This window comes from Triturus cristatus, chromosome 3_1 (genome assembly GCF_964204655.1).
Source record: "Triturus cristatus chromosome 3_1, aTriCri1.1, whole genome shotgun sequence".
NCBI classification, from domain to species: Eukaryota; Metazoa; Chordata; class Amphibia; order Caudata; family Salamandridae; genus Triturus; species Triturus cristatus.
This window is the reverse complement of record NC_140583.1, coordinates 83,117,928-83,262,106: the sequence shown is the minus strand read 5'-3', so window position 1 is coordinate 83,262,106 and position 144,179 is coordinate 83,117,928.

The following is a 144,179-nucleotide window of genomic DNA, read 5'->3' as shown; positions in this document are numbered from 1 at the left end:
GATAGAGGGGAGGCGTAAGAAGTGTATTGCATGTGCACAATTACTGCAGCTATCGCGAAGAGCGTGCCTGTGTGATATATTGTTCCATATGCTCCGGAACTTGGGAGGAAGCTACGCATACTATCTGAATAAGCATTGGCATAGTCAATAGGTCTCGCCTTTGGGACCTTATACGTTTTTAGCCACGCAACAGTTGATGTTGTTGCACCAAGGATATTGTGCTGCGTAACTAAATACTTATAAGGTCCCAAAAGCGAGACCTATTGGCTATGCCAATGCTTGTTTATGTGTTTCATCTCATGTTTGGAGCAGATCTTAGATATCTGCATTGTTTACCAAAGTGTGGGTCGTTACCCACTGGTGGGTCGTGAGTTGATGTTTAATGGGTCACTAAAGTCAAATCAATAAATAACGATGCATTTAAACTCTGCATTTATTTTGTCTCATTTACTGGTTCAAAATCAGAGGTCATAGGCCAACTTCTCTTCTCACAAATTGCTGCTTATTAGTTTACGTGGGGGGTGCTGTTTACAAACTCGTCTCACTTTGCAGTCAAAAAAAGAAACTGCAAATTGAATTATGTTACAATCTTGCAGAGGTACAGGGAGTGTGGTTGGGAAAGCTGTAGGACACACCAAAATGTAAATATCTATAGATTAATACTTGTAATGAATGGTACACATTCCGAAAAGCAAATGTGAAGCACATTTTTTGTAATTCTCAAGTGTGATGGAAACACAGATTTTTATAGTATTAAAATAAATAAAGACACCTTACTTGTTGATGCACAAATGATAAATATTCACTCGATGTCAGCACATTATGGCTCGTGTACAACATAGTTTTATTAGTAAAACTGTATGTCTGTGTAAATGTAGGGGCCATTTCAAGGGAGAATAAGGTGTCAGTAAATGACAGTCTGCTACTATAAAGTTTTAGTAATGTTAAAAAATCACCTGCCCGTGTCCCTTAAAGCTACCTGGGTCGCAAAAGTTTGTTGTTTTAAAAAGTGGTTATGGTTCCAAAAAAGTTTGATAACTACTGATTTAGGCTGTTCACAAATAACGTCAGTACTGCTGGAGATGTTTGAAGTTTGTATAAATAATTAAAGTGGTAATGTCAATTTCCACATTTATAATTATTTTATTTCTTTATTCGAAACAGGAAAAGCACTTTCTTAGCTCTCCAATGAAAACTAGTGGGGAGAATTACAATAAACTGACGCATCTGTATAGATGTGCCATTTTTGCTGTGCCTGCATGAAAAAGCCTTGCGCCACCATAGATGCACCATATTTACAATACGGTACACTAAGGCGCAAGGACTGACAGATGCGACAGAAATTCTGACGCATCTGTTGGCAGAAAATTCACGCATTGCTGTAGTCGTGTCGCAAGCACGATGCAACTCCAGCAATGGGTGTAGAGGCCTATTTGCAATACACTACGTCAATCGTAACGATTCATGCTTCATGCAGGCGTAAGGTTTTGATGCAGTGCTGTCCTAAAAGTCACGCAATGAAATCTTGTAGATTTCACTGCGTCACTTTTATGAGGCTTTCCTGCATGGGAACTCCCACCCAGTATACATTATATCTGACGCAGGTATAATGTCACGCAGGGCTTTACAACTTGACACATCTCACTAGATGCATCACGTTGTAAATTTGCTGCATTTTTTACGCAGCCGTTATGTCACAAAAGTGATGCAACGGCAAGCAAAAGTGTCGCCAGGGGTTTGTAAATCTGCACCTGAGAATGTCTTATTCCATTTGCCTTCCATTTGAGGAGCATACCACGTCTTTACGTATTTTCAGGGTGTGAATTAGCTGCAAAGTATTTGTCACTACCACACACTTTCAAATTTGAGTTTGTGTAATGTATTTTTATTGTTAATGGTCTCTTATAGCACTTTTAGCACTACATCCAGATAAGGGTCTCTTGTAGCGCTTTTAGCACTCCATCAAATTTCAGCTTTCAAGAACTCGTCAGTCAAAGCTGTCATGGTTTTCCAGTTCCTATTCCATCATTTCTAAGAGAACTTTTTAAGATGTGCGTTAGCAGTATACTAGACTCTAGATTAAAGGTATCAGTTGTGTACCCCAGAAGAGAGGTGAGACAGCAAGAAACGTGGGAAGCCATCACACACTCGGGGAAACGGGGAAGCCATCACAGACTCGTGGAAGCCATCACAGACTCGGGGAAGCCATCACAGACTTGTGGAAGCCACCGGAGAGTTTGACTCTGAGTTTGTTCCGAAAAACTTGCAAAGAATAATTGGTGAATGCTGTGAATACAGACACCTATTCACAGAATGAGAGGCGGATTGCCCAGACGAGCTGTGTCGGACAGAGTGGCCACCCTGTGGCGCTGTTACTGGTTTCAGAACCGAGGACTCCCCTCGGGACAGCGGGGGTGGAGTCCCGAATCTAGCGGTGGCTCGTCCGAGGGCTGAAGCTTGCTTGCAGGTACGGTGCGGAGATCTTAGGAGGAGAGGGGCCTTGTAGACCCAGGCAAGCTTGCTCAGAATGTTGGCACACGCAGCGGCGCTGCGATCCCTGAAATGCCGATGGCCCTGGGATGATGTGCGAGAAGCTGTGACTCGGCCGCAGATGGACTGTGCAGACTGAGAGCTCTTTGAGGGGGTTCCAGCCCCCATATCTAGGTGTAACTAAGGTGATGAATGAACGCGACGCACTGTGTGGGACACTGGATGGACATTGTTCCCGTCGGGCATTTCACGGTCGAAACTGGGTCCCCTGGACACGCCACATTCCCCATGTATTGGCTGTGATAGCGGAGGGCGTAACGAAAACGAAACCAAAACCCCAGAAGCTCGTCAGAGGAGGTAAACATTGCCGCCATTTTCGCCAGGAAATCTGAAAAAACAGGGGTCACTGAGAGAGAGGAGGGTTGGGCACACCGACGGTCCTAGCGTGAGGAAGCGGTAAAGAAATAAAGGGGTGGGCTGAGAAGCAAGTAAATAAGGAGCCCCACTCACAGCCCAGCCAAGTGTCTGTGAATTTAAACGGAAGTGCATGTTGAGGGGCAAAACAAGGCATCTGCTGCAGACACACTAAGGGGGACAAAGACACGGGAGCTGCGCGAAGAGGGGGAAGAGGCGACAAGTGCGGGGGCCCGGCATGCTACATTTTGACACTCATTGAGACGCCACAGCGAGCATTGGTACCTGGGGTATAGGGGACAACAGGACTGGGGCTCCCCAGCGGCACCTGAATGAGTGAGAAAGCCCCCAAGTGGCCTGTCTGACTTCAACATGGCGGCAGCGGGGACATATACAAGCATCAATATCTCCGTGAATGCCAGAGACGGCGTGCAAGGTAATTAATGTGCAGTAGGGAAGGAGCAACCACAAGACTGGGGCCCAGAAGGGACAATAAGGGCAGATAAATCCACTCCCAACGAGTGAACTGACAAAAGTTGTCCTCCTCTAGACTCTTAGGGAAATTGGGGGCAGTTCTGTCTGAGTTAGGAGTGAGATGCACTCCTTGCCCCATTTCTTCACAGCTGTGCAGCACTTAGTGCCAGCTGCAACATTTAGATTTGTGCAAGTACGCACCCTGGACTTTCGGTACATTGACAGCAGCCCCGACATTCTGGACACAGGGCATTTGAGCCCCTTTGAGATGACCAGTTGGCCAGGGGGACTGGGAGGTTTGTAGGGCGCCAGGCTCTAATGTGTTTATGTGGTGCTAGGAAATGTATTTCATGTAGTATGATTTACGGACCCTGTTCTGGCTACCTCTAAATGTGTTTTTTATGATTACGAGGTTGTCTTGCATACTATGGTTTATGCTAGTGAGATTATGTTCCACCCTGTGCTTTATGCCCCTAATGTTGGAGATACTTAGGAGGTTAGGGTCTAATATTAGACTGTTGAGATTATGGGCGTATAATGCGTTTGGCGCCTAATGTGATGCAGTGCATAATGTGGTTTATGTTACAGGCTGATGCTAAGTACAGTGATTTTCCTCTTACACCGCTCTATCTTCAGTCCTATCTTGTTGAATCAGTCCTGTTCTGAAGTAACAACCTGTTCCTAATCGCCTTACTACCCTGACTGCACATTAGTTAGATCTCTTCACCCGACGTCTGGAATATGTGTCCCCTTCTTGTCCTTATACTTCTCCGCACCACTGCTTTCCTAGTAACACCCTTCTCATATCCCCACCACCCTCCTCTTCCTCAGTTTCCCAATATGGCCACCACTCGAGTTAAGTCTGGAATTAATTGCTACAAAATCATTTACCCTTCTAACCTGACTAAAGCTTCAGCAAAATGTTTCGTGCATAACACCATTGAATGTTTCCCTGATTCCCTTTTTGTTGATCAATTTTACAATGGTCGTTATGGGAGGCTCAAAAACGATTTTATTTTTTTCACTCACGACATCCCCTCTTGGTCCACCAGCTTTTACAATTGCCTTAACGTCACCCCCTCCTCCTCTATCCCTGATGGGAAACAGCTAAAAATTTCCCCCTCTGCGTGTTTGAACGGCTTCCTCACTATTTCACTCTATAACAATTGTACTGTCATGATCCAAGCCAAAGACACCTGTCTCTCTCTCTTTGACCATCTCTTCCCTTCCCTACTCCCCTCCACTGCAACCCTTGACTCTTCATCTAGCTCCACCAATTACTCCCTGTCTCCTCCCCTGACCCCCGTACTTTCCATTAGGCTGCACCCTTGGAAGGCACAGGTCGACCCTCTTCCCTCCCCCTCCCCTGTGCCCTTCCCTCCCATTCTTCCCCCTCACAGTATGCCCCCCACTCATCACTTCAGCCTTACCTCTAGCTAACACGCTCCTCGTCCAATCTGCACCGTCCAGGTACTCCAATGTCATCTGCTCCCCCTATCCCTACCTGCCACCCCCCTTTTTAGTTCACCTCTCCTCCAACCTTCTCCCCTAGTTAACTTTCCTTACGTTCCCTTTATTCCCTCCTCCTCTCCGCTTTTCTACCCACTCCTCCCCTCGCTATGTACCCCGATTTCTCCACAAACCTATTGCATCTCTCTCCTTCCCCCCACTCCTCCAGCAATACTGTGCTAACCCCTTTCCACCCTTGGTAACCCTTTCCCTCCCTCGGGCCTAGCAGAACCACTTCCTTTCTTCAACTTCCCTATCTCCCAACCCCCCTCACTCTGCCAGATGCCCGCTCCCTCACAGCCACCTCACCTAACTGACAGGACCTCTCCAATCCCCTCCCCACTTTTCCTCCCAAACCTCCTTCATCCCTATGACTCCACACATTCCTCCACTCTCCTTCCGCCCCACCGCCTCTCTCCTCTCCTATCTCCCCCTAATTATGTCCCTAATTCCTATCCTTCTTGCAACGCCAACAAAGACAACTCTCCCTCCACCTCTGGTGCACCAATGCCTGCTCTCAACTACCACCTTTCCCCACCTCGGAACCCTGTACCCCAACTCCCCTCCCGTTCCCCCACCTCTCCCTGTCTTCCACCGCCAAGTGCACCCCCTCCTGTTTCCATCGAGCCACCCAACATGCCGTACTCTGCCCTACTCTCTCTGGAAAATAAGCTAGGCTCTCTTATCACCTCCATCTCCCAACTTGAAGCTACCATTTCAGTTTTAAGCTCCAAGATTTCCACTTTTCCATACACCTCAATTACTTTGGAAAGCACTCACCTTCCCACGAGATGCACCTCGCCCCCACACTCTATAATAGCCAAGCATAACCTGTCATCTGCAAACATCGCAAACTCACACAAGCCCTCGAACGCCACCCTTCTTCCACTTTCATCTCCAAGTAATCCTACTATCTACACTATTCCGACCATCTCCTCTGTCAGAACCACTCATCCACCTAAACCCTCCCGAGCACCCTCGTATAAGTACAAAATCCCCATCATCCCTCATAGCCCAAGTCCCCTCGTCACCAAAACAGTCTCGACAGAGCTGCGCTCGTATGCTCCGCAACTGCAGATCTGCAATAAAACACAAACTTGAAATCTCCGATACCATCATCCTGCACAATATTGACATGCTCTTCCTCACACAGACCTGGTTCAACGATACCTCTCACTCTATGTTTGATCTCCTATTACCCACAGGCTATTCTATATTTAGAAATGACAGAATTGACAAAGTTGGGGGAGGTGTTGCAGTCATCTTTAGAAACTCCCTTCAACTTAAGGCTTTTCCTAACAGCTCCTTCCGCACTTTTGAAAGCCTATCTCTTGAGCTTCAATTGCACCACCGCTCACCTCTCAGATTCCACGCCATTTACCACCCGCCTGGTAGCAGCCCTACGTTTATGGAGGAACTCACTGTCTTCTTCAGCGACCAATACTCGCAAAGGGACAATCAGATCTTCGTGGGTGACTTCAGTGTCCACTGGGGCTCGCCTCAAGACACCTCTGCGAATTTGCTGGCCACCTTCCTCTCTGCAAACGATCTTATCCAACACTGCACAGAAATAACACACTCTAAGGGCTCAATCCTGGACCTTGTTATTTCTAAAGCAGGCTTGCTGACTATCGCTACGCCTATTCATGTAGACTGGTCTGACCACCTCCTCATCCCATTCTCTCTTCACCTATCACACTCTATAACTCTCGGCTAACCTAAGAGGGCTACTTCCTGGTTCCGTGACACTAAAAATATTGACATCGGTACCCTCTGTGATTCTGCTTTGCTATCACTTCCAAGGCTAGACCCGAACCTAGATGTTAACGAACTCACCTCCCAATGCCTCACAGTCCTTGCAGTCGAAATCAATAATGTCGCTCCTCTCCAAAGCAAAAAGAAAAGGCCTACTCCCTCAGCACCTCGGTACAACAAATCGCTCTATAAAGAAAGGAAGTACCTAAGAGTCCTTGAGAAACAATGGAGACAAGCGCCCTCCACCGATAATTTGGCCGCACTTCTTTCAGCAAGATCCAAGTACCACAAGCACATCTTCCTGGGAAAAGCGTCGCACTTCAGATCCCTCCTCGACTCAGCCAAAAATAGACCCAAAAAACTATTCGATCTCATCAAGAACCCAAACTGCTCTCCCCCAACCTCCAAGTTGGAGGATTCTACTAAGAAAGCAGCGGAATTCGCTATATTCTTTGACGAAAAAGTGACATCACTTGTAGATCAGGTCATTCATCCTACCCCTCCAGAGGAGCGTGAATCCTTAACCATTTGGCAGAACTTTCTCTGAAGATGCCCTCCTCAAATGCATCCTCGAAACAAAGCCCTCCAACCATTCTCTTGACCCCATCCCTAGTGCCATTGCCATTGACTTCTATACCCATTCTCTTTCCTATTGGACCACTCTGGTCAACCTCTTCCTCTGTCAAGGCTCCCTTCCTGTTTTCTTCAAAACTGGGCAGGTCACCCCTCTGCTTAAAAAACCCACCGCTGATGCTGTGGTAAATAATTTAATTACCGGAACTTAATTTGATGCGGAAAATCTATAATAATAGCTCAGTAAAATAAGAGGCAGAATCCGTGGTATTAGAGGTTCGGAACGGGCTTTATTCCAAAATCAATTCGAATTGAGGACTCCATATTCCATCACCACGAAGGTTCAGGAAGTGAAGGACCCCACTTTATTGACAAGTCATCATTTTTATACAATAGGCATTACAGTGAAACAGATGCCGGAGGCGTAACAGTTGATAACAAAGATAAGAACATACATGCGTAACTAAAGTGAGTGTAACTAAAGAACGTCATCAGGTATGATGTCATAAATGGGTGGTTCCATGAAAGAATTTCGCAATGTCAGCAGAAATACTTGGCAGAGATGCGCGCGCAGCAGCATGACGCGTGATTGACGTGCAACTAGGGGATGAAGGGGACTTGACATTTAGCTCTACATGTGGAGACAGAAGTCTGGGGTTATGTCAACCTAATCCCAAATCATATCTAATATCCTATGTTTAAAGAACTGTGTTATCCAGAAAGAAAGGTCTCTTAGGATAGAATCTTATTCTATACTGACTATACTGTCCGTTAGTGCGTGTACAAGCGTCTAAGTGTCTACACTAGAAGCGAGGGCAGAAATCTTCCATAGTAATAGGGCTATAAATTACTTGCATGAAGACAGAGAAGCCGGGCCCTTTGCTCGGTAGCTGGGAGAATGTTTACTTAAACTACTAGACAGGAATGTATTGGATAGGGAGCGGAGCAAAGCAGATAATCTTGAAGGTGAAATACAGTTTTTGGCAGGCAACAGGCTGGAGTCAGGCACCGTTAGCCGCGCAGGGAGTAGGACAAAGTTCATGGGTACAGATGCGAGCTCAGACTGGAGCTTTCAGAGGCAGAAGGCAGAAAAGACTTGATGGCAGAATCAGGGCCTACTCGCCTGAACTGTAAAATGGGATAAGTGAACCATATAAAGCCGGTGGCCTTTCATACTTAGGAATAGAATATCCGGCCCATTCATGGCGGATCTGAAAGAGGACATGTTGACGGTGGACGCACATGTGTTTGCGTCTTCATAACTGGAACTGGAGGGAACATACATGTACTTATGGTTTATACATGAAACCGTTGGGGTCCAAGATAGGGGACATAACTGACCATAAAAATCCATATTTCCACATTCCCTCCTTGTCCCCTACTTGCCCTTAAGAAATATCAATCTTCATCAATCCGTTGATCTGTTCATATAGCATCATTTGTTCTTCTTTCTTCTTCCGGAATCTTGAATGAAAACTTGGATGTGGGATACACGAGGTGGCACACAGACCACAAATCGCTGGTCCACATTGTAGGCATAAGCAGCAACTGAATAGTATGAGAAAGCCAATACCTAGGAAGGATAGGACCCTCCATCCAAAGGTAGATAATACACTCCAAAACCAACTGGACCAAGTCCAGGTGCCTGGATTCTGGTGTATCTGGCTTACAATCTTATGAAGGCGAGTTATGGCTTTATATACAGATGGCGAATTTTCTGGTATGAAAATGCAACAGCTTGATCCGATGACCCTACAAGCTCCGCCCCTATCGGCCAGGATGACGTCAAGGACAAGACGATTTTGAAGCACAACAATCCGCATAGCAGACTGCTCTTCTGTTAAATTGCCTAAGGCGGAAATAGTTTCGTTCACTACTGCTTCAAGGGTTCTGGTTAATCTACGTATCAGCTTACTATTGGTAACTGTACCTATATAGGGAAAGAGACCTTTATTGAAATCTGTGTATTTTTCCCATGCTGTCTCAGTGTAATCGACTATTGGGAGATCTCTCCGTTCTCTATTGTGTACTAAATGAGTATTTCTATGATAATCAGGAGGAGCTAGGAAAACAGGTGGCAAAAGGAATCCAATGTAGCAGGTACCATCCCAATCTAGAGGCAAACGTATATATGCAGTCTGACCACATACAAAGTAGGAATGGCGAGAAGCTTTAAATGTAGACTTGCCTTGATCACTGAATTCTATTACAGTGGTGCATTTACTGTGGCCCATGTGTATAGAGCCATTCTTTCTTATACATAATTCACCTTTAACTGGAAATACTGACATAGCGGGCAAAATTGGTGCAGCTTCGGATTCGACATTCAGGATCATGAGATTAAGTGTGAAATTACCTAATCCATATACTTCATTTTCTAGATCAGTTCCTGTTCTTTTGGGAAGTCCCTTCTTGTCAGGGTAGCAGACTTTAAGTAAAACTAAGTGCAGGTTTCCCCATACCCAGTTGTCTTGATAAACTGCGGAATTCGAATCTTGGGAATTAATTAGACTAAACCATGCTCCACAGGAGCCATTGTGTGTGAACGGATATGGAAAAAGAGGCAGAATTCCTTTATAGTTCTGATAGGGAGGGAGTCGGCCACATATCCAACAATTTGTAGCATTGCTAACCTGATGGGAATGATGTAACATACTAATAAAAGTGTTATTGCGCAGCGCAAATCTATATGACAACTCATGCGGGGGAAGTTCACTAAAAGAATGTTCAGCAGTAATATTATGAACATGTTTAGAAATAGGATAATATATGTGCAACAATATACTTGCAGCTATTATTAAAAGACATAAGAAAAACAAAATTAATAACGTCGCTGTGCAATGACTACGCAGTGATTTATAGTACGCATGTTGTTTCATTCGCTTCCTTCGGTGTCTCGCTCTATTCAGGTCTAGGGGATTCATGTCAGGGACAAATTCGACCGATTCACCTTGGAGAGGACTTAAACAATCAAATTGTCTGACTTGGTAGACCTTAATTTTAGTCTGTATTGTTCTTTGTCATTCAGTTCAACCAAAGGAAGCTTTGAGTCAATCGGTGAAGACACGCAAGGTGTGTCATTTACATCGGACGGTAGTCCATGAAATTTCTTGATATGACTTGAATGTATCCAGCCTTTTCGACCTTCGATCTTCACGGCTGTCCTCGTTGTTAACAGTACGAGTTGAGGCGATCTCCACCTAGGATCCAGCTGAGACTTTCGGTCAAAGTTCCTCACTAACACCAAATCCCCTGGAATTACGTCATGGGGTTTCACCTCGGTGGTGTCGGGAAAGGCTGCAGCTACCTGTGAACGACAAGATTGTAGTGCAGACATCAAGGAAGCCAAGTAATCTGTCAGCATGTTACAGTCAACATCAGTTATTTTTCGTGGTATAGGCGTCCCCCACATATTTGGTGGTCTACCAAAGACCACCTCATAAGGGGATAGCCCTGTTCGAGAGTGCGCTACCATTCTCATGTAAAAGAGTGCAACTGGTAAGGCTACTACCCAGTCGACACCTTTCTCTCTACATATTTTGGACAATCTAATTTTCAGAGTTTGATTATGTCGTTCCACGAGACCTGCTGCCTCGGGGTGTCGGACACAGTGAAATCTCCACTGATAGCCTAACAAAAGTGAAACGTGTTTCATTAGTTCGGAGGAGAACGGCTGGCCGTTATCTGAGTAGACAACACGTGGTAAACCGTATCGTGGGAAGAATTCTCGAACCAATTGTTTGGCAGTAGTCGAGGCAGTGTAATCTGAAACCGGGTATGCCTCTGTCCAACGGGAAAGAGCACAGACAACTACGAGAACATATTTGAATCCTCGACATCGTTCCATCTGGATATAATCCATCTGGAGGACTTCAAAAGAGTGATCAGGAGGCTGAAATCCACCCTGTTCTACGGGAATGCTTTTACCTGGGTTAAACTGACAACAGATCATACAGGTACGGACTTTTTGTTTAGCTGCTGCTCGTAAATGTTTGTTGAACCAAATGTGTTGAATGCTGTCTAGCATAGCTTTTTCTCCTAGGTGCGCTGGACTATGTACAGTGTTAATGATAACTTGGACCATTGAACCAGGAAGGAACCACACAGATTTTTCCTTCGTCATCCATCCTTGATCCGTTTGGGTCCCTCCTAATTCAGTCCATTTCTTTATTTCATCTGGTGTAGCATGTGTCTGTATGTCAATTACGTCAAGAGCGGGATCCTTAACCGTCATGCAATGTGTTGGTGTCGGAACTATTGTCTTTGTTATGTCAGACGTGTGGGTTTGAGCAGTCTGTTTAGCTGTTCTGTCAGCTAAATCATTGCCTTGGGAAATGATATCAGTAACTTTCGTATGAGCTTTACATTTCATAATTGATATTGCAGTGGGTAGATGTATTGCATCTAATAAGGCATGAATAAGGGGTCCGTGCTGAATGTGGGTACCGTGAGAAGTTAAATAACCTCTCTCTCGCCACAGCACGCCGAAGTCATGTACAACTCCGAATGCATAACGCGAATCAGTATATATGTTGACTTTTTTATTCGTAGCTTGAATACAGGCTTGTGTCAGAGCGACGAGCTCTGCTACTTGAGCGGACAAGGTGTTTATGCGATTTGTTTCAATAACTTCAGTATCTGTTGTGACTGCATACGCGGCCACTAACTCTCCTGTACTTGTTCTCATACATGACCCATCTACATACAACGTCAGGTCTGGATCTGACAATGGGACGTCTGTCAAGTCTTGTCTAGGTTTCGTCGTGATAGTGATAACTTCAATACAATCATGTGCAAGTGGGTCTGTTCCGTTTACTGGTAACAGTGTGGCAGGATTCAATGTACTACAACGTCTGATTTCTATATGTGGCTGAAACAATGTTAATTCGTAACCAGTGAGTCGTGCTATAGTCAAGTGTTGTGTCTGTGTGCGGTTCAAGAGAACCTCTACTGCATGTGGTACTTGTACTGTCAATTGGTGTCCTAACACTATGGCATCGCTTTGTCTGATTGCTAAAGCTGTTGCTGCCACTGATTTCAGGCACGCAGGCAGAGCCTGAGCTACGGGATCTAATGTACTAGAAAAATAAGCACACGGTTTGTGTGATCCTGCTTGTTCCTGAGTGAGTACTGCCAAAGCAGTACCTTCGCGTTCTGTAACAAAGAGTGTAAAATGTTTATAGTAACATGGTGTTGCTAAAACGGGTGCTTGACATAAAGCTTTCTTTAGGCTTTCAAAAGCTTGTGTATGTTCCTGTGTCCAAGGGAGGACAGTCGATGTGGCTGCCTCCTGTGTTGTCAACTGAATGAGTGGTTTTGCTAGAAATGCGTACTGAGGGATCCACTGCCTACAATATGAAGTGAGGCCTATAAAAGCCCGCACCTCCTTTTGTGTCTTGGGTATTGGCATGTTAGCAATTAACTGGATGCGATCTGGTGTAAGCTGCCTTCCCTCCTTGGACAGCGAGTGACCAAGGTAAACAACTCGCTGGACACAGAATTGCAGCTTAGAAGGGGACACCTTGTGCCCCTTCTCGGCCAAAAATTGTAAAACCGTCAGTGAGGCTTTTTCACATTCAGGTTCGTTTCTAGCGGTGATCAGCAGATCATCGACATATTGAAGCAGGGCAGTGTTGACTGGCATGTGTATACTGTCAAGTTCTCGTTTCAGTGCTTGGCTATAGATGCTGGGGCTTTCTGTGAATCCTTGGGGTGCGCGTGTGAATTTAAAGCTTCGTCCATTTAAACTAAATCCGAACAAGTATTGGCTTTCCGGATCTATTGGGACGCTGAAAAAGGCATTCTTGAGATCAATTACAGTAAAGAATGTTGCTTCGGAATCAATAGCTGTCAGTAATGAAGAAATGTCTGGAACTACGGGGTATTGTGGTACAATACATTTATTTAATTCGCGCAGATCAATAACCAATCGATATACTGGCGGGGCCTTTGGATCAGTTCGTTTAAGAATAGGAATTATCGGTGAATTACATACATTGGAGTCTGTTTCCACAACCACTCCTTGGGTAATAAGTTCGTCAATGATTTGCAGTAAAGCCACTACAGCATCTGGTGGTAACTTGTATTGTCGCATTCGTGGTAGTACCACTCCTGCCTTTAGTGTGACTCGATATGGTGTAATGTTCATGCAACCAACATCTGTAGGGCCTTGTGCCCATAAATGTGTGGGTAAAGTCTGCAGTCGGTGATCCATGTCTCGGGACACATAGTGCCCTTTGAAATCACGTAAAAACAATCTTACTCCTTCCGGAGAACAACATATTATAGCTCCTAGAGCTTTCAAAGTTTTTATACCTAACAAGTTTTCTGGGCATGATTTAGTAAGCAATAAATCTGTACTTCGTGTCAGAGGACCAATCGTAAGGGGAAGAGGCTGTGATACTTCGTTAACGATGGGTTTTCCTGAAAAGCCAAGGGAAATATTCTGTGAGCCTGAGAGGGGTGCCCCTGGAACTTCACTACGTTTTATTGATGTTCGGCTTGCCCCTGTATCAAGTAAAAATGTTCTATCTTGGCCTAATAGTTCACTGTGTACATAAGGTCCTTCTTGATCTACAGGGACCTCAATAAGGGGTAAGCCAACTTCCCTCTCTAGGCTGTTTCATGAGTATCATTGATAATCAGGGTAGTCATACTGTGCGGTCTGGTACATCTGTCGTGTCGTTGTTGGTGTGGCAGCAATAGGCTGCGGTGGTGGAGCTGGCAGAGACTGTTGCGGAGCTGGCATGGACTGTGCATGCTGCGGAGCTCCTTGTTGGGTCTGATCCTGTCTAAGTGGCCGTGGTCTTTCTTTTGTATTACCTATGGCGATATTATGTTTTAAAACTGGACAATCGTGTACATAATGACCTGGCTGTTTACAATAGTTGCATGTCCCTTTTACAGGACCTGTTGAAACACTGGACTGTGTCATACCCTTTTTATGACCGTCAGCTGGAACTGTCTGGGAAACCAGCATTTTCATTTTCGTGTCTTTCATGCGTCTTTGTTCATGTTCTTGTTCCTCTCTAATTCTATTGTGATGGTACTGTAGCATTTGTAACATTTGTGACGGGGTGTTACCTTGCCAGGTACTCTCGAATTTCAATACTCTATTCTTAACTTGGGGCAAAGAATTTTCAACTAACTTTGTCACAAACAGATGTGGATACGACTCGCTACTTGCTTTTATTCCACTATTTATACCAAAACATTTTTCGAATCGGGCATAGAAATCACTAGTGTCCTCATCTTGCTTTTGTTTACAGGCTGAGATTGCACCCCAGTCTTCCTTTTTCGTAGTTAATAAACGTGGCAGTACCTGTACTAGTAAACCTGGTAGTGTTTTGGTCTTCTCCCCAAGCCCTGCACCTGGACCTCGAGCTTTTTCTTCGTTTTCTAATGCTGTCCAATCTATCTTTTGGTCTCCCACCTCCCAATCCTTTTCCTTGAGTTTTTCATAAATGCCCGCAGGCATTAGTACCTTCAATATTGTCATAATGTCGGGGTAGGTATACTCTCCCATGAGCAACATGTCTTTAATTTCTCGGTGGAAACCCGCTGGGTCTTTGTCATGACTGGGTACCACCTTCTTCATTTCCAATAGTTCTATTTTAGATATGGGTGTGTATACAAACACACGTTTAAACTGATTGTCCTCACCTTTTATCGGGTGGACTTCGCGTAAGGGATTCTGTCTATCCATATAATACGTCGTTCTTTCCTTGATGGGCAGTGAAACATGTTCGGGACATACAAAAAGAATGTACTGCTTTCTGGATTCTAGTATTTCTCTAATTAGCTCAGTACCTGAACCTCTCCATTTATTCGTGAGTAATTTAGTCAATATATCAGGTAAGGGACCAGGGTCGGAGTGTTGGCTTTTATATAATATAAGGAGTTGTTGAATCATATAGATACCAGCTAAACGCTGTTCATCTGGGGCGAGGTTCGAAAACGTGTGTGCTAATGTATCATCACTATATTTTCCGGGACTATCAACCCAATGAACGGCTGACCTGGCTAATTCCTGCTCGTCCATAGAATCGAGTATATGATAACCCCTTCGTTCTCGGAGTAGGTTGTCAGCTGCTTGGAACGAATGTTCGGGGGACCTTATATTTATTATAGGAGTTTGGAAATTTCTGCTATTATCTGGACGTACCGGACGTATCGGATCAGTGAAGCATCTAGTATTATTGCAAGATCTTCCTCTACCTACATAGGCCATGGTTTCTAACTGTCCTGTGGGCAGTTCTAATTCTTCCTCGTCTTCGGTTTGTTCAGGTTCGTCTACTGCTAATCTTTCTTCGTGTATTCGTTCTATTTCTTTGCGGATCTTTCGGCACATAGCTACTATACGTGATCGTTTATCATGTCTCCCCTCTGATATATTCTGACTCCATGTGGTAATAATTTGCATTTCTTTCGGATTTACCCCTGGTTGGTCTTGATTTCTGATCACACAATTTATGAGGAAACGTAACAGTTCCCCCTGTATTTCCACTTTTTGGTACTCCATGGCTCTGTTAATACTCTCAGAATCTCGCCCTGACTGAACAAAGTGATATATATTTTCTAAGTGCGTAGTCATTCCTGGTAGCTTCCCTAAATATATTGCAGCTCGTCGGATACGTAATGATGCTAGCATCATTTCGTCCCCTTTTCCGGGCACAGGGTCATATCTACAATCTATTAGAAGTTCCTTGAGCGCGTTGGGAGTTACTAGTTTGGGCGTACGTTGGTGGGCTAATTCTTGAAAGGAAAGTTTATTTACTCTGGGTGGCGTGGAAAAAATGTTTGATGTACCTCCGGTAGCCCCACCTGGGGTGCTGGATGTGAAAGGATTCGTCGAACGTGATATAGCAACTATAGGTGTGGATACAGATGTCGAAGCAGATGTGCTTGCCTGAACTTGTGTCGGAGTTTGCTGTTGCGGAGGTACAGACGGAAGAGGGTCTTGGCGTTGAACCCCCTCTGCAGGCGGTCTATGTGGCGCAGCATTTGCATACTCAGGAGCTGCGTCGTCTAAATAAGAGGAAAGAAAAACATCTTCTGCGGTTCTAGGATGCCCTTTGGGATGTACTTTTATCGGAAACAATGGGGGTGGTAAGTCTTTTGGTATCTCCGGAGTAGCCTTAGGTAATCCTTCGGCCAGGAGAGGATACATACCATTTATAAGGGCATTTCGTTGTCTGTCTACTTGTTCTGATTTTACTCGAGTACCTTCTTCAATTAATATATTTTCTCGAACTTTATTTAAATTCTCCTTACTCTTCTCTTCCTGTCTATGTGCTTTTTCTGTACGTCTATACGATTCTTTACGCCATAATTCAATGGCGTCTTTCTGTGATTGTCTAGCTTTCTTTTTCCATAATTCTTCCTCTACTTTCACGATGCAATCTGCATCCCAGGTCCCAGCTGCGGGCCACCTCTGACTTTCTGGTAATTCCTTGGTGTAGTCTACCCATAAATCAAGAAATAATATGGCGTCCAGGCCATGTTTATGATACATGAAGTACCCTGGAGTGTCCCTAGGAGGAATGGGAACAGCTTCTTCGAGTACCCCTTTCCTAGTTTTGATCTGTCTTAATTTCGAAAAGAGCGGCATTTTGAGAACTGATCTGATCTGATACCTAATTTTGAACACGTTTAATACAACGAAACACAATAATGAACAGTCATTCACACCACAATATGCAGAACGTATTTAAAACATTTAACATTTAACCTTTAATGAACAACAATGATGGCCGTTCACTAAGCATAATACTCGATACTAACTAGATAATTCTGACTTCATATACTAGACATACTTGATATACTGCTAAACAGTACAGATACACTGCTGAAACAGTGCAGACCGGATTTGTGTACCCAAACCCGTCTTGACCGGGACAACCTATGTGCACGTCAGAACGCCTCCCCGACAATGGTACTCACCGGGTAGCTCGGAACGGAAGGCCTCGGAACTGAACTGAACTGGACTCGATACTTCGGAACTTCGGAACTGGTGGGCCTCTGTATACCTCGGATCTTGCTCTCTCAGCTAGGCTCTGGTCGGGATACTTCGCACTTCTCACCGCCTCGTCTGGGTGTTGATCGCAGCCTCAGTTACCCCCGCTCGGCAGGAGGGAGATACAGGAAATCCTGTGGGTACGCGTTGTTGTCCGTCCAGCTGTGACAGGAGACCGGGCCTGCAACGCACCTCCGGCGCGTGAGATGAGAAAGTGTCCCTGTTCGGGCGCCATATATGTGGTAAATAATTTAATTACCGGAACTTAATTTGATGCGGAAAATCTATAATAATAGCTCAGTAAAATAAGAGGCAGAATCCGTGGTATTAGAGGTTCGGAACGGGCTTTATTCCAAAATCAATTCGAATTGAGGACTCCATATTCCATCACCACGAAGGTTCAGGAAGTGAAGGACCCCACTTTATTGACAAGTCATCATTTTTATACAATAGGCATTACAGTGAAACAGATGCCGGAGGCGTAACAGTTGATAACAAAGATAAGAACATACATGCGTAACTAAAGTGGGTGTAACTAAAGAACGTCATCAGGTATGATGTCATAAATGGGTGGTTCCATGAAAGAATTTCGCAATGTCAGCAGAAATACTTGGCAGAGATGCGCGCGCAGCAGCATGACGCGTGATTGACGTGCAACTAGGGGATGAAGGGGACTTGACATTTAGCTCTACATGTGGAGACAGAAGTCTGGGGTTATGTCAACCTAATCCCAAATCATATCTAATATCCTATGTTTAAAGAACTGTGTTATCCAGAAAGAAAGGTCTCTTAGGATAGAATCTTATTCTATACTGACTATACTGTCCGTTAGTGCGTGTACAAGCGTCTAAGTGTCTACACTAGAAGCGAGGGCAGAAATCTTCCATAGTAATAGGGCTATAAATTACTTGCATGAAGACAGAGAAGCCGGGCCCTTTGCTCGGTAGCTGGGAGAATGTTTACTTAAACTACTAGACAGGAATGTATTGGATAGGGAGCGGAGCAAAGCAGATAATCTTGAAGGTGAAATACAGTTTTTGGCAGGCAACAGGCTGGAGTCAGGCACCGTTAGCCGCGCAGGGAGTAGGACAAAGTTCATGGGTACAGATGCGAGCTCAGACTGGAGCTTTCAGAGGCAGAAGGCAGAAAAGACTTGATGGCAGAATCAGGGCCTACTCGCCTGAACTGTAAAATGGGATAAGTGAACCATATAAAGCCGGTGGCCTTTCATACTTAGGAATAGAATATCCGGCCCATTCATGGCGGATCTGAAAGAGGACATGTTGACGGTGGACGCACATGTGTTTGCGTCTTCATAACTGGAACTGGAGGGAACATACATGTACTTATGGTTTATACATGAAACCGTTGGGGTCCAAGATAGGGGACATAACTCACCATAAAAATCCATATTTCCACAATGCGAACGACCTCAACAACTACCGCCCAATCACTCAATCAATCAATCAATCACATAATTTGTAAAGCGCACTACATACCCGGTAGGGTTTCAAGGCACTGGGTGGGGGGACGGGGTGGGAGGTGCTGTTATTGGTCGAAGAGCCAGGTCTTGAGTTGTCTCCTGAAAGACATCAGGTCTTCAGTTTGTCGCAGGTCGAGGGTGTTCCAGGTCTAGGCGGCGTGATGGGGGAAGGACCTGCCTCCGGAAGTGGTTCTCCGGATGCGTGGGACTGTGGCCAGGGCGTGGTCAGCGGAGCAAAGGTTCCTGTTGGGTACATAGAAGGAGAGTCGACTGTTGAGATAGGCAGGGCCGGTTTTGTGGAGTGCTTTGTGTGCGTGGACCAGGAGTTTGAAGGAGATTCTTTTGTCGACGGGGAGCCAGTGCAGGTTCCTCAGGTGGGGGGTGATGTGGTCGTGCCGCGGGACGTCGAGGATCAGGCGTGCGGAGGCATTCTGGATTCTCTGTAGTCTGCTGATGAGCTTGGACGGGGCTCCGACATAGAGGGCGTTTCTGTAGTCGAGTCTGCTGCTGACTAGGGCCTGGGTGACTGTTTTCCTCGTGTTGGTCGGAATCCATCTGTAGATCTTGCGGAGCATGCGGAGGGTGTTGAAACAGGTGGAGGAAACTGCGTTGACTTGTTTGGTCATGGAGAGTTTCGAGTCGAGGATGACTCCCAGGTTGCGTGCGTGGTCGGTGGGGGCCGGGGGGGACCCCAGTGAAGTGGGCCACCAAGAGTCGTCCCATGCGGAGGGTTTGGATCCGAGGATGAGGATTTCCGTCTTGTCTGTGTTCAGTTTGAGGTGGCTGTCCTCCATCCAGTCGGCGACGGCCTTCATTCCCTGGTGGAGGTTGGATTTGGCAGTGAGGGGGTCCTTTGTGAGGGAGAGGATCAGCTGAGTGTCGTCAGCATAGGAGATTATGTTGAGGTCATGCTGTCGGGCGATGTGTGCTAGTGGTGCCATGTAGACGTTGAACAGTGTCAGGCTGAGGGAGGATCCTTGAGGGACGCCACAGATGATCTCGGAGGCCTCGGATCGGAACGGGGTGAGGGGGACTCTCTGCGTTCTGCCGGAGAGGAAGGAGGTGGTCCAGTCCAGGGCCTTGTTACAGATCCCTGCATCGTGGAGGCGCGTGCATAGTGTGAGGTGGCAGATGGTGTCGAAGGCGGCGGAGAGGTCCAGGAGGATGAGGGCCACCGTCTCGCCGTTGTCCAGCAGGATCTTGATGTCGTCTGTGGCGGCGATGAGGGCGGTCTCGGTGCTGTGGTTGCTGCGGAATCCTGATTGGGACTGGTCTAGGATGCTGTTGTCTTCGAGGTGCTGGGTGTTTACTATCTTCTCGATGACCTTAGCTGGGAACGGAAGCAAGGAGATGGGCCTGAAGTTCTTGACCTGTTCTTCACTAACCTACCTTTTCTTGCGAAAATCACAGAAAGATGTGTAGCAAAACAACTCTCTCGTCATATCAAGGACAAAGATCTTCTTGACAATTTCCAGTCTGGCTTCATTCAAAACTGTAGCACTGAAACAGCCCTGCTGCAAGTGATTGATGACGCGCTACGGATACTTGATTTGGAGGAGTCTTGTCTTCTAATTCTCCTTGACCTTTCTGCAGCCTTTGACACTGTCAATCACAACACTCTCCTTAACACTCTTCAACAGAGAATGGGCATGGAGGGCACTGTGCTTAAATGGTTTGCCTCCTTCCTCTCTGATAGATCCCAAATGATCAAAATAGCGAACAGTCTTTCATCTCCTTTGGCGGTTGGTCAAGGTGTTCCTCAAGGCTCTATACTTGCACTCACATTGTTCAATCTCTATTTAGAACCATTGGGAAATCTCCTTAGTAAATCCGGGATCCACTATCATCTCTATGCGGACGACACTCAAATCGACCTTAAGGTGGCCTCCACTCACGATTTCTCCATCCTAAGCTCTACTCTCGACTCCATTCAAAACTGGATGTTAACTCATCAACTGATTCTGAATCCCTCCATAACTGAATTCCTCCTCCTCTCCTCACTTTCTCCTCCCCCGGTTCAATCATGGATGGATCAGATTAATCTACTTAACAATAAACCCATCATTGTCGACAGCGCAAAATCCCTTGGTGTCATACTCGACAAAAACCTCAATCTACTCTCCCACATCGATTCCATTGCAAAGTCTGCTCGATACCACCTGCGCCTTCTTTGGGGGATTTGTCGCTTCTTCCCGGAGCAAGACCTTAAAACCCTGGTCCAATCGCTGGTTCTCTCCAGATTGGACTACTGCAATTCTCTTCTTACTGGCCTCCCCAAATCCCACCTGTCCCCCCTTAAGTCTGTTCTCCATTCAGCAGCTCGTTTCATTTATGGAGCCAAAAGAAGCGACCACATCACACCCATTTTATCCACCCTCCATTGGCTTCCCATCGAGGCAAGATCTATCTACAAGACTGCTTGTATCACCCACAAAGCCTTGCTCTCCTCCTCCCCTCGCTACCTGGCGAATAAACTGAAACTCTCTGGAGGCTCTAGACCATCACGTAATGCAGAAAATGTATTGCTTGAACCTCCCACTTTCAAGACGGAAAGATCGATGGCCCAATCCTTTTCAGGCAACACGGTGAGAATCTGGAACTCACTTCCGCCTCAGCTCCGGACCACCACCTCTTCCCAGGCCTTCAAAACTGACCTCAAAGCTCTCCTCCTTCAAAGACACTTCCAAATTTAATTCACACCCTCTATTATCTGAAGGAAGTCCTTCCATTATAGGAAATTCTGTTCTCCATGCCTATAGAAGTGCCTTCCCAGTGTGTTCTTGTGTTTTGAGTGTCTGCCATTTAGTGCAGTATTATACCTCTACTTGTACTTTGTACTCTTTTGTAACATGCACACATGTTACCTTTCCTTTTGTAACGTATCGTTTGCTACCTCTTGTATTTTTGTTTGCTTTTGATACTTGCACAATTCCCACCAATGCCTCATGTAACGTAACGTTTGTTTTAGTGTTTTGAGTGTCTGCCATTTATTGCAGTATTTTACCTCTACTTGTACTTTGTATGCTTTTGTAACATGCACACATGTCACTTTTTCCTTTTGTAACATATCGTTTGCTACCTCTTGTATTTTGTTTGCTCTTGATACTTGTACAACTGTCACTATTGCCTCATGTAGCGTAACATTTGCTTTTGTAACATGCACACTTGTCATTTTCTCCTCATGTATCATTACTGTTCCTATTGTGAAGCGCTCTGACACCTAAATAGAAAATAAAAAAATCAGTTGTGTACCCCAGAAGAGAGGTGGTCTATTGTTTAATGCTGCATGAGGGATGTTTCTTTGAATCACTTCTACAAGTAGTTCCTATAGCATTACTCACAAAAAAACTAGTGCAGTTCTATTCGTAGGACTGGTTCAAGGTAACAGGAAACACACATTATAGGATATGTAGACCCTCACCGACGGGAGTGGCATTCTGCTTCATAGGGTCAGCTCCTCATTGGGTTGGGGCTGCAATACCGAATTGGCCCTTCAAGGGGGCTCTTTATTGGAGATCTTTTCTCTGATAAAAGGTCAGGAGGGTACCTTACCACTGGCAGTCAGCCATCTTACTGCAGGGGTGGGCTTGTAGTAGTAGATTGGACCAAGTATGTGAATATAAGGAATTAAAGTCACAGGTACTAGTTTTATTCTCAGTGGCTGCTCTTGTAAAGGGTTAAAAACAGAGATAACTAAGTTCTTTTAAGGGTCAACATGTTTCTTACCATATATGGCCACTCCTGGGTCTGTGACAATTCATCAGGACATATATATCATAGAACCAAATCTACCTGGGTGAGTACCACAAAATTACATGACTGGAGCCCACCCAAAGTTGAAGTAATTAGGTAATTTGCCTAAATCTACTCCCCAAGTTGGCAGGATGGTTCTTCGGAAATAAATGTGACCTGTAAAAAATGTAAGAAAAGAGACAAACATCCAATCACACACATACATATTAAGTGTCATTGTGTAAACTGCAAACCACAGCGCACATCAAAAAGTGAGGATAATGTGAGATGGTAACAGCCTGTGTCTTGTCACAAGAACTTATGACAACCTCGGGATGCTCAACCATATCCTGAACTGATCAGGCCACTTGAAAGTCGTGAAGTGAGACTTCCAGACAATAATCTGTTGCAAATTCAACAATATTAGAAGTTTTGTCATAGGCGCTGCAGGCCTAGTCCCTCATCACTTTATCATCGTCTCTTACTAGTTGTTGTTGGAAGTCTGTGCAATAGTTGTTTACCACAAGAAGCCGCTCCTAGTGTGATAACCCAAAACGAGTTACAGGAACGTCGTAAGTGTGGGCATCTCACAAAAAGTTGCGGACTGGTCTCACACACCACCTGGTGTCATGCTTCATCATTGACCAGTCCTCGCCCTCTAAAACCTTCGTTTGATAGAGGGCGGGCATACACTTGGCGACAAGGATGCACTTTCTAAATGGTTAAGTGGGGGCCCGTGAGATTGTGAGTGAGGTTAAAAATCATTATAGTGGTCAAAAGTGAATTTAATGTGAATGACAACTATATGATATTAAAAATATGTGTGACGGTGTATAGGGTTTTAATGTCCCCTAACCGTCCTATGTGTGGTCAACATGTTTCTGCCATAATGGCCCTGTCGGGTCCGCGGCATTCATCAGGACCAAAGTATAGGTGAGGGCTCCGTTCTTACCATGTGTCGGTAAGATACTACCACTGCGTGAGTGTGGCATAGGCCACACTTCACTTCCTATGGTGCTTCCAAAGGTGAAGCCCTAATCGGTCGGACAACTTGTCCCAAGGGGGGAAGGAGGGACTGTGGAGATCCACTGTTAATTTACTTTGTAACAAGTAGCAGAATATGCCTGTGTCCTGCGCGTCCGCTCGAGCCTCCCGATTGGTAATCTGCTACTTGTTACAAAGTAAATGAATGCCGCGGACTTAACCATTTAGAAAGTGCATCCTTGTCGCCAAGTGTATGCCCGCCCTCTATCAAACGAAGGTTTTAGAGGGCGAGGACTGGTCAATGATGAAGCATGACACCAGGTGGTGTGTGAGACCAGTCCGCAACTTTTTGTGAGATGCCCACACTTACGACGTTCCTGTAACTCGTTTTGGGTTATCACACTAGGAGCGGCTTCTTGTGGTAAACAGTTATAGTGGAGGCTGCCAGCTCCTAGAACCCCTGTGCCTCTAGTTCCCTCCTCCACAGATCCAGTGGAGACTTTTTGTGTGCTACAAGTCTGTGCAATACACACACAAAAAACTCCACACACTTGATCCCAGAGGGTCTGAACAAGTGTCCGGCTCATGAATTTGTTTAGTGATCCAGAACGTGCCTCATGGCTTGTGTGTGGACACATAACCCTACGTTCTAATAAAAGACGAAAACAGGATGTGTGTATACAATCAGGGGCAGGTTGCGTGTGTCTCCTTGAGCACCACCATACTAAACAGAAGGGTCTTTTGAGTGATCAAACTTGCTATAGAACAGGGAATAAATTGATGTAGTCCTATCTATGTGACTAACTAAAACTTCCCACTTAAAAATACAAACAATGGCCATTCAAAAAACAGGGGTGAAAGAGTGGCTTGTACCATGGGTGCCCAAAGCGGAGAAAGGCCAATAACAAGTTGCTCCTATGAATATCATAAAACATATAAACAATAAGACTAATAAAGATAATGAGGACTGTTGGGTATTGCCACTGATGTGTAGTACAGAAAATGCTGGAAATAGCATATTTAGCCTCTGTGTGTACTACATAAGAAAATAGACCAATCTGCAGAAAGTGCAGAAAGGACAATAGTGATATCCTCTTCTTGAATATTACTATTAGACCTGACGTCACGATTCACTCCCTGTGCTCTTGTTCCCACCACTAGGGGACGAATTGTAGGGCTTTCCAGTATCCTAATATGCTTCCACACGCTCCCCTGTATGCATATCCTGACTTCCAGACATTTGGACATCATTTATGAATTGACATCCATTCCTAATCCATGCCGGGTTTTGTGGAAGCCAGTCTGCTCATTCTGGAATCTCCATTACCTATAATCCCCCGCTCACTGCTTTGTCTCCACCCCTGCAGGTCAAGGATGGGTGGAGGAATTTAGCACACCTGTGGCTGGCTGCTGCTAGCCTGCTCGCACCTGATGTGCATGAGTACTGTGAGCTCTTTTAAGCCCCTGTTCCCTTCTGCCCAGGGTTGGTCATTGTAGCTGTATTCTGGTGAGACTGATACTTGTTTCCTGAGCTGTTTGATATTCCTTGATTCCTAAGCTATAGTTAATCCTTGTTCATTAATTCCTGAGCTATAGCTATATCTTGTGCTTGAGTTAGCTCTGCCTGCAGTGCTACCTTGTTTCCTGAGCTGTAGCTATTTCCTGTTTCCTTGAACCAGCAGTGCCTGCAGTGCTACCTTGACTCCTGAAGGTTTAGTAATTCCCTGTTCCTGAACCAGCACTGCCTGCAGTGCTACCTTGACTCCTGCTTACTGCCAAGTGTGCCCTGTGAGTTCCTTTCTTTCCTGTTAAGCACTCCTCCTTGCTAGTTCCTTGTCTATTGTGCTTGTGTTTAGTTCATTGCTGTTACTGCCTTGCGTGTTCCTGTTTGATCGCCAGGATCCGTGGGTACAGATACCTACATAGGTGGTGTTTCTTGTTCACTGTGAATATTGTCTTTGAGTTACATTTATAACATCACCATAGGTATAAGCTCCACAGACCCTGCCTTTGCATGCAAATTCTATATGTGGGTATTTGCAGTCCGTATTTGTAACAGCAATTGTGGGTGAGAAACGTACTGAGCTTCAGTTTTACCGTGTGGAGCTCCTGAGTGCTTTACCCCACAGTCTCCTTTACTGGTAATGTTGTTTCATATATATATGTCTTGCACATTCATCCTGGGTGTAGTTTTTCTGAATGCTAAATCACCTAATGAGTGCCTGTCCTTTCTGAGGCTTAGTCATCTTGTTACTTCATGCAGGCTTACCCTTTGGATCCCTTTTCTCCTCTGACTTCCTGTATGATCCTGGGCAGTGCTGTACTCCTCTTTCTGCATACTTTTACTACCCATTTCCCAATCCTTGTCCAATAGCTACAATTTTTTTAAACCCACCCTATCAGTTTTTGCCAAGATGTTTAGCAATAGATCCAGAAAGTCTGCGTATGTTGGTAGAAATCCATTGTCAAGGCAGCGCAGTTCTGTATACCCTAATAGAAAGTCCTAAAACTCTAGTGATCGATTCCTGGAACACAACAGACTTTTACGTGCTGAATATTATTCCCTGTGGTTGGCTGATCCTTCTATGTTAGATTTTCATTCCATATGTAACCTTGTGTAGGATTTGGGCCTGAAAGGGGTTCTTTGATGGTTGCACAGTGGTTTAAGGAAGGCAAAAGAAACTAGTTGCTTGGGTGACAAGGCAATTCAAGCCTAAGGATCTCTTTGTTTATTAACAACAACTGAAGACAAGGCAATCAAACACAAAAAAATAGTCTTTTTTTGTAAGTCTAGAAATAAAATAAAAAAAGGGTTAAATGTCTCTAATGTCTCTAGTTCCTGGAAGCAGTCTTGGCTTTTGATTCTTCTTCGTCCTCTGGGTTCTCTTTGGTTAGGGTTAAGCTCCGTTGTTCCAAGAAGGAGAGGAAAGGAACAAGCAAACAAAACTAACAACAAAGAAAAAGAAAGAAAGAAAATAAGTTTGGTTCTGGCACTTGTTTCCCTTAGTCAGTGCTACCGTCACCAGTCTGCGGGGTGTCACCACAGTGAGGGGAGAAGGATGTGAGGGCACGATCAATGCTCGGTGCTCCCTTCACTCCCTCCTTTTTACTGATTTATTGCTCTCTTTCTGTACACCTCCCCGCCCAGTCCTCAATTTGTACCCAGTGCACTTGCCTGGGACTGCGGTCCTCCTGGACCGCAGCTGCGGGTATCGGGGCATCCTCTCCTTCTATCGGGAGTCCGGATACTTCAGCGTTTTTCTGCTTGAGATGCGAGCCTCCATCAAGGTCTTCCTCCGTCACGCCAGTGTCCTCCTCCTCTGTCCCGCGTCTAGGCTCTCCTTGTTCCGCGTTCTTGTCCTGCTCTCCTTGCTCCGCAGTCAGTCCTGGATCTCTACGCTGCCTTCCTTCCTTCCTTCCTTCCTCTCCTCGAGCCCCGGCTCCTCACTGCCTTCAACTATGGTGCCACTCCTCCAATAGAACGCTAACTGCCGTGTCGCGGGCGGAAATGTCTGGATCCACGTTGGAGTTCCCAGCTAGCGGGGACTCCATACTACACCTTGATTCTCACCTGATGTCAGTCAGTGATATACAGGATGAAAACACATTTCTGCAAACCGTGTTAGCAGCAGAAAGACAAAATAGTAATTCAAAGAGTGATACTGTTAAGGGAAATTTTTCTGAAGTTTGTAACTCAGAGATCCTCTGTCAAGACAATTTTTTCTTTGAAGACAATTTTCAGACACAGTATATATCAACACTAAGGGTGGGCGTAGTTCGCGAAGTAGCACTTCGCGAAGCTACGCAAAGTGAAGTTCGCACTACGCGAGCTACGCGTAGCACTTCGCGAACTGCGAAGTAACATGTTCGCACTGTGCAAGATGTTGTTTTCAATGATTGCACAGTGCGGACAAGCAACCGGCACTGTGCAATCATTGAAAATGGCATCTTGCACAGTGCGAGCTGTAGTTTTCTGCTGCTCGAGTAGATTTTTACTCGAGCTGCAGCTTTCTCAACGCGAACTGGTAGTTTCTCATCGCGAGCGGTCGCGAGCATACGCGACCCCTCGCAATGAGAAACCTGACCTTCTCGCGTTGGGAATCTCGCCGGGAGGTTTATTTTCCATGCTCGCGATCGCGAACAAGGAAAAAGTCTCGCCAGGATGTCATTTTGCTTGCTCGCGGTCGCCAACTTGACGTTGAGGACCGCGAGCAAGCAAAAAATGACCGCAGCACTACGCAACACTACGCTACGCGTGTTCACACTGTGCTACGTGCAGTTCGCGTAGCGCGAAGTAGCGCGAACTTCGCAAACTACGCGAGCGTAGCGTAGTGCTTCGCCCAGGCCTAATCAACACCTTACCAAGCTGATTGTTCAGTGACACCAGTTAAAGCCTATTCAACCACACAACCAGAGAGAGAGCATATGCATTTCATAACCTCTGATCTCCATTCAAATAATTTTACCCAGTCTTGTAGTCCAGCAAAGATCACAGTCCCAGATACTAAAGGAACCTTGTTAAATTCCACATTCAAGGTAAACAATAATCAGTTTAAAAAAAGAGAGAAAAGATCTACTAGAACACAGGTGGCTAATAGCCAGATTGAACAAAATCCTAGGGGTAGCTCTGTTGCTCGTTGTGAAATTGCCAAGTCTACCACAGTCCTTGTAGAGAAAGATCTGCAGTCTTCACAGGATGTAATTACATCAAAGATTCTTGAATTACAACGAGAGAATAAAATGTGTCAGACTCTGTTAAAAAATTATAACCCAGTGTTCAAGTGGGAACCTAAAACCCCTGTACAAGACAACTTTTCCACCTCTATGTTAGCCTCCTTAGAAATGGAGAATGAGGCCTTGCGCTCTTTTGCTTTCCCCTCAGGGCTGGTCCAGAGATTGTGTGAATAATACTGTGGCTGATCACTCAGATTCCAGTCAGAAAAGCCATAGTACCTTGTCTCACAATGCAGGTAACCAAAGTATGTGTTTTAAGTCTGAATTTTCTAACTCCTCTTGTGTTTTGTCTTCTAGTGCTAAATTACATCTAGGCGCTAAATCTGAGATGTGTCCCTTCACTTTTTAGGAACCCCAAATGCTAGCTTTGTTTTATTTTCCTGGTAGTGAAGTCAGTTCAATCTCGGAGATAACCCATAGAGAGGCCATTGACATACTGACAAAACCTGAACCAGTAACCCACATAATCCCTGATGTGACAATATCCTATGACTCAGACCATGCTCTTGATTTAACTGTTGTGACTTAAGTCAACCTGTTCGCTGAGAAGAAACAAAATCCTGACCCCTTGTATGCTGTTTTGCCTTCAAGCACACCACATATTGAAAAGTCAGGAAATTATACTCTCTGCTCTGATGCACCTGTACCACCTTGTAATGCAGAAGAAAATGAAAAAATATCCAAAGACCAGGTCATCACTGGCCTCTGTCCCCTGACTAAGAATTGTGAACTGCCAAATGGTAAAAGAAGTCTGGTCATCAGAGTCTCTAAGAAAAGCACTTTCCTTAGCCATCCCGAAGAAAGCACTTCAGTGTGTATTAATGAGCCAAGGAACTGTGCAGATTTCACTACTGACTACAGGGAATCTACTGTTCAAGGGCTACTGCCATTCCCAGAATTTAAAGTTTGTCATCTTGTACCTCTTTGCCATCAGCTTATCTTCTTGCAGAGTCTCCGGAGTCCTCAGCCGGCCTGCTGCTTTCAGTCTCCAGAGTCCGGCCTGCCATCTGAGCCCTGCCATCTGAGGCCTGCCACCTGAGCCTGCAGCCGGCCTGCCACCTGAGCCCGAACCTGCAGCTGGCCTGCCACCTGAGCCCAAGCCTGCAGCCTGCCTGCCATCTGAACCCGAGCCTGCAGCCTGCCTGCCATTAGTACCGGAGCCTCCAGACTGCCTGCATTCAGAGTCCAAGCCCTCCGCTCACCTGCCAACTAAGTCAGAGTCTCCAACCTGTCTGACTTCAGAGCCACAACTTCCAGGCTGCCTGACTTCCGAACCGGAGCTTCCAGGCTGCCTGCCTTCCGAACCAGAGCTTCCAGGCTGCCTGCCTTCCAAACCGGAGCTTCCAGACTCCCTGCCTTCAGCCCCGGAGCTTCCAGGCTCCCTGCCTTCAGCCCCGGAGCTTCCAGGCTCCCTGCCTTCAGCCCCGGAGCTTCCAGGCTCCCTGCCTTCAGCCCCGGAGCTTCCAGGCTCCCTGCCTTCAGCCCCGGAGCTTCCAGGCTCCCTGCCTTCAGCGCCGGAACTTCCAGGCTCCCTGCCTTCAGCGCTGGAGCTTCCACACAGTAAGAATGAAGCTTGGTAAGTTTCTCACCCACAATTGCTGTTACAGATACTGACTGCAAATACCCACATATAGGATATGGTGAGCAGTCTATATATCGACTTTTTAATATCGAGGGACATAAATATCGAGTCAAAAATATCGAATGTCCAAAATATCGAAATAGCTAATATCGATGTGAAAAATATTGTTATTTTTTTTTTACTTATATGTCGATGTAAGTAATATCGTTCGTAATAATATCGACATGTGAAAATATCGTTATTGTGTGTTTAGTAAATATTTTGAAGTTGTTTGTATAAATATTTAAAATGTATATAATATGAGAAATATTTATATTGTTTTAGGGGCGGGATGTTGGGTTATAGGGGATAAGGGTGGGGAGTGTTTTAAAAAAGTTAATATTTTTTTTTAATATATTGTAAAATTTAATTATTAAATTTAATTTAAAATGTGAAATGTATATTTAATTTTAGGAGCGGGATGTTGGTTTATAGGGGATAAGGGTGGGAAGTGTATTAAAAATGTTTATATATTGTTTGAATTTGTTGAAAAATTAGTTAAAAATTGTAAATTAAATTTAGAATTTAAAAAAAAAATTTAGGAGCGGGATGTTGGTTTATAGGGGATAAGGGTGGGAAGTGTATTAAAAATGTTTATATATTGTTAGAATTATTTTAAAAATTATTAAGAAATTGTAAATTAAATTTAGAATTTGAAAAAAAAAATTAGGAGCGGGATGTTGGTTTATAGGGGATAAGGGTGGGAAGTGTTTTAAAATATTTTATATATTTGTAAATTTAAAAAAAAAAAATTCTAGAAATTCTAAATTATATTTTGAAATTTTAAAAAAAATTTAGGAGCGGGATGTTGGTTTATCGGGGATAAGGGTGGGAAGTGTATTAAAAATGTTTATATATTGTTAGAATTATTTTGAAATTTATTTAGAAATTGTAAATTAAATTTAGAATTTTAGAAATAATTTTAGGAGCGGGATGTTGGTTTATAGGGGATAAGGGTGGGAAGTGTTTTACAAATGTTTATATATTATTTAATTTAAAAAAAAAACATTAATTTAGAAATTGTAAATTAAATTTTGAATTTTAAATAAAATTTTAGGAGCGGGATGTTGGTTTATAGGGGATAAGGGTGGGATTTTTAAATTTTTTTTTTATATATTTGTTAAATATTTTTTTAAAAAATTTATAAATATGAAATAAATTTTCGATTTTTACAAATATATTTCGCTGCGGGATGTTGGTTGATAGGGGATAAGGGTGGGAAGTGTTGTAAAAATGTTTATATATCTGTTAATTTTTAAAAAAATTAATTTAGCAATTATAAATTTTTTTTAGAATGTTACAAATAATTGTAGGAGCGGAATGTTGGGTTATAGGGGATAAGGGTGGGAAGTTAATTTAACATGTTCATATATTGTTAATTTATAAAATATTAATATTTAGAAATTTTAAATTTATTTTTGAATTTAACTAATCCCATAATTAAATATAGATTTCAGTCAGAGTATTAAATTAATTAAGTTCACTGTCCAGCACTTATTTTAATTTAATATAGAATGGAGTGGGAATAGTAAATTAATTTAGTTCAGTGTCCAGCACATACTGTAATTAAATATAGGTTGGAGTGAGAATAGGAAATTCATTAAGTTAAGTGTCCAGCACTTATTTGAATTTAATATAGACTGGAGTGGGAATAGTAAATTAATTTAGTTCAGTGTCCAGCACCTACCCTAATTTAATATAGGTTGGAGTGAGAATAGTAAATTAATTAAGTTCAGTGTGCAGCACTTATCTTAATTAAATATAGATTGGAGTGGGAATAGTAAATGTATTCAGTTCATTGTCCAGCACCTACTGTAATTTAATATAGTTTTTATTGAGAATAGTAAATTAATAAGTTCAGTGTCCAGCACTTATCTTAATTAAATGTAGATTGGAGTGGGAATATTATATTAATTTAGTTCAGTGTCCAGCACATACTCTAATTAAATATAGGTTGGAGTGAGAATAGTAAATTAATTAAGTTCACTGTCCAGCACTTATTTTAATTTAATATAGACTGGAGTGGGAATAGTAAATTAATTTAGTTCAGTGTCCAGCACCTACCCTAATTTAATATAGGTTGGAGTGAGAATAGTAAATTAATTTAGTTCAGTGTCCAGCACTTATCTTAATTAAATATAGAGTGGAGTGGGAATAGTAAATTAATTAAGTTCATTGTCCAGCACCTACTGTAATTTAATATAGTTGGGAGTGAGAATAGTAAATTAATTAAGTTCAGTGTCCAGCACTTATCTTACTAAAATATAGATTGGAGTGGGAATAGTAAATTAATTCAGTTCAGTGTCCAGCACATACTCTAATTAAATATAGGTTGGAGTGAGAATAGTAAATTAATTAAGTTCAGTGTCCAGCACTTATTTTAATTTAATATAGACTGGAGTGGGAATAGTAAATTAATTTAGTTCAGTGTCCAGCACCTACCCTAATTTAATATAGGTTGGAGTGAGAATAGTTAATTAATTAAGTTCACTGTCCAGCACTTATTTTAATTTAATATAGACTGGAGTGGGAATAGTAAATTAATTTAGTTCAGTGTCCAGCACCTACCCTAATTTAATATAGGTTGGAGTGAGAATAGTAAATTAATTAAGTTCAGTGTCCAGCACTTATCTTAATTAAATATAGAGTGGAGTGGGAATAGTAAATTAATTAAGTTCATTGTCCAGCACCTACTGTAATTTAATATAGTTGGGAGTGAGAATAGTAAATTAATTAAGTTCTGTGTCCAGCACTTATCTTACTAAAATATTGATTGGAGTGGGAATAGTAAATTAATTCAGTTCAGTGTCCAGCACATACTCTAATTAAATATAGGTTGGAGTGAGAATAGTAAATTAATTAAGTTCAGTGTCCAGCACTTATTTTAATTTAATATAGACTGGAGTGGGAATAGTAAATTAATTTAGTTCAGTGTCCAGCACCTACCCTAATTTAATATAGGTTGGAGTGAGAATAGTAAATTAATTAAGTTCACTGTCCAGCACTTATTTTAATTTAATATAGACTGGAGTGGGAATAGTAAATTAATTTAGTTCAGTGTCCAGCACCTATCCTAATTTAATATAGGTTGGAGTGAGAATAGTAAATTAATTAAGTTCAGTGTCCAGCACTTATCTTAATTAAATATAGAGTGGAGTGGGAATAGTAAATTAATTAAGTTCATTGTCCAGCACCTACTGTAATTTAATATAGTTGGGAGTGAGAATAGTAAATTAATTAAGTTCAGTGTCCAGCACTTATCTTACTAAAATATTGATTGGAGTGGGAATAGTAAATTAATTCAGTTCAGTGTCCAGCACATACTCTAATTAAATATAGGTTGGAGTGAGAATAGAAAATTAATTAAGTTCAGTGTCCAGCACTTATTTTAATTTAATATAGACTGGAGTGGGAATAGTAAATTAATTTAGTTCAGTGTCCAGCACCTACCCTAATTTAATATAGGTTGGAGTGAGAATAGTAAATTAATTAAGTTCAGTGTCCAGCACTTATCTTAATTAAATATAGAGTGGAGTGGGAATAGTAAATTAATTACGTTCATTGTCCAGCACCTACTGTAATTTAATATAGTTGGGAGTGAGAATAGTAAATTAATTAAGTTCAGTGTCCAGCACTTATTTTACTAAAATATAGATTGGAGTGGGAATAGTAAATGATTTCAGTTCAGTGTCCAGCACATACTCTAATTAAATATAGGTTGGAGTGAGAATAGTAAATTAATTAAGTTCAGTGTCCAGCACTTATTTTAATTTAATATAGACTGGAGTGGGAATAGTAAATTAATTTAGTTCAGTGTCCAGCACATACTGCCAACTCAGTCAATTGTGGTGTACCAGAAACTCACCTCAGAACCCAGAACCCAGTCTCTGGCTAGTATTAGTGTCCCATTCGTTATCCGAGATTAGGCTCAGAAATCACAATGAAAAGACAACACAGAACTAGCGACTCAGTATCCTCTCAGGAATGGTGGGAATCCGAAATACCTGTCCGTATATTATTCTCACATCAGTCCACAAGAAGAATCAACAGAGACACGGGGAAAATAAAAAGAGTTTATTTTTATAGACCACGTGTCCTAAAATGCAGTAGGTTGGCTAATACAAGCAGACAAATGATTAAAATCAAAACCATCAGCTTCGTTACAATACCATAGAATATAAAAGGGGTGATCATATTATAATGACAGTGGATAATATCACCTTCCCTTTACTAAGAAGCTAATATTATTATTATGCTAATAGAAGGTCTCTTAGGCTTCAATAGGGGACCCCATACCTCAAAGATCAGCTTAGTGAAATCACATCACAGGAGCATCAGGAGTCTTCTCGCAGGAAGGCTCGTCTTCGGTCTGAATATTAAACATGATGTCTGCATTATTAAAAGCACCAACTTTCAGGTATTCGCAGCTGCCTGTGTGTTATGGCTAAATAGTGGGTCGATCAACCTGGAGTGGAAAACATGCTTTGTCTAACGACCCAGACTGTTTTGTCACGCCATGTACAGACCAAGGTCCATGCGCAGAGCTCGGGATGGTAATAACAGATTGCTTCCGTGTGAGGCAAAGCTCGAGTCAGCAGTTTGTTTAAGCAATAACATGTAAACGCAGTGTCGTGCGCAAAAGCGGCAAGATGGATTTCTAACATCTAACGCGGTTATGCTAACTTCACAATGTATGTACGTATTAAGGGAGTCCTCACTACATGCCCCCTTGATGGAAGCACTATACAGTAGGCAAGAAAAAAGAGAATGCAAAGTTCAGTTTTGACAGAGCAGAACAAGGTGTATTCAATTAATAAACAATTTATAGTTCAGGCAAAAGTAGAAAACATGAAAATCGAAAAGGGGAGAAAAAAACCACAAACATGTGATGGGAAAAATTAAAAATTGTTTATGTGGACAGCAGTCCAAAGGCACGGGAGAAAAAACATAGAGGACCACAGTTTACTCAATCCATGAACGTATATGCAGCATACGTGGCCACTGCTTCCAACAAGAAATCGTTTGCAGAGCCATGAAAAGTTTCAGCCATCCAATTAATCAAAGAAAAGGAACATACATGTTCTTCAATGAGCGGAGCCTCTAGCACAATCAGAGGGCAACCCAATTGTTCCTCCAGATAGCTCATATTCAAGAAATTATAGGCTGCTCTTGCGATGTCCCAATTACCCAGGATACCATGCGCCGCACCACAGGCCATAATCCGAACACCAGAACAGGCAAACTCGTGAGACACTAAGGGCCTCATCAGTCGATCATAATCCGGCACCGGAGACACCATGTTGGTTAAGCACAAATCCAAAGGCCATTCAAAGGGACAATCTAGGCAGTGAAAGACTGGCTGTACGCAGGTGAAGTAGGAATACCGGAAGGATAATCCATACGCCAGGCTCAAAGTCGCCAATGGTAGCGTACCATAATATTCAAGCATCCTGTCACGGAGAAGATGCAGACGGGACAGGTTGTCGTGTGGCACAGAAAGAGCAGCCATTTCGCAGTATGAAAAGTAAAAGCAGCACTCCTGCCACAAGCGCCAGAATCAGCGGGACACCTCCAAAGATGCTCGAGAAAATAGAGTGAAAAAATGCCGCAATCACACCACAAATAGTTTGGAAAGAGGTCACGAGGCCCGAGCCCACAAGCTTAAAAAAATGAGCTAGGCCAGTCGTGGACGAGGAATTGAAAATTGTTTGGATCAAAGCACCAAAATGTAGGGGGAGGTCAGTATTCAAAAGCGCCTGTACCTCAGTACGCGTATTTGCAACATGAAGGACAAATGTTTCACCGGAGGAAGTCAATGGCACCTCCTTTTTGGACAATAGCGCCTTTATTCTGCTCATTTTGTTGAACTCTGCTTTCAAGGTTGGAATCTAAGGCCAGATGGAAACATCCAGCAGCCCATGCGGGGGTGGAAATAGAACATTATTGCAGCACACAAGTCTCTGCGATACAGTCACTATGTAAGGGATTCCCACTAACATCCCGCAGCAAGCTTCATTGTTCAGAATTAAATAACTACCGTTTGCAAGCAGCGTGAAAGATGGCGTAATCACTGGCACTGGGATACCTTTCATGACGCAGGCCAAATTTGGAGTTTGTACATTGTATGCACTGTGTAATTGAATGTGTCTATATACTACAGAATGATCAGGTGTCGTTGTACATTCTTCACCTGTCAGAGAAACCTCAGTACCGTCCCTTGTACATCTATACATAAAAGGGAGGGACCAAACATCATGTATGAAAGCGGTGCCCAGCTGTTCATATCTACCCAGAGCATAGTTTTTTATACAGGACGTAAACTTGAAAAGCGCGAATGGGAGAGTGATCAACCAATGTAATAACCACACGCCTGTATCCAATTCCGCTACAGAGAAAGGTAAAGGTTCAAATTTTTCAATATGTAACAATGAATATGTAGCATCTTTCATGGACATTAATTGCTGTTTTTCAGTAAGGTTAAAGGGAAGCAATAAAGATGTTGTATTAAAATAGTCCCAGGGGACCTTCCCTTCCTTTAACGTTTGTAATGTCCATGTTATTGGTTGTTTTCTGTATGTTGCCTTTCTATTGGATGGTTTGATTTTTTTTTTGTTAATTGGTTTCCTTTTATAGAAAATGCTAAGTAAGAGTATATTTAGTTTTAAAGGAGGAGAGTTTTAAATCATTATATATAAAAAGATTGTTTATAATGTGTAGTGAATGTTTTTTAAATGTGTTCGAAATGCCAATGTGATAATTATTTCAGTGTTTTTTTATTATGTTGTTAAATATTGAGATCGCTATAAATGTTATGTTTATGTTTAAGTAGAATCTCATTTGAAAAATGTATGTTTTGGGAAAATATTGTCTTTATGTTGTTTAAAATATTGGTTTTATTAGTGTTAGAATAGTCGATATTTTTTATAAAAACGATATTCTTGATGTCTATATTTTGGTTATCGATATTTGTGACATGTGTCATATTTATTTACTCATGTCGATATTTAGTATTGCGATATTAATGTGTGCGATATTTGTGTGATCGATATAATTGTATTACGATATTGTAGTGTCGATATTAGTGTAGTTTTTTACATAAGTATACAATGTCGATATTTTTGATGTCGATATATTTGATGCGATATTTGTGTAGTTCGATAATGTGTCTGTCGATAATATGTCAGAGATCCATAGGATATGCATGGAAAGGCAGGGTCTGTGGAGCTTATACCTATGGTAATTGTATAAATGTAACTCAAAGACAATACTCACAGTGAACAAGAAACACCACCTAGGTAGTCAGCTATGCCCATGGATCCTGGGGATCAAACAGGAACACGCAAAGCTGTAACAGCAAGAGGGTAGAACTAAAAACAAGCACAATAGACAAGGAACTAGCATGGAGGAGTGCTCAACAGGAAAGGAAGGAAATCACAGGGCACACTTGGCATAAAGCAGGTAACAAGCGTACAAGGTAACAGAAGCAGGACAGCAGAATCAAGAGACCGCACACTAGGAAATGGAACCAAGGAAATGGGAAGAAAGGCTGGGACTGGTAACGGATATACAGAAGGTGCTACAAGGGTATACTAAAGTATTGACGGATCAGGAGTCAAGAAAACAAACTAGTACTGAAGGCTGTGCTGGAGCAAGACAAACATTTAGCAAAAGCTCAAATGCCAAGGTGGCAATGCAGGAAGTGCTGGTTCAGGAACAGGGAATTACTAAAGCTTCAGGAGTCAAGGGAGCACTGCAGGCAGTGATAGTTCAGGAACAAGGGAAACTGCTGTAGCTCAGGAACAAGGAATACTAAGGCTCAGGAGCAAGAACTAGAACTGAGCTAAAGCTTCAGGAGTCAAGGTAGTACTGCAGGAAGTGATGGTTCAGGAACAGAGAATTACTAAAGCTTCATGAGTCAAGGTAGCACTGCAGGCAGTACTGGTTCAAGGAAACGGAAAATAGCTACCGCTCAGGAAACAAGGTAGCACTGCAGGCAGAGCTAACTCAAACACAAGGAATAGCTATACCTCAGGAATTAAGGAACAATGATTAGCTATAGCTCAGGACTCAAGGAATATCAAACAGCTCAGGAAACAAGGATAGTTCTCACCGGAATACAGCTACAATGACCAACCCGGGGTAGAAGGGAGCTGGGACTTAAAAGAGCTCACAGTACTCATGCACATCAGGGGTGAGCAGGCTAGCACCAGCCAGCCACAGGTGTGCTGAATTCCTCCACCCATCCTTGACCTGCAGGGGTGGAGACAAAGCAGTGAGCAGGGGATTATAGGTAATGGACTTTCCAGCATGAGCAGACTGGCTTCCACAAAACCCGGAATGGATTGGGAATGGATGTCAATTCGTAAATGATGTCCAAATGCCTGGAAGTCGGGATATTGCAGTCAGTATCTGTAACAGCAATTGTGGGTGAGAAACTTACTGAGCTTCAGTCTTACTGTGTGGAGCTCCGGAGTGCTTGACCCCACACTCCTCTTTACTGTTAATGTTGTTTCATATATATGTCTTGCACATTCATCCTGGGTGTAGTTTTTATGAATGCTAAATCACCTCATGAGTGCCTGTCCTTTCTGAGTCTTAGCCATCTTGTTGCTTCGTGCACGCTTACCCTTTGGATCCCTTTTCTCTTCTGACTTCCTGTATGATCCTGGGCAGCACTGTACTCTTTCTGCGTGCTTTTACTATCCATTTCCCAGTCCTTGCCCAAGTCCCTGACTGTGTCCCAGACAGGCCCGGACAGTCACTGACAGCTGACATTATTGGCGTGCCTACCAGACCCTGGCTTTGCTGAATTAATATTTGCTGCCTTTAGGACTCTGCACACTTTAGAACCGCTAACCAGTATGTGCTTGTACTCTAATACTTAACCATTGACAAAACTGGCTTACACCCAAATTTCATTTACTTGTAAGTCCCTAGTAAAATGTTACTACACATGCTAAGGGCCTGTAACTTAAAAGCTACTGGCTGGCCTACAGTACTGATTTGCCTATAGGAGGAGAACTCCCAGAAGGTTTGCATAGTTCTCCTTACTTTCAGCTGTCGGGGCTCGTCTTAGACCTGTTAGCCTTAGGGTTGTCTTCACCCAAACCTTTTGCCTTACTCCTCCATTTTTATTGCTGATCTCGTTTTTGCTGGCCTTTGGACTCTGCACACTTTTCCACTGCCAACAAGTGCTAAAGTGCTTGTGCTCTCCTCTCCTTTAAACATGGTGAAATTGGCATACACACAATCAGCACATTAAATGTACTTGTGAGTACCTAGTAGAGTGGCATTACATGTACCCAGGGCCTGTCAAATAAATACTTTTAGTGGGCCTACAGCTCGTATTGTACCACCCATTTAAGTAAGGCTCATGCCTGTCATTGCAGTCTGTGTTTGCAGTCTCAAACTGCCATTTTGACCTGGCAAAAGAAACTTTTTGCCAGGCTTGAACCTTCCTTTTTAATACATGGGTCACCCCTAGAGTAGGTCATAAACAGCGCAGATGGCAGAGTGCAGTGTGTTTAAAACCTGAACATGCACTTTTATTTTTACATGTCCAGGTAGTGAAATAACTTCTGAATTGATTTTTTTGCTACTATACGGCCTACTTTTCTCATAAGAGAACATTGGGTTACCTTATTGCATTTCATAACTGATAATTTTCATTTGGGAGCAAGTAGACTTGTCACGTTTGGTTTCTAAAGAGTTGTAATTAAAAGACCTTTTTAATAGTAATGCTGGGTTCTTACAATTCTGAAAATGCATCTTTTAGAAATTGTTTGTCAGGTGAAGGTGCCTGCAAGGGATTTTTTTTATATACACAGTTCTATTTTATTTCTAATAGATAAATTAAGAGAACCCAAAGCAGTGGCCTCAGTCAACTAAATTGTTTAAACTCAATTTTGGAAACGATTTGCAAAGGGTTAAATCAAAACAAAACTAACAAGCACAAAAACAAAATTTAACAAAGTCATAATAGACTACGGCAAAAGGTTGTGTTCTTTTTCTATACAAATTTATATAAATAAATAGCATAAGATGAGAGTACAAAAGACGGGGGTGCGCTAGAGGGTGCCAAGCAAGATGGGAGCACTTGTGTGAGGCTCTTGCAGCTCGGGCACAATACATCAAAATCCTCCTCATCTGGTGCTCTATATCGCTGGAAATGACATTGCCTACATAGCGGAACCTGCCCGCCACCTGTTGCTGCCACACTAGCTACGAATGCTGGCTGAATTACCTAATTTTTCATCTGACTGCTTTCCAGGCCGGCTGGGCTAAGATGGTGAACGCCACAGCTGTACACCGCCGTCAGTACTGAAGACCCAATGGAGACCCTATTACTCCACCACTGCACCCGTGCGGCTGCCAACAAAAACGTCGCGAGGGCCCCCCCGGGAACCTGCAGAACCTACACCCTGCTGTGGCCAGCGGCGGCTACCCGACCCAACCCTGCACCATCGGGTAAGTGTCCTCACCCTGGGAGCCGCTTTGCCCGCCTGGAGGCTGTTCCTGTCCCGCCTCGCCTGCTCTGAAGGCTGGTGTCCGGACCCTAGGGCCTACAACCACTGCACCTCTGACCCGCATTAACGGCCTGGCGGCCTGCCTGCGATGAACCTGCTCCGCCGGTGACTGCTTTCCTGCCTCAACACAGTCCAGACCTCACCTGATTCCTGTGGCCGCCCACAGCTGCCTGCACTCCTGCTGACCACCTCCGCTGCTGCGGACTCAACGCAGGGAGGGCCCCCTCTGGAAGGCCAACCCGGAGGCCCCAGGGGCTGTGCGGCCTTCCACAGCCTCCCTTGGTTCTGGGGGCCCACTACACCGCTGCGGCCTGCTGCCACCAGACACCCCAATGTTGTGTCACGGGGTGAGTGCGCTTCACCCTAAGGGCTGCCTCGCTCACTCAACGACAGCCCTGGTCCCGCCTCACCTGCTCAGCCTGCCGGTGGATCGTCGTCCGAGGCCTACTGCCACAGCGTCTCCAGCCTACTTCTATACTTGGGTGGCCTGCTTGCGGTGGGCCCGTGCAACTGCTGGCTGCTCCTTCGCCCTATCACCATCCATACCTCCTCTGGGAATGGCTGAAGAGGGGGGCTGCTGCGGTTGGCGCACCCCGAACTCCCTGTGTTCTTGGCGCTAGTCCGCACCTACAGCAGCACACAGTCACTAACCTACGTATCAATATTGACTATAACCTGCGACTTCCCCCAATGCGAATGGCGGCCACTGCACTATCCATCCACTGGTAAGAGCGCTCCTGACTGTATCACGCTGAGAGCGGCATGCCCCTTCTGCACTCACAGCCTCTATCCACCCCACTAAAGACCCTGCGCGGCCCGCAACGCCCATTGCCCCCTGCAGCTGCTACCTTGGGACGTTCCTTGTGTGCTCTTGCGCTGCCAATGTCGCCTCTGAGGACCCCTATTACCGTGCCACCTGTTCCTGCCCCCGTCACTCTGCGACCTTCAACCAGCCAACTTACCTGACCGGGGAGTGCGCCATCTCCAGGGGTCTCACCCCGCTCTGCCTAGTGCTGGCCGCCTTGCAGCTGTGGCCGACCCCCCAGCCAAGGCTCTGAGTCTACCCAGGCGTCTCTTGCAATATTCCCGACCTACAGAGGGGCCGGCACAGCTGATGTTTCTTCCCTGGTGGCTGCCACAGCCTTCCCTCCCGACACGCCCGCATGGCCCACACCCGCTCGCCAAGCTGAGTCTACCGTAATTGAGCAGCCCCAGCTACCTGAGGTACTTGCGCAAAAGCTGCTCCCAGCCACGACTTCCAGCCCCTCCTGCTCACACCGGATAATGGAGTGGTTGCCAATTATTGTGAAAAGTGCTCCCCCGCTTTGCGCTGGGCCTCGTCCTGCAGACACCCAGTGAAGCCTGCCGCTCCAGACACCACTCCTCTTAGGCCACGGGGCCTATTGAACCCCGCCAGCCATACGCACAGCAGCTGCCTTATCTTTCATATTGTCTGCTTCGCCGTAGGTCTTCTCCTGACTTGTGCCCCCCACCATGGGGAAACCCGACGGGCGGCAGCCAAAGATCAACTTTGAGGCCCGCAAATCTGCTAGAACACAGGTGGAAACCGAAGACGAACAGAATGGGGTCCCAGCCTCTGTACCCACCACCTCCACAGAGGACTTGAAAAAACTCCTTCTAGTGATGCAGTCAAGCCTGACCTCCATCGAATCAAAAATGGACTCAATGAACGCTCGCCTGGACAGTCTTTCTCGCAAAGTTGAGCGGCATGACGAGCGTATCAAAGAAACGGAACGGCGCATCTCCGATCTAGAAGAGACCTCAACCGCAACCACAGGCAAAACGCATGATATGGACAAGATCTTAAAAGTAATTGCCGCTAAAAATGAAGATCTCAAATCTCGCTCATGACGTAACAACCTGCGAATGCTTGGTTACCAGAATCAACAGCTACGGGCAAAATGGAGGATTACGTGGAATGCATGCTGATCACGCTCTTTGGCAGGGAGGCCTTTTCGGCGGTCGTAATTGTCGCAATACACCTTACCAGCCTCCAAGAAACAAGAATTGGGATAGATACTGTAATAACCAGTTAATCACTTTCTCCGACTCCTCCAATACATCCATCGAAGACTCAGACAGTGGCGAAGGCACAAGCTCAGGCACACACAATCGCCCTCACCCACCACCACTCCTATCTACCGTTTTTTAGGAGTGAACCGCGGACATCGGAAACAGAACTACCAGTACCAGTACCAGTATGCGGGCGAGAGACAGACTTGCCACAAATTTTATCAATGGGGGCTCAAGCAATGATAACTGAAACACTCGCCCCTTGGGTCACACCCATGCCCTCCAATGTCATGGGAGAGATCAGCCTTCAAACTACCTTCTCCATGCCAACCACGACAGTCTTTATTGGGCCACCACAACCATGTATGAATACTGAGATAGGACATAATGCACCTCCTTCACCCCCTCAGACTCTATCTCTCTCCAACACAAACATACCTATCTTCAATCTTTCAACTCATCGTTTATCCTGTGATGAGATCTCCCTACTCAGTAAAGGACTTTCCTTCGTCCCCACTGAACGTAGTAATTTTTTCAAGTTACAGGAAGACTTACTCCTGTTTTTCAGACGCATCCGTCTGAAACTAATTTTTTCAGACAAACCCGAGACTAACTTATCCATTGAATAGCAATTCAAACCTGCCTCAACCTTTTTACCACCCACCTCGATGATGCCACCCGAAATTTTAGCCTTTGAAAAACTTGTCTTACCCGAAGTCAAAGAACTCCAACATCAGTCTGAATTTGTCCCCTACAATCTGCCACTGACTGAAAAGACTGCCATGGACAGCTTAAGCGAGAACAAGAATATCGTCATCAAACCCGCTGACAGAGGCGGGGGATAGTTGTGATGGATCAAGACAAATATGATAATGAAATTCTTCATCAGCTTAGTAATACTTCACACTACCGAAAACTGGCCTCAGATCCCCTCCCTACCATCCGGGATAAAATATCCACAGTGACCACCCAGGCACTACATACCGGCATCATCTGTAAAAAAAGAACATGCCTTTCTCAGTAACCCACACCCCAGAACACCCATGATCTATACTTTGCCCAAAGTGCATAAAAATCCATCCGCACCACCAGGACGCCCTATAGTATTGGGCTGTGGCTCCATCCTGGAACCAGTGGGCAAGTATATTGATGCCATCCTTAAGGTGTTTGTTCCACTCACCGACACCTTTGTTAAAGATAGCACTCACTTGATCAATATCATTGAGGATTTGCCATTCAACCCCGATACTGACCTGATGGCTGGCCTCGACAAAGAATCGTTATATACTAACATTCCCCAGACAGAGGGTCTGACAGTAATGAAATATTTGTTAGATACTCATACTAGACCCATGCGCATTCCCACAGAATTCGTAACCCAACACCTCCACATTGCCTTAACCAACAGCTACTTCCTGTATAAGAAGGCATACTACCGCCAGATAAAAGGAGTCTCGATGGGCGCTTGTTTCGCCCCCAATTTTGCGGACCTATACGTCCATCATTTGGAAACAACGCTTTTCCTGTACACCCAAAAGCCCTTTTTGAACAATATCCCATTATGGCGTCGCTACATAGACGATATCCTTCTGTGGCAAGGACAACAACAAGATCTATCCTCCTTGGTCACATGGCTTAATAACAACCAATCCCAACTCACCTTAACTTCTGACACCAGAAAAAATGACCTACCCTTTCTAGACAAGCTTACCTTACACAAAGAAGATGGAATCATTGGCACTACATTGTACCGCAAACCCACAGAGCGGAACACTTTGCTACTTTACTCTAGTTATCATCCCAGTGGTCTACGCGATGGCCTACCATACGGGCAATTCCTCCGTATCCAGTGGAATTGCAAGTGGAAAAAAGATTATTTCAGGGAGGCAGCCATCCTCTCTGAGAAATTGACAAACAGAGGCTATCCTAAACACCTGATCAGGAAGGCTCTCAAGCGGGCTTGGTATAGCCATAGAGAGATAATTCTGACACCCTCAATCAAACACCATAACTCGCGCATTCCCTTCGTCTCTACCTACAGCCCTTCTATCAACAAGGTCGGAAAGCTAATCAAAAAGGACTGGACCTTACTCCGTACCTTCCCATGCTTCAAGCAACCTCCGTTACTCTCATACAAAAGAGGAAACAATATCTCTGATAAATTGGTTCATGCCATCACATGGCCACTCAAAGAAAAAAATGACCAATCCGTTACATCTTTATGTGGACTCCCACCCATTCTAGGTCACTTCAAGTGCCAGACTTGCAATGTGTGTGACCTTACCAGCAACACCAAGGTATTTGTCACCACAGAACGCACCTACGAGCTTAAACAATTCTCTAATTGTCGCACCAACAACGTCATCTATGCGATCCGCTGCGCATGTAATTTACTTTACATTGGCCAGACCACCCAGATGGTGAAAAAACGCATTTCCCAACACAGGACCCGAATCAGATGCAATGTTACTGCTGCACCGCTGGTCACACATTTCAAAGAACACAATCACTCCAAAACAAATATGACATGGTAGGTCATAGACCGTCCCCTATAACCTTCAACTGTTATTAAATAAATGTGAGTGTAGGTGGATCACACGCTGCAACTCTGTTGCCCAAGGACTCAATTTGCTCGATGAATGGAACACAGTGATCACTACTGTATAGTGTTCCTCCTTGCTACCATGCACTCTGTGTTACCTATGTTATCTATAATACATGTATTCTTGATGAATAACCATTTTCTTTTATTTATTTTCTTTCTGCAATTTTTCGATGTGTATTAGATGCCTTGTGATAGTCCAATATGCACTTATTCCTTCTTTGCATAGACCTTGTGTTGGACAACACAAACGATATTTATCATTAATTATCTGGACTTATACCAACGAGCGCTGATATTGAATCATTTTGCCTTAAATTGCTCTATTTAAATTATTCTCCTTGCCCAATGTTTATCACTTTGTGGCCGCTTTTAAAAATTTCTTCCGGCTCGAAATGTAATGGATATTGTTTCTTTAAACACCTGTTTTGATGTGTATTAGATACCTTGTTATTATTCTATATGCGCTCTTTCTCCTTTGCATATACTGTGTCTTGGCCCAGACTTCTGATATATCACATCTATTGCTGGTCTTGTACTAACAAGCACACATGTTCATTTGAATTGCCTTTATTGTTCTTCATGCTGAATAACTATCACGTTGTGGTTTTTCATTGTAATTAATTTGTTTTCTTAATATACCCGCATTCACTTTTGTTCAACTCTGAATTGTAATGTGTAATATGTAACACTTAAATGCGATGACATTAGGGATATCTGTCACTATTAATTGGTGTCTGCTGGACGGCCATCTTACTTCTGCCGCCCATTCTCAATCTAATCCCCCTGGGGCACCCAACCCTGAGCCCCTACAAACCAGCGCCCTTCTCCGATGCGCTCATGTGATCTCCTCCTTACCGCCCACGTGACCCCCCTGCCTGCTTCCTTTTAACCTGGAAACATCGTCCAGTACGAGTGAGACGTTTTACTCGTCCCCCCACACCGGATTTATCCCGGATCCTCAGATTTCGACATTGCTGGTCCTTACTTGATTGAATCATTCTGCCCTCTGGACAACGGTCCTCCCGCTGCCAAATTAAATCAACCCCAGGTAAGCTCACGATGCCTTGTTGGCCATTGCTTATGGGCTTCTGCCACCCTCCTTGATAGTTAACCCCGGGCTGTTTTCTCTCAGCCTGCAGCCCCACCTCTCACCGGCTGCATCCATAGATGTGGACTTAACGCCATACATCGCAGCCAAGCTATTACTGAGATAGCCCTCACTCAGACAACACCGTACAGGTAATTTCGAGGCCAAGACGCTCCTACTTTCACACGCTGTGGTTCCCTTCCCTTCCTTGATCCTTGCTCATTCATTCCACAGCAGATCCAGGAATCCGTTTCCTGCCCCAGTGTCCATCGCCCGGACTCTCTCCATCTCTGCCACAGTTACAGCAGGTACCCTTCTTATTTTCCCAGTATTGTCCCACTCTGCCCTGCTTTATTTAATTTTTTCTTCCTCTGGGCTCTACCCCTATTGATTATCCCTTTCTCCTGAGTCTATCGAGCACTCTCCGTGAATTTGTAACCATCGTCCTGATGATGACCTTGATTGAAATAGGTCGAAACGCCGTCGACTTCACAATGCTATTCGCGGCAAACAAATGGTCACTTATAAACCTTGAAACTGTACCTATAATTGTAAATAATTTGTGTTTGACCCCTCAATTTATTGTTCTTCAGTGTTTTCTTCGCCCCCTCACGTTGTTCTTTAATCACTTGTGTCACTGCGCCGTTCACTCACTACAACACTTCCAGTGCACGTTTGGTTGTTATGGTTACTGCAATCTAGTTGTATGATAGTGCTCCTATATGCAAATAACTACCTTTCCACCTTACTTGGTCTCCCTCGTCCCTTTGTCCCTGTGCTAAGTGATTGATTCACTCTCTATAAACAGTCCCCCTTTATGATATACCAGTTGAGACATTGTTCTATTGTTATAATACTCACCCGGTCTCAGCTGGGTCAACGGGTTTACTCCTGTTTCTGTTTACATGTAATTGTCGAGAGGGCACATCACTAGCTGGCTTTCTGGGATGTTCCTGTTGCCCCCCCCCCCTCGCCCGCTCATTGTAAGACTACTTAACTATCGGGATCAAGATGTTGCTTTGCGACTGTCCAGGGAGTAGGGACAACTGTGTTTTGAGTGCATAGAAATATCGCTGTACCCGGATTTCACAATGGCCGTCCGGGACGCCCGCAGAAAGTTCCTCCCAGCCAAGAAGAAGATACAACAAATGAACATTGCTTATGCCATGCTCTTTCCCACATGCCTCAAGGTCACACACCTGGGTAAACAACACTTCTTCACTAACCCCCAGCATGTCTACAACTTCCTAAAGTCCCAACCCAGGCAACCCGGGGATCGAGCCTCCCCCCTCCAGCCGGTCGGCTGATGCCGGTGACATTTCCTATGTAGAGTGATGGCGGCACCAACCCTTGAACTCTACGAAGTGACCTCCACTGAATATTTGCTCCCACATTTGGTATTTCCAGTTCCCAATTGAAATACAAAACCCCACTTTACGAACTGCCACATGATTTGAACTGGGCATTCCACATTGACTTTCCAGATGTCTCCTCATTTTGAACCACTGCCACAGATTGACCGGCACAATGAGACTCTCTTTTACTTCCTGAGTACCCTCGCTGTTGCGAGGTGACTCTGGCTCGCCCTCTAGCCTCTACCAAGCAGGGAACCCCTACAATGTTTTGGTTACGTACTATCACTGCCTTTGACCCACCCTCCCCTGTTGGGAGCCTGGCATTCGGGCCATTTGGGAAGAGAGGGAGGGAAGAATGTCTCAGCAGGACTGGGCGGCTGATGTGGGAGGGGGTGGGGGGTTGTTTGATTTTCTGACACTTAGATATGACCTGACAAACAGTAGCGACATGCAAGCGACCGCTTCACCCGATATGACTCCGACACCCACCACACTATCTCTGACATGTATGCATGGCTAACCGCCCCAATCTCCCCAAGTACAATCTTTTGACGTGGAATGTAAGGGGTCTGGGAGACCCACGAAAGCGCCAACACATCCTTGCCTACCTTGATCGCCACAATGTACACTGCTCAATGCTCCAAGAGATGCACCTAGGCCCCTCATTCGCTTCCAGATGGGCTACCTATCGATGCTTCTCCTCAGTCATACTCCACTTATGCACGTGGTACTGCCATTTTAATTAAGCGCTCGCCCCCCTACACCCCCATTGGCTCCTATGCTGCCCCACAGGGACGTTATTGCAGCTCGTGGGGGCAGCTGGCCACTAAATCCATTGCGTTTGCCTCTTGTTACGGTCTGAACATTGATGACCAGGAGTTCTTCCGTGTCCTTTAGGGCAAGATCCTGGACACTTGCTCCATGCACATAGCCTGGGGCGGTGACTTTAACATCACTCCTGACCTCTCACTGGATCGCTCACACCCGCAACCTCACCACTACTCTAGCGCACACCATATCCTCAACCTCATAGTTACTGACCACAGCCTGGTAGACGCCTGGCCTAATCTCCACCCACACGACAGAGATGGGTCCTGCTTCTCCACTGCTCACTCCTCCTGGTCAAGGATTGACAACTGGCTTATCTCAAGGGGGCTAACCCCATGGCTTTCCCTGGCTTCCCACCTGCCACGCACCTACTCTGACCACTCACCAGTGCTCCTTACACTCTTCCCCCCTCACAAAGAATCCCCACAGCTGTCTTGGCACCTGCCCACACATGCCTTACTGGAACCTGTATCGAAGTCCGAACTTGAGCAGGAAATTCTCAACTTTTTTCCCCGTAACACTCAGTCACACAATACTCTACAATATGGTAGGCTTTTAAGGTTACCGTCCAGGGGATTTGTATCGCCAAGGGTCGGGGGATCCTGTGAAATATCCGCACTACACTTCGCAAACTGGAGACGGACATTAAAAGAGCCGAAGCGAGAGCGCAGTCTACACCATCTCCAGAATTACAAATGTATTTGAGGGATCTCATGACTGAGTATTCGGAGACAGCAGACAGGGAATGCAAGTTTAGAGGGAAATACCACCAAACCCTCCACTACGGAGAAGGAGAGGGACCAGGCAAAGTGCTCGCAGCCCTTATTCGCCCGCCCAGATTCTCCAACACCATCCTCAAAGCCGTGGATGAGAACGGACACTTGCATAGGAACACTGTAGACATAGCGTCCACCTTAAAAAGTTTTTACAGCTCCTTCTACACCTCATACAGGACACAGCCTGTTGACTTTACCACATTTTTCCAAAGCACTGCGATAGGTTGGCTTGGGGCCTCCCAACGAGAATTTCTCCTCGCAGATTGAGGACGATGAGATCACTACTTCTATTATGCAGCTGCAGTCCGGGCGAGCCCCTGGCCCTGACAGCCTCACGGCCTTATCCCGGTCCTGCGGCAGGTTTACGAGGAGGCTCGCGAAACGGGCATCCTCTCACAGACAATGCGAGAGGCGCTTGTAATATCCTTATTGAAACCTGGTAAGCCAGCTACACAATGCGACTCATATAGGCCCCTCTCTCTTAGAAATGTCGATGCCAACATTTTTTGCAAAACTGATAGCAGACCGCTAATCCCCCCCATGACTTCCCTTGTCCTCCCTGACCAGTCGGGGCTTGTTCCCACTAGAAGCAACTCCCACAATCTCCGCACCCTGTTCACTGTCCTACAGGATATTGACCCCGATACAAACGCAGCGGCAGTCTTCCTTGATGCCACTAAGGCATTTGACTCCCTGGAATGGGACTATTAAGCTTTCGTGTTTCGCCGCATGGGCTTTCCTGATCCCTTTTTGGCATGGATCCATCTACTCTACACAGGCCTCCAGGCTAGCACATTAGTAAATGGCACCTGATCCTCCAACTTTGCCATCGCCAGAAGCACCAGGCAAGAGTGCCCTCTGTCCCCCCTCCTCTTCGCCCTGGCGATTGAGCCCCTGGCCACCAAGGTACATCAACACTATCAGGACTACGCACTCATATATCCCGAGAGGCAAATCCTAATCTCCCTATATGCCGACAATCTCACTCTCTATCTTTGCAACCCGGGGGATAGCCTTAACCCCATCTTGAGGCTGCTTATTCTCTTCGGGCACTTCTCTGGTGTCACCATAAATTGGGGGAAATCCTAGATTTTTCCCCTTACAGATACCACCCCTCCTTTCATACCTGACTACCCCCTCAAATGATGAGACGATACTGTCACTTATCTCAGAATCGTATTAACTCACAATAAGCATGACTTGATGGCAGCCAACTACGGGTGCACACTAACTCTCCTTACCGACAAAATCCCCAGGTGGATCGCCATGCTCATCTCCATGGTTGGGAGAACCTCACTCATAAAGATGGTCGTACTGCCAAAATTGCTCTATCTATTCATTAATATCCCCTACACCCCCAGTAGACAATTTTTTAAGTCCCTAAAAACACAACTCATTCGTCTCACCTGGGGTGGGAAGCAGCCCAGGATACACTGGAACACCCTCACTCGACCCTTTAGTGCCGGAGGTTTCGAAATTCCAGATATGGGGTTGTATTTCAACTGTGCACAAGCCCACTATGCAGCGTTTTGGATAGATCCCCCTCCTAACATGCCTCAACAGGTGATCGAGGTTGGATATATGACCCCGACCCCATGCTCTCCCTACCTAAGCGCTCCTGCTATCCCGAGGCACCTCGCTCCCACCATGGTAGAATGCACCACCAGTGCGTGGCGCGACCTGTCCCGCCACCTCTACATGTCCCTACTATACCCCCCTTGTTGCCCCTTCCGGATAGACTTGATCTCCCAGTCACGTAGGAAGGAGGATACCGTCAACTCCTTCGGAAAATCCCCATCCAAAATTGGGGCGCTCTTTATGTAAACGGGAAATTCTGCACTAATGAGGAATTCTTCAGGGATACATCTCCTACTCCTCTGGAATGCTTCTTCTATATTATATTGCGACAAGATATAAGTACCCTAACCCCATGCTTCCCACAGGAGCCCCCATCATGATTCCATTGCACGCCCTCCTCTAGAACGACGCCCCAACACATATTGTGTCGCTGCTGTACCGCATAACTCAACACAACAGTACACACGCTCCTTCTGCGGCTAAAGCATGCTGGAAAGAGGAACTCCACTCCTCCCTCACAGATGACCAGTGGTCTTTCTGCTGTCAACAGACTGGGAAAATATCTGCTAACAGTAGGCTGCGCATCATCCACTATAAATACTTACACTGCCTCTACTACACACCCGCCCAGCTGATGCGCCTTCACCTAAGAGACAGTGACCCATGCGGCCGCTGTGGGAGCATAGGGGTGGACTTTCGACACCTCGCATGGGACTGCCCCCCCATTCGGCGCTATTGGGCGGAGGTGCTGGAGGCGCTTGCCCAGATGACCAGACTGCATATCCCTGACGACCCCCTTGTTATGCTCCTGGGGTACAGAGGAGCATTAGCCGCCACGATGCAGAGATACATTTCCTTGGCACTCCTGCTGGCTAAAGGGCGAGTCGCCTGTAGATGGGGCAGAGGGCGGGTGCCCAAATTCAAGGATTGGCTGCAAGATCTTATATTCTGCCAAGACCAACTGCACATATATGCCGAGCTCCTGCCACCTTCTTCCTGCCCACATGACATCTGGTCTCCCCTCCAGACGTACCTTCTAGAACAAGCTGCCACTAATGACTTTGACAAAGAACTACGACAGGACGGCTAACAAGCCTTGCACATGAAAAACGGTTTGATTCCTATTGCAGCTGATTGGGTTTGGAATGTAAACATCACATTGTCTGCATCACTGAGAATAGTGAAAGTCATTGTGTGGTGCTAATGCTGTTTAGCTATTGTTTATATATACAACACTCCTTATTGGACTTATCGAGTGGCAATGTTTTCTTTTTTGATTTTTTAAGTTTTGTACCCTAATTTCAAAACACAATGAAGAAATAAAAATAAAAAAAGATGAGGGTACAAAAGACAGTTCACATAAACAAAAATGACTGAGAAAATTTGCCTTTACAAAGCTTTGATCTCATAATCATTTTTTTAACAACCCATTTCATATATTTGAACAAATTGTCATTTAATCTATGATGATCAACTGCTTAATCACAATGATGCTAAAAGTGGGTTATAGTTGTCAGTGTTTCGGTCTTATCTTGTAAAGTATCAGGAAGAGCATCTTCAGGACCAAAAATACATATTTAGACTGAGGACCCTTAGGGTATGAACATTCTAGGAACTCATAATGAATTGGCAAGATTCAATCTGGATAAGATAACTAAATTACCATCCAGTTTTGTTATAAATGTTAAATTACGTATTGTTTGAATTTTTAACTAGACAGTGCTCGAGATTTTAGCAATTCTTGTAACCGTCACTGAACGGAGTTCCGAATGAAACTGTCTTCTGTTTTATTCGGAACACTGGGTTTTCTCCCAGACAGTGAGACAGAGGGAAGATAGATGTTAGCAGGATGTGCCACGCTGAGCTGATGAGAAGAAGGGTGTTGGAAAGTAGTTTATTAGTAGTGATAGACGTACTCCAGGTAGGGATGTTGCAGGTGGGCTCAGTTTACCTGTAGCTTGCAGGGAGTCTTCTCCTTAATCCTTCTTGAAGCAAGGCAAAATCCATAGGGCTGCAGTCCCAGAATGTGCAGCTGGTGTAGTCCTTCAGAGTGCAGACCTTTGAGATGCAGATTGCAGATCATGTTTTCACCAGTGCTGTCCTTCTTCTCCTTGTAGTTTCAGACAGCAGATATGAGTTGCCATGCAGTTCTCCCTTATTAATTCAGTGTTCCTGGGCATCAAGCAAGGTGGACCAATGGGATGCGGGGTGCCACCCTCAAGTATGACCACTTCCTCCAAAGTGTTGCATATTCTTGTTCCAGAAAGGACTATTCATCCAAAATGGAGAAACGTTTCTCCTTGAGGGTTAGATCTAGTTAAGCCAACCCACTGGTGTGGCTAAGGTTACACAACACTCTCTTTCCAGCCCATTCACAGGGGCTCCAGTCTGGCTGGTGGTGCAGGATTTGGAGGTGACCCTGTGAAGCCCTAAAATGTCATCCTCCCCTTGAAGACCAGTTTGGCTACTCCACTACCCATCCTGTGGTTTACTCTGGAGCTGCAGTTCTCCTCCCACAGGAAATCCATCGGATCTGGTCAGGCCATTTCACACATCATTAGGACAGCTGGGCTCAGCCTGGCAGAGGCTGGCAAGTCATGAGAGGGCTGCTGTGAGACTGGATTTTGGCTTACAGAAAATAAAGTTCTCTAACTTCTTTTCTGTGATAGTTATAATAAATCTAATGGGTATATTCACAAGAACGTGTGATAACTACCGCAAGAGTAGCTTAACACAACTCTCAACATCGCAGCCCATCGCGGGAAAATAACCCTGTTTCAACGTGGAATTCACAACAAGGCGGTACCATGCGATAGTCTGCCTAAACCGCGGACAATGTCCGCGATACAACCACCATGATGGAGATAAAAACACAAACCACAACACAAAAAAACCTGCGATGGGCCAAAGTGCGATGAGGAAATCAGCGATAAGCAGCGCCAGACCTGCAACACACACCTGGCAGGTGGGAAAAATCACCATAAAAGTAGAAAAAACACCCAAACACAAACTGACCAACACCCAAGCACCATGGAGGCAGCCGGAGCAGGCGCAGAGGGCGAGTGCAACCCCACAAGCACCCCGGACGACCAGCCCAGGACCTCGGGGACAGGGAAGGGCAAGGACAAGAAGAAGAGGAAGAGGAAGTTTAGTCCGCAGGCGAACAGGATCATAGTCATGGAGGTGATGGAACACCATCAACAACTGTTCGTCATCTCCAACGTGTCATTGCGCACCAAAAATGGAATATGGCGGGACATCGTGGACAAGGTGAATGCCATCGGAGAGCACAAGAGGACAATGGACGAGGTCAAGAGGCGATTGAATGACATCAAGCGGGAGAAACTTGCAGCCAACCAGAAGGAAACAATGCAGACTGGAGGTGGGGGCCCAGCGCCACAGCTCGTGCTGGATGACATGGACGAGCTGGTGTTGACAGTCATCAGTGTGGATACTGTGACCGGGGTCAGGGGACCGGACACTGCTCAACAGAACACAACACAACCACAACAGGGTGAGTGACCACCAGGTACTGAGGGGTACAGGTGGAGATGGCCACGATGGCACACATGCACAATCAAGCAGAGCACAGTGCACACCCACACTGACTCTGGGTCATCGCCCAGATCTATAGACTGTCACAATGTACAATGCCATGCTGTCTGAATGTCAACCTGTACCATGCGGCTACATACATGTGGACACATTGCAATACACCATCTCCCCTTCACATTGCAGGGCCACCGTCAACACCCCCTGCAGAGCAGTCCCAGCCACTCTTCACTGATGACGAGGAGGACAACCCCAGCATCGACTTCTAGACCACCCAAACCACCCAGCAGGAGGCACCCATGGCCCTGGCAATCTCCCAAGACCGCCAGGAAGAACACATGGCCTTTCAACGCCGTGTGTTGGAGGCCCAGAGGGAGACGGCTGAGCAGATGCAGGTGGGATTTGACCTCATGGCCACCAAACTGGACGCCATCCATGGGTGTCTAGGCCAGCTCCGTGGTCTCCAACGAGCCCTGACTGACATTGCTGGAATCCTGACACAGAGAGAAGAACACCTGTCCGCTCATAGGGGCACAAGCGATACCAGCCGTGAGCTGGCACACATGCAGAGGCTCATGGAGGACATGGTGCGGATGGAGGCGGAAAGGATGGCTGCCACCGCTGCACATCAGCGAAATGTAGCTAGGATCTACCATGCTCTGCAGATCATCATCATGGCATTGCTGCCACAAGGTGTGGCACAAAAGAATGCTGCTGCCCCCACACCATCCACTTCTCCGCCCCCTGGTGTGCCATTGCCTTACAGACAGTGCGGCAGACGTATCCACTCCGGCACCTGATGTGTCAGTGACGCACAGTGCCTCAGCCGGTACTGCAACACCCACAGGTGGGGCAGAGCACACATCCGGGGGGCGAGGACATGGATGGGTTTGTGATCAGGAGGCACTAGCATTCATTTCCGCCACCTGGCCTGTTTCTGCTTGGTGCCGCACATGGCCTCATGACCTTCCACTGACCCCCTATACATTCCGTGCACTTATCTTGGACAGCGACATGGACTGCCATATCCTGTTTGATGACCAATGACACGGCGACCAGACTGCGGACTGTAGCCTTCCTCTTCCACAGTACTTGTCATCCCTGCTGTGTCATGTCTTTCATCATTCATGTATGAATGTGTGGATGAATGTAGGGGCAGGGATTTCCCTTGTGTCAATGATGCTCATCCTGTGGGATGCCAGTCAGAGGGTGCTACATTGCATATTGTGTACCGGGTCCCATGAACACTACAACAGGGACACACGCATCAGTCACTTCCATGTCCGGACATGGACTGAACCATTCACAGAGCCCACGAGTCATTGTTGCAAGCCCTGCGCTCGTCCGGCATATGGCATGCCAGACCACTCAACTTACGCTTCGAGGGGGGGCCTCATTGCTACCCGTCGCAGGCGTACTTGCTAGTGGTGTGCAGGTCACTGGTCTAGTTGTCAGCATGTCACAGCCACTTCCTGAAGGCAGCACACCACACCCATACGGCACAGGCCATGTGACTCCGCCAACATAAGGGGCTGATGATGTCACATTCCCCTCTGCCGGTGGTGACTGGATGACGGGCGCTCCACGGTTCTCAATCATAAAGGGCCCATGAGTTGTTGCGCACAGGGTTAGTGGCACCCGAGGCCTTGCGGCTGTCACGGGCCTACTGCCACATGGCACTGACTGGGGTTGCACAGAGTTAGTGGCACCCGAGGCCTTGCGCCCATCACAGGCCTACCACCACGTGGCACTGACTGGGGTTGCACAGGGTTAGTGGCACCCGGAGCATTGCAGCAGGCCCAGGCACCCTGCCACGGGATGGTGACTTTGAGTGCACTGAGTTAGTGGCACCTTAAGCTGCTGAGCAGGTGTGCAGCCTGTGATGATGCCCTGTCCCGGCGGTCTGGACAGCTCAGGTTCTGTGTGCCCTGCTGGACCGCAGTGTAGACCAGCGGGCAGCGCGGGTCTACCGCCACGTGGTGTCGCTTCCGGGATCCCAGAGTTAGTGGCACCCATTGGGCTGAGCGGGTGTGCAATCTGTGATGATGCCGGGTGCACTGGTATGTCCGATGCCATGGAGTAATCAAGACCCAGCACCAAACGTGATACCTGGTGGCCTGCGAAGTGGGGCCGCATGGTGTGGAGGGTGCCATGTCCGTGGGCTTGTGGCTTGCAGCCGCACGTGGTGGGACCTCCTGTCTACACGCCAGTGGCAGAAGGTGCCATTTAATCACATCGAACATGTTAGGATGTTTCAAATGGAATCAGCAAATTTAAGCAACAATTTGAAGAAGTAAAACAAGGGCCCAAGGAAAGGAAGGGGGAGTGAGTGAAATGGTGCGGAATTTGGAAAAAAGTGAACACAGTGGTAAAATTACTATATTGCACTCAAATTGGACGGCATACATAAGTCTCTGCCGTATTTAGAACACAGATCCAATCAAAATCACAATATCTACAATTCTCAGTAATGCCATATAGAAACAATCACAGTGCATCATGTACTGTTGACGGTATTGGCCAAAAACGTTGAGTCGACGTTTCGACCCCTTGAGTGTTGTAGGTGTTGGATGCAACCTTACGAAGTGGGGTCTTCATCAGGACTGGGATAAACACAAAGGGAGGGTGGGCACCTGAAGAAACAAAAGTATAAATGAGTTTAAACTCATCAATCCTTTAATCAGGGGAGCTAAAGTATATTGAAGTGTCAACAAAAGTTACCATTTCTGTCGGAGGACAGGCCTCTAAGACGTCCGAAGGTCGTCAAAGAGAGAGGGATTCAAACCTCCTCGGCGGTAACGAACGGTCGTAGAGAGTGGTAAACACCTAAAATAAAGTTAGGTGAATCAAAATACTGAACCAGAGTAGTTAGTTCAATGAATGGTCGCTCCCAAAGTAAGCGAAAAGTAATTTACCATAGACCGCAACTCTTGGGGGTTGTGTCTTATATTTCGTGAAAGAACATTGCCTGGAGATCAAGCCAGGTAATCTGGATGGTCGAACTGCTGGAAATAAATCACCGCTAGTTCACCAACAGGGAACGAATCTAAACAGAGGAAAAGACAAATCGGTTGGTTGGGAGGGGGGACCTGCAGGTGAAAAATCACAAAGGGCGCTGGAGATTGCACCATTCTAGGAAGGTATACGGTAAAAAATCACAGTTTAGTGAGTGAATCCCGTAGGATCATGAGGACCACGGAGTTAATATTGGAGCATGGTTGGTACTAAAAATAGTATATTACGCACTAAGTTGGGACAAAGTGTCGGGCGCCGACACAGCATGTCATGTACTACATGCGGACATATCATACCAAGATAAACAGGGCAGGGTGTCTAAGACAGTGAACAGAGCCCCAAGGCCAGCATGAAAGGGGGAGATACCTTACCCTACGTCTCAGCGTCTGCTGCATCAGTTAATGGAGAGTGCGCGAATGGGGCACATCATTAAATAGGGAGACGCGCGGTGAACGCGTGATCTCCGTTACCGTGCTGGCGCTAGATGCCGGTTGGTAACCGTAATGGAGAAAAGACTATAGTTGGAAGAGTCACGGAGTAAACAACATCTTAAAATTGTGCAGCCACGGAAGTATGTAACGTGTGAGTCTAACAAATCACAGAGATGGCAAAGATTGCTCAACTAGAAACATTGTAATCAGTATATACATTGTATACCCAGACGATTTAACATTTCTCATTGGTGCAAATTACAGAACAACAAAACTTTACATGAGGAAAAATCTGTTGGGAAGAGAGACAGATATAATGTCCACACAATCAATGAGTTTAGCAGATCTTGAGCACGACAAGCATGTAAACATTATAGCGTAAAGAGCAATATATGTAGTCATTTGCGAACATGTAGATTAAGAGAGATAACGGATTCTCATCATATTAGTGAAAGAGATAATAACTTCTTAACCTTGGGGGAGGAGAGAAACAGACCTATCGAAAACAGATATAGCTCACACTAATTACACGCGGAGGACTGCTAATTGGGCATTACTGCCATCAAGTTCATTAAGCCCATTGACCACCGTGTCCATCATAGACATCCATTTGGATTCTCTCACATTGAGGATGGCTGACAGGTTACCGCCTCTGGGGCCCAGCTTAACCTTCTCGAGAACTAGCCATTTGAGATCATCCGGTTTATGATTTTTAGAGGTACAGTGTTCAACGAGGGGGGCACCCACCTCGTTGCACCGGATTCTGCTGTGGTGCTGCAGAATTCTAGCTTTCACCTTTTGTTGTGTCTGACCAATATAGAGTAAGTCGCAGGGGCAACTGATACCATAAATTACATTGGAGGAGTTACAATTCGTAAAAGAACTGAGAGTGATCGAATGTCCTCTATAAGGGATGTATGACGTTACAACGCACACTATTACAACGCATGCACTTACAACGCATTTTTTACAACGCATAATCCATTACAACGCATGACATTACAACGCATGACACTACAACGCATTTTTAAAAAATACCTTTACAACGCACTACCATTACAACGCATACTACCTTTACAACGCATACCATTACAACGCATAATATTAAATTACATTTAAGGTAAGTATTAGATAGTATAGGGGTAAAAATTACTATTCTAACTCCAGGGGGTGCAACAGTAGGGTAAGTGTTGGATAGTGTAGGGGTAAAAATTACTATTCTAACTCCAGGGGGTGCAACAGTAGGGTAACTGTTGGATAGTGTAGGGGTAAAAATTACTATTCTAACTCCAGGGGGTGCAACAGTAGGGTAAGTGTTGGATAGTGTAGGGGTAAAAATTACTATTCTAACTCCAGGGGGTGCAACAGTAGGGTAAGTGTTGGATAGTGTAGGGGTAAAAATTACTATTCTAACTCCAGGGGGTGCAACAGTAGGGAAAGTGTTGGATAGTATAGGGGTAAAAATTACTATTCTAACTCCAGGGGGTGCATCAGTAGGGTAAGTGTTGGATAGTATAGGGGTAAAAATTACTATTCTAACTCCAGGGGGTGCATCAGTAGGGTAAGTGTTGGATAGTATAGGGGTAAAAATTACTATTCTAACTCCAGGGGGTGCATCAGTAGGGTAAGTGTTGGATAGTATAGGGGTAAAAATTACTATTCTAACTCCAGGGGGTGCATCAGTAGGGTAAGTGTTGGATAGTATAGGGGTAAAAATTACTATTCTAACTCCAGGGGGTGCATCAGTAGGGTAAGTGTTGGATAGTATAGGGGTAAAAATTACTATTCTAACTCCAGGGGGTGCATCAGTAGTGTAAGTGTTGGATAGTATAGGGGTAAAAATTACTATTCTAACTCCAGGGGGTGCATCAGTAGTGTAAGTGTTGGATAGTATAGGGGTAAAAATTACTATTCTAACTCCAGGGGGTGCATCAGTAGGGTAAGTGTTGGATAGTATAATGTAATATTATGCGTTGTAATGGTATGCGTTGTAATGGTAGTATGCGTTGTAATGGAATGCGTTGTAAAGGTAGTTTTTAAAAATGCGTTGTAGTATCCTGCGTTGTAATATCATGCGTTGTAATGGATTATGCGTTGTAAAAAATGCGTTGTAATGGTAGTGCGTTGTAAAAGTTGCGTTGTAAAGGTTGTTCCCCTCTATAAGCAAAGATCTTCGTTGTGTCAGTGGAATCGCAGGCCTTGCAGTGGCCACACTTAAAATGTCCGATCACTGGTGGTAAGCTCCACAGTTCTTGGATAGTCTGTGTTGTTGCTGTTTCTAGAAAGGAGTGGACTACGTAGTCCTTCACATTCCTCGCTTTCTTGAAGGAGTGCATCGGCGGGTTCGGTTGGTCGATGTCATCAGCTACTAATTTCCAATGCTTGTTAATCACTTTCTTGATTTCGTTACTCCGTGTCGAGAAAGTGGTGACACAAATCATTCTCTGTAATGGTGAATCTTGTTTAGCCTTAGGTGTTAGGAGGGTTTCACGGGGTTGAACCATGCCCTCTTGCGTGCCTTCTTAACCAGTCTTCTGGGGTATCCCCTAACTAATAGACGATTGCTCAGATCCTCAGATTCAACAAGGTAATCCTCCTTTTTGGTACAGTTTCTGCGGATCCTCAGAAACTGTCCAAAAGGTAAGTTATCCCTAAGACCACGTGGGTGGTGGCTACTGTATCTAAGTAGCGAGTTACGTTCTGCAGGTTTCCGATACAATGTTGTGTGCAATTTGTTGTCCTCACAGTAGATTTTGACGTCCAGGAAAGCAAGTTCTTTGGCATCCGAGTGTATCGTAAACTGGATGTTGTCGTTGCGTAAATTGAGCCATTCATGGAAGACCGCCAACTCAGTGGCGTCTCCATTCCAAATCAGGAGAATATCGTCAATGTAGCGTCTCCATAAATTGATCTTGCCAGAGAAAGGATTGTTGGTAAAGATGAATTGGCGTTCAAAGTGATCCATGAAGAGTATTGCTAGATCTGGAGCAAAGGCTGCTCCCATGGCAACACCTTTAGTTTGAATGTAGAAATCTCCTTGGAAAATGAAAAAAATTTTTTGCATAGCAATCGTCAAAAGTAGAATTATGAACTCTGTTGGAACTCTCATAGGTGCTGGTCTGGTGTTGAGGACTTCGGTCATCACCTCCAGTGCCGGTATCTGGGGAATGCTGGTATACAGGGACACGATGTCGCAGGTCACCAGTAACTGGGTACTCGGATCGAAGGGTAGTTGGTCAACCAGGTTGATCGTCTGCATCGTATCCCTAAGATAGGCCTCAGTTTTCTCCGCCAGTGGTTTCAGGAAGAAATCCACATATTTACATAATGGTTCCAATAGGAAGCCGCATCCTGAGACAATCGGGCGTCCAGGTGGTTTTTGGAGATCCTTATGAATTTTGGGTAGGGTGTATATAGTGGGCAAACGAGGGTATTTCTGATTGAGATACTCAAACTCGAGTTTGCTCAGTATACCATGTCCGTAAGCTTCGGAGGTAATTTTCAGAATTTCTTCCGCCAGATCTTTAGTTGGATCAGATCGTAATTTGGAGTAGCTCACACCATCTTGGAGTTGCCTCAAGATCTCATCCTTGTATGCAGTTGTATCTTTAATGACGATCGCACCCCCCTTGTCGGCAGCCTTTATTACAATATCTCTATTGTTCTTCAATTTGGTTAACGCTGTTCGTTCCAATTTCCTGGTGTTGGGGATGGTATGTTTGTAGTTACCCAATAGTTTATTCACGTCGGTTAGTACCATGTTCTCATAAGCCAAAATCTTGCTGGACATCGCACTAGTGGGTGGGACAAAGGTGGAGGGGGCCCTGAGCCCAGTGGCCGACTGTATTGCATCAGAGGCAGAATGTTTGAAAAAATATCTCAAACGAATCTTTCTAAAGAAGGCATGTAATTCGACCTTAGTATCAAAGCTGTTAGGATGAGACGTTGGTATGAAGGAGAGCCCCTTTGAAAGAATACGTTCTTCATCTTCAGTCAATGCGTACGATGAAATATTCACCAATGGGTTATCCTTTTCTACCATCTGTAGACCTTGCGTCTGGTTGATATTTCTCCATGGTTCTCCGTCTGAAAACGCACCTGCTTGCCTGCCGATGCCCTGCCTCTCTCCCAGTTGGTTGTATTGGATTGTCGACCTCTTTGTGGGCCCCTTTGCCACGGGCCTCGTCCTCTGGGGGGTCTCCATTGACCCTCGTCTAAAAAAGAGGGAGGGTAATAGCCTTGTGGGGGATACCAATTTTCACGGTAACCTTGGTCAGAGCTGGTAGATGGTTGCTCGTTGTCACTTCCAGAACTACCTGACGATTCAGAGAAGTTGGTAAAGTTCCTTCTGCCTCTGTAAGGGCCTCTTCCCCTGCCTGTGAATCTGCCTTGGTTATCCTGCTTGTAGTAATCCTCTGTTAGGTAGGGATAGGTGTTCTTTTTCTCATAGAAGCGGATGTCTTTCGCAAGTTTGTCCAATTTTTTGTTCTGAGTTGTGAGCTCAAAGTCTTTTAAAGATTTAGCCAAATTTGCCAAGGCCTCCTTGGCGTTAGCTAGGGTAGAATCACCGGCAATTTCCTGTTTGAGGGAGGAAATTTCTCTGGACAGTGATTGTACTTGTTCCGCTGCAGTCTCGACTCCCAACACCATCCAGTGTCGTGAGGCGTTGTTAGCCACAAAACTGAAATCTTCTTTGAATTTTGGTATATCGACAAAAATGGCTGGTTCGTTCTTAATCTGTAGACCGACTGGTATTACATTGGCCTGTAGATATTTAGTGAGTAGGTGACCATGAAGGCGGGTACGTATTAACTTCTTCTCAAGGCGTTCTAAGCGTGCCACATTGTCGTTCAGCGTAAAGTCAATATTGGGGGTATCTGACGATAAAAATTGATTAGCAGGGTCCTGTAACAACCGATTAATATAATCCTCTGTGTATGAAAGAGTCTCACTCTCTGCCATCTTCTGAAGAGTGATTAATCACAGAAAGACCTCGCAGGTGTGCACCTGCTCAGAAGTAGTAAATATAAAGGGTCAACCCATATGTAGTCACTGGGACCTGGGTAGGGAACAGTATAGAGAAAAGTGGTCCCAGCATACAATTCATTCAAAGCAAAACATTAAAGGGACACAATTAGACGAACAACTCAAAAGAGTTTGAATGCCATTTAATCACACCGAACATGTTAGGATGTTTCAAATGGAATCAGCAAATTTAAGCAACAATTTGAAGAAGTAAAACAAGGGCCCAAGGAAAGGAAGGGGGAGTGAGTGAAATGGTGCGGAATTTGGAAAAAAGTGAACACAGTGGTAAAATTACTATATTGCACTCAAATTGGACGGCATACATAAGTCTCTGCCGTATTTAGAACACAGATCCAATCAAAATCACAATATCTACAATTCTCAGTAATGCCATATAGAAACAATCACAGTGCATCATGTACTGTTGACGGTATTGGCCAAAAACGTTGAGTCGACGTTTCGACCCCTTGAGTGTTGTAGGTGTTGGATGCAACCTTACGAAGTGGAGTCTTCATCAGGACTGGGATAAACACAAAGGGAGGGTGGGCACCGGAAGAAACAAAAGTATAAATGAGTTTAAACTCATCAATCCTTTAATCAGGGGAGCTAAACCGGATGATCTCAAATGGCTAGTTCTCGAGAAGGTTAAGCTGGGCCCCAGAGGCGGTAACCTGTCAGCCATCCTCAATGTGAGAGAATCCAAATGGATGTCTATGATGGACAAGGTGGTCAATGGGCTTAATGAACTTGATGGCAGTAATGCCCAATTAGCAGTCCTCCGCGTGTAATTAGTGTGAGCTATATCTGTTTTCGATAGGTCTGTTTCTCTCCTCCCCCAAGGTTAAGAAGTTATTATCTCTTTCACTAATATGATGAGAATCCGTTATCTCTCTTAATCTACATGTTCGCAAATGACTACATATATTGCTCTTTACGCTATAATGTTTACATGCTTGTCGTGCTCAAGATCTGCTAAACTCATTGATTGTGTGAACATTTTACATTATATCTGTCTCTCTTCCCAACAGATTTTTCCTCATGTAAAGTTTTGTTGTTCTGTAATTTGCACCAATGAGAAATGTTAAATCGTCTGGGTATACAATGTATATACTGATTACAATGTTTCTAGTTGAGCAATCTTTGCCATCTCTGTGATTTGTTAGACTCACACGTTACATACTTCCGTGGCTGCACAATTTTAAGATGTTGTTTACTCCGTGACTCTTCCAACTATAGTCTTTTCTCCATTACGGTTACCAACCGGCATCTAGCGCCAGCACGGTAACGGAGATCACGCGTTCACCGCGCGTCTCCCTATTTAATGATGTGCCCCATTCGCGCACTCTCCATTAACTGATGCAGCAGACGCTGAGACGTAGGGTAAGCTATCTCCCCCTTTCATGCTGGCCTTGGGGCTCTGTTCACTGTCTTAGACACCCTGCCCTGTTTATCTTGGTATGATATGTCCGCATGTAGTACATGACATGCTGTGTCGGCGCCCGACACTTTGTCCCAACTTAGTGCGTAATATACTATTTTTAGTACCAACCATGCTCCAATATTAACTCCGTGGTCCTCATGATCCTACGGGATTCACTCACTAAACTGTGATTTTTTACCGTATACCTTCCTAGAATGGTGCCATCTCCAGCGCCCTTTGTGATTTTTCACCTGCAGGTCCCCCCTCCCAACCAACCGATTTGTCTTTTCCTCTGTTTAGATTCGTTCCCTGTTGGTGAACTAGCGGTGATTTATTTCCAGCAGTTCGACCATCCAGATTACCTGGCTTGATCTCCAGGCAATGTTCTTTCACGAAATATAAGACACAACCCCCAAGAGTTGCGGTCTATGGTAAATTACTTTTCGCTTACTTTGGGAGCGACCATTCATTGAACTAACTACTCTGGTTCAGTATTTTGATTCACCTAACTTTATTTTAGGTGTTTACCACTCTCTACGACCGTTCGTTACCGCCGAGGAGGTTTGAATCCCTCTCTCTTTGACGACCTTCGGACGTCTTAGAGGCCTGTCCTCCGACAGAAATGGTAACTTTTGTTGACACTTCAATATACTTTAGCTCCCCTGATTAAAGGATTGATGAGTTTAAACTCATTTATACTTTTGTTTCTTCAGGTGCCCACCCTCCCTTTGTGTTTATCCCAGTCCTGATGAAGACCCCACTTCGTAAGGTTGCATCCAACACCTACAACACTCAAGGGGTCGAAACGTCGACTCAACGTTTTTGGCCAATACCGTCAACAGTACATGATGCACTGTGATTGTTTCTATATGGCATTACTGAGAATTGTAGATATTGTGATTTTGATTGGATCTGTGTTCTAAATACGGCAGAGACTTATGTATGCCGTCCAATTTAAGTGCAATATAGTAATTTTACCACTGTGTTCACTTTTTTCCAAATTCCGCACCATTTCACTCACTCCCCCTTCCTTTCCTTGGGCCCTTGTTTTACTTCTTCAAATTGTTGCTTAAATTTGCTGATTCCATTTGAAACATCCTAACATGTTCGATGTGATTAAATGGCATTCGAACTCTTTTGAGTTGTTCGTCTAATTGTGTCCCTTTAATGTTTTGCTTTGAATGAATTGTATGCTGGGACCACTTTTCTCTATACTGTTCCCTACCCAGGTCCCAGTGACTACATATGGGTTGACCCTTTATATTTACTAGTGGCAGAAGGTGAGCAGTGAGGCCTGGGTGTGCATAGGCGGGCATGCTCCGATGGGATGGTGTAGGGGATAGGGTGCCTCTGCCTGGGTGTGCATGGGTGGGCAGACAAAGTTGTCTTGTGCAAGTGTGTGCACTGTGCCAATCATGTATCTGAACTCTGTTTCAAATGACGGCTCTGTCTCAGATGAGTGACCTGGTGTACAGCTATACATACCGACAAGTGGTTGGAGACACACCGGTGGCAGCAGGTGAACAGTGTGGCCTGGGTGAGATGGGGCGGCACTTTCTCTCTTCCCTCTCTGTCTCTGTCTCTGTCTCTGTCTCTCCTTATCTCTCTCCTTATCTCTCTCCTTATCTCTCTCCTTATCTCTCTCCCTCTCCTTATATCTCTCTCTCTCTCTCCTTATCTCTCTCTCTCTCTCTCTCTCTCTCTCCTTATCTCTCTCTCTCTCCCCCCTCCCTCTCCCTCTCCCCCTCTCTCTCTCTCTCTCTCTCCCCCCCCCCTCTCCCTCTCTCCCTCTCTCTCTCTCTCTCTCTCTCTCTCCCTCTTCCTCTCTCTCTCTCTCTCTTCCTCTCTTCCTTATCTCTCTTCCTCTCTCTCTCTTCCTCTCTCTCTCTCTCTTCCTCTCTCTCTCTTCCTCTCTCTCTCTCTCTCTTCCTCTCTCTCTCTCTCTTCCTCTCTCTCTCTCTCTTCCTCTCTCTCTCTTCCTCTCTCTCTTCCTCTCTCTCTCTTCCTCTCTCTCTCTCTCTCTCTTCCTCTCTCTCTCTCTCTTTCTTCCTCTCTCTCTCTCTCTCTTCCCCTCTCTCTCTTCCCCTCTCTCTCTTCCTTATCTCTCTTCCTCTCTCTCTTCCTCTCTCTCTTCCTCTCTCTCTTCCTTATCTCTCTTCCTCTCTCTCTCTCTTCCTTATCTCTCTTCCTCCCTCTCTCTCTCTGTCCTTTGATGTGCACAGGACACGCCATCTCATCATGATTTTTGTTTTTCACGTTGTGACCTGCGAATTGTCCTGAGGGGAGCCGCCATGTGTCTTCATTGCATTTCAGTGTTCATTTTAATAAAGTTTCATTTGCTATTTCGAAAGTGAATGTGTGATGCTCATTTTTGTGACGACACATGCATGTCACCAGTTGTGATTGTGCGGATTATTTTGTACATGCTTTGGTGTAGCTGATGTGGCATGTCTTTGGTCGGGGGGGTGTCGGGGAGGGGGGGGGGGGTCCTGCGGGGTGGTGGTGGCGGGTGTTGTTGCCCTTTCGGTTCTCCAGGCTGCATGTTCAGTTGCCCTGGTGCATCTGTTGTTCTTCAGGTGTGGGTCTGGGCTGGGCTCCCTTTTGTGGTGCAGGCTAGGGTCCGACTTTGCACCAGGTCAGAGCAGGTGTTATTTTCCTGCTGCTAATGCGCCTTGTCGCCTGTTTTGTGTTCTTATCACAGTTCAGGCTGGTCGTTGTGAATGTTGTGGAGTGGTGTTGTTATGGCTTTTGGCATGGGAACGCCTACTCTGCATCTCATTAGCGATAATTGCAGGATACATCTGTGGCAATGTTTTTTGCGGCTGCTATCGTGGGTAAAGTGGTGCTGTGGGCTGTTAACACCAGTTTGTGATTGGGGCGATAAGTTTATAGCAACTTTGGCTGCGATAAAGTGCCGTTAACTCAGCGATGGATCCTTGTGAATATCCCCCTAAGTTGTTGGATTTATTCCATAACTATGATACTTTGCAATATTTTTTTTTATCTCCTTTCTTTCAATAGTTATACTTTAATCGAGTATTCCAGTGTTAGCCTATGGAGTTATTGTGCTACAATGGGGAAAACAAAATTGGCAGTTTTCACTCACAAGGGCCTTTAAAACATCCTTTATATTATCCTGCGTATAGATAAAGGTACCCTACCCTTGGAGCACCTAGGGGGGACATATGTACAAATAAGAATGTTTACTACTTTGTAAATAACTTTAATTCCGAAGTTGAATTTGCATATAATTTCAATTTAAAAGAACCCTGCAAGGTAGGACTTGCTTTTAAAATGACAGCAGGCACTACAATAGTGTACACTTAAGTGCATTAACTCTACTGGGCCTCTAGACCTACATAGTCTACCATATATTAGGGTTTTACAGGTAGGTTGTTAGTCCCAATTGTAATTATACCTAATTACCATGTAATTTTAATCTTAGTACATTCCCCGGGTCTGGTTAGCAGAGCCCAGGGCACAATCAGAGTCAGAAAACCAGCATCTAGTAGTCAAAAAGTGGGGGGATGCTGGTTTTTCACAGAGAGCTGATAACTACCTCTCATATTCAAGAACGCTGTGATCAAAACGTCATGCTGGCATTTGCTGAGTGGAGGGGAAGGTGACTCATTATAGCCTTCCATACCACCATCCACTGGTCTCTCATTGGACCTTTTTACTCTGGGCAGGGAATCCATGATTAAAATGGGATTGAGGATTACCTGTGTACAGTTTTAATTACAACTTCTGCACCTTTATTCACTTATGATCCCATTTTTCTTTATTGTTGTGTGTTGTATTTTCTTCCTCTTGCCTATTGCTCCACCTCCAGCATTGGCTAGTGCAGAGGTGTGTCAGCAGCCCTGTGATGAAGCATGACACAGTTAAGTGTGTGTGAAGGCAGTTTTAAAACACTTGAGTGCTTTCCTCCTGTGTTTTGATCACAGCGTTCTTGAATTTGAAGTCCCTCTTCTTGTTGTGTACTAAAAGTTGTTAGTGGAGTTTGAAGTGGGACATTATTTCCTCCTACCCCTTATTCTCTGTGTGTGTTGAACTACCTCTCATACACATCACAAAAGCTCTGCCGGAGCACTCTCACAAAGGGTTTGACACTGATCTTTCATGGCCCATGACAAGCTGGGGTCAGGACAGGGAAGAAGGGAGTACCTGACACCTCAAGGGGGCTGAAAACCTCTTGAAGCTTCCTCTACTTCAAAGTGAGCACCAGGTAGAACAATTGGACCCTTAGACTCAACTCTTCAGCACACATCTGGACCTGTGGGTAAACTCAGAAAAAGGACTTCAGTGCTACTCTGCAAGAAGGACTGACAATCTGCCTTGGTGCTGCCTACTGGTTGCCGTCTGAGTGAAGAACTTGACTTGGTTCCTGAACCCAAAACCACCAGATTGACTCCAGGGACTTGTTGGCTGGTCTCCTGACTAGATGCTCGGGCGCAGAAGACTCCAACTGCCACTCCATTCCTGTACACTTGGAAATGGGCCTGAAGGTGCTTTGCCAGCCCAACATCGGTCCCAAAGAACCAACTCATCTGGGCCATCAAGATGCATCACCGAACAGAAACTCTGCATCTGAGCTGCTGAGCTAAGCATCGCCTCTACAGACTTTAAAACAGTACTGCTGTGTGTTTTGTCTTTGGCACAGGACTTTCCATTGCAGCCTAATTAGAACCTCTACTGTGCGACGCAAGTGAGGTCCTCGCATCGCAAGCCCTTCTTTGGCGGTATCCTTCGCGATGACACAGGACTTCATATTGCAAGCCCTGCAGCTTCTTTGGGACTAGCCTGTACGTGATATATCCTCAAAGCAGGATTTCGCATTGCAAGCCCCCTCATCAACAGCCTCTTTGATGATGCGGGAGCCTCACATCACAGTCTCACAGCCCATCGGAACTGACACTGTGTCACTCATCTTCAACAAGGACATCGCATTGCCTCGACTGGTTGACTTATCCTTAACGCAGGTCCTCACAATGCTCCACAACCAGGATTTAAGGTACTTTTGTTCAGCAGGCCTAACTGGATCCCTGTAATCTGCCTGCACTCTATCGCAGTCGGCCTAAACTTGTGACTTTGTCCCTGTCTAGCGCGACCAGATATCCACAGTTGGCCCTTTTGGTGCTATATTCACTTAAACCTTTCAATTTGCATCTCTCCAGTTTTACTGATCGGTTATTTGTTGTTTTGGTCTGAAATTATTATTTATATTTTAATATATTTTTATTAACTGGTATGGTATATTTCTTGTGTTGTGTTTCACTTTATTACTGATTGAAGTGCTGCATAAAGGCTTTACCCATTAACTCTAAGTTAAGCTACTGCGTTTGTGCCAAGCCACCAGAGGGTTAAGGACAAGTTAATTTGGGGTTTGCCTATGACCTTACTTGACATGGACTGTGGTTGATGATTGAGTAAAGATTCACCACCCTCAACCAATAACCCATTTTCTTACAGTTACATCACAGAATGTGTCCCGCAAGGTCAGGGCGGCCAAGATAAAATAATATTACAATTCTTATCCATTAGGGGATACAATTCTTTGGGGGATTACTGTTCACCTCGGTATATTCTGCTTTATTGTTCTTTTAAGGGGTGACCATTAGTTTAAGACATATCTAGAATGGTGTGTGGTGATAGTTATCTCTTTATCACCATGTTAGTAGAGAGATGTCAAATGCTTGCATCTGAGTTCAGTGTGTACAGAGGACCAATTGAAACTAGGGATTATCTGATTTCTTGGACAATTGTCTTCACAGAATTTTGCCATTGAGGCCACCGTCATTTCATGACGGAGACCTAAATGTTGAAACACGCACCATTCTGGACATGTCTTAAATGAGTCCACTAAGCTGGACTTTTACTAGCACACAAACCAACACATTTACAAAAGTAGATCAGAAGGTTGTGCCTTCTCATACATTGCCCCTAAAGCATGGAACGACCTTCCATTCTGCCTTAGAACCTCCTCATCTCTTTTGGGTTTTTTAAAGAGTTTTATATGGCACAAACTAGACCTGAGACATCGTGTATCAGAGAGCTTTACAAGAGCACCAGTTTCGTTAAAGATGGACACATTCATTTTTGTTAGGCATGGCGACATTAAGTAATTTGCCCAGAATCACAGGATGTTGAGCGTTGCTGCCGAGAATCAAACCCGGTTCCCCAGCTTCGAGGTCGACCACTCTAGGCGTAAGGCTACATCCTTTCCTCAAGGTCCCTCTCCCTTGAGTTCTACAAGAATCTGGAGACCTGGCTCTTTGAGTAAGCTCACTCGAGGCGAGCACCACACACTGGCAAAAAGCCAAGGTACTCCGACAGGTGAAAGTGTGCAATACAAATCCACATAGCATAGCATCTCACCCTCAACCAACTGTGCTCTGGAGAGACAGAATGTGGCAGAGTTGACACTGCATTGGTTCTCTGCTGAAGTCTGCTCTGTAGATCGGGTTAATAAATGAAAAAAAGACTATGAGTTTAACATGGACTGACTCTCATTAGGTACGTTTTGTATTATTACAAATGAAAATAGCAGTCTCCAGTATTCAACACCATTGATGTCCACTTAAAATGTTGCATTACTCTTATTTGAGCGATAGCCGAATTGGGGGCTAAGCAGTTCCAATTTGATTGGAAAGCATCTATAGCTAGTTTTGGTACCAGAGTACTTTCCCACAGAATGCATGTACTCGGGTATTAAAAAATAACTTAAAGCTTGTTCGGCTGTAAACAAATTCAAAGCATATATGCGAGCAGACAGTTCTTTGTTCATCCTGATCAGAGACACTTATTATTCAATTAATTCTTTATTGTTTGATTAATTAAAATCTTACAATATTGTGACAATACTTCCTACTAAAAAAGTCCAGTCTAAAAAGGTATTAAAAGCATGAATACATGACACAATCTCTCATATTATTAAATAGATTGGAGTTAATAATAACGATTTCATAGTACTATTTACATATTATATACATCCCATATTACATCTCAATCTGATTTTGTTGATCTAACTCTGTTCTTAATATTAATAAAAACTTTACAAAGGCTGAGTTCAGTATTATATCCTCAGTATGTAGACAACTTATCAGTGCTTGTCTATAAGTCCGTATTGCTCGTGCTTTAAAATGCCTCTTAAGTATAGATTTTCTTTCAGTTTTCAATTTCGAGCATACACTCAGCAAGTGCATAATGTTCCCTTCTCCAAGTTTACATAAGCGTCATAGCGTCAATTTTTCTGATCGTAGCCACGGCATTCCATGACATAAGCCGGGGAATAGACCAAAACGAGCTTTCTTTAAAATATGTTTATGCTTCAGCGACCATGGGGTTTCAAGATATGATTGGGCTTTCACCTTCATGTAACCATTCACTAGTGCTTGCTTTCTTTTTGCAAAAGAGTCTTTATCCAAAACCAGAGATAGATGTTTAGTTATTTTATTAATAGATTTTTTAAATTAATCTGCAGTTATTGGAATATCCCAGGTCAGATTCGCTGAGCATTCGTCTAATGCAGCGTGTAGGTACTTCCAAGCCTGGGATTCCCAGTTTGCATTTATTTCTTGCCATAATAGTTTGGACATTTGATTTACGTTATCCATTTTTATTCTTTTCCACACTTTTATAAATTGGCCTTTTCGTGCAAATAGCTGGTTAGTTAACCCAAATTTGTATCTGGGCAGGCGTTGCGTTGTGTGGGAGATAAAAAAGGGTTTAAAAAGTTTTTGTCACAGTATTATTGATGACTACAGAGTTGTTTCCACACAGTGCTTCGCTTCCATACATTAAAGTTGGCAACAGTTTTGCCGATATTACTTTTAAAAATGGTCGATAACTCAGCCCTTCTCATGACTTCTGCAAGATTCTTAATGCAGTTAACCGGGTGTTTGCTTTCCTTTGCATATCACTCTTATGTTGGTGAAAAGTTCCTTTATCATCAAACAATACTCCCAGATATTTATATGTTTTTACTTGTTCTACTTGCGATTTCTCAAGGAACCATTTGTGTTTATATTTTGACCTCAAATTTGTGTTAACCTCACTGATTTTTGTCTTTGTTTCATTTATAACCATTCTATTTTCTTTTGAGTAGCTTGATATCCTATTTATCAGGCGGTGCAGCCCGACTTTTGTTTGGCTTAGTAGGATGAAGTCGTCTGCAAATAGCAGATTTGGAATCTGAGTACTAGCTAATTTAGGAGGATAGGCATTCCCTTCATCCAACGCTTGCTTCAGGTCTGCTAAAAACAGATTAAAAAGTAGAGGGGCCAGTACACACCCTTGTTTTAAGCCTGTGGAAGTTGGAATTTCCTTTGTGACAAACAAACAAACCGTCTCCCATCCAAACTCTGACCCAAGTTTCCAAGTAGAGGAGTCGGATTGATGTTAAGAGGGACAATGGGATACCTTAAACCTTCAACTTTTGCCGCAACAGTTGTCTATGTACACAATCGAAGGCCGATTTAAAGTCCACGAAACACGAATACAATGGTTGTTTCTTAGCAATGTTTTTATCCATTAATACTGATAGAACCAGTATATTTGTTGTGGTTCCTAATCCCTGTATAAATCCTGTTTGATTCGGTGGAATTATCTGTTTCTTCTTTGCCCTGTAGATAGATTTGATAGTAGAACTCCTGCAAATACTTTAGCATCTGTGTCTTGTAAAGTAATTAATCGATAATTTTCAGGGTGGGCCCAATCCCCTTTTTTATATATTGGCAATATTGAAGAGCCCCTCCAAGTTTCAGGTATTGTTGATGTCCTGACAAATCCCTTAAATACTTTTGTGAGATATCCTGACCACAGATCAGGGTTTTTCTTTAAAAGTGCAAATGGAATGCCATTAGGACCAGGTGCACCGTCTTTTTTAATTTAACATACTTGATTTTTTGTTATATCAACTTCATGATCCAAATCCTTTCCTAATGTATCATTAACATTCTCTCCACCTTCCAGATGAGTTGTTTCCCTGTCGGTGTTTAAATGTGTTGTCAGGAATCTAATCCAGTCTTTTTCGCTTAAAATCGATGATACAGCTGTTTTATTGGGTCGTGATAAACCATGTACTGTTTTTGCATGGTTCCTTTCGTTCCAAATTAACTTCTGCAGGTTATAGTTAATACTTTTTAAGTTAGAACGTAAATTCATATCATTTGGGTGTATTTTTATCTGTCTCCTAAAACTGTTGCGTGTTCATTACATGATCCGCGTTGTATAAGTTAAATTAATTATATTCCTTTTTCCAGATTGTGTCTTTTGATATTTCTTAGGAGGAGGTTTTACCTTATAAGTTTTAACTAGTTTTTATATAAAATGCACCCATTGTTCCGTTACAGTTAGAGATTTTTCTTCAAAGCATTCTTTAACCAATTTGTTGGTGTCTTCTTTAGAGTGTTCTTTCCAGATTAGTCTCCTGTAATTGATTGTTCCCGTCTGGTCAGGTATAGTTACATATGTTTCAAGCGTTATACCATAAAGGTTTGTGAGAAGTATTTGCTGACTATGATCGCTTTCAGACACTTTCCCAATGTTGAAAGAAGTTACATTGCTAAAAATATTCAAGGATACTATTGTATAATCTACTCTTGATTGAAGAGACACTTATTAAGTATTTTCAATGTTAATTATATGATTTAACTCATAAGAAATATTTGAAAACTAAGTACAACATTTCTGGCACTTCAGGCATATTTGCAATAAAATGTTGGAGCGCCGAGCTGCACCCAATGTGGCAGGGCCGCACTCGTACATTTTCAAAATGGAGGGATGTGCTGTATTAACAAGAATATGGCGCACCCCTGTGTTTCCCTAGCGCTTGTGCAAGAAAAGCTGCCTAGCGCCAGTGCACCATGTGGCAAGAGTGCCTGCGCTGCAGGGACAATTGTTTATGTGCAGGAAGGGAGACCTTCCTGCATAAAAACAATCAATAATGATGATTTAGACCTTCTATGTGTGCTGGAGAATGCAGCACAAAAGGAAAGAGCAAAAAACCATTAGAAATGATTCATTTCTCCTCATGTCGCCATTCTAATGCGTGGAATCCCATTGCATTAGCTTTTGGCACTGCCTGACCCTTGTCAATAAGCAATGGGTGTTGCGGTGGAACGCCCACAGCAACACCCATTTCACGCCCCTTTGCTGCAGAGAACTGCGGCAAGGGGCCTATTTACAAGGTGGTGTTGAACCACGCAAAGTAGCTTACCGCACTTCTTACAAATATGGAAAATGGTGCTGTGCCACCGGACCGACAAAAAAAGTGATGCGCCTGTGGCGGCGAGGACTTGTAAATATATTCGGTTTAATAAATCCGAGGTGCAAATGCTTAGAGTGGTTTTCTGTCCAGACACAAATTGATTGAAGCGATGTCGTGTTTCAGTGTGACGTAGATGAAGATGGCTGCCGTGCCGAGGTGGATGCTGAAGACGACTTTGGAAGAGGTGAGGATGGGTGTGCTCTCAAGGATGAGGGGATGCAGCACATGTGGGAGGGCACTACTTTAACCAAAGTGAAAACGTGATCACTGAAGACTACCTGACTGAAAAAGCAGGTCGAATCCTAGCTGGGAAATATTGACTGGCTTGTCATTAAAAAATCGATTTGAAAGGTATTGAACTGAGATAAATCCATTCCTACTGAAAGTGTGAGAAGCAAACATCTGAATATTGTGCACTAGGGACACTTTGCTGCCATAAAATACAATTATTGGTGGCCTTGCATGGATGTTGATGTCAGTCCGAAGGTGATGGAGTGTCTAATATGCTGTTCTGGTGGGGAGCACTTCACGTCCAAGTCATCACCACTTTTGCTGGTAAAATTACCTGTTACAATTTGGTACAACCAGGTGCTTGAGGCCAAGGGTTCCGAACATGCTTTTCGTATTAAAATGAGGTATGCGTTGGTGCTGATTGACTATTGCATGAAAGGGTGAAAGTGAAGCGTGCGCTGCTTCCAGAAAGGACTTTGTTTTTAGCTGAAAATGTTTCGGCCTTTGTTGCATATCCGAAGTAAACGAGAAAGTATGCAAAAAAGCAATGTAACAACACATTTATATATTACAGGGCACATCTTAACAAAACACAACAAAATGCAACAGGGCAGCCACAATTTACTACAACACAGCAGCACAAAAAACAGCAAGCCCCATCCAAAAGCACCACCCCAACATGCCACACAACAAATATGCACAAACGTCCTTGTCTTACATTCCCACCTCCAGAATCCCGTTTTCAGCATAAAGTGGTAAAAGATCTTTGGAGCAAGCACTGCCATACCTTACTACCAAGGAAATGAAATTGCGCCAGTGTTTTGTGTCCTGCCCTCAAGGTGGTTATTTACTAAGGTTTTGCATCAGGGTTGGCGTAGCTCAAAGTGATGCAGACCATTGCAGGAATTTACATATCATTATAAAAGCCTATGGGTGCAGTGCAGGATTGTGCGGCGCTGCATGAGGGCCACGCAACCTTTAGAGATTCTAGGCCCATGGGACGTGTTGCCTTTCTCACTGATGTCTTTGCTAGGAAGTACTTTCCTTCAGAGTCTGTATCTGATAACAGACTACAATTTACCTCTGACACAAGATTAATTAACTACTAGAACTAAATCCATTTTTAAAGAACATATCTTCTGGATAACATGGGCGCCAAAGGAAACGGTATGAAAATTGAAGCAGGACCTTTAAAATCTAGGTTCGTAAGCCTGATTAGGCTGTGCACTACTTTGGAGAGGTACATGCAGTGCTTAATTTGAGCCAGTGGTGTCTAGTGCTCGGTACAGGCACTCTATTTTCAATACTGGTACTTGTGGCAGTCTGCCACAAGGAGGTGCTGTCTGACTAATTTAGAGATGACCACAACAACAGGTAATTACAAATTCAATATGCTGCCTGCTGCCCAAGCCATTCTTTTAGCTTTGGAGGCCTGAAATAGCCTGCCTTGTCACACCTGTAGGAGTGTGATGGTTAGTAGTTGTGTTGTTAGTATCATTTGCAGCATGGCAGCGGTAATGTGTGGTGCAAGCTGCAGTAGCCTTCTGACGAGAGCCCTGGCACTTATGTTTTTACATATTAAGCACTGAGTACATGTAGCAGACGGTAATGATTTCAGTTCAACTACAGCTCCTATGTTGAATGACTGTGATTGCACTAAAGAGGCACAAGTGGAAAGGTCCCATCTCACCTCAACACATGGCAGTCCTCTAGCAACCCAGCAGAACCCTCAGGTCGCATCACTGTATAGTGATAGGGCAGAGGCAGGTGAGCCTGAAAAACATGGATGCAGCCCTGAAGCAACTGGTACAGAACCTCAAAAGGAGCCACAGTACAGGAAATGTTGAGGTGGCTAAAAGATGGCTCCTTAAATGAGCCTGACGTCACATCCCTCTCACGACATAGACAACTCAAGTCCGTCTACTAGTATCCCGGTAATATTATTTAAGCATCACAGTCTTGTGGATTAGACATCATACCCTGATGTAGCCAGGATCACCCATACTTGGGACCCTGCCTCTCACTTATGGGAATATATTGTATTATACCTCACGAGGAAAGCAGGCTTGAATGTGACCAGATTATGACATGTAATTGCGAATTATGAACGTTTAATGAGTACATGAATGGGCATTGCGTTGATAATAGAAACAGATGTAGACGGAATGCAGTGATTTGAAGGGACGGTGTTAATTTATTAACATTTTAAGGTATGTCCTGTTGAAGAGTTACAAGGGCATGCTAGGATTTTGTATTTTATAAATATTTTGTAAAATGCTTCAGTGAAGATTGTTATGATTGAAGAGTCATTTGTACCATGAACCAGTCATAGCGCTCCATGTTCCTTTAGAGGCTTGCTGACTAGTTGTCCGTCTGGTTCACTGGTGAGTCGCCCATCCCGGTACTCCGAGCGCTCCTGCATGTTTCACAAGGCGCGGCGCCCTCACCGACCACACCAGCCCCTTCCCTGACCATCCTTTCCAGGTGTGGTGCAAACTGAGTGGCCTAAATACCTGGTTGTACTACATTTTGTTTATAAAATTGTCACACCATTGAAGTCTACGTCCAAAGGAGCGGTATTTTCGCAAACTAAATATAGTCGAAGATATGTTGATATATTGTGTTATCGATATTTTTACATACAACTGCTTATAAAACACTATCGTGGATACTACACATACCCCAACAGGACTGATTGTTCAACATCAGAATCTCAAACAAACCTAGGAGCGATGGGACAAATTTCAAACCATCTGATTGACATTCTTAAATGGAAGCGTGGGAGCCAGCTGTGCATAATCAACTTAAAGATGGAATGGAGGTTCTGGTCTTGTAACCAGAATTCCATGTGTGTTAAATCTTCCCAGCAGGCCTGCACCAACAATTCCACTCTAAAGGTTGGAAATCACCAAACCATCCTGGATGCTGGGCAGGTATGTGTCCTTCAAATCAAGGTCACCAGGCATTCATGCTCCATGTACCTGTGCTAGGCAGGATCTTCCTTTAGCAAACTTATTGTTGTGCATCGCTCTCCTCCTGGTAGCGGGTGTCTTCTGCAATGACATAAAAAAATGTAATAGTACCAACGGGCTAACAAGATTTCACAAGAAAAAACATTACATTCAACTATTTGGCTATGTTATTATCATCTATTATAAAAAGCATTGAGAAGATGCCTTGCATTTTGATTGGTTGAATTCAAAGCAAGAGCAGGCCATCCTAGGCTGACAAAAAGCTGCAACAATTATTTGCTTTTAGCAAAGCAATGAAAGCGAATTCTTAGCAATCGTCAAGTTACGTCATCTCAGTGATTTAGAACAACATGTTAACTATGGGCCTCGTTATCATGTCAGGCGGAAAGCCATCCGACAGCTCATCCGAGGCTTTCTGCCCGACATCAGATGTTTCCATTCGACCACCATATTATGATACTGGCGGTCGGAGGGAAACCCGTTGGGGAATTTTGATGCACTTCCGATGGGCTCAAGGAGCTTGTCCGTGGGGAGGGCGGATTACGATGCATGTTTCCGACAGCCTTTCTTTGGTGGTCCGACCGCCATAGAAAGATGGTTGGAAATGGACTGTTGTGGCCTATAATGGGGCCCCATACCCCTGTGGCCTTAGATATGAGGCCTGGGGGGCAACTGTGGTGCCGCCCAAACATCCATGCTTTGTGTGGCAGGCACCGCATGGTGCCTGGCACTAGGTACACGGATTTTTGAAAACATCCATTTTTCTATTGCAGCTTGTGCTGTGGTCCTTTTTACGGCCATCGTACAAGCTGCAATGGAAAAAACAGATGTTTCTGACCGTATCCTAATTCGTCAGGTGGAACCGTAGACCAATAGTCGGACAGATTCCATCCCGCTACAGTGTCAGTCCGATGCTCGTCCCACTGACATCGTATTTGGCCCCATTGTGTTAAAAATGAATGCCAAATATGTAAAAGCAGGGCCATTCAATTACATTACTCATTTTAGTAGATGGTAAAATATTACAAGTAAACATCGCAAACGCATGTCCCAGAAACTTGTGAAACTGATGGGTGAAACACTCATATTAGTCAGTTGTAAACAAAAGACTTTCCACTGCATATTGAGATCCCCTACTAATGCTTATCCTTTTTGTCAGGATTTCAACCCCCCTACAAGCAACTCCCTCACCTCCTCCACCGGCCCTCAACTTCCACTATAACTAAAACATCACTCTGTTTGAAAAGAGATTTGAAACAGTATATATTTCGAAAACTCGTCATGCAGCATAAGACATGTGGCCCTCGAGGTTTACAGCCATGACAAGAAAAAAAATGCCATTCTGTCCAATGAGGCTGCTAGGGGACCCAGGGGATGTGGCCTCTCTCTCTGTTACTAAGAAGTCGGCCTCAATTCTTGGACCTTCTATGGTAACATGAATCAGTGAGTATATGTACTCGATGGACGGATTATCCGTAATCCGAAATATCCGTAACAGTGGCATAACAAAACTTGAGGGGGTCCCCCTGCATAGTAAATAGATGGGGCCCCCAGGGAACTCATTCCGGAGCTTTCAGGCCAGGGTACTGTGCTGAAGGTGCCCCTTGAGCTCGGGGATCTTTGTTACGCCACTGCTTATAAGTAGACATTCATGAAATCATAGTGTCGAAGCTCAACAGCAAAGAGTGCTGTTTGGGCTAAACTCTTGACTTTCATGACAGTTGGATGCTTCAAGGTACGCAGCACCCTGCCTGTCCTCAAACTGAGGAAGGGAGGGGGCTTCAATGAACTCGGGCAATGGGACATCTCTCAGGATGAGTCTGAGTGCGTCCTCAATTAGCACTATAAATAGAGAGCTGCCCAAGGCCTACCAATGACCAGGCATCCGTAGGGTCAGTCTGAAAAGAATAAACCTCCTCTCTGCCTCCTCTTCTCTCTTCAGCACCTAACACCTGTCTCCTTGCTGAGAAGGCATTCCCCTTCACCTCACCACCAGCACTGCAATGAAGACATCACGGGAGGCTTCCACACCATCATGTCACTGGAACAATCTGCACAGCAGACCTCACATGCATGTGTAAGACGGATAAATATATGTATCTATATCTATATCTATATCTCTATATATATAGATGTAAATCGAGTTTCACTTTCCTTATAGGTTTCATTGTGTTGCAAAGGCATGCATGATACAAGCAATGGTGGTAAAGGCATTATGTGGTAAATCATAATCAATCAATCAATCAATCAATCAATCAATGACATTTATAGAGCGCGCTACATACCCGTAGGGTCTCAAGGCGCTGGGGGGGGGGGGTGCCGCTACTGCTCGAACAGCCAGGTCTTCAGCTTCTTCCTGAAGGAGAGGTGGTCTTGGGTCAGGCGCAGGTCGGTCGGGAGGGAGTTCCAGGTCTTGGCGGCCAGGTAGGAGAAGGACCTTCCTCCTGTAGTCGCTCTTCGGATGCGGGGGACGTCGGCGAGGGCGTGGTTGGTTTATCGGAGGTGGCGTTTGGGAGCGTAGAAGTTGACTCGGCTGTTGAGGTAGCTCGGGCCTTGGTCGTGTAGGGCTTTGTGTGCGTGGGTGAGGAGGCGGAAGGTGATTCTTTTGTTGACGGGGAGCCAGTGAAGGTCTCTCAGATGTCCGGAGATGTGGCTGGTTCGTGGGATGTCGAGGATGAGTCTGGCTGAGGCGTTCTGGATCCGCTGGAGTCTCTTCTGGAGCTTGGCGGTGGTACCGGCGTAGAGGGCGTTGCCGTAGTCCAGTCGGCTGGTGACGAGGGCCTGGGTGACGGTCTTCCTGGTCTCGGTGGGGATCCACCAGAAGATCTTCCGTAGCATGCGAAGGATGTTGAAGCATGCCGATGAGACGTTGTTGACTTGCCTGGTCATGGAGAGGGAGGAGTCCAGGATGAAGCCCAGGTTGCGTGCATGGTCTGTCGGTTTGGGTGCGGTGCCCAGGGCGGGAGGCCACCAGGAGTCGTCCCAGGCGGAGGGTGAGGAGCCCAGGATGAGGACCTCCGTCTTGTCCGAGTTCAGTTTCAGGCGGCTGGTCGTCATCCATTCGGCTACCTCTTTCATCCCTTCGTGCAGGTTGGCTCTGGCGGCGGCGGGGTCGTTGGTCAGGGAGAGGATCAGCTGGGTGTCGTCGGCGTAGGAGATTATGTTGAGGTTGTGCTGGCGTGCGATGGCCGCGAGGGGGCTCATGTAGACGTTGAAGAGGGTGGGGCTCAGAGAGGATCCTTGAGGGACGCCGCAGATGACTTCGGTGGCCTCTGACTTGTACGGTGATAGACGGACTCTCTGTGTTCTTCCGTCGAGCAAGGAGATGATCCATTCCAGCGCCTTGTCCTGGATTCCGACGTTGCTGAGGCGCTGTACTAGGGTGCGGTGGCAGACAGTGTCGAATGCCGCGGAGAGGTCTAGGAGGATGAGGGCCGCTGTTTCTCCGTTGTCCATCAGGGCTCGGATGTCATCGGTGGCGGCGATGAGGGCGGTCTCGGTGCTGTGATTGGCTCGGAAGCCGGACTGTGAGGGGTCGAGGGATCCATTCGTCTCGAGGAAGGCGGCCATCTGCTTGTTGACGGTCTTCTCGATGACTTTGGCTGGAAACGGGAGGAGCGAGATGGGGCGGTAGTTCTTGAGTTCGGTGGGGTCCGCTGTGGGTTTCTTGAGAAGAGCGCTGAGTTCGGCGTGCTTCCAGCTCTCAGGGAAGGTGGCGGTGTCGAAGGATGTGTTGATGATGTCTCGCAGGTGGGGTGCGATGACAGCGTCAGCCTTGTTGAAGATGTGGTGAGGGCAGGGGTCAGTCGGTGATCCGGAGTGGATGGAGTTCATCGTGCGGGTGGTGTCTTCGGTGCTGATAGGGGTCCAGGCGTGGAGGGTGGTGGTGGGGGGTGGTTGTTCGGTCTTGGTGTTCGTTGGTTGGTTGTTGAAGCTGTTGTGTATGTCCGCGATCTTGTTGTGGAAGTAGGAAGCGAGGGAGTTGCAGAGGTCTTGCGATGGGGCGATGTCGTTTCCTGCGCTGGGGTTGGATAGCTCTTTCACGATGTTGAAGAGTTCCTTGCAGTTGTGTGCGTTGTTGTCCAGCCGGTCCTTGAAAGCAGTTTTCTTGGCGGCGCGGATCAGCTGGTGGTGCTTCCGGGTGGCCAGCTTGAAGGTGGACCTGTTGTCTGGTGTAGGATCCCTTCTCCAGACTTTCTCGAGGGCTCGGCAGTTCTTCTTGGAGCTCTTGAGTTCGTCGGTGAACCACGGGGCTTTCTTGCTGCCGGATCTGCAGGGCGGGGTTCTCAGCGGGGCGAGTTCGTCCGCGCAGTTGCTGATCCACTTCGTGAGGTTGTCGGCGGCCTGGCTGGGGTTCGCTGAGCTGGCGGGAGGGTGCTGGCTCAGGGAAGCGGCGAGCTGGTCTGCTGTGATCTTGTTCCAGCTTCTGCGGGCGGCCTGATGCTGGTGGTGGTGGGTCGTCGTTCTCTTGAAGGTGAAGTGGACGCAGCTGTGGTCCGTCCATTGAAGCTCTGTGGCGTGGCTGAAGTCGATGTCTGTGCTGGAGGAGAAGACTGCGTCGAGTGTGTGTCCGGCGAGGTGGGTGGGGGTGGACACCAGCTGCTTGAGTCCAAGATTGGCGAGGTTGTCGAGCAGGGTGCTGGTGTTGCGGTCGTTGTTGTTCTCCAGGTGGAAGTTGAGGTCCCCCAGGAGGATGTAGTCAGCGGAGGGGAGGGCGTGCGGGCTGACGAAGTCGGCGATGTCCTCGCTGAATTGGGTGCGTGGTCCCGGAGGTCGGTAGATCAGGGTGCCTCTGAGGGTGGTGTTCGGGTTGGTGTGAATCTGGAAATGCAGATGTTCGGCGGTGGTCAGGGTGTTGTCGGTGCTGGTCGTGAGACGGATGGTGTTCCTGTGGATGATGGCGATGCCTCCTCCCATCTGGTTGGCGTTGCGGTCCCTCCGGACGATCTTGTAGCCCTCTGGGATAGCGATGGCGATGTCGGGAGCTGAAGAGGCGTTCATCCAGGTCTCTGTGAGGAAGGCGACGTCCGGGGCAGTGGTGTCTAGGAGGTTCCAGAGTTCGATGGCGTGTCTGTGGACGGAGCGGGTGTTGAGCAGGATGCACTTGAGGTGGGTGCTGCTGGTGTTCGACTTGGCGGGTGCTGGTGCGAGGCAGGTCAGGATGCAGGAGAACTTGCAGGCGTGGCAGCTGAAGGGTCCGTGGGTGCGTCGTGGTGTGGCTTGGTGGCACTCTGGGCGTCGGCCGGTGTTGAGAGCGGTGAGGGTGGCGGCGGAGTACGTCAGGCGGGTCGGTCGGGGTCTTCGTGGGCCAGGGGTCCTGGCACTGGGCGCGGTCCAGGCGCGGACGGGCGTAGACGGGCTTGCCTTTGGCGCGCCTTCGGCGCACAATCGGCGCGCCCGCTGCGCGTGACCGCTGCGCGTTCGCACGGTCGCCATTTAAGGCGAAGTGCGCGGGTGGGCGGGGCAGCTGGGAGGCGGGAGCGGGGAGGGAAGGCGGAGGGCGGCGAGGTAGGCGGGCAGGCAGGAAGGAGGACGAAAATACGGGCAAAAAGTGACCAAAAACAACAGGCACTAATGCTTAGACAAGACGCTAACACGGGAAGAAAATACAGTGAAAAACAAGCACAAATGATTTACAGAAACAAAACAAAACAGACGGCAGCGGCGTCAGCCGGCAACGAGGCAGGCAGCGAGGCAGAGGGCAAAGCGATGTGGCACACGCAGCAGCTGGTGGCCGTGCGGCGCGGGGGTGTCCCACAAGTGGGTCACACTCACCTGCGTCGCACGGTCGCCATTTAAGGCCAAGTGCGCGGGTGGGCGGGGCAGCTGGGAGGCGGGAGCGGGGAGGGAACAGAAGGGAAAAAGGGGCGTGGTCAGCGGTGGTGGCGGGAAGCGGGGAGCGGGGAGGGAAGGCGGAGGGCGGCGAGGTAGGCGGGCAGGCAGGAAGGAGGACGAAAATACGGGCAAAAAGTGACCAAAAACAACAGGCACTAATGCTTGGACAAGACGCTAACACGGGAAGAAAATATAGTGAAAAACAAGCACAAATGATTTACAGAAACAAAACAAAACAGACGGCAGCGGCGTCAGCCGGCAACGAGGCAGGCAGCGAGGCAGAGGGCAAAGCGATGTGGCACACGCAGCAGCTGGTGGCCGTGCGGCGCGGGGGTGTCCCACAAGTGGGTCACACTCACCTGCGTCGCACGGTCGCCATTTAAGGCCAAGTGCGCGGGTGGGCGGGGCAGCTGGGAGGCGGGAGCGGGGAGGGAACAGAAGGGAAAAAGGGGCATGGTCAGCGGAGGTGGCGGGAAGCGGGGAGCGGGGAGGGAAGGCGGAGGGCGGCGAGGTAGGCGGGCAGGCAGGAAGGAGGACGAAAATACGGGCAAAAAGTGACCAAAAACAACAGGCACTAATGCTTAGACAAGACGCTAACACGGGAAGAAAATACAGTGAAAAACAAGCACAAATGATTTACAGAAACAAAACAAAACAGACGGCAGCGGCGTCAGCCGGCAACGAGGCAGGCAGCGAGGCAGAGGGCAAAGCGATGTGGCACACGCAGCAGCTGGTGGCCGTGCGGCGCGGGGGTGTCCCACAAGTGGGTCACACTCACCTGCGTCGCACGGTCGCCATTTAAGGCCAAGTGCGCGGGTGGGCGGGGCAGCTGGGAGGCGGGAGCGGGGAGGGAACAGAAGGGAAAAAGGGGCGTGGTCAGTGGTGGTGGCGGGAAGCAGGGAGCGGGGAGGGAAGGCGGAGGGCGGCGAGGTAGGCGGGCAGGCAGGAAGGAGGACGAAAATACGGGCAAAAAGTGACCAAAAACAACAGGCACTAATGCTTAGACAAGACGCTAACACGGGAAGAAAATACAGTGAAAAACAAGCACAAATGATTTACAGAAACAAAACAAAACAGACGGCAGCGGCGTCAGCCGGCAACGAGGCAGGCAGCGAGGCAGAGGGCAAAGCGATGTGGCACACGCAGCAGCTGGTGGCCGTGCGGCGCGGGGGTGTCCCACAAGTGGGTCACACTCACCTGCGTCGCACGGTCGCCATTTAAGGCCAAGTGCGCGGGTGGGCGGGGCAGCTGGGAGGTGGGAGCGGGGAGGGAACAGAAGGGGAAAAGGGGCGTGGTCAGCGGTGGTGGCGGGAAGCGGGGAGCGGGGAGGGAAGGCGGAGGGCGGCGAGGTAGGCGGGCAGGCAGGAAGGAGGACGAAAATACGGGCAAAAAGTGACCAAAAACAACAGGCACTAATGCTTAGACAAGACGCTAACACGGGAAGAAAATACAGTGAAAAACAAGCACAAATGATTTACAGAAACAAAACAAAACAGACGGCAGCGGCGTCAGCCGGCAACGAGGCAGGCAGCGAGGCAGAGGGCAAAGCGATGTGGCACACGCAGCAGCTGGTGGCCGTGCGGCGCGGGGGTGTCCCACAAGGTAAATCATACGTGGTAAAGGCACATGTGGTATAGGCATTCACTGTTAATGTCATACAACCATAAATCTGGAGCTAAGTATTTCAGCAGGTAAACGTTGCCCACTGTTGTCCTTCTTTCATTTCTATGCTAAGGTCACTGACTGCGGTGTTAAAAGGTGATGGGGCAATTTTACTGATGGGAAATGCTCCATTAGTCGTAGGTGATCAACATCGGGTACCAGGACGTGTGTCCCCTCGCTCACATAAACAAGCATTAGCATTGTAGGCCTGACCCTGGGCGAAATTAATGGCCGAGCATTGATAAACCATCATTTCCAGAGGCATGGGCCGCAGATGTTGGCCATTGGGGCACATTAATCGCTGATCACTATTAATCACTCTTTCAACCGAGGAGCGCTGAAGAAAGTGGAAAAATATGTTTAATCCTGACCACAGCTTCAAAGAATTTCCAGAGATGAGCTCCGACAGCCGAGCCCGCCCAGGTACATCGGTCGCGTGTGAGTGGGAGTCACGGAAACCCATCTGCGCATGTGCAACTCCTCGAGGCGCATTCATTCTCATGTGAGTAACTCAGCCCTGCGCGGATCGAGTCTCTGAAGAGGTCTTGCCTCCATGCGCTTAATGGCTCCCTTGGAATCTAGTGTGTGACGCCAAGGCTCCTTCAGCGAACCAATCAATTCTGCTTCTCCATGAATACATTACAGCCTATTGATGAGTGTGATCACAGCTCGTGCACTGTAGCTGTGTGCTCTTGTGGAAGACTCACGTTCCACCCCCACCCTTCTCATTTAACCTGTTAGTGGCTGAGGGTTTTCATCAATAACTGCTAGGCCCTTATGTTTAGAATTGTTATTCACATTCTCCCATTACAATCTAATAAATTACCGCAGCAACCGGTACATTTGCCCCCATTTAACCCCTTTTTCATCTCACAATGTTCGGCCTGATTTTATTAAGATGTGGAGCTTTTCTGCTTAGCAATTGGAAAAAAATCGGACAACGTCTAGAAAAGCTTTACAATTTGTCATGGAAATTGTGCAAAGGCGACGGCTCCCTCGTGGCACAGTATGAGGTTCACCAAAGGTGGCACAGGGTGAGGTTCACCAAAGGTGGCACAGGGTGAGGTTCACCAAAGGTGGCGTATCTATTCAGAAGAAGTGACAGTGCTAGAAGACTTAAAACAGATAAAAACGACGCGTTCCTAGTGCCACACAGAATGTGTGAGGAGGAGCGGTGGAGAGCAAGATGGATGAAAACTGAGTCCAGCTCGAAATGGAGGCGGATAACGAGGCAGCGAGACCTTGAGTGAGTCTCAGATGTAACTCCCCTGAACATGTGATAGTCATTCTACGAGCCTCAAAGAAAGGGCAGGAGAGGCAGGCTCATGACTGAATGTGCAACTGTGGCAGAAGTGGGGTCAGTGAGATGAGGTTTGCCCAGGGGTTTGGGGCTGGACTCGGGGGGGGAGACCAGAAGTTCTAGAGACACGGGAACCCCATGTCAGGGAGACCTTCGGCGACCGATTCAAGAATAATGCTCAAGAAGAAATTGTTCCCAGATAGCTCGGTTCAATCGTTTCCACAACTGACACTGACAGATCATAGATTGGAATGAGCTACATTTGTCAGACCAAGGCATGCACAGTCAGTGAAACCCGACCCCACGTAGCTTGGCCTCTGCCTACCTCACCTACTCTTTCCAGGGTTAAAATAACTTTTCTCTTTAGTGGCAGCCAAACAAATTCATGCCCAGGGCCACTGGAATTATGCGATTGTGCGGCTGCAACGTTTTTCGCATAATTATAGATTTCCTGCAATTGACACATAATAATTTGTTCCCCTCTAGCTCAAATGGGTCGAAAGATACTAAAAAAAGGCAGCAAAACATGTTATCGCGCACTGGACAGAGCTTTGCAAAGGGTTATGGTGACATTGTTGTTGCTTCTTGCTATATTTGGGTGTTAAAGTGCTACTAATGAGATGCAACCATACCCAGATTGCGTTAACAAGCGTAAACATTACAAAAGTATGAAGTAATACCATCAGAATATGTGTGGCATTATGCCACATAATTTACCTTTTCTTGCCACATAATTTACTCAACTGTGCCTCATAATTTGACCCTCCCCTGCTGAATAATTAGATTGGCCCTGCTCATGCCTAATAATTTCTTTCTCTCTGCAACTGTGAACACTCATGCCCTAGTTCAGTTGGTTCAGGCACGCACTGCCTTCCAGACCAGCCCTTCCCTCCAGTGCCAGCTGCTTGTCTCAGAAAACATGAACTTCCCAGAAGTATTGAACCTTCTGGTGTCACTGTGGATCCATGCGTTGGATAATAGGTTCTCATCTTAATCTCTGGTCCAATCCAGGTGATATGCTTTTAGCATACTTGAGGGCGCATACTAGACCAATCATCTCAACCCCAGTGGTTCCACATAGCTACACTTACACATTACTCGACTTCTGATGGAGGTGGTCAGTCCTCATGCAGAATACATGGCAACCCACGAGTCTCCTGAGGCGGAAGCCGGGAGTGTGCTGTCACCTATCTTTTAACTATTGGTGTGATACTGTGTAAAACCTCTTCTTTTAAAACTTATTCTGTTTCTAGAACAGCGTGTTGTCACGCTGCAACGTTCCCCTGTCTTCGCAACCACCGAGGGCGACGCGCGTCATCGGACACGCCCACCTCAGCTGGCCACGCCCCCCTCTGAACTATAAAAGAGCGCGCAGCTCAAAGCGCGACTCCCACAACCCACGAGTCTCCTGAGGCGGAAGCCGGGAGTGTGCTGTCACCTATCTTTTAACTATTGGTGTGATACTGTGTAAAACCTCTTCTTTTAAAACTTATTCTGTTTCTAGAACAGCGTGTTGTCACGCTGCAACGTTCCCCTGTCTTCGCAACCACCGAGGGCGACGCGCGTCATCGGACACGCCCACCTCAGCTGGCCACGCCCCCCTCTGAACTATAAAAGAGCGCGCAGCTCAAAGCGCGACTCCCACAACCCACGAGTCTCCTGAGGCGGAAGCCGGGAGTGTGCTGTCACCTATCTTTTAACTATTGGTGTGATACTGTGTAAAACCTCTTCTTTTAAAACTTATTCTGTTTCTAGAACAGCGTGTTGTCACGCTGCAACGTTCCCCTGTCTTCGCAACCACCGAGGGCGACGCGCGTCATCGGACACGCCCACCTCAGCTGGCCACGCCCCCCTCTGAACTATAAAAGAGCGCGCAGCTCAAAGCGCGACTCCCACAACCCACGAGTCTCCTGAGGCGGAAGCCGGGAGTGTGCTGTCACCTATCTTTTAACTATTGGTGTGATACTGTGTAAAACCTCTTCTTTTAAAACTTATTCTGTTTCTAGAACAGCGTGTTGTCACGCTGCAACGTTCCCCTGTCTTCGCAACCACCGAGGGCGACGCGCGTCATCGGACACGCCCACCTCAGCTGGCCACGCCCCCCTCTGAACTATAAAAGAGCGCGCAGCTCAAAGCGCGACTCCCACAACCCACGAGTCTCCTGAGGCGGAAGCCGGGAGTGTGCTGTCACCTATCTTTTAACTATTGGTGTGATACTGTGTAAAACCTCTTCTTTTAAAACTTATTCTGTTTCTAGAACAGCGTGTTGTCACGCTGCAACGTTCCCCTGTCTTCGCAACCACCGAGGGCGACGCGCGTCATCGGACACGCCCACCTCAGCTGGCCACGCCCCCTTGACGCCCTCCCTCTCAGCCACAAATTATGTGCCTCGCCAGGAAGCGCAGCGGACGAGCGCAGCGGGAGCGCCGTTTGCGCGCCGAAGGCGCGCCTAAGGCAAGCCCGTCTGCGCCCGTCCGCGCCAGTACACGCCAGGAGCCAGACAAGAGGCCTGAGGTAAGAACTACCTATTCAGGTGATGCCCTTCGCAATCTCAACAAACCTGTTCAATCTCCATGCTCCCAAATACTAATGGGAGACTCTTGCCTCAATCACTGTCCTCACTGTCTTTTTAAATACACCCCCTCTATCTCCAACGCCCCCACGCTGAAGACCATAAACATGGCAATGATTAACTGCAGATCACTACCTAAACACGCCCTCGAAATAAATATGCTTATTGAAGACCGTAGTCTTGATATACTGTTTCTGACAGAAACATGGCTGGCACCCAACTCGGACGCCGATATAGTCCTAGCACTCCCCCCAGGATTTAGTATCCTACATCTTGACCGGCCCAAAGGTAGAGGTGGTGGCATTGCTGTCATCTCCAAGGACTCAATACCTTGCCGTTTCCTTGACAGTCCTCTGGAAGACTGCGAAAACGTTCAATTCACCTTGCAGATCTCCCCTTGTTCCTCTCTCTCCGGACTCCTCATTTACCGCCCCCCTGGTGCTATGGGAAAATTCCTTGACTCCATCCTAGAATGCTCCTTGGCCAGATCTAGCACCCGGACCAACTTCCTCATCCTAGGGGACTTTAATGTCCATTTTGAGGACAGCAAAGACAAGACGGCGTCTGAACTGATTCAAGACTTGGCGACTCACCAACTGCACTTACAGAACTCCCTTCCCACCCATAATCGGGGACACTTGCTCGACCCCATATTCTGTAATTTTCAGGACCTTGTGTCCAGGCCCCCTACCCCTGTGCCATGGTCCGACCATTTTCTGATTCCTTTCAGCTGGCACTTTTACTCTAAACCGCCGCAAAATCAAGCCCCCGGCAGACCATCCAGACCCTGGGCAAAATTAGATGTGTCAAGATGGAAACAAGCCCTCGAGGATACAGTCCCCACCCTCAGTTCATCCATCGACCTTGCAGACAGAGAATTTTCATCCTGGATTACCAACTCTTTAGACCTAGCCCTCCCAAAAAAACCTCATCATAAACCAAGGACAAAAGCCACCTCTCCATGGTTTACCCAAGAAATACGCCTTCTTAAGAAAGCGTGCAAGAGAGCAGAAAGAGTTTGGAGAAAAGACTTCAATCATACTAATAAAAACAACTATCGACTTATGATTCTCAACTATAAAAAAGCCCTGAAAAACGCACAAATCTCCTTTTACAGCGAGAAAATCAGCCAGGCAGCAAACTCGTCAAGGGAGACGTTTCTTACTTTGAAAAAACTTCTAAAACCCCCCACTCCCTCAGCTGCTCGAGACCCCACATTAGAACACTGTAATGAATTAGCCAACTTTTTCGACTCCAAAATCCAAACTATACTCAAACACCTTCCACCTCTCTCTCCCTTAGGCCCATCCCCCCTTTCCATCTCCCCACACCAGAGTAATGGTATCGAACTTAGCACTTTCCAACCCATCAATGCGGAAACTCTGACCCCTATACTACAAGATCTTAAAAGCGGATCGCCCCATGACCCAGCCCCGATAAGACATCTCAAGCAGGTAGCCCCGACTATCCTGCCTCTTATAACCAACCTACTTAATACCTCTTTCGGATCCGGTATAGTGCCCACAAATTGGAAAAAAGCTGTGGTGAAGGCACTCTTAAAAAAACCTAACCTTGACCCGGACAATCTGGCCAATTTCAGACCTATATCTCTACTTCCAGGCATCAGTAAACTGGCGGAAAAACACATAAACTCCCAGCTTTCACACTATCTGGAATCCAACGAGCTGCTAAAAGTCTCTCAAACGGGCTTCCGCCCAGGCCAAGGGACAGAAACAGCAATGGTGGCGGTAGTCGAAGAATCCAGGAAAGTCATCGATGCAGGAGGATCAGTGGCAGTGATCCTCCTGGACCTCAGTGCAGCATTCGACACCGTCAACCACAACATTCTTGCCCAACGCCTAGGAAACCTTGCCATCACCGGGACAGCCCTTAAGTGGCTAAAATCCTTTCTCCACAACCGCTCCTTTCAGGTAGCAGACGGAGATTGTATTTCTAGGGAAACCCCGATACGTTGTGGAGTGCCCCAGGGCTCCTCTCTGAGCCCGACACTCTTCAACGTATACATGGCACCCCTAGAACAAATCGTCGTCCCCTACGGCATTAAACTCCTGACCTACGCGGACGACACACAGCTGGTCGTTTCTCTGAGCCAGTCAGAACCCCCTTCCATCGATCTGTATTCCTGCCTGGAGAACATAGTCAGCTGGATGAGCAACTCCCATTTAAAGCTCAACGGGGAAAAAACGGAGCTTATGGTACTAGGCAACCAGTCCCTTTTCCGCTCGGAATCTCTATGGCCGCCCAGTATGGGCCCACCACCAACCCCCAAAACTGAGATTAAAAGTCTGGGGATTTGGTTAGACGATAAACTCACTCTCAGTACCCAGGCCGAAAAAACCGCAGGAACTTGCTGTGGCTTGCTCCGATCCATTCGCAAAATTCTTCCACTCCTTCCATTCCAGTCCAGGAAACTGGTCATCCAGGGCCTTGTACTGTCCAGACTGGACTACGGCAATGCCTTATATCTAGGATCCCCAAAGAAAGTCATCTCTAAACTTCAGGTGGTGCAAAATGCGGTTGCCAGAATCCTCACTGGCACCAAAAAACGCTGCTCTGCTAAGCCTGCACTTAAAGAACTGCATTGGCTCCCGGTGGAACAGAGGGTGCATTTCAAGGCCATGTGCCTAACTCATAAAATTCTGCACGGAAAAGCACCCCCGGTCCTCAAAAATCTCGTATCCCCCCACACGACAACCAGAACACTACGCTCTACCAATGCCCACCTGACCAAGATACCCAAGTTCCAAAGATCTCGTTCCGGAGGTCGACAATTCTCAGTCCAGGCATCCAAGCTGTGGAACACTCTTCCACCGGCCCTCCGGGCTCAACCTAATCTTTTAACGTTCCGCAAATCCCTGAAGACATGGCTGTTCCCTTGATCCCTCGCTCCCTCCGGCCCCTTCTTGGAGATCTTGGTGGATTCTGTCAGCGCTGGGACGCTCTCGGGCAGCCATGCGCTCTACAAATCTCCTAAATAAATAAATAAATAAATAAATAAATAGAAGAATGCTGGGGCATAGAAAGAAACATTTAAAAGGAGTGGTGTGGTCGCATGCAAATAGATCAGCGTTCTTCTCATTTTGTGGTCTTCCTACTGTTGCTGACAGCATTGCACACAAGACTACTTTGAGGGGTCTGTGGGTCAGCCATTATTGGAATAGAATTTTTGTCTATGGAAGCCCTTCCAGTTTTTAGGACGGACCTTCACCCTATTCATGCATTGGAGCCCTTCATGTTGATGGGGTAGGGTGTATCTTTTAGTTGAATAAGGTGTATCCTTCCACTGCTGATGTGATCAAACTCATTTTCTTTCTTTCTTTCTACTTCCTTTGGTATTTGGTGCTCCATGGGAGTGGATGCATTCTACTTCCTGTGCTGTGAGGGCTCTTGTTTTCTTTCCCTGCTTCATGAGCCTTACCCAGCAATCTCTCTACTACCACCCTCTCTTACACTATTCCACCTGGCACTGGATTGTGGTTTGGTAATGTGCTAGATGTTGTACCACAGCCCCAACCCCCTCCCCATTTTTTCCTATCACCCCCTCCCATTACTTCTCCGATAGGACCACGTGGTGCAATACGCTTGGTGATACCCTGGTTGTTGTCCTGCAGCACTTTCCTGCACTTCGTTGTGACCCCTTTACCGCTGTTTCTCTCCGTCTCCAGTCTCCACTGCCCGTCTCTTTCCTCTTCTGCTATTCTGCTATAGGCTTTGCGAATGCTGCATGCGTTTCAAATGCATTGGTGTTGCCAAACTCAACTCCAGCGAGTGGCCATCCCATAACTAGAGAAAACAAGTTTTCCTAGTTTATCAAGATGGCCGCTATGTCATGTGATGTAATGCGAGCAACAACCTGGCAGTCACTTCGAAAGTATAGAAAATATGTTTTCATACTTTTAAGATGGCTGATGCATTACGTGGCCTTGTTGAGGCAGTGATTCCCTCCCATAAAGACAAGCAGCAATTTGGGATGAACATAGCAAGAAGTAGGAAGCACATGGGAGTGAAAAGTGAATCTGCAAAAGAAACTAATGAAGGATAAAGTAAATCATCGAACAAATCACACTATATGGTAAACAATTAATATGCTTACAAGGCATGCAAACTATGCAACATGGGAAGACCATTTACTCTCTGGGAAATCAAACTATCAAATTTAGAGTGGGATAGAAGTTTCAAATCAAATGTTCTAGCAGGACCAATGAAGGAGGTGAAGAACAGGCAAATGGAAAGAGTCAGAAGAGAGAAAGGAGCAACATTGAGCCTGCCTGGGATGCCAGAGAGAAGGGCGGGTTCAAGAGAGGCAAACTGACATGAGCTGTTGGGTGAAAAAAGACTTGCGGCCTACTTAACTGCAGTGAAGCTACCATCACACTGGTGGTCTGACCGTCCTATTACATGTAGGGTGGTCGAAACACCATGGGACCGCTGCTGCTGCCATGGATCCGTGATCCCTGGCGGCCTTGCAGGGGTCTGATGCCACTGATATGCTGGTGGTGTCACTGCGGCACTGCCAAGCATATTAGGAGTTTCCTCACGGCCACAGTTTTCATGGCGGTGAGCCTTCCTTGGAAAGTGTGGCAGTGAGGAAACAAAGGGGGCTCTAATGGGCCCCCTGTTGCCTCTGCACCAGGGGATGCATGCAGGGGCACCCCCAGTTCCTGCAGGGCATGAACTTGACAGTTCATGCTCTGCAGGAATTGTTTTTGATGCTCCCATTGCTGTGCCTTTTTCATAGAAACCGCAGTGGGACCGCCAAAAACCACCCACCAGAGACAAAAAAAAGTCGTCATCTCGCAGGCGGTTTCTTATGGCTTTGGCAGTCTTGGAGCGGAGCGGTGGCGTGGCGGCCCCACTCCATGACAGCCAAAGTCATAATAAGGCCCACAGTCTGGTACAGAGAGATAAGCAAAGTAAGGGGCAGCAGGCAGAGGGATGGATACAATGGTGATTGAAATAGCAGCACATGTTTCTTGCAAATTAAATACCTGAAGGTTATTCTGTCCTTCAGTGATTCACAGCATCTGATTCCCGTTGCTACCTATAAAAGGCTTTAACTGATGCAGAATGCAGGGGAAGACTCCCCATAAGTATCAATACATTTGATGTTTGAAGTTTATCTTTCGTCTGTAGCACTGAGAATCTTTAGTAAATGTGTTCTCTATAAATAGTGATAACAGAACACATATCACACAGCATAGACAGTGATCAAGAAAAAGAAGAAAGGAAGAAAAGAATAAGGTGCAGAAACAGAAAGGGAGATGAAGTAGCAGTAACATGTATGTTTTAGAGAGCAGAAAAAAACTGGAAGTGTGGACACAAGGAGTATGAGGCAGACATTTTCGCTCCCAGGAAGAAATTAAACTATATAGGAGTGATTATAAGAAGGTCATTGAGCAAAGGAAAGATGAGATCAGAAAGGATAATGTTATCTTCAGGAAAATTGTTAGCAAACCCCTTTTTACAGGGTACAATAAACCAACCATTGGTCCAAACATCACTGTCCATTCTTGAGTAGAACATTTTTCTGCCATTTTTAGCTGTGAAAAGGATATTTTCCCATTAGCAACCACTGGTGATTTACAGCCAAGTTGGGAAGAACTTCTGTCAATAAGTAATTCTCTACAGCTTAAGTATGTGATAACAGCAATTAATGGAACTCAATCTGGGAAAGCACCTGGCCCAGATGGAGTCCTCCTACACCTGCTTAAATCTAATGATACATTGTGGGCTCCCATCCTAAAAATGTTTTTAAGGCTGCTGTCTCAGGTCATCTACTTCCTTCTTGGAAGGAGGTAGTGGTGGTACCGATCTTCAAGAAAGGGATTCAAAATCTACCTAGCTGTTATCGTCCAATCTTCTTCTTGGACAGCTCATGTAAGATCTTAGGCAAAGTCATCGCATCCAAATTGGAGGTATGAATAGACACAATACGAGTTTGTGCAAAGGTGTTGCTACAATTGATCTGTGTGTAAACCTACAGTGTATCCTGAAGAATAAATCAGTGCAATGGGTCGGAGGGTTCCGTTCACCTTTTCTTTAAGGGTCTCTCCATCACATTTTAAAAGGTCAATCAACCCATCCTGTTGTCCATTTTGGATAAACAAGGGTTTGATTTATTGATGAACCTGGTGTACAGGATGCATATGAATACTGTGGTGAAAATCCGAAACAGGATAAATGGGGAACTCACTCCGGAAATTAGGTCCCGGATGGTGTGTACCAAGGTTGCGTGATGGCCCCTTTGCTGTTCTAACTTCATATAAGCAACCTGGAGGAAGCACTCCGTAGGGTAGATAAAGATATACCCAGGATCAAGGATGTATCAGTTCCAGTTCTACACTATGTAAATGATGCCATGCTGATTGCGCAAACTGCAATGGGGCTACAAAACCTCTTAGAAGGGTTTAAACATTTTATGGATGCAATAGGCCTGAAGACAAACTTAAATCTTATGCTATGATCGTGAACCCTAAACAAACAAAAACCATGATATTTCATTGGGATTTGGAAAGCCATAGTCAATAGTTGCACTTACCTGTGTCTGATTTCAACTCTAAATTGAAATGGGACTGCCTATTTAGGTCACGCTCCCTCCATCTGTAGAGGTTACTTGACTCCGTATTGATCTTTGCAAGAAGACTGGGTCAAAAACCAGTGAAGAAACTCTCCACTGTCTATAAAGCCAAACTTGTTGTAATAGGGACCTATGGAGCAAACATTTTTATAAAAACAATGTCTTTCTCCAGATAATTGAAGATACATTTTTTTGGAAATTGTTGGATGTATCACAGTTGGTGTCCACTATTGCATGTCACTTGGAGCTTGGTGCAACCTACTAAGGGCCTGATTATGAGTTTGGTGGGGCAGGAGTGGGACTACCACACCGGCATCCCGCTCCTGCACCTCCACACCCATGTGCGCACAGCCCAACACCCACCGGATATTACTTTTTCAGTCACTGGCAGGTGGTTCTTAGGTCTTCCCACGGCGGTGTCTAGGAGAGGGGCACCGCCATGAGAACACCAAAGACAGTACCTGCACTGCATGGACAGGTGCAGACCATGCAGTGCAGGTACTGGGTGAGCACAGCATGTGCCCGCTTGCATGCACCCCTTGGGCCAGAGGCAACAGAGGACTCTGTGGGGCCCCCTTTGTTTCCTCCCTGCCACGGTTTTCATTGAGGAGGAACCGTCATGAAAACCGCGGCTTTTTAGGAAACTCGTTATATGCTTGGCAGGACCACGGCTGTCCCGCTAAGCATACTGCAATCTCAAGACTGCTGTGTAACTGACAGGGATCTCTGATCCATGATGGTTGCAGCGGTGCAATGACGGTCTTATCACACAACTCATAATGGGGCGGTCGGACCACTGGTGCAGCAGTAGCTGGAAGGCCACCACCGTGCCACTGTGAGTCTGGTGAAGCTCGACCACCAGACTCATAATCACACCTTTAGAGGATAAAATTAAAATGAGGCCCCTACTTCTCTGGGTTAGAACTTGGCTGACTCCTGAAGCTAGTCTCACTAGGAAGATTTTACAAGTCTGCCTCTGTTTGGATAACATTGGGACCATTCCCTGGTTGAAATGTGTCATAACAGCTTTTAAGAATTTGGGAAGTTTAGGGTATTTTATAAATCCAGATACTATTATGTGTGGTACCAAATTACTAGTTGTAGAGATGTTCTAGGGTTGGAGAGAAGCAGGTCGCCAGAAGGATTTTTTCAATCCCAGGTAGGTCTAAACTATGTATCTATTAGATCTGCATTAGGTCTGGAGATTTATGTGTCATTCATTCACAGTGAGAGACACAGGTTTTATCTTACTTGGTTTCATGTACATTTAATTGTTTTCAGGTAACATATCCTTCCCATGGTCCCTGGTTTGCTAATCTCCCAAACTGCCTGTGTAACTCCATCACAAAACAAAGCACTGTGTTGTACTTTGTGTACTGTGCACAGGAAGCACTTTTTTGTTGCGGCACCCCATGCAGCCAATTGCAGAAAGCACAGGAAAGCCTTTCTTATTCTGCAAAAGTTGTAGACTTTCCAGATATGTTTTGAAGTAATACACTTAATTAAATGTGCTCTATTCACAAGAAATAGTTTGGCCAAGATTTAGATATATAATTGATTATAAAGTATTTGGGGACATTTTTCCTGGAGGTGGAGGTCAGCGTCTATGTTTTTATATTTGTATCTTTTAAAATCTTTTACTGTATTTTATGAATTGTGCTTTTATTGTTGGAATACCAGTCGAATAATGTTATTTGATGATGGATAACTGGGTAGCCTGTAAGATGTTGGTCTGGGAGAAGTTAGATAGAACCTGCAATCCTTGGACAAACCATAGAGATCAAATTTCAAGCTTGCTTGAGGTAACACAGTCAGGCATAAACATCTCCCCATTCTTTGCTTGTTGACTGGAGAAGATTTACAATCATGCTTACACTTCACAGAAATGTCTGGTTTTACAGGAGAAATGTAGTAGCACAAATCCCCAAGATCAGAAGATGAATGGTAAAATGTAATGGGTATCTTCTCTGAAAGGTTTTAGGGCCCTTCTGTTTAAGAGGGAACATGGCGGCCGCTAGTTAGCTCAGGTCGTGAGCTCTCCTAGGCTGGAGGTATTGGAGGAATGTCTGAACTTACTTGTGCCTGCTTAAATGGATTTAGAAGCGTGAAGCACACAGGGTGCGTGGGGTGAGGGTGACGCGAGGGCTCGGGGTCGGAATTCTTTGTTTTCACGAATTTAGTGATCTCGGCCGCCCAACTCGGGAAACACCACCTGGGAACACTGGGAGGATCGTGGGCAGAGGCTGCAGCGCGGCTTAGCTGGAGCCATTGCGCTACTGCTAGGATCGGTTTTACCGCGAGAGGGATCATCAAGTCTCAACTCTCCAGCCATATGGAGTCGGGAAGTGCATTTTTGAAACTTACCCTGTAAACCAGCAAGAGCAAGGAGATGCTTTCAGAGATCCCCTGATGGCCCGGGTAAGGAGGAGGGAGCCTGTCTTTACGGAAGGCTGTCTTGATACCGGCATCAGTATTGAGAACTACAGGGAGAAAGCAGCCTCTCCGGTAAATAGTGGGCAAAGAGGGAGTTTAAGTTTCATAGCAGGAACTGCCAGTGGTGTGAATAGGCACACGCTAAGGAGTAGAGGTGCTTGGGGAAAGGGGGAATTGGCATTAACGTCAACTATTTCTGGGAGTATTGCCCCGAAGGTCCCTGTAGTTTCACCACCCACTCAGAGTGAGCAAACTGTGACTAATTTGCATTCCTCTAAATTAAAAAAAGTGCCCACGGTGAAAACTGGGCAAAAAACAAATATAAAGCACAAAAAGAAAAAGCCATAAAACATAAAAATCACCTCCTCGTTACGCTCTTACTTTAAGGTACAAGCACAAGGAGCCCCTGTTTCAGTAGACTCCCAACCTCATCTCAAATCCTCCTTTCAATCTCACAAGAACATATTATTCAACCAAGGGAGAGAAAGTATGACATGCGTCAGCCCTAAAAAATCAAAGACAGACCATATTTTACTAGAGAACAGGTTCGATCCTTTGGTGGAAGAGAATCCAGCCCCGAGTCTAGCTAACAGCAGCGCTAGCTCTACTCAGAGTCCCAGTTCTATCTCGGTTCTTGCAGAATCTCAGTCTCAGGACAATACAGGCAATCCCTCGATGGGCATGGTTTTAACCGATCCCCCCGGTTTGGAAAACATAATGTCCACTTTGCTAACTGAAGTCAGAGAGAAATTCGCAACCTCAGAACTTAACCAACAGAAAATACAAGGTTATTGCGAAGCTCTGGAGGAGAAAATTAACAGCTGGGTAGATAGAGTCGGGGCTATGGAAACCCCATACAAGGACATTTCCATGAAAGTTGACAGTAATCAGGAAGAGATTCAGAAGCTGAAGAACAGCGAACGGGAACTTAGAGATAAACTAGAATCCCTTGAAAACAATGCAAGGAGGAATAATGTAAGAATTCTAAATGTTCCAGAGGGTTTTGAAGGGGGGGACATTAAGGCCTACTCAATCATCCTTTTAAAGGAATATAATATGGATCTCGAACAAACCACACTAGAAGAAGATATACAAAGAGTCCAGCGTGATCCTTTTGTGAGTCGCCCAGGCAGAAAAACAGCAAGAAGGATTCTAGTGAATTTTAAAACATATTCTCTAAAAGAAAGAATCCTTTCTGGTGCTTTAAAGGCTGGATCATATAAGAAAAATGACTGGTCTTTTTGTATAAGGTCCGATATCTCCCGCACCACCCTGGATAGGCAGTGGGAGCTCTGCAGATTTATTCAGGAACTAAGAGATTTGGGCGCCACGGCAAACATACGTTTTTCGGCATCTCTTAGGGTCATGAGAAATAACAAAATGTGTAACTTCAGAGATCCAAACAAGGTGAGGGACTTCATAGAGAAGATCAAGGCACAATCAGTATAATTTTCACTTAAATCTGACCGCCATGCTGAAGGAGAGCTCATATGAGGCACCCACAGTACACCTCTAGTTACAAGGGATGGTTCCCCCCATCACTTACAAAAAATGCAATCTTAAAAGAAAACAAAAAATAGAGTCACATTGGGTGGGGGAGCATGTGGGAGAAAATAAAAAAAAAGGTCCTCTTTTGTCATTATTAGTCATATTCTTTTCGTGTTTTGCTTGCCTTTTCTTCATAACTGGTTACCCAGGTCTTTATTGGCATATTAATTTCCTTTATGGCTGGCCTGGATAAATCTAGACCTTTAAAGATATTAACATGGAATGTCAATGGGCTTAGGGTGGCTTCGAGAAGGAGGAAGATCTTAGAGTATTTGAAGCCGAGGATATTCTTATTCAGGAATCCTATCTTCTGAGAGAAGAATGGTCTGAAATGTTAAAAAGTCAACAATGGATTGAGCATTGTATATGCACTACGCAATCTTGTACAGTAAAAGGTGTGGCTATTTTATTCAAAAAATCTTCTCAATCCCTTCTAGGTGATACCATGGTAGATCCATTAGGCAGATGGGTAATTGCTAAGGCAAAAAATCATGGCGTATGGCTCGCCTTTGTTGGATACTATGGTCTGAATTTGGATGATCCTACACCTTTACGCACCTTATTTTTGCACTTAGTTGACTCAAATGAACCTATTATTATGGGAGGTGACTTTAATGTTTTTTAGACCTAGCACAGGATACAACCTCTAATAGGGCATCTGTAGCAGCACCCAAAATGAGAAAGGACTTGAAACACCTAATTCAGGATATAGGCCTTATTGATATTTGGAAGTCTATGCGTTCTAATAAGGGAGCAGAGGGGGGAAAATTCACTTTTCATAACATAAAACATGGACACAGATCTAGGATCGATTTGTTTCTGGTAGGCCCTGCTATTAGTAACAATACTAAGAAAGTCACTCATATCCCAGAACATCTATCCAACCATTCGGCAGTTTTACACTGAGATTTTGTTCAAAGATAAGGCTCCTGAGCGACGCTGGACTTTGAATCGAACCTTACTTTCAGATATTTCCCTAGTTGATATTCTGAAAAAATCAACAAATGAGTTTTTTTCGTTTAATCTTGATTCTGCTCCCTTAAATATGGTATGGGATACATACAAAGCCTATCTTAGAGGTATTCCAGCCAGTCTAAGTGTATCACAAAATAAAAAAGTTAGGAAGGAAATCAAAACTTTAGAAGATACAATCAAAACATTACAAGACACCATAGGGATACTTTAAACACATTAATTAAATTGCGCTTAGAAGCTGAGTTGATAAAGGCAAAGGCTAATCTAGCTGATTATCTGGAAGTCAGGGTGAAACGAAAGTGGGAAGCCAGCTGACTTGCCAATTATGAATATGGGGAAGGGTGTGGCAAATTATTGGCCTGGAAGACTAAAGCTAATCAGGCTAGAAATTCCATCAAAGAATTAAAATGCCAAGTCACCGGGAATATTATTTCTGAGGATGGGGAGATTGAACATGCATTTGCTCAGTTTTTCCAGGACTTATACACAGAAGATATAGCTCCTAGTAAGGAACAGATAGAAGTGTTCTTCCGGGATTTAGACTTTCCTTCCCTTAATGAAGAAACTAGCTGTGAATTAAATGCCCCTATTACAACAGCAGAAGTCTATAACATAATAACTAGCCTAAAAAAAAGGTAAGGCTGCAGGGCCGGATGCCCTACCCAATGAAATCTACACCCTATTGAAAGAATAGTTGGCTGCAATGTTGCTTAAGCTTTTTAACTCAGTTTATACTCTAAATCAGGACCTTCCTTCTCCTTGGGACCTAGCCACCATAATAATTCTTCTCAAACCTAATAAGAACCCGAGGGTCTCCTTAATAATCACTATAAGTTATACACCAGATTCTCACTAAAAGGTTAGATCGGTTGGTTGGCCCATTGATACATAGTGACCAGAAGGGCTTCATGAAGGGGAGGCAACTACATGATTTGACACCTGAGTTATTAGGCACAATAGATCTGGCAACAGAATACAGTAAACCCTTGACGGTGATGACATGTGATGCTGTTAAAGCCTTTGATAGGGTTAGCTGGCCTTTTCTCCAAGAGGTGATCCAGCGTTTTAATCTGGGACCAACTTTTGTAAATATTGGTAGGGTACCAGACAGGGATGCCCTCTTTCTCCATTGTTATTCAATCTTTATATCGAACCATTGGCTAAAAAATTAAGAACATGTTGGAACATACTTCCATTTTCATGTCACAGGTGGGAAAAGAATATTGGGCTTTACGCCGATGACTTGATGATTTTTATGGGCCACTTATACTTGTCGCTACCAGCTATTTGGGAGACGTTAGAGAACTTCGGTAAAATATCTGGTTATGCTGTTAATCAACAGAAAACCGAGATCATGCAATGGAATACAAACTACCAGGGCAATCTAATTAGACAAAATATCAGATATTTAGGGATTCAAGTGGTCCAAAATCTGGAGAAACTAGCACAAGTGAATTTTGATCTGGTCACTTCCAAAGTAAAGAAACAACTTCAGATCTGAGATTCATTACCTTTATCTTTTTTAGGTAAATCAAACCTGTTAAAAATATCCATTCTACCCAAATATACTTTCTTATTCAACACTATCCCTTTAGAATTTAAGAAGGAGTGGATAAAGAAAGTAGAAGGACTCTTTTCTAGCTTTATATGGGGGAATAAAAGACCCAGAATTGCCTGGAAAAAATTTAGGGAGTAAAAGGAAAACGGCAGCATAGCAAGCCCAGACCTTCTCCAATATCAGAGAGCTTTCCACTTAAATATTTTCAGGCAATTGTTGAAGGATACCCGGACCTTTCACCACTCTTTCGCGCACTTACATATGGTCCACCAGATTTATCCAGTTTTTTCCTTTTTAAAATTTGGTGACCCCAAATACTTTAAAAAAGTGAGACTAAAGATTCTCCAGGGGGTATGCAAAATGTGGCATCAAATAAGAGTCTTACTGCAGACACCGTATTATAGCCATTATGCGCCTATTTGGAAATCACCTGGTACACAAGCTTGTTTACAAGACTCTCTTGCAGCACCTATGAAATAAAAAGAAATTTTTAGATGGGGTCAACTTTTTGAAGGAGCGGTACTAATGCCTTGGCAAAAAAACGCAGGAGATCTCAGAGGGTTCTGTCTCCAAATTACTAAGTTGGGCCAAAATGCCAAGAAAAGGGGGTAAGGGAAGTTTGTTCTGGGAATCTAAAATGTTCTTGCACCCCCTGTGCGAAAAGAGGTATCAGAATGGTACTGGATGCTGATAGATTCCCTAGAAGATCCACAGGCCTTGTTAAAAGCGATCTGGAGGAAGGAATTGCCTGTACACGACCTTGACTCATTATGGCAAGTATCTGTACCCTTCCTATGGTCCTGTGTGAAATCTGCTCCACTAACAAAAAAACACCTTTTTACCATCCACAAGGCATATTGGACACCTCAAAGATTGGCAAAAATGGGCTCTCAAGCTGTGAGGAACTGTACAAAGTGCGGAGAAGCAAACGTAGATGAAGCATATGTGTTTTGGCAGTGTCCTTCCATTCGGGTCTTCTGTCAGAAAGTGGGTACGACGCTTTCGGGAATTGTGGGTCAAGAAGTTAAGGTGAGTCTGGCATTGGTTACTTTTGGGCTAATACCTGTCGAAGAGTGTAATAGGATGTTGCCTAAAGCATATAAAGCGCTTATTTTCACTTTAGTTCTTCTGGCACGTAGAGAGTTGTGTATTAAATGGATTCTACCTATTCCTCCGCTTGAAAGTGAGTGGGTAAACTCGGTACATAGGATAGCTAAAATGGATAGGGCATCTCAGAACACGAAAAGAACAACATTCTGGAGTTTGTGGGATAATTGGGTTAGAATAGCCTATCCCTAAAGTAGTTGACTCTTTATAGCTTTTTCTTTTATCGTTTTTCTTTAATCCATGGTTTATAATTTGTACTGTCAATTTTTTCAACTTGTTTTATTATGGTTTATACTTAGTCCAATGATTATCAATCAGAAATACAGGCTTTTTGAGATAAGGAGGCGTGCTTGAGATGGATTGGCATTTTCTCTGGGGCAATCTGTAAGTACCTGTATAATCGGAGTAAAAGGATGGGCGGTAAGGTATTGGGAATCCGAGATGTGATTCATCCCCTCCTTTTATGGAGTGAGCGGGTATTTCCCTTTATTGATCCAAGTATATATTGATTTGACAAATGAGGACTAAAAAAAAAAAAAAAAAGAAAGGTTTATTTGGGCGCCCCACATTTGATGGAAGAGCTGTCCTAGTTAAAGAAAGAGAGTCAGAAACAAACAATCAGACAGAGATTAGATATTTACTATTAATACACTGAATAGTCAGGGGTTAAGAAGGTTAAGAATTCTGTCACATGTTTAGGGTATATATTTACCATATTGTTGATGCTAAAGGCTACCCACAGTAACATTTTGTGCTAATGCCCTACACTAGAAGAACAAAAGAAGAGCAAAATATAGAGATACAAAAAAATATAAAAAGATATACCCTCACAGTGCGAACTCTTATCTTTTATTATGTCTTTTGTCTAGCAAATATTAAAATCTGTCTTGAGCTTACTGGGGGGCTCATCCCAGGATAAGTTATATACAGAAAGTGGGACATGGCATGACATACACAATGTATAGAATTACCCAGGACCTAATCCTTATGTCCATTCTGCCCACTAACAGAACCGAGGTACGAAGTGTAAGCAAACAAAATGGTTCTATGGGAATCTTTTCTTATGCAATCAATATACATTTCTCTGTTGATATAGACACAGTGCTTAATTTGAGCCGGAACTTTCCGGTGCTGAGCACCGGCACTTAATTGGTTTCCGGTGCTCGGCACGGCACCTAATTGTCAACACCCCACTTAAGGCAGTCTGACACAAGGTGGCGCTGCTCATGTAATTTAGAGATGAGCAGTATACCAGTTGTTTAGGAAAACAATATACATTAAAAAAAAATACTAATACCTGCCTTCCCAGCCATTCCTTTAGCTTTGAGGACTTGGAATAATCGGAACTGTTGCATTTACAAGAGAGAGAGATGGTTAGTAGTTGTCTTGGCAGCGATGACAGGGGTGATGGGTGGTACAAGCTGCAGTGGCCTCCTGGTCAGAGCCCTGGCACTTAATATTTTACAAATTAAGCACTGTATAGACAACATTTTAATGGATTTGTTTTCCAGAATAGGTATAGTATATCACATTAGAGAAATTAAATGAAGTGCAGACAGCGCAGTGCTCAACGGTGCAGTGATGCAAATCATTTGCAATGATGCATTTGTACAGGTGGGACGTCTACAAATCTTCATAGTCAGAAAACAGTCCAAAATGTCAAGCTAAGATCCTGCACTCTGCTCTCTAGCTACTGCACACACTGGGCTAGATCCACTGTCTTTGCTTCTCTAAGCTTGAGCAAGTCACCTGTATCTCTCTTTGATTTGACTCTGAGATTGAAAAATAGTTTTTAATTTTTCGTGTTTGTTGGCCCAACATTTCTGCACCGTTTTCAAGCGTTTAACATTACTACAACCTGCGCAGGTTGCTTTCAAGTGAAGTAGATCCCCTCTGTTCCAGCCCCTCCCTGCTATAGTGACCCTTTAACTAGTACTGAGTCTTCCATGGCCAAAATGGAAAATTAGCTTCCCACAGGTACTGCTGGATGTATAAAAGCAGCTACTGGGGATACCCCACCTTGCAGCCCCTGTCTCCATGCTCTTAGACCCGATATTCTTTTGTTTTGACCAGTGCTCTCCTTACCTCCACTGCCCTTTGGATTCTTTCATTATCTTTTAGGTTAAGCTTTACTTTAAAGAAGACCTTTAAGATTGACATAACTCTAGTACGTTTAGCGTTTGGGAGGCTTGATCTCTCCATTGAAGTAAATATGGACTTTTGTAAGGTTCTAATTTGGGTTTTCCTAGAGGCCCGTATGTTGCCCCATGGTGTGACTACCTTAACAGGCAGCTGTCCGCCACTTTCCCTGCTTTCTGGAACAATTTCAGGCACTACCAAGTGTGAATTCATGGACCTCAGTGTATAGAGCCAACCAGTGATTTCACTCAATGACCCATTTGCCTTGTTTTTTTTATCTTGAGTACCCTATACGTTTCTAGATTTGTTTTGCAAGGAGGCTAGGTTGCCCAAAGCCAAAGCGCCCTTACCCTCTATCCACTGGCTGTCTGTGTCCATCAGTTCATTCTGGGCGGGTACAGCAGTATTCAAGCCTTTCTTGCCACATACTATGCCACTTCCTCCAGTGCTGTCTGCTGCTTACTCTTTGAGGCCTCCTCACAGCTTCTCCCGCCATGACTGATAGTGCTGGCTCTTCTGACACTGCCTGCACCGACTCCATGTCACTGCAGGACGCGCTGCATGGTCTGCAGCTCCTTGAGCACTCCTGCAGCTGCAAATCAGTGCAGTCTTCGGTACACTCTCATTGCCCCTCCCCCCTGGAGGGAACGGTGACACCTCGCTCTGCCATGGGCAAACTCCGGCCACCACAATTCCAAACATGGAGTGTGTGTGCTCGAAATCACGGAACGCGCTACTCCCGGATGTGAGAGCTCCAGACCAGCTGCCTTAGCAGGCCGTCCTGTTCCTCCCAAGGATATCTTTTTTTGTGGTACGTAATACCATTATAAATAATATTCATGTTTTTAATACCGCTTTCACTGATATAGTGGTCAGAAATATAGTTTTTAAAATGATTTTAATTTGTTTTAGTTGATATGTTAATTTAATGTGGTACTATAGTTTATATAAATGTTATTTTGTTTTCTAAATATAGCTTGTAGATGAATTGATTTAGAAGTTTGTTATGAATTTTTAATGGTGATTTATAGTATAGTAGCAGGTTGTTGGGTTTGTAGGGGGATAGGGTGAGAAGTTAATTAGTTAATAAATAATATTTAATATAGTTTTAATTTTTAATATATGATTGATATTTGTTGTGTAATTTATGTGATACTCATTTATTTTTGGTACACATTATTTGCAGACTGTTACGTTTGTGGGGGTATAGGTGTAAGTTAACTAAGTGATCATTAATCAACAATTATAATTTTTAATGAATTATTTCATTGATTTTTAACTATGTAATTTATGGAATACTTATTTATTTTACTTATACTTTTGTTGTAGGTGGCTAGGGTTGTAGGAGTGTAGGGTGGCCAGTTAATTAAGTAACCATTTATAAACAGTTTATTATTAGTTGACAAGTAATGAATTATTTTATTGATTTTATTTATGTAAGATATGTAATACTGACCTATTTTACTTATAGTTTAGTTGTAGGATGCTACGTTTTTAGGAATATAGGGCAGGAACTTAATAAAGTAATGATTAATTACCTATTAAATGTAAATTAATTATTTAATCAAATGTTAAATATGTAAATTGTGTAGCACTCATTCAAATTCATTTTATTTTACTTATCGGATGCTAGGTTCATAAGGGCTTAGGGTGCGGTGTTAAGTAATAATTATCTAACAGTGATAAATTATGATATAATTCAATTTAAAAATGTAAGTTATGAGATATTTATTTTTTAGTTATATTTTAGGTATTATTGTTGAATTTGTTGGAGTACAGGGTGAGAAGTTAATTAATTAATAAGTCAATAACAATGGTTTATTAACTGATGTTTAATTTCTCATTGAATACCAATTATGAAAAATGCATCAATTGTTCTTAGTTTTGTAAATACATATTTGTTATGTTAATTAATATTTATAATAGAATGGGAAATAGATTTTAAAAAACCTTAGACATTCACTGAAAAAAACAACGGGTACAGGAACGTTATAGTTAGTGTGACATTTTATTCATACACAACCAGACAAATTCAGCAGGTAAAGTTAGCTGGGGTAACTGTAACTAGCGACCCTGCAATGCACTGCTTATGACCCTCACATATTACATAACTCATGTAATGGTCAGTGACATCACGGAATACATCTCAAATTACATTACTGATGCCATCATCCACCGAATCACTGATGCACCCACTCACACCCCACGATAACTTTTTATACACCCACTCCGACTTCCACACTACCATTCTCAAAACCATGAACACACCCATACTAGTACTTGTACACCCACTTATGATTCATAGCTTTACATCCACATCCACTCACTCACCCATACAGCTGCTCATAACCAACTCACTCACTAATACATCCATTGATACACCCATACAGCAGCTCACACAGTCAGTCACCCATAAAGCTACTCACACACCTAGTCACTCACCCACAGAGTCAATTACACAGCCTACTCACCTATACAGTTATATCACGTATTCATACAGATACTAACACATACTCACTTACCTATACAGTCACTAAAATAAGCAAAAACTCACCCATACACCACTTTCGCAATCACTCAATCACAAATCAGTCACCCATATACATCAAGAATCACTTATACTGCATTTCACATATGCAATTACTCACCCGTATACCAATAACACATCCATTCACTCACCAACACATCCATACACACATTCAGACACCCATACAGACCCTTACAGATACACTCACTAACCCATAAAGCCACTGATTCACCCACGCACTCCTCCATTTTGACAGTCACACACTCCATCACCCACCCACACAGACACTCATACTGATACTCAGACAACCAATTAATCACTGATACAGCCACTAACGTACTCACTCACCAACCAATCCAGCCACTTAGACACCAACTGACAGATGGATATAAACAAACAGGATATAGTCACTCACTCATACATTCACTGAGACACCTAATCAATCACTTATAAAATCAGTCATGCACACACTGAATCATCCATACAAGCACTTATACACCCACTGATTCACCAATACACCTTGGTATATATATTTAACACACATAAACGTTTTGAAAACACTACTAGTCACTGGATGATGTCATTTGAGATGACAATATTGATGTCATCAGTGATGTTACTGATTGTTGTCATGAGTGATGTAACATGTGAGGTCTTAAGCAGTGCATTATGGGAGCATGAGTTATAGTTAGCTCAGCTAACTATAAGTGCTAATTTATCTGATTGTATACGAGTGAAATGGCAGCCTAACTTTAACGTTCCAGTAACCTTTGTTTTTTTTTGGTGACTTTATATAAATGTATATATATATATATACATATATATCTCCACTTTGCTTACTCAGCAGGGAACCATGACCTCACAGGGCAGTCTCAGCGCTAGGGGACGGAGCACCCCTATAAACCATAAAACCCATACTTCTTTTTCAATATGAAAAGAAATGTGCCGGACACTGGACTTTGCTGAAAACAGTTGTTGTTTAATACATAAACAGCAGCATGGCAGCCTTCTTTCAACAAATAAACCTAATGCGTTTCAGCTGCCGTGGCAGCCTTGCTCACAGGTAAGGTCTGGATTGTGGCATTCATTGCTTGATTACGCTTGCCTTTTAAAGAATACACGATTCCATAGTAGTCTAAACATACTTCAATCCCCAAATTGCATTGTAACACTTTTCCAAATACATCATGTACTGCAATTCGTTTTTTCACTTTTTATGTTATGCTGAGGACATTGCAGTCATTTTTAACCATATAAAAGTGTTCAATGCGCATATTATCACAGTCAATACATTGCCTGGCTGCCGCTGATGATTAACTTTTCGTTAACATCCATTTGCTTCAAAAGTCCCTGGTGAAGAGGTGAATCCCTTTTCCTCCCTTGCCTCGTTTTTGCCTCCTTTAAACAGTCTAAATCATCTTGATACCTCCTTTTCAAATGGCACCATATGGGCGAGTCGGGCTCCTTTTCTTTTCCATAAAGTTAAATGTAATATGTGGGCCACAATGTATATTTACACCATTAATTTATATGAAAAAATATATGTCTGGGCTTTGTTATAAAAACATTTCAGTGGCATATACAAGGGGCAAGGTCCTTTGCCATGTAGAGTAAGTTGTATTTATATTTTAGATTCACTGAAAAAAACATAGGTTTCAGGCACGTTATAGTTAGGAATTAGCATTTAAAAAACCTTAGAAATCCACTGAAAAAAACATAGGTTTCAGGGGCGTTATAGTTAGCTGGACTTTTCACTCGTACAAAACCATTGAAATTCCCACGTTATAGTTAGTTCAGCTAACTATAACTCGCGCGCCCGCAATGCACTGCTGATGATGTCACATATTACATCACTCATGACATGGTCAGTGACATCACTCATGACATCACTGATGACATCTCAAATGACATCACTGATGACATCACTGATGACATCATCCAGTGAATGTGTGTTTTTCTGAAAATTACATATGTTATATATGTGTATCTCAAGGTCGATGGAAGAATAAATGGGTATATAAGTGTCTAAATGGATGATTTGTTTTTGAAAAATTGATTGTATAACTGACTGATGAAGTGTATCTTAGTGAATACATGGCTTAGTGAGTAATGTTTAAATATGTAAATATCTGTATCAGTCTCTCACTTTGTGTATAAGTGGCTGCATGGGTTGGTGAGTAGCTACATGAGTGTCTATATAGGTTATTAGTTGGTTTTTTGAGTATCAGTATGAGTGTCTGAGTGTCTGTATGGTTCGGTGGGGGGACAGCATGTGTGCAGGACTGTATGGGTGGATGAGTGTGTGCATGGGTGTGTTAGTGAGTGAATGACTGTCTCAAAAGTGTCTTTATGAGTAACTACATATGTTTTAAACTAGTATATGTGACTATTGGTGTATATAAGTGAGTATATCTGAGAGTGAGAGATTGGAAGAGTTCCTGTATGAATAAGTATGTGTTTCTGTAAGTGATTGTTTAAGAGACTAAGTATGTGTAAGTTTCTGTAGAAGTAAGCGTGGTGGTGTGTCTATAACTGTAAATGCAAGTAAATTGATGTTTGATTCTTTATAAGCATGAGTGACTATGTGTGTGAGTAACTGGATGAGTGGCGTTGTGTAACAGGATGTATAGGTGTATGAGTACATATGATGAGTGAGTACATGTATGAGTGACTGTATAGCACTGTTGGTGAATGAGTGAATGTGTATGTGGATCTTAGAATTACTGAATAGGTTGTTGTAATTGGTATTGGTATGTCCATTGTTTTGAAAATGTTAGTTTCTATTTTTGAATGTGTGTATCAAAGGTTATATTAGGGGGAGAGGAGGTCTGCCACCCTATCACAAGGATGATGTCATCAGTGATGTTATTTGAGATGTCATCAGTGATGTCATGAGTGATGTCACTGACCATATCATGAGTAATGTAATATGTGACATCATCAGCAGTGCATTGCGGGCGCGCGAGTTATAGTTAGCTGAACTAACTATAACGGGGGAATTTCAATGGTTTTGTACAAGTGAAAAGTCCAGCTAACTATAACGCCCCTGAAACCTATGTTTTTTTCAGTGAATTTCTAAGGTTTTTTAAATGCTAATTCCTAACTATAACGTGCCCGAAACCTATGGTTTTTTCAGTGAATTTCAAAGGTTTTTTAAATGCTAATTTCTAACTATGCCTACAGAGATAGGACATTTGAAGAAAGAAGAAAAAACGCACAGAAAGGAAAAAAGAAATGCAGAAAGAAGCAACAGAAGTCCTCAAAGACAAAGAAAAGTGCAGGAAGAAGGATAACGTGCAGAAAGAACAATCAGAAATGCAGAAAGAAGCCTTATTGCAAAATCATCCTGTACCCTCAACTTTTTCAGACGGATACTGGTGGTAACTGAGTCTGACTAACCAGTCTTAGAGCCAGTGCTATGTTAAAAGACACTCAGAATACAGTGAAAACACCTACATACACTAGGGAACACTATGCGTTGGGGTCCCCCTGTGATCAGCATGACCTCCTCTGTAAGCCCCTAGTATATAAAAGGGCAGGGGATTCAAACTACCTCTTAAAACGCGCCACAGGGCGTGTTTGCACATGTCACCTCTGGCCCCGTTCCCTCACTTCCCCACTGTGTAAACACGCCCTGTGGCCGTTTTAAGTTGGGAGATTAAGTCCCCTTGAATCCTGAGGGTCCCTAGGGTCCAACTAGCCCACTAGGTACCTCCAGTAAGCGCCACAGAGCTGCGTTGCAGAGAGGTGTAAAAAGTGGCACGGCCTGGACCACCTCTCTGCAACGCAGCTCAGTGGCGCTTACTGGAAGCACCTGGTGGGCTAGTTAGCCCCCAGGGACCCTCAGGATTGAAGGGGAATTATTTCCCCAACTTAAAACACGCCATAGGGCGTGTTTGCACACGTCACCTCAGGCCCCGTCCCCTCCCTTCCCCACTGTGTAAACATGCCCTGTGGCCGTTTTTTAAGTTGGGAGATTAAGTCCTCTTGAATCCTGAGGATCCCTAGGGGCAAAATAGCCCACTAGGTACGTCCAGTAAGCGCCATTGCAGAGAGGTGTAAAAAGGGGCACGGCCTGCACAACCTCTCTGCAATGCAGAGCAGTGGCGCTTACTGGAAGCACCTGGTGGGCTAGTTGGACCCCAGGGTCCCTCAGGATTGAAAAGGAATTATTTCCCCAACTTAAAACGCGCCACAGGGCGTGTTTGCACACGTCACCTCAGGCCCCGTCCCCTCCCTTCACCACTGTGTAAACGCGTCCTCTGGCCGTTCTAAGTTGAGAGATTAATTCCCCTTGAATCCTAAGGGTCCCTAGCGTCAAACTAGCCCACTAGGTACCTCCAATAAGCGCCACAGAGCTGCGTTGCATAGAGGTGTAAAAAGGGGCGTGGCCTCAGAACACCTGTCTGCAACACAGCTCCCTGGCGCATACTGGAGATACCTGTTGGGCTAGTTGGCCCTCAGGGACCCTCAGTATTGAAGGGGAATTAATTCCCCAACTTACAACTGGCCAGGGGGCGTGCTGCAAGGAGGGGGCGTGACCTCCGGCGCGATGCTGGTCTTTTATTTCTTTTATTTTTTTAAGAAGTAGGGCTGTGTGCCCCCCCCTTCTCTTTCTAATTTACTGTCCCTGGGGACCCCATCCCCCAGAGCCTGCACCCTAATTTTTTTTCTTGAAAAAAATTAATTTGGCCCTCCCAAGGCCTTAATCGGCCCCGGGGATCCCAACCCCCAGGTCATGGCCTTTTTTATTTTTAGTCTTTAGGAGGGGGCTGCGTTGCCCCCCTCCTCAGGCCACTTATGGCCCCGGGGACACCATTCTGGCCACCTTCTATTCCTGGCTCTGTGGCAGGAGCTAAATCGGCTCGTAATTTAGGAGTGGTATTTGAACCGGATCTACAGCTGGATGGTTCAGTAAATAAGACCGCAGCGACTTGCATGGGCCTGCTTCGTACCTTACGCAAAATCCTGCCAATACTCCCCCAAGGTTTTAGAGCAGAGGTGGTGCGTAGTATTATACTCAGTAGATTAGACTACTGCAACGCACTGCTTCTAGGAGCTCCTAAAAAACTGACCCTTAAGTTGCAGAGGATCCAGAACATGGCGGCGAAACTGGCTTTATCGCGTCTACGCTCTGCTTCCCCCTCCGCAGCCCTAGCTGATCTCCACTGGTTGCCGATACAACAGAGGATCGTGTTCAAGGCAGCATGTCTTGTATTTAAGGCGCTGCATGGACTTGGACCAATTCCACTCCAGGGCCTGTTTTCATGGTACCAAGCTGCCCGGCCTCTGAGATCCTCATCGGCATTTCTGGTGCGGATTCCAAGGATCACTAGAGTAAGGATAGGTGGCCGCGCTTTTACCTATGCGGCCGCCTCACTATGGAACTCCCTCCCTCTAGCGCTGAGGGGTCATCAAGATCTGCTCCCCTTTAAAAGGGACCTTAAGACCTATCTGTTCCCAAGGGCAATGTAAACATTCTTCCGATGGTTTAATGAGGTCTCAGCGCCAGGATACCCTTGGGGTGACAGATGCGCTTTACAAGAAATAAATACATACATACATACATACATCCCCCGGGGCCAGCCTTTGTTTTTTATTCTTTTTAAAAATATATATTTATAGAAAAACCTAGGACATGCTTGACAAACCGTATGTACCTATCACCATGACGATTTGTGTGATATTCATTAAAAGGCGACTATGCATAGAATGAATCCACATGGAATGTACTTACACCGCTATTGAAGCTCTGACGTGTCTGACGCCCTACCGTGCCTAATCCCGGCGCCCCCACCGGTGGGTACTCTCCAAGTAGACACCCTTGTCGTTTATTTATACAAACATGGGTAGCTATTGAAGGGCAATACACGCACACCAAGCCATTCAAAGGGGATTCACCAAAAATTCGACCAAACAAATCAAGAAACCCCCCTCACGGTTAATAAAACACACATCCACCTCCGGATGTGTAATACTTTTTATTTTACTCTCTGAAAAGGAGACAAACCTCACTTGAGAGTCACAGCGTGCTCCTGGCTGAGCCCAATGCTGTGTTACACCCACCAGTGCCCGCCGAGTGCCTCACACCTCTGTGTTGTATTCCACCAGCTAGTGCGTATGCTATGACACTCTCTAGCCCATGTGCACTGTAACACCACCCCGTGAATATGTCATGCCACACTTGCCTTCGCACGGGTTATATTGCCCTATCTAACGTGCCTTCCTCGATGCCTATGTTATAACGCACAGCGCTATGCCACACATATTACAATCTGGGATCCATATCTTTGACACAGTGCATATGCAACGTTACACTCCCCAGCACATATTTTATATTACAACTTTAGAGACTAGTTAGGTTACACAACACTGCCCTGTGCATATTACACTCCAAGGTGCATATCGCATATCACGCGCTAGTGCCTGTGCTATCCCGCGCTCTCCAATGAATCTGTCATTGCGCACAATGTATTGCATATTATATTTCACGCCCCGGTTCATCTTATATCACACTTTTTGGTGCATAGTTTATACCATATACTATATCTAGTTTTCATTTTCAATCGTGCTCTCGGGATTATGTTCAATATAACACAGCGTCCACCTACCCTTTTCACGGGCATTACATTTTGCGATGGGGGGTTGGAGGGTCAAGAGGTGTTTCTGCCAAGTGAGCCCGGAGTCACAGTCACAAACGTCCTCTTCTTCCTGAATAAAAGTGAGATTATGCTGCATACTTGTTCATATTTTAAGTAGTTCGCACAGACACACATTTTAAAAACAATAACGTTCCTAATACCCACCTTCTCTGAACAGTTAGCTTGCTGCCCCATCCACCTCTGTTGTTCTGAATCCATGGACTAGCCTCCTACCTCCTGCCATACATGGTCTGATGTGCTGCCACTGCCCTCCATTTAGCATGATGTACCAGTCCACTCCTCCTGCCCTCCATTGCCCAATTATATGGCCCATCATTGACCTCCTGCTTAGCCTCTGTGCTTAGCTTGCTGCCCCTATTCTCCTTCCCCCTGCTCTTCGATGTCTTTGTGCATGCCCCTGCTCCATCCTTTTTGCCCACCATGTTCCATGGACCTGCCACTCCTATCTACTCTGAGTGTTCTGTTGAGCTGCCACTCCCCTCCCACCTGCCTAGCATTGTCAGATGACTGTAACCTGTCCCTGCCACCTCGACCTGCCTCTCCACATGCCATGCCCCTATCCCCTTCCTCCTGTACACCATGGTCCATTTTACTGCCACATCTTTCTGCCCTCCCTGGTCTGTTGTGCTGCAATTGCTCCTCCTGCCTGCCCCGCGCGGTCTTTTGTGAGGCCCCTTCCCCTGAACTCTCTTGTCTGTGCCCAGGTCCTGACCCTCCCTTCTATCCTCCATGGTCCTTTGTCAATGCCCCTGCACCCTCCTTCTTGCCCATCATAGCCATTGTGCTGCCACTAACCCTCCCGCTGCCATGCATGCTCTTCTGTGCTGCCATGGCCCCTCCCACCTTCCCTGTGTGGTCAGCTAGCTGCCCCTGACCCCCTTCCACCTTCCCTCCATGGTCTGTGTGTACGCCATCATAGTCTCATTGTTGCTCTCCATGGTGTGTCTTGTTTCTAGTGCCCATCCTGCCTGACCTCCATGGTCATATTGCTGCTCCTGCCCTGCCCTCTTGCACCCAGCCCCCTGTTTCCATGTGCAGACCCCTATTCCCTCCCTCCTGGCTTGTCTGTTCCATTGTAATGCCCCTGATCAGTCCCTCCTGCCCTTTATGGTCTGTTATGCTGCGCAGCTTTCTCTCCTGTCTGTCCATTATGGTCAGCTAGCTACCATTGCCTCTTTCCCCTCTGTTCTCTGTTTTCCATGTGCATGGTCCTGTCCCCTCCCTATTGCTTTCTATGGATTGTTGTGCTGCACTCCCGTTCCGCATGCGCTGTGTGGTGTATTGTGCTGCTGCAAACCCTGATGCCTGCCCTGTAGGGTCAGTTTGGTGCACCTCTCCATGTCCCTCCTGTCCTCTGTTATCCGAGTCCATGTCCCTACCCCAATTCCTCCTGCCTACCATGATCCAATGTACCATACTTGCGAACATTTTGAACTAGGTAAGAGGGAGATTTTGAAAAAAAACTGGGGTATTGATTTTCCCCTTTGAGTTACATTGAAAAAGAGGAGATTGTAGATAGGAGACAGATCAAATAAAGCCCAATTGAGCTTAAAAACATTGGACGTTTCCTGGCTGAAACGGTTCTGTTGGCATGTATGGTTGTACTACCACTGCCTCTTCCTTCTGCCCACAATGGTCTATTATATTGCCACAGCCTCTCTTGCCAGTCCTGTATTGTTGGTTTGTTGCCCCTGCCCCCCTTTCCAGTGCCCTCCATAGTCTGTTGTGCTGCCACTGCCCTTCCTGCCTGCCCAGTGTGGTCAAATTGTTGCATCTGCACTCTCCTACCTGCCTTCAATTTTCAGAGTCCGTGCCCCTCGCCTCTGCCTCTCAAGAGTATCCCAATGAACAACTAGATTGCTAACTGTTGGACCCGGCCTTGTGGCGTGGTCCTCAACCCCGTGGATTGTGCCCGTTCCCCGCCCCGGCCTTCACGGGCCACCCTCCTGAACTGCACCGAGGCCCTTCATCCTGAGCTGCACGAGGTCGCAAACCCCTCGTGGCTCCGCCATCTTGTTGGCATCCACGTGACTCTGTGCACCAGCCAGCGCGACCCCGCTCAACCCGGCCTCGACCCCATTGAAGCCCCGACATCGAGGCACCACGAACTGGCCAGGGGGTGCCGCAGGAACGATTCATCGCCCCCGGCGGAGGACAGTATCAATGGGACCCCCAACTGTCCTCCCCTCTCGAGGTGTGATCGCCCTGCAACTCCCTTGGGCCTGGTGCCTCTCCTGCTGGGCGTCTGGCCACCTCCACCCGGCCTCTCCGCCCCCCCCGGGCGCCTGGGTCCGGACATCAAAGGGCTCCAGACCTATATTTGGGGCGACCCCGCCACAGATCGGCAGTTGTATCCCGGAGTCGAGAGCCCTGCTGATTGAATCGCGGCTGACCCCACGGAGAAGAACTCTTGCCGGAACCATCACGAGCCCTGCTGACTGCGTCGCGGCTCCCTCTTGTGAACACTTTGAAGCCACCTGGAACATCGGAGCCCTGCTAACGCTGTCGCGGCCCAACCTCGCTGAAACCTCCCTCGGAGCCCTGCTGACGACGTCGCGGCTCGAGCTGAGCAGAAACCATCTTGAGAGCCCTGCTGATTGGATCGCGGCTCTCCACGAACTGTACGCCGGAGCCCTGCTGACGCCGTCGCGGCTCGACCCCTCCGAGATCCGGAGGTCCTCCAGCTTGAGGATAAGAACTGGGCCCCAGGTACCCTCGTACCGCACTCCTGCCAAAGACTGTCCCGCTACCCCTACCCTTCCAAAGAGACACTGAGACTTTTGGTGGATCCCTCGATCCCTTCGTGTAAATATTGACCTCGTAACCTTTTTATTGCTGATAAAGAATTGCTTGTCTTGAGACAACCTCCTTGAGTCCTGTGTGGTGGTGTTACTGTGCTAGTACGTGATAGGAGAAGGATCTCTCAGGAGACTTCTCGGCAGCGCTCGGCTACTTCGTACAGTGTGAGGGCCCCCTTTGGTGGTCTCGCCGACTCCTCGGGGTCCGCCTTCCAACATTTGGTGGCCAGCGACGGGATCCGAGCCGAACGCAGTACGTACCAGCCAGTACCCACTAGCTACCCATCCAAACGAACAGTAATCATGAGCAGCCAGGAAAACAACGCGACAATGGAGTTCCAGCCCGAACGGCTGGAAGAATATACGCACAAAGAGTTAAAACAGTTCTGCAAAGACAAAGGCATTGCAACCACCGGCCTAGGTACCAAAGAGGAGATGCAGAAAGGTCTGAGGTCATGGCTGGAGGCCGGGGCAGGCCCCTCCCAGGAAGAAGGTCCCTTGCCCCTGACTGAGACCACATGAACCGCACTGACTCCGGCAACCGGAGGAAGAAAGAGCCTAGAAACCGGCCTCTCCGAAGAAGAAATACGAGAGCGGGAGAAGGTCCGGAACCACGAGCTAGAGCTCGCACGACTGCGGCTGGACGGCGAACTCCAGCTGGCAGAAAAGAAACTGGCCCTAGAGCAGCTACGGCTTCAAGAGGAGACAGAGGAAAAGAGACGACACCGGGAGTTGGAGGAAAAGAAACTGACCCTTGAGCACGAGCGCAGTCTCAAGGAGCTCGAAATCAAGGCCAAGAACGGAGGGACCGACGCCCCCAGTACTAGAGACACTCTACCGCCTTCCGAGACCAAGGTACATATCCCGAAAGAGGTCGTCAAGGATAACTACAAGAATGACGACATCCAACAATGGTTCAAGGCCTACGAGGTGGCCATGACCTCTCATCGGGTGCCCCGAAAAGACTGGGGCGCGGGCCTGTGGGGGCGGTTCCTGAGTGAAGGTCGAGACACACTGCTCCAGCTGCCGGAGGAGGTGATGACCTCCTACGATCACATGAAGGAGGCCCTGCTCACCCGCTACGGGCTAACAGCGGAAATGTATCGCCAGCGGTTCAGAGACTGCAAGAAAATCCCGGGTACCACCTGGGTGGAATATGTGGACTTTTTCAGTCGGGCCCTAGAAGGGTGGATCAAAGGTAGCAAAGTAACCACCTACGGGCAGCTGGTCGACCTTATCGTGTGGGAACATCTCTCCAACAATTGCTTCGTGGAACTGAGACAGCACCTCCTCGACAGCAAAATGACTGACCCGCGAAAACTCGCCGTCGAGGCCGATCGATGGGTCAACTCCCGGGTCCCCCGGAACTCAATGGGGGAGTACCAGAGGAACCCCACCGGACCTCCCCGCCAACGCGGTGGAGGGGGAGGGCCGAACAGGAACCAAGACCCTCCCGCCGGGGCCCCCAGGAGCCCCCCTCGAGGGCCACCGCAGCAACAACTCTCCCCGTGCCTAGCCCGAAGGGGGGCGCCCCCGGCCAGACCCGGACCATGGCCACCATTAACGTGCTACGGCTGCCAACAAACCGGACACTATGCCAGCGATCCGGTCTGCCCCCTGAACCGAAGAAACGGGGCCGGCGGGCCCCCGCCCCGACAGCTGGCGGCCGCCGCCCTGGGAGAAGGAGAAGAGGAAGAGGAGACCCTCGACCGAGGGACCACTGAATGGGAGCCGGCAGCCATGTCCCTGTTCTGCCTGGGTAGCCGAGAAATGGTACCCTGCGCCCCCATCCCAAGCAACACCCAGAAGTACCGGCAGCAGGTCACGGTCAATGGACAACGGGCCGAAGCCCTTCGTGACACCGGCGCCAGTGTCACCGCTGTCCGCTGCCACCTGGTGACCCCTGAACAGATTCTACCGAATGTGCTGTGCCCCGTCCGGACGGCCGACAACAGTGAAAGCCTGTGCCAGATGGCCCTGGTCCCCTTCAAGTGGGGAGGGGTGACGGGCCTGCTGAAGGTGACGGTACGCGACGACGCCCCTGTCGACTGCCTCCTGGGGAACGACTTGGAGAGTTCCCCCTGGGCTCAAGTAGAGAGACGAGAGCACCTCCGAATGCTGGGACTATCTGACTGGGCCTGCGCCATCACCCGGTCCATGACCGCCCGGGCCCCCCGCTCATCCTCGGCCTCCGGGGCCGCCCAGCCCGAGGGGCTCGCACCCCCTCCCGCCAGCAGCGAGGAGGAGGCGGACACCGACCATGGACCTAGTGAATCCTTCCCCGAAGAGATGGCTTCCCCGTGCGCCCTACCAGAGCTGACACAATGGCGACACGAAGAGGGCCCCACCCGGGAGCAGTTCCAACAAGAGCAGCAGTCCTGCCCCACTCTCGAAGGGGTCCGCCAGCAAGCGTCCGCCCAAACCAACGGGGACCAGACCGGCACCCACTGGGTCTACTGGGCCGAGGGCCTGCTATACAGTGAGCAAAAAGTGGCAGAACTCGGGGCCAGCCGAGTGTTGGTGGTCCCCCTCCGCTTCCGGGAGTTCCTGCTCAACCTGGCACATGATGTGCCCCTCGCCGGACACTTGGGGCAAGACAAAACGTACAGCCGTCTGGTGACCCACTTCTACTGGCCCCGGATGCGGAGAGACGTGGACAACCACTGCCGGTCCAGCCAGACCTGCCAAGCCAGTGGGAAGACGGGGGGGGCGGGTCAAGGCCCCCCTCCAACCCTTTCCAGCCGTCAGCACCCCGTTCGAACGGGTCGGAATCGATATCGTGGGGCCCCTGGACCCCCAGACCGCCCTGGGCCACCGCTTCATCCTGGTCCTCGTGGACCACGCCACCAGGTACCCGGAGGCGATCCCGCTAAGAACTATAACGGCCCCCGTGGTAGGCCGGGCCTTAATGGGGATCTTCTCCCGAGTGGGATTTCCCTGCGAAGTGGTGAGCGACAGAGGCACGAACTTTATTTCCAGATACATGCGGTCCCTGTGGCAGCAGTGCGGAGTCACATACAAGTTCACGACTCCCTATCACCCTCAGGGGAACGGACTGGTTGAGCGGTTCAACAGAACATTAAAGGGAATGATCCAGGGCCTGGAAGAGCCCCTCAGGCGGAGATGGGATGTCCTGCTGCCGTGCCTCCTGTTTGCCTATCGGGAGGTCCCGCAGAAGTCCCTGGGGTTCAGCCCGTTTGAACTATTGTATGGACACCCGGTCCGCGGACCGCTCAGCCTGGTCAAGGAGGGCTGGGAGATGAAGCCCCAAGGCGCCCCTCCTGACGTCTACCGATACCTCCTGACCCTCCGAAACCAGACCCGCAAGTTCCGAGCCATGGCCGAAGCCAACCTCGAGGCCAGCCAGGAGGACATGAAGCGGTGGTACGATCGGAACTCCTCTACCATAGAATTCGAGCCAAGTCAGAAAGTATGAGTCATGGCCCCGGTTGAACCCGGTGCCCTCCAGGACAAGTGGACCGGGCCCTTCAAGGTAGTGGAGAAGAAAAGTCCCGTCACCTACCTGGTCGACCTGGAGTCCCCCCGGAACCCCCTCCGGGTTCTACATGCTAACAGGCTAAAACCCCACTTTGCCCGGACCGAACTGAGCCTGCTACTGGCGATCGACGAGGGGGGCGAGGACGACTCCGAGCCCCTGCCCGACCTCTTGCAGTCCAACGTCCATGATGGATCGATCGAAGGTGTCCAACTCGCTTCTTCCCTGACTCCGGAACAGCGCAACGACTGCCAGCAACTACTGCGGGACTACGCAGCCCTCTTCTCCCTCACCCCGGGGGTGACCCACTGGTGCGTCCACGACGTCGACACCGGGGAGAGCCCCCCGTGCGACACAGAGCCTACCGGGTACCCGACCGAGTGCGGGCCTGCATCCAGGCCGAAGTAACGAAGATGCTGGCCCTGGGGGTCATCGAACCCTCCGACAGCCCGTGGGCCAGCCCTGTCGTCCTGGTACCAAAGGCCGCAGCTCCCGGCCACCCCCCAGAGTTACGATTCTGCGTGGACTACCGAGCCCTGAATGCAGTGACCAAGACGGACGCCCACCCTATACCCCGGGCCGACGAACTCATCGACCGTCTAGGGGCCGCTCGCTACTTGAGCACGCTGGACCTCACCGCCGGGTACTGGCAAATCCAGCTCACCCCCGGCGCCCAAGAAAGATCCGCCTTTTCGACCCCGGATGGGCATTACTACTTTCGGGTGATGCCCTTCGGAATGAAGAACGCCCCGGCCACTTTCCAAAGACTGGTGAACAAGGTTTTGGCCGGGCTTGAGGCCTTCAGCGCGGCCTACCTAGATGACATTGCCGTGTACAGCAACCACTGGGCAGAGCACCTCCTTCACATTAAAGCCGTCCTGGCCGCCCTCCAGCGGGCCGGGCTCACAATCAAGGCCAGCAAATGCCAGATCGGCCACAGATCCGTGACCTACCTGGGCCATCAAGTGGGGAGCGGGCAGGTGGCCCCTCTCCAACCGAAAATAGATGCCATCCAGGCCTGGGAACCCCCCACTACCCAGACCGCTGTCCGGGCCTTCCTGGGTCTCACCGGATACTACCGGCGGTTTATCCAGGACTATGGGAGCATTGTTGGCCCCCTCACAGAGCTAACGTCCAAAAAGCAGCCCAAGAAGGTGCACTGGACACCCCGCTGCCAAGCAGCCTTCGACACCCTAAAGACAGCAATGTGTACTGCCCCGGTGTTGCAGGCCCCTGACTACAATAAGGAGTTCGTGGTGCAGACGGACGCCTCCGAGTATGGGATCGGGGCCGTCCTGTCCCAAGCCGATGAAAAGGGGCTCGACCGACCAGTGGCCTTCATCAGCCGACGGCTACTGCCCCGGGAGCAACAATGGAGCACCATCGAGCGTGAGGCCTTCGCTGTGGTGTGGGCCCTCAAGAAGCTCCGGCCCTACCTCTTCGGTACCCACTTCCGGGTCCAGACCGACCACCGGCCCCTGCGGTGGTTAATGCAAATGCGGGGCGAGAACCCCAAGCTGCTGCGGTGGTCCATCTCGCTACAAGGGATGGACTTTGACGTTGAACATCGGCCCGGCAATGACCACGCCAACGCCGACGGCCTGTCCCGCTTCTTCCGCCTTGACGAGGAGAATCCCCAAGGAGATGGGTGACTCTCCATGCCTTCGGCTGGGGGGACGCCCGTTGGACCCGGCCTTGTGTCGTGGTCCTCAACCCCGTGGATTGTGCCCGTTCCCCGCCCCGGCCTTCATGGGCCACCCTTCTGAACTGCACCGAGGCCCTTCATCCTGAGCTGCACGAGGTCGCATACCCCTCGTGGCTCCGCCATCTTGTTGGCATCCACGTGACTCTGTGCACCAGCCAGCGCGACCCCGCTCAACCCGGCCTCGACCCCATTGAAGCCCCGACATCGAGGCACCACGAACTGGCCAGGGGGTGCCGCAGGAACCATTCATCGCCCCCGGCGGAGGACAGTATCGATGGGACCCCCAACTGTCCTCCCCTCTCGAGGTGTGATCGCCCTGCAACTCCCTTGGGCCTGGTGCCTCTCCTGCTGGGCATCTGGCCACCTCCACCCGGCCTCTCCGCCACCCCCGGGCGCCTGGGTCCGGACATCAAAGGGCTCCAGACCTATATCTGGGGCGACCCCACCACAGATCGGCAGTTGTATCCCGGAGTCGAGAGCCCTGCTGATTGAATCGCGGCTGACCCCACGGAGAAGAACTCTTGTCGGAACCATCACAATCCCTGCTGACTGCGTCGCGGCTCCCTCTTGTGAACACTTTGAAGCCACCTGGAACATCGGAGCCCTGCTGACGCTGTCGCGGCCCAACCTCGCTGAAACCTCCCTTGGAGCCCTGCTGACGACGTCGCGGCTCGAGCTGAGCAGAAACCATCTTGAGAGCCCTGCTGATTGGATCGCGGCTCTCCACGAACTGTACGCAGGAGCCCTGCTGACGCCGTCGCGGCTCGACCCCTCCGAGATCCGGAGGTCCTCCAGCTTGAGGATAAGAACTGGGCCCCAGGTACCCTCGTACCGCACTCCTGCCAAAGACTGTCCCGCTACCCCTACCCTTCCAAAGAGACACTGAGACTTTTGGTGGATCCCTCGATCCCTTCGTGTAAATATTGACCTCGTAACCTTTTTATTGCTGATAAAGAATTGCTTGTCTTGAGACAACCTCCTTGAGTCCTGTGTGGTGGTGTTACTGTGCTAGTACGTGATAGGAGAAGGATCTCTCAGGAGACTTCTCGGCAGCGCTCGGCTACTTCGTACAGTGTGAGGGCCCCCCTTGGTGGTCTCGCCGACTCCTCGGGGTCCGCCTTCCAACACTAACATTCTATATTTATTACAAAAGTGTGGAATGCCTGACGTCATCTTGATGTAATCAAAACTGTAATACCTAGAGTATTTACTTTAGAAATTACATATATGAGAGCGTCTTATTTGCATCAAAATTATGGTTAGTGCTCTAAAAAACTAAAATGAGGACATATTTTCTGAGTTTTCAAATGGCGACAAAGAACTTTTAAATTATTTGTAATCTTTATGTGTTTTTTATCCAGTTGACCACTTGATTAAATGTTGCACCTAGGTGAGAGGATGTGGTGTTACTTCCAGAGCTGCAGACTTTGCAACTGGGGAACCAGGTTGGAGTTTCTGCTTCAGCTCAACATTCTGTGACTCTGGTCAAATCACTTAATCTCCCCATGTCTACAACCAAAATTAATTTGATCTTGTGTGATGTAACCAATGCTCATGTAAAGCACTCCAATACCTGACAAGTCTGCACTATATAAAACTGCAAATCCACAAAAAAATAAGTGTTTTGTACAGTTCTGTCATTGGGCTACATGTGGGCTACATCTGGGTGATACTTGTGCTGCATTTGGGCTCTTTTGTCTCTGGTGGCCATCTTGGGAGATTTATTTGTTATGAAGTTTCCTAATTTCCACATTTACTGCAGTCTCCTCAGAAGGAAATGCTTTCAGTTTTTTACTTTGATTCCATCAAGAAGGAATTCAGATATGTCACACATTTGCCATACATTCTGAATATTAGCACTCATTAGATCACTGTAGTAAAGCTACTGCTCACCACGGACGTCTGCTGCTGGTATTAAAAGTGCATGTTTCAGTCTGCATATAAGAATTTTTTAATGAAATAGAAGAGGATTTGAGAAGTCACTCAAAATGTGCCGTCATTTTTCTTTCTTCAGCACTAATCATAATTTCTATGGCAAAATGAACCCCCTCATTGTGTTCCTTTTTAAATTAAATGTTTTAAGTGTTACCAGTTTATTCCAATCAGGATGGCTTCAGGTGTGCCATACTTTTGTCAGAAGTAAGACTGTTAGCGCTCTAGTTGTTTGTTAGAATACTCTGGGACATTCTGTCATTGGGCTATACTTGGGCTATATCTGGGTGATATTTGGGCTACATTTGGGCTCTTTTGTCTCTGGTGGCCATCTTGGGAGATTTATTTGTTATGAAGTTTCCTAATTTCCTCATTTACTGCAGTCTCCTCAGTAGGAAATACTTTCAGTTTTTTACTTTGGTTCCATCAAGAAGGCATTCAGATGTGTCACACATTTGCCATAAATTCTGAATGTTAGCACTCTAGGTGCTCATTAGATCACTGTAGTAAAGCTACTTCTCACCAGGGAAGTGTGCTGCTGGTATTCAAAGTGCATGTTTCAGTCTGCATGTCAGAATGTTTTAATGAAATAGAAGAGGATTTGAGAAGTCAAAATGTGCCCTAATTTTTCTTTCTGCAGCACTAATCATAATTTCTATGGCAAAATTAACCCCCTCATTTTGTTCCTTCGTTAATTTAATGTTTTAAGTGTTACCACTTTATTCCAATCAAGATGGCTTCAGGTGTGCCATACTTTTGGCATAAGTAAGACTGTTAGCGCTCTAGTTGTTCGTTAGAACACTCTGGGACATTCTGTCATTGGGCTATACTTGGGCTACATCTGGGTAATATTTGGGCTACATTTGGGCTCTTTTTTCTCTGGTGGCCATTTTGGGAGACTTATTTGTTATGATGTTTCCTAATTTCCTCATTTACTACAGTCTCCTCAGTAGGAAATACTTTCAGTTTTTTACTTTGATTCCATCAATAAGGCATTCAGATGTGTCACACATTTGCCATAAATTCAGAACGTTAGCACTCTAGTTGCTTATTAGATCACTGTAGTAAAGCTACTTCTCACCAGGGAAGTTTGCTGCTGGTATTGAAAGTGCATGTTTCAGTCTGCATGTCAGAGTTTTTTAATGAAATAGAAGAGGATTTGAGAAGTCACTCAAAATGTGCCCTAATTTTTCTTTCTGCAGTACTAATCATACTTTCTATGGCAAAATGAACACCCTCATTTTGTTCCTTTTTAAATTAAATGTTTTAAGAGTTACCACTTTATTCCAACCAAGATGGCTTCAGGTGTGCCATATGTTTGTCATAAATAGGACTGTTAGCGCTCTAGTTGTTCTTAAGAACACTCTGGGAAGCTGCAGTAGAACACAAAGAAATCAACTCACAGTCTCTGCCCTTGTTGGATGTACATGTTTTACTGAGAATGTCAGACTTCATTCTCACATGACTGAGCAAGATAATGTGAATTTACAGAAAATATGCTCTCAGTTTAGCTTATTGATCACCTTCCAAACCTCTGTGGGAAAAGCATGAGAAAATAGTTTTCTCTCAAACATGATTCATGATATCACAGCAGAAGGCTTTTTCACATGGTAAAATCACCTTAGAACACACCACAATTCCTAAAATGAGTATGGTACCATCAACAAATGATTTATAATGTAACTAACGTCTTAAAACCTTCTATTAACTGCAATGCTTTTTAATGAGGTGCTATCATGTATATTGGTCCCAAGATGGCTGCCAACACTCCTTGGATGAAGTGCTGACAACCAATCAGATCTCACAATGAGATGTGTGGTTAGGCTCCTCCCAGATATATATGTGATTTTACTTTTGATTTTCTCAGGAACTACTGAACGAATTTACACCATTTAAGCAAAAGGCACGAGTCTAAACTGAGGACTACCTCTTTGCCAAATTTGGTGTAATTCCGTTCAGCACTTCGGGCTGTAGCTGCGTCAACAGGTCCTATGGGAAAATGCATGGGGAAAACATGTTTTGGCACCCCCCTTTTTTCTCGGCCCCCGCTTGACGAATCACCGTGAAGTTTTCAGGATAGGAGCGGACCGGAGCTGGCCAAAAGTTTGGAAAATTTTGCGAAGATTCATCAATCGATGCCAACGTTATTCCAAATAGAATGTTGCGGATTTCCTATGGAAAATAGGTCCTAACTATAACTACCTACTGGCGACTGCCAGTAGGTAATAAGTCATTCCAAAAGTGAGATCAATAAGCCCACAAGATTGGTTGTAGTATTCCCTTCCTTGAACAATTGGACAACAGCTATTTTCCCTGTATTAGTTAAGATGAAATCGTAACCAAGGACTAGGCAGAGATAAAATCATCTTTGCAAAGCTCCGCCGGAAAAATTCTATTAAAATATTAATTTGTCACTTAGGTTTCTAATAACTAATTCACTGTAAAAGTGGAAAAGTTATAGAAACGGTTTGAAACCAGTTTGTCTCTCAGTCCACACTGGATGCTCAATGCACATCAGATTCTGGCTGTTTCTGACCCCACTCCAAGACAAGGGACAGAAGAATAAATTGGAAAGTGAAAAAAAATAGTTTTCTATACGTCTATGGCATAAGTGTTTAATGTTTCACTCGATTTACCCATTAGGTGAAAAGCATACACTACAATGTTGGATGGGTCAATGTAAAAGATTTGGCTATATTTGCATCCCTTTATGAACCTTATTTTTTTTAAATATTATGATTAACCCGTAATTAGATTTTTATTTTAAACTAGCTGCTGTGTCAGGTTAATTAAACTGTTGGCCAGCTGGTAGTTTGAGGCCTTTCTAAGGACAAATGAGTTATTTTGGAAGCCCTAGGGAGTGGAGGGGCTGAGGATGAAATCTGCTGAGGCTGATTAGCTGACACTGACTGACAAGCCTGGGCATGTCCTTTTCACAGGAACAAAGAGAAAAAGGTAGTCCTCTGCACCAGAGTCACTCGGGTTTCCTTTGAAATCTTGAAGGAAACAAAGCAGTTATTAGTGTCAGAGGTGGAGGCAAGAGAAAGAAAGAGGTATAGATCATTACTTGATTCTGCCATCTTTAAAAATCCCACAATGCGGTAAAAGCAGATTGGCAAGCCTTTGAGTAGCTCAAGAGAAAGTGGTGAGGAGATATATCAACCCACCTTTTGGGATGGCATCTCTGGATTGGGTAAGGAAGCACACCTCCTAGAAGTCTTCGCCTCTTCTTTATTGGCCTCTGCACACAGGCCAAGATCTTGATTGAAAAGGGAACTACAGAAGAAGAACAGAGCAGCTTGCAGATTAACCTTTGCCTAGAATGAAGTTGGCCTACTGAAGTCCCAGCGACTCTATATCTGCGGATAATGTCGAACTGGCTTCCTCACTCCCTCTGAGGGACAGTAGAACCTGGACTCACTGGAGACCCTAAAGGAGATTGTTCCTTAGCAATTCTGCAGACCGGTGCTGTGGTGGAGCCTACTGAAAGAGGTCCCACTAACTCCTTTTAGACACACAGGAACCTTCAAAATGTCCAGAAATCCCTAGGGCCTGGTTAATACAGACAGTCAGTGTAATTCCCCTTGAAGGTCAGAGGGTGATCCTGCTGAAAGATCCTTGGCCAGGGATTGCGAGGAATTAGGACAGGATAGCAGGTCCCTTAAGTTCTTCCTCAGTAGAGGGGAAGTTTAAAATAAAGATTCAAACAAACATCTATAGACAATTCACAAACCTTTAGAGGCTAGTAGGATCTGTAAAACACTCGTAGTGTTAGAGTTTACCACCAGGAGTCTGGAGCACCAAACCTCTTTTGAAAAGGGCCCTTGTGGCCTAAGATATCTCCTTTTGTTTCTGCTGCTCAGGTGCAGCACTGAAAAATGTTTTCAAGAGTGCCCAGAATATTGGGGGAATGCAGTGTGACATCCTACTTTGAGTGAGATTCTGATTTCAACTCTCAAGAGTCCGTGGCCTGTTTAGGGGACCAGCTAGTTTAGAGCACATTGCACTCAAATTCGAACTTGCTGATAGGTAGTAGCTGAAACACCCTCAAACACTAGGTCTGGAAAGCCCGAGGACCTGACTGAGGTGGGCTGTCAGGCAGAGATGTCCCCAGGACCCAGGAAAGTTGCCTGCCTCCACTCTCACTCCATGCACTCACAGGGATCCAAGTTAGCCGGGCATGGCAGGAGCAGAGTAAGCATAATTGCTGATTCCCACTATGAATGTCTCCTTGTGTAATGCAACTGGTGCTCATGTAAAGGGCTCTAATACCCGATACCTTCAGGTCAAGTTAAAAACTCTGAAAAAAAGAGCTTACAGGGAAGTGGGTAACAGAATGAGATAAGGAGCCCCTGGCGTGTCTGCACTGTTTTGGGCTCCTACATAGCCCTTAGTACAGAATGTATGTGTGCCCTAAGGAAGAGAGTAGATAACCACCTTTAGAAATCATAAACATGCCGGAGGACACATGTAAATTATACATGTCATGTGGCACCTATATAAAGGAGATCAAAGAACCAAAGAAAGTAAAAATGTGTTGGCTCTCAGTGGCGGAAGTGTACCTGTGGGTTGAAAGAAGTGCCAAGTAAGATATAGCAAGCTGGATAAAATTTGGAAATGCTTGCACAGGACCCAAGGGAAGCAGGTGCACCACAGGAGGACTAGGCTTGCATGTTCCATCAAGGATTAGCAGTCGTTCGCAAGAAGGCCATTTCAGCCACCCCTGCCATTTTCAAATATATTTATTCATTTATTTACATTCTTATAACCAGGTGAAGTGTATTCTGAACCAAAAACCCATTAGAGAGGGCAATTCACCCTCTTACAAATAACTTAAGTACTTCAAAACCGTCTTAGCAAGAGATGAAGGGTGACATGGTGAAGAATTCCAATAAGTCATAAATCATTACAAAAGGGAGAGAAGACAATAGATGTAAGACCTGCAGAGCAGGAAGCGTGGGGGAAGAGAAGGTGGCATTGCCAGGGAGGGAATAGTTTTCTCAGGGTACGGGGAACCAGGGAGGGAAGACTGAAGTAGTACCTGAAAGAGTAGAATCTAGGGAGGTGAAAAAGAAGGATATTATTTATTTGAAGAGTTTTATATAGCGCTGGCTAGACCCGAAGGTATCAGAGCGCTTTACATGAGGATATGTTTACAACAGAACAGTGTTACATAGTTACATTAGTTTCTAGAGCATAACATGGCATAGAGAAAGACAATGTTACATAAATACATCCATTGCTAGAGCATAAGATAACATAGAAAACAAGTCCTAAAAAGCATAGAAGGTAGAGGGGGAAAAGTAAAGGGTTAGAATACATATCAAGTCAGGTAGAAGAGTACTTTAGTGGATACCAAAAGTCAGAGTAAGCAAGTCGAACAAAACCGGAGAGGGTCAAGGGATCAACAACAACCAGTGCCGTACTTCTTCACTGGGTCGGGTGGAAAATTAGAAATGGAAGGGGTGTGAAGGAGGTAGCGAAAGGGTGCCTCACAGTGGCCAAACAAGAAGAGAGGGGTGTAGTTGACTTAGAGGGGGTCGGCAAAGGGCAATGGTCACTCCTGCGGCAGAGGGTGCTGATCAGTGCCAATGATCAATCAGGGGGACAATCGAAACCGCAAGATGGAGGAACCAGAACACAGACCCCAAGAGCTACGTAAACAAGACGGCAGGATAGACAAAAATTCAATAAAAAAGCCAGCATTTAAAACCTACACCAAAAGCAGAGCTCAATGGGGAAGGCAGCAGTTGGTTCTGGTGGGAGGAAAGGTTGAAGGTCGCTGATCTCTCCCGGGTCATCCAAGTCAGTGCGGGAGCCCAGGCAACAGTCCTAGATGAGGAAGGCAGCTGCGGAGTCAGGAGGACGAGCTACTCAGAAAAAAAAATAAGGAAAGCAAGCTCAGTGGTGCAGGACAGCAGCGTCACATAGTTCTCTTTGCTGCGTTCTTGTTGATTCTCGTTCCTGTGCAGCGGGATCCGAGGCCACCGCGTCTAGGGTCCAGAAGGCAGGTGACAGCCGGAGGAGAGATCCCCCGCCATCTCCACAGCAGCCACCCAGGAAGATGGAAATTTTCATCGGTGTGTCGTCAGGAAGAAGGAGACACAGCGGAAAGGCAAGGAGAACTGTGCCCGATGTCTGGCTGGGTAGGTGATGGGCGCGGCTGAGAACTAGCGCTCTTGCTGACACAGTCACCCATATGGCAACCACCACTTCCAACTTTCTAATCCTGGGGGACTTGAATCTCCACCTACTAGACCCCAAGGACATAACTGCTTCCGAACTTCTCCTGGACCTCATGTCCTATGGCATCCGACTAGTGAACTCAGAGCCCACCCATAACAAAGGACACCTCCTGGACCCCATTCTCACCAATATCTCTGACCTCAAAACCCACACTCCTCTTCCCCTACCCTGGACAGACCATTTCCTTATACCCATTCACTGGCATCTCTTTGTCCCACCCACCCTGCCCTCTAAAACCCGGGTCACCGATCGTCGTTGGCACAAACTTTCGCCAGAAGAATGGGCCGCTACACTCAGGGCTACTCCTCCCCATCCGGCCTCCGACCCAGTCACTGCGGACAATCAGTTCAACACCTGGCTCACCCACTCACTGGATGATCTCCTCCCCAAAACCACCAGTTTAAAACGAGTCAAAAGAGTGAACCCGGCTCCCTGGTACACTCCTGATCTTAACCTCCTACGTAAGGAGTGCAAAAGAACAGAGCGCTCATGGAGAAAGGACAAATCCATAGGAAAAAAAGCCGCGTTTCGCACCTCCCTAAAAAACTACAAACTCGCCCTTCGCAATACCAAAAGCACATTCTTTGATGAAAGGATAAAAAACTCCTCTTGCTCCGCCAGGGAAACCTTTATCATTTTAAAAGAGTTACTCAAAGTCCCAGAGCCGCAACCAGAGAAACTTCCAGACGCCAACACCTCTGAAGATAAATGCCTCAATTTGGCCAAATTCTTTGACGAGAAAATTCTCGCCTCCCTCCCTGCTGTCGACCTCAGTCTCATCGATGAGGGCTGCACTAATTTGGACCCAGCCACTACCCACCTAAACTCTCTCGGCCCGGTAACTATTGAAGAGGTTCTAACAACGCTAGCTACAATCAAAAGCGGTTCCCCTAGCGACCCGGTGCCCTTACGCATTCTAAAAAAAGTGGCCCCTACGATCGCCCCTCCTTTAACGGACCTCATTAATTCATCACTGCTCCAGGGAATAGTCCCCCCCCCAGCTGGAAAGCGGCCGTCGTAAAGGCGCTCCTTAAAAAACCTTCACTTGACCCCCTGGACATGGCCAACTATAGGCCAATTTCCCTCCTCCCTGGAATCAGTAAAATCATTGAAAAGCTAGTCAACAAAAAGCTTTCGCAGTTCCTAGAGTCCAACAACTTGCTCAGAAACTCGCAAACCGGATTCCGCCCAGGTCAGGGCACGGACATCGCCCTGCTTGCGGCAGTGGAGGAGGCCAGAGTCATTTTGGACGCAGGAGGATCAGTGGCAGTGATCCTCCTGGACCTCAGTGCGGCCTTCGACACTGTTAACCACCAGGTCTTAATCCAGTGACTCAAAAATATCGGTGTTGATGGCACTGCCCTGGCCTGGTTCGCATCATTCCTAGACCATCGCTCTTTCCAGGTCTGGGAGAACGACTCCCGCTCCCCTGCAACCCCCCTCCAGTGTGGAGTGCCCCAGGGCTCGTCATTAAGCCCGACATTATTTAATGTCTACATGTCCCCACTGGAGGCGGTGATCATCCCGTTCGGAATAAAAATCATCAGCTACGCGGATGACACGCAATTAGTGGTGTCTCTATCACATCCCAACCAGGAACCATCTAACCTTCACAGCTGCCTATCAGAAATTCAGGGATGGATGAACTGTTCGTCGTTGAAACTCAACGGATCAAAAACCGATATCCTACTCCTTGGCCAAAAGGGCCTCTCCCTTCCCCCTAACATCTGGCCTCCCTGTTTGGGTGAACCTCCAGTCCCCAAAACCGAGATCAAGAGCCTGGGATTCAGGATAGAAAAAGATCTGACCTTCAAGATCCAAGCCAAAAAAAAACGCCGGGACTTGCTTCGGGCTCCTTAAATCTATCAGGAAAATTCTGCCCCTGCTCCCTCCTGCCTCCCAGAAATTGCTCATCCAAGGCCTCATCCTTTCTAGGCTGGACTATAGCAATGCCATCTATCTGGGGGCCCCCGAAGCAACCCTCAACAAACTGCAAAGGATCCAAAACGCCGCGGCTCGGATTCTTACCAACACTCCGGCCAGATCATCGGCCAAGCTAGCTCTGAAGCATCTTCACTGGCTCCCAGTGAGAGAGCGAGTCAAATTTAAGGTTCTTTGCCTGTCCCACAAACTCTTGCAGGAGAAAGGCCCCCCCTTCCTCAAGAAATTCATCAGGCCCTACAAAGCCACAAGATCCCTTCGCTCTGACCACGAACACCTTATCACCACTTTCAGAGTGAAGAGGGCACGCACTGGCGGAAGACGTTTTTCTGTGAACGCAGCCCGCCTGTGGAATGCCCTCCCCCGTAATCTCAGGGTGGAACCAGACTACCTCCGGTTCAGAAAACTTCTGAAAACTCACCTGTTCCCCTAATCTCCTCCCTTACATCAACCTCTTGATTGTCCTGATCTTAGCGCTGGGATGCTTACGGGTTACTACACGCTTTACAAAACCCTAAATAAATAAATAAATCTTCCCTATAGCTGTCTAGGCAGCTCCACCAGGCATCGGCCATGATTGCTCGTGCTCCACGGTCAGAACATCGATCACGTTTTTCTCCGAAGATCTCGAGCCCAAATGCGGGAGATTGGAGATACGAGGACCGCAGTCAAACATGAGCCCAGGTGTGTAAAAGGGTCCAAGGAGGAGGTAGAAATCAGGGGATTTGAGCCAAAAAGGCAATCCCTAGCCGGGAGCTCTCGGCCGGAGCTCCTCATCTGTCGGACTTTTTTGCATCATTGTCAGTATTTGGCGTAGGTCACTTCCTAGTTCAGTAGCCCCCAGCATGCTGTTTGTGTCTGTGTCATCTTCTCCCATTCTAGTAGATTTGCCCTGCTCAAACTGAAGCCTAGGCTGGTTCTTTTCTGGCTCTCCGATTATGGTGTAGGCTCTATGTCCTATCTGCTATGCCAGTATCTGTGATGATCTGTAGTGATGCACCAGATACAGTTGTATTCACTGTCAGTCTCATTCACTCTGCTGAAGGATGAAAGGAAGACATGGAATGCACAATGTCAATAGATGTTAAAAAGCTTAAGCATAGGGGGTAAGCTGAGGTATGAATATTTGTGGATGGAGCCAGGAGTCAATGTGAAATAGAAGGACATTTTTACCTTTTGATTTTCAATATTTTTCCAGAGGGTTCAGAGAGATTTTGGGCCTCATGTAGGTAGCCAAATACCGGTCGGTAACGGCCGATTTTCGGTAATTATACCGTTACCGACCGGTATTTTGCCTTTTGGTATGTAGGGGGTGAATTTCTGTATTCGGAATTTACCGAATCGGTAAAATTACCGAATCGGTAATTTTACCGATTCGGTAAATTCCGAATACAGAAATCAGATGTAGGGGGACTGTGTGGGTGTTGTTAGGAGTCGGTATTTACCACCAACTAATAGTTGGTGGTAAATAAAGTATGGATGAGTAAAAGCATTTAAAAGCGCTTAGAAGTGTGCACATGTGGCAGACATACATGCCCTTAGGGCATGTATGTGTGCCACATGTGCACACATGGCCGAATCAGGGGTGCAACAGGGTGTCAATGTGACACCCTGCCACCCTTGCATGTTCTCCCCCATTACCGAATCGGTATTTACCGATTCGGTAATGAGGCATACCTTCCCCTAAATGGGAAGGTATGCCTCATTACCGAATCGGTAAATACCGATTCGGTAATTACCGACTCACTCCGATTCGGTAACATTTACCGAATTTTTACCTACATACACTTTACCGATTCTTAAATACCGATTCGGTATGATTCGGTATTTTAGAATCGGTAAAGTGTATGCCACCTACATGAGGCCCTTTATATAGTAAACATTGGGAGAGAAAAGTGGAGACAAGGAGAGAATTCTTTTATTTGGGGGCATTTATCTTTAAATAGTAGAAAGAATAAGAGGATACAGATATGCAAGAAAAAAAGAGGTAGTAAGATCAAGGTAGTTTAGGTGATGATCAAAGAGATGCCTCTTACGTTTTTGTGAGAATGCTGGAAGATAGCTCTTACATCTGTGTTAGACCTGACATGCTTGGCAGGGTTTTCCCTAAAACATTTTCCCTCACTCCTCTTGTTTTGCTAATATTGTTTATTTTTTACTGTAGGACCATGTGCTCTTTACTGCTGCTAACCAGTGCTGAAGTGCTTGTGCTCTCTCCTTCAAACATGGTAAAATTGGCCTACACCTAATTGGCACATTTAATTTGCTTGTAATTCTCTAGTAAATTGTACTTCATGTACCCAGGCCCTGTAAATTAAATACTAGTAGTGAGTCTGCAGCACTCATTCTGCCACCGACTAAAGTAGCCTTTTAAAACATGTCTGAGGCCTGCGACTGCATCCAGTAGTGCAGTTGTAAACTGCCATTTCGACTTGGCAAAATAAACCTTTTGACAGGCCTAAAGCTTCTTTTTTGTTACACATAAGTCACTCCTAAGGTGCGCCCATAGGGCTCATAGAGCTAGGTGCATTGCATTAAAAAAGAAGGACATGTTGGTTTAAATTGTAAATGTCATAGCAGTGACAAACTTCTGTTATATATATTTTTCCCATTGACTAACACTGAGTTACCTTATTACATTTAACAAGTAACACGTTTAGAATGGGATCAGATAGAAATATGATCTTTAAAATCAAATGAATTGTAATTTAAAATATTTTTTAATGGGAAAGTCGGTATTTGAGTCACAATTCTGAAAATGCCACTTTTAGAAAGTTGTCCTTGAACCAAATCTCTGCAACATGTGATGACTGCCACCACAAATTTCAAGTGAGACCTGATCTTCATGATGCCAGTGCCCGCCAGTGCTAAAGCATCAACACCACACGACGACCGCCAACGTGAAGCTACACTAATGACTGTCTGCGACGCTCTTCATGGTACAGGGGCGACGATCTGCAAAGCTTGACCTGCTTTTCACTCTTTTGAGATGACCATCTTTGACTCTCTGCCTCCTCTTTGCAGCCTCCTCCAACACAAATGGAACTCTTTGCACCAGACTTTGGAGGTAATTCTTTAGCAGGACTAACTTGGTCCCTGTATCTGACCGTGCTTCCTCGTTATCATCCTGAACATGTAATACCCTCCCTCCCCCGTCTAGCATGACCCGGTTACTTTGAGCAGCACTTTGTACTTTTAGATGCTGTTGTCACTTAAAAATGTAATGTTGAATATCTTCCGTTCAACTGATTGGATTTTTGTTGCTCTAGTATAATTTCATTTATTAAAATTTACTCTATTTTTCAAAATTAGTTTGGGATTTTTCTTGTGTTGTGTTTTTACTTTATTACTGTTCTTGTGCTGCATAAATACATTATGCATTGCCTCTCCATTAAGCTTGACTGCTTTTGTGCTAAGCTACCAGACGGATAAGCACAGGTTGAATTAGTGATTTATTGTGCTACATCCTGACAAGGATTGCGGTGGTTGCCTGAATGGGGCTTCCACTTCCCCTAGCCAATAACCACATTTCTTACAATTTGATTTCTGGCGGTTCCAAATGGTTGGTGCTGTTACAGAAAAGGAGTGATTTGCAGACCAATGATGTAAATAATGGCTCTAGGTGAAACGTTATTTCCTTCTTAAATCTCTGTCTTTGCCAGTGATTTTGACTCACTTAGGGCCTTATTATGACTGTCGCGGTGGTGGTCCAACGACCGCCACACTGCGAGACCGCCTGCATTATTAGAACTTTGGTAGTCAAGCTGCCGCTAGACCACCGGCACTGCTGGGATCAAGGATCCCGCCAGGCCGCCTGTCTTTCCCTGGGAAAAATATGCGGGCGGTTCTGCAGCTGGCACCACCGGGCATATTTTGAGTTGGCTCACTGCCACCCTTTTCATGAAGGTGTAACAACATGAAAATGGAGGCATAGAGACAACAAAAGAAGGACCTAACAGGGCCCCCTGCTGACCCAGGGCCTGGGGATGCAATCAGGGGGGCATATGTTGCACTGCCTTACAGACCACCACCGTTTCAGTGCCACATTTCCACCTCCCACCACGAATTACAATTGTAATCCTGCGGGGGGTCTGGGCACGATTTTGCCAGTCCTCCCATGGGACGGAGGTCCGCGGGAGGACTGCCCATGTCATAATAAGGCCCTTAGTAATGTAGGAATTTGGACCTTTTTGGGTAATGCATGCAGCTTTAATTTAAATTTCATTCTTGATTCCACTAAAATAGTCAACCCAGGAGAGGTGTACCATTAGGGTAGCTTCTTTTTTACTTAATATTCTTCTGTTTTGGCAGGTGCATGCTGGTTATAGTGTTTCTAGGGCTTTAGGCCTGTTGGTGCACAAATAGTAGAGGTGCCTTTGGCCTCGGGGGTCCGGTGTACATTTTTAAGGAGTTACATGACTTGAATGACATTTCCTGTAGGGCCACTGTAGTTTGTAAGTCCATTTAGAGCAGTTCACAGTAGGCAATACACTTGTCAGTCGGACATTTTTTGTTATTTGTGCTTAGTGTTTACTTCTCTACGTAACAAGTTTCTATTTTTTTCTTAAAAGTAAAATAATTGACGAAACATCAATTTCAAGAGCTTAGCCAGTAAACAAAATGCTCGCCACTTTGAACTCTTTGACTACCAATGAGGGAGAGAGCAAAGAATGCGATCATCACAGTTTTAAGGAAGGACCACATTATTTCTCCAATCAAACTTTCCTTTATTCCTTCTTCATTTCCTCCTCTTTTTGCCTCTCCATTTTTCTTTAGTACCTCACAACTCGCTTACATGTTTTCCATTTTATTTCCGTATTTTCATTCTTTCATTCTTTGATACTTTAAGTCTATTTGTCTCTAACGTTTTCATTGTGTTTTCCATCAATCCTCTTTCTGTCTATAACCATCTTTGATTATTTTGTCACCCACTGCCCCCCTCATTCCACAACTGTACTGTGGTTTCTATTTATCTGTCATGTATTAATGTCTGCTTTTTTTGCGCACTGAGAATCATAGTAAAAAGTTACAAATATGATAAACACCAGTTTTATTATCCATTAAGACACTGTCTTAAGCTGGTATAACGAATGTTTCACTGCACCCTCGAGCAATGTACCTAGTGCTGCTTGTTGAATTGCTGAATACTACACACACAGCACATCCTCGGAGTAAGGCTTGGACCACTCTGCCTCGGTATCATGAACATCAAGAGCTGAATGCCACATGGGCAATGCACTGTGGGGGTCAGGGGTCACCAGAGGCAAGAAAGCCCGGATGTTACAATTGGTCCCAGTACTGTCTGCCTGACCCTGCCGGAACCCTCCAACTCTGATTTCCCATACACGCCTTTACACTTATTAACCAAGAACATATTGACACTTGTAAGAGACAGAGCTAATTTTAAAAGCAGGTTTTGAAACATGTCCAAGGACTTTTTTTTTAACGTGTTGACTGAGCAAAGTTCGTTTCAGCAGTTCAAGGATGTAATGGCACCGAGACAACTGCCTTTTAACCACTGGCGCAAGTTTTGTTTCATTGTAGTACTTACCTACATGTCGTCCATACCATTCGCCTTTGCCACTTGTTCTCCAGGTGAGTGCATGTGCTGGGAAGCTCAGTGACAGTCAAGAAAACCAGACAAGCATTGGCATAGCCAATAGGTCTCGCCTTTGGGAGCTTATAAGTGTTTAGCCATGCAACAGTTGCATAACTAAACACTTATAAGGTCCCAAAAGCGAGACCTATTGGCTATGCCAAGCGGCCATGCGGCCGCGAAAGTGAAAGTAATCGCGGTAAATCAGCGCGCGCGCCCGCGCACATGCACTGTAGCTCTAGGCTGGCCTGGTAGCACTTTTTGGAGCCCTCTCAATAAGTCTCGCCAGACCAGCGCATGCGCTGGTGGGTCAGGCGAGACCTAGAAAACCAAGTCAGACAATATGGGAGAAATCCGCAAAAAATGCACTGTCTTACACCGATCATGAAAGAGTTGAGTTTAAATGTATTTAGATGTCTGGGAAATAGCCATTTATTCAACAAAGAAAGACTGAATGTGCGAGCTGAAGGGCAAAGAATGCATTGTTCATGGTCCACACAGACCGTTCCCAGCATCCCTTTACGGTCAAGTGCTCCGTTTCTCTTCAGCGCTGCCCGCCTTGGATACGTCACACTCGATGCCCGCACTGCATGTGTAGCATTGTATCAGGATGAAGCTGTGATGAGCATTGAATTCCTTTGGCATGAGTAGTTGTGTCTCATTCATATCTTTGAAGTGAATTGTTTTGAGTACCCAAGATGGATCGAGAAATCAGTAAAAGAGAAGAGAGGCGCATTATTACAAGCTTCGTCATGACTTACTCATGTTTCTGCAGGAATACAAACGGCGTCTTCATCTAAGAGAAACTTTGTGACTCACAAAGCTCCCTTTTCTGTATTAACCATACCGTACTCATGGAGCGTCTTGGGTAAGTCGCGCCTCAGCCTGAAGTGTGACAGGGCGACTCCTAGAAGATCTTTGTGAATCAAACCCAGAAAGAACATTCAACATTGCTCTTTTCCTAGCTTTTATCACCTAATCTCCTTAAAATAATTATTTCTCTCATATATTCTGAATCTCCCGCCATTTGGCTTATCTACTTGACTTCAAAAGTGTATATATGCTGCAATTATAAACAACCAGTACAGGGGCGTGGGAGAACATAGGGCGTCATTTACAAGAAAGTGCCGCAGCGTGGCACCCCAAACCCTTTGGCTGCGCCACGCTGAGCCCTTCCAAAGAACAGGGATGCAACATACTTACAATAATATGTCGCATTTCTGTGCTCTCCGCAGCGCTGGCGCACAATGGGCTGCCATGCGCTGCCGCAGGCACTCTTGTGCCATGGTGCAAGGATGCCAGCCTCACTGGAATGAGTGTTTATGTGCAGGAAGGGACATCTTCCTGCACATAAACAATCACCAGAGGTGATTTCCTCATTCTATGTGTGCTGCAGAATGCAGCATATTTAGAAAGAGGAAAAAGACAATGAGAAAGTAATACATTTCTCCTCGTTGCGCCTCCCTATGCCTCCCCTGGGGAGGCGTAGCATTCGGACACATTTCCAGGTTTACGATTTCTCATAAATCTGGAAATGTGTCAGGTTCCATGGATGTTGCGTGGTACCACCCACGGCCACACCCATGGAACGCCCCTTTCACGCAAAGTGCTGCGTGTAAAGGGGCCATATTTACAAGGACACCCTACGTGGCCTTTCCTGTCCTTGTAAATATGGAGCAGTAAAATGCGCTGTCGGTGCGTCACAAAAAGTGACACACCGGTGGCGCAAGGGGCTTGTAAGTAAGCCCCTACATTTCTGGGGGGAGGGGCATGAACAACTTTGTGGACTTTCCAGTGGCCCTATACAAATTGCCTGTTGTGTGAGACCGTACGCCCGTTAAGCTGTGCCTGATGATGTTAATATCCGTCAGCATCTCTACCAAGCAGGTTTAGAGATCGGCGTTCTACCTAAAAGCAGATTCAATGATACCATAAGGAGTTTCTGAGGTTCCTGGTGAGGTTGGCTTCATGATGCCTGAAGGCTTAGACATGGTGCAGGGAACCTCTGGCCTCTATTTTACCACTACTCTGCCAGTGCCTTGCTCTCAAAATATATAGGGGAGTGAGTACCAAATAGGCGGTTAGTGGCAGTTCCCGGACTTAAAAAAATAAACAAAATAGTGCAAATACTATGTTCATCTTTTGTACAAAAGGTGGAGGACATGCAGGTGGAAATTTCACACATTGATGAAACACTACTTTATACAACACTACTTCACAAATAATTAATTGCCCAGAAACCGGCTAACTTTACCACCACTGGTTGACTTTGAGCTTGTCTTTGATCCTGTACAGGGATCACTGACGAAATATCGAGAAGAAGAATATCGAATTGCCAAAATATCAAAGGAAAAATATAGAATGCCAAAATATCGAAGCCCTATCTCCAAACAGGTAAGTACAAAAATATAGAATCCAAAATATCGTTGTAAAAAAATATAGTTAGTCACAATATCGAATTATTTTAAATGTCTTAAAATTAATGTAAAATTAATGAAATAAAACATATAATTAACTGAAACATACTTAAAAATACTTAAATTACTTTAAAATTAATAAATAATTAATGTAAGTAAAAAAAAAATATATATTAATGTAATATTAATTAAAAAAATGCAATATTTTTTTGCGTAGGATAGCGGGTGGGTAAAATGTACTATTACCACTCCAGTAAGTGCAATAGTAGGGAAAACGTTGGATAGCGGGAGGGTAAAAATTACTATTCCCACTCCAGAGAGTGCAACAGTAGGGAAAGCGTTGGATAGCGGGAGGGTAAAAATTTGTATTCCCACTCCAGACAGAGCCGTAATAGGGAAAGCATTGGATAGCGTAGGGGTAAAAATTAATATTCACACTCCAGAGAGTGCAACAGTAGGGAAAGCGTTGGATAGCGGGAGGGTAAAATGTACTATTCCTACTCCAGTGAGTTCAATAGTAGGGAAAGCATTGGCTAGCGTAGGGGTAAAAATTACTATTCCCACTCCAAAGAGTGCAACAGTAGGGAAAGCGTTGGCTAGAGTAGGGCTAAAAATTACTATTCCCACTCCAGAGAGTGCAACAGTAGGGAAAGCGTTGGATAGCGTAGGGGTAAAAATTACTATCCCCACTTCAGAGAGTGCAACAGTAGGGAAAGCGTTGGATAGCGGGAGGGCAAAATGTACTATTCCCACTCCAGTGAGTGCAACAGTAGGGAAAACGTCAGATGGCGTAGGGGTAAAAATTACTATTCCCACTCCAAAGAGTGCAACAGTAGGGAAAGCGTTGGATAGCGTAGGTGTAAAAATTACTATTCCCACTCCAGAGAGTGCAACAGTAGGGAAAGCGTTGGATAGGGTAGGGGGTAAAAATTACTATTCCCACTCCAAAGAGTGCAACAGTAGGGAAAGCGTTGGATAGCGTAGGGGTACAAATTACTATTCCCACTCCAGTGAGTGCAACTGTAGGGTAAGCGTTGGATAGCGGGAGGGTAAAATTTACTATTCCCACTCCCGTGAGTGCAACTCTAGGGTAAGCGTTGGATACCGTAGGGGTAAAAATGATTATTCCCACTCCAGTGAGTGCAATAGTAGGGAAAGCGTTGGATAGCGTAGGGGTAAAAATGACTATTCCCACTCCAGTGAGTGCAATAGTAGGGAAAATAATAATTTAATATTTTATTAAAAATAAATAAATTATTAATACCAAATAAAAATATTAAAATTCATTAACAATCCCACAATATTTAATAATTAATTTATCATAAATACCAATGTTTTTTATTAATAACCTATTCATAATTAATTACCAACCAATTAATTTTCAATACCAAAAACTAATAAGTAAAATTAATACCAATTAATAATTAATTAAGAATAAATTAATTAGCAATATACAAAAATTATTTCAATAATTAATTATTTACAATTAAATTGATTCCCACCATATTCCCCTATAAACCCACAACCCGCTACAAATAATAAATTAATACAATTAACATAATAATCAATTAAACAATGAATACTAATGAATTACCAATTAATACAAATTATTTACCAATTAATAATTAATCAAAAACCAATTAATTTTCAATACCAATTAATAATTACCTAATACCAATTAAATTACTTCCCACCCTATTCCCCTATAAACCCACAACACGCTACAGAAGTAAAACGCAAAATTAAATTAAAAATAATTATTAATTCCTAAAAATTATTATTTAATGTACTATAATTAAATTACTTCCCACCCTAATCCCCTATAAACCCACAACCCGCTACGGAATTAAATTACACAAAAATTAAATAACATAAAATTCATTACTTTAAAAATATTCAAACATACATTCCAAAATTTATACATACTTTTAACACATATACTAACACTTAAAACACTATAAAAAAATTGGTTATTTTTAATAACTATATTATGACTGTCGATATTACTTACTTCTATATTATTTAAATCGATATTTTATTTCTTACCTGATTTTCGATATTCTTCACCACTATATTTTGGCAATTCGATATTCTGTCCATTCTATATTAAAAACTCGATATTCTGTCCTGTCGATATTTTGAATTCGATATTATGTCTGTTTACCCTGTACAGTGATCTGGTGCCTTTTGGCAGGGTTCTTTCTAAAGAAGTACCACATATATGCACAAACATACATACATGAATACATACATACATACATACATACATACAGACAAACTTACATATATACATACTTAAATACATGCAGTCTAGTGCCATGAGAAAGAGTGATAGCAAAACATTTGGTTAAAAGAAAATGAGTGATTCAATCTGTCAATCAAAAAGGAGTATTTGCCCACTTTCCAGCTCTTAGACATGCGATTAGACATTGCCCTGTGTGTTTGTGGATACTTTCTGATCACTTTCTAGGTGAACCGACCAAGAAAGAGGGTGGCTGAGGGAACTGCCTACCCACTCTATATAATCTGCAGCCTAACGGATCCTCTGCTGACATGCTATTATCATTGGTAACAGCAGATTGCCCATCAACTCTGCTGCCTTTAGCACCACACTGGAAACTAAAATCAGCCCAGAAATATCAAAATCAGCCGCAAACTGCAGTAGGCTTAGAGATGAAGGGAGCCATGGGGTCGATGTTGGGTAGGCATTAAGCTTACTTTGTAAAAGAGTTAGGTGCCGATCACGATCCGGTAAAAAATGTCCCCGTACGACTCGTATCGGGTCTTTTTACCGTACGAATCGTACAAGTGCCGTACGAACTGGCAATCACGATTCGCATGGTAAAAAGTCCATACGAACCGCACTGGGAATCATTCCCCACACGTCCTCGGGTCGGAAAATGTGTCCGACACGTCCTCGGACGATTTACCTTACAAACGTAAAAAGCCAAGTCCGACCGAGGAATCACGATCCATCCCGTGCGTCCGAGCCTACAACCGTATGGAAAAAACACCGTCCGCACCGAACACCAATAGCAACCATGGAGACATGTGCCCGCATACGTGCCCAACACTCCCCCCAGCCCCCGTACGTCCGACACGTACCCCCCGTATATGTATACCCCCACCCGTCTATGTACACCCCAGTACGTTCCAGTCGTACCCCCACCCCAGTACGTGTCGTACCACCGTCAATGTAAACCCCCCCACCCCTGTACATGTCGTACCACCGTCAATGTACACCCCCCACCCCTGTACGTGTCGTACCACCGTCAATGTACACCCCCCACCCCTGTACGTGTCGTACCACCGTCTATGTACACCCCAGTACGTTCCAGTCGTACCCCCACCCCAGTACGTGTCGTACCACCGTCAATGTACACCCCCCCACCCCTGTACGTGTCGTACCACCGTCAATGTACACCCCCCACCCCTGTACGTGTCGTACCACCGTCTATGTACACCCCAGTACGTTCCAGTCGTACCCCCACCCCAGTACGTGTCGTACCACCGTCAATGTACACCCCCCCACCCCAGTACGTGTCACAGCCCCGTCTACCTACACCCCAGTACGTTCCAGTCGTACCCCCACCCCAGTACGTGTCGTACCACCGTCAATGTACACCCCCCCACCCCTGTACGT